The sequence below is a fragment of the Haliotis cracherodii genome, unplaced genomic scaffold, assembly GCF_022045235.1.
Source record: "Haliotis cracherodii isolate W230 unplaced genomic scaffold, xgHalCrac1.p SCAF_18, whole genome shotgun sequence".
Classification (NCBI taxonomy): Eukaryota; Metazoa; Mollusca; class Gastropoda; order Lepetellida; family Haliotidae; genus Haliotis; species Haliotis cracherodii.
In genome coordinates, this window is record NW_027266273.1 from 18,886,847 (window position 1) to 19,031,025 (window position 144,179).

At 40.7% G+C, this 144,179-nt stretch overlaps 1 protein-coding gene across 1 annotated transcript; it reads left to right on the forward strand.

The window, feature by feature from the left end:
* The first annotated feature begins 22,772 nt into the window (after nt 1-22,772).
* On the forward strand, nt 22,773-114,064 carry LOC139465849 (bone morphogenetic protein receptor type-2-like). The gene is made up of 9 exons (XM_071247802.1): nt 22,773-23,073; nt 42,624-42,848; nt 90,843-91,025; nt 93,008-93,559; nt 99,692-99,861; nt 100,591-100,738; nt 101,719-101,855; nt 102,970-103,102; nt 105,495-114,064. The coding sequence occupies exons 1-9, from the start codon at nt 23,019-23,021 to the stop codon at nt 107,039-107,041; spliced, it is 3,150 nt and encodes a 1,049-aa protein (XP_071103903.1). The 5' UTR covers nt 22,773-23,018; the 3' UTR covers nt 107,042-114,064.
* The last annotated feature ends 30,115 nt before the right edge of the window (nt 114,065-144,179 follow it).

Consider the following 144,179-nt stretch of genomic DNA (forward strand, 5'->3'; position numbering starts at 1 on the left):
AAAACCCTTTCATTATTCAATAGAAATCTCTAGAGTCAATTGTACGATTCCGACTATATCATGAGCACGTGTTTATAAATCACTATCAAATATACATGATACCAGGTGTTCGCGAAAACCTTACAAAGGTGTTGTCGTCATGGATGGAATGCATGACTGTGGCTTTAAACTCATTGAACATCCTCCGTATTCACCAGATCTGGCACCATCAAATTTCCAAGTCTTCCTAAACTGGCAGATGGTCCAGTCGTCTAAAGCGCCGCGATTCGCTGTGCAGAGTTGCGGCCCTTGGGCACGCCAGAAAACTATGATTGTGGGTTCGTATCCCGGTTCGCCCCGATTATGTTTCTAGGTTTGTCAGCACCATACCCGTGCTCGTGGGTTTCACCGAAGTGGTAAACGTCTGAGACCTGCATCACTTCGGGCTTTCCTCCCACATTAAGCTGACACGCCGCGATATAACTGGAATACTGTTCACAGCGGCGTTAAACCCAACTCATTCACTCATCACACTAAACTGGAAGAAAGAACTGTCTGGCAAGCATTGTGCAAATGATGTCATTCTTCCACACACCAAGCCCCACTACTTCTTCGTTGCACGGACTTTCGCCCGTTAATCCCATTGGCTTCCTCGTTATATTGTTATCTGTGTACATTAATCCCACATAAACATAGCAGCTGGCGCATATTTATGGACATACACACGCACGCACGCATGCACGCACGCACGCACGCACGCACGCACGCACACACACATACACACACGCTGTTAGCAATATTCCAGCAATATCACGGCTTGGAACACCAGAAAGGGGCTTCACACATTGTACCCATGTCGGGAATCGTACACGGGTCTTCGGTGTGACGAGCGAACGCTTTACCACTAGCCTACCCGATCGCCTTATAGTAATATGAAAGAATTGAGTGTTCTTTTACTTCTTGTGAGTAGTACCTGCGTGTATTTATGTATTAAGAAAACAATCTGACCTTCGTGTTAATGTTTCGAGGTGAATCCCCGTTATTTCGGACACCCCGCGTTTCTTGGGCGTCCGTATACAAAGGGACATAAAACCATTATTCTGAAACTCGTTAATCCGGATATTTACAAAGTTCTAGGAGAGCAGGAGGTCGTGTACGGATTAACGGCGGTGCACTGTAGTCACATCCAGTTCTGTTCCATCCTCTTCTAACACAACGCGGATATATACAATACTGACTGGGGATATATACAGTATTGACTGAGGATATATGCTATACTGACTGGGGATATAAACTGTATTCACGGTGGTGTGTTTAGCAGCAGCTGGAATATGTGAACAGTTTTCGTACTGTTTCTCTTTTAGGCGTGTATTTAGCCATGCATTACTAAAGGAGCTCAGCTCGGAAAGGACATCTCGATATAGTCTTATGTTGATTAAATGTTAAAAAGACGCACACACGTGGGAAGAAAACATAATCATCTTCACATCAATATATACTCTCTGAAGGACATATAGCAAAATCCGTCTGAGACAACATCTAATAATACAAAAGCGGGTCGTAAAGACGTGTACCTTTACGCCATTAATTTACTTTACGCCACATCGAACTTCTTTCCCTTGTAGCTGAACCAGTTTATTCTATCTACTCAAAATAAGTAACTACCATCTGAGTCTTTAATATTACAAAAGTTAATCTGTCATGAAAGGATCGGGTGGTCATTGACTCTTTTAGACGTATAGTTTTACAGATCTATTTGGGCAATAAGTCATCACGCACGTGGGACCTGCTTTGTCAGAGAGATAAAATATGAAACACACGTTACATCCTTATTTGGTACTGCTATCAGATACTAAGACGTGTTTATTTCAAATGAATACCAGCTTCTATTTTTCTGTTGCCATCTGGAAATTCAAGAATCGGTTCATTTGTAAAATAAGGCGACAAACATTTTTTGCGAGAGTCAGTTGGGTTTAATGCCGATTTTAACAGTATTCCAGTTATATCACGGCGTGTCTGTTTAATGTGAGAGGAGAGCCCGATGTGTTGCAGGTCTTAGACGTTTACCACTTCGGGGAAAACACGAGCAGCTGTATGGTGCTGACAAACCTAGAAACATAATCTGGGCGAACCGGGATTCAAACCCGAGATCATAAGTTTATGGTATGCCCAAGGGACGCAACTCTGCACAGCGAACTGCGGCGCCTCAGAAGACTGGGCCACCCGTGCACCTCGACAACGTTGGTGTGGTATGATATCTGATTCATTCACAGTTAGGTACAAAAATATACGTCTAACCGTTTAAAATAAAACCCCAAAACACGTTTATCTCTTTGCATTAATTCCACCTTCTTAATCATCTAACTATACGTATTTTCGCTTATCCAAGTACAAATGAGAACATTAAGCACATACCTAAAATAATGGAGTCTCGCTTCCCTGATGGGTCCAGTCTCTAGTAGTGCAGCATCGACTCTCTGGCAGCAGTAGACAACATCGAGTCTCTGGCAACAGTAGTGCAGCATCAGCTCTCTGGCAACAGTAGGACAACATCGACTCTCTGGCAACAGTAGGACAACATCGACTCTCTGGCAACAGTAGGACAACATCGACTCTCTGGCAACAGTAGACAACATCGACTCTCTGGCAACAGTAGGACAACATCGACTCTCTGGCAACAGTAGGACAACATCGACTCTCTGGCAACAGTAGGACAACATCGACTCTCTGGCAACAGTAGACAACATCGACTCTCTGGCAACAGTAGACAACATCGACTCTCTGGCAACAGTAGACAACATCGACTCTCTGGCAACAGTAGGACAACATCGACTCTCTGGCAACAGTAGACAACATCGACTCTCTGGCAAAAGTAGACAACATCGACTCTCTGACAAAAGTTGGACACAGTCGACTCTCTGGCAACAGTAGGACAACATCGACTCTCTGGCAACAGTAGACAACATCGACTCTCTGGCAACAGTAGGACAACATCGACTCTCTGGCAACAGTAAGACAACATCGACTCTCTGGCAACAGTAGACAACATCGACTCTCTGGCAACAGTAGGACAACATCGACTCTCTGGCAACAGTAGACAACATCGACTCTCTGACAAAAGTTGGACACAGTCGACTCTCTGGCAACAGTAGGACAACATCGACTCTCTGGCAACAGTAGACAACATCGACTCTCTGGCAACAGTAGGACAACATCGACTCTCTGGCAACAGTAAGACAACATCGACTCTCTGGCAACAGTAGGACAACATCGACTCTCTGGCAACAGTAGGACAACATCGACTCTCTGGCAACAGTAGGACAACATCGACTCTCTGGCAACAGTAGGACAACATCGACTCTCTGGCAACAGTAGGATAACATCGACCCTCTGGCAACAGTAGGATAACATCGACTCTCTTGCAACAGTAGGATAACACCGACTCTCTGGCAACAGTAGGACAACATCAACCCTCTTGCAACAGTAGGATAACACCGACTCTCTGGCAACAGTAGGATAACATCGACTCTCTGGCAACAGTAGGATAACACCGACTCTCTGGCAACAGTAGGATAACACCGACTCTCTGGCAACAGTAGGACAACACCGATTCTCTGGCAACATTAGACAACATCGACTTTCTGGCAACAGTAGGATAACATTGACCATCTGGCAACAGTAGGACAACATCGACTCTCTGGCAACAGTAGGATAACACCGACTCTCTGGCAACAGTAGGATAACACCGACTCTCTGGCAACAGTAGGACAACACCGATTCTCTGGCAACAGTAGGAGAACACCGACTCTCTGGCAACAGTAGGACAACACCGACTCTTTGGCAACAGTAGACACCACCGACTCTCTGGCAACAGTAGGATAACACCGATTCTCTGGCAACAGTAGGACAACACCGACTCTCTGGCAACAGTAGGATAACACCGACTCTCTGGCAACAGTATGATAACACCGACTCTCTGGCAACAGTAGGATAACACCGATTCTCTGGCAACAGTAGGACAACATCGACTCTCTGGCAACAGTAGGACAACATCGACTCTCTGGCAACAGTAGGACAACATCGACTCTCTGGCAACAGTAGGACAACATCGACTCTCTGCAAACAGTAGGACAACAACAACTCTCTGGCAACAGTAGGACAACATCGATCCTTTGGCAACATTAGACAACACCGACTCTCTGGCAACAGTAGGACAACATTGACAATCTTGCAACAGTAGGACAACAACGACCCTCTGGCAACAGCAGGATAACACAGACTCTCTGGCAACAGTAGGATAACACCGACCCTCTGGCAACAGTAGGATAACACCGACCCTCTGGCAACAGTAGGACAACACCGACCCTCTGGCAACAGTAGGATAACATCGACTTTCTGGCAACATTAGACAACATCGAATCTCCGGCAACAGTTGGACAACACCGACTCTCTGGCAACAGTAGGACAACATCGACCCTCTGGCAACAGTAGGTCGACATCGACCCATTGGCAACATTAGACAACATCGACTCTCTGGCAACAGTAGGACAACATCGACTCTTTGGCAACAGCAGGACAACATCGACTCTCTGGCAACAGTAGGACAACATCGACTCTTTGGCAACCTTAGACAACACCGACTCTAGCAACAGTAGGACAACATCGACTCTCTGGCAAAAGTAGACAACATTGACCCCCTTGCAACAGTAGGACAACATCGACTCTCTGGCAAAAGTCGGAGAACATCAACCCTTTGGCAACATTAGACAACATCGACTCCCTGGCAACAGTAGGACAACATCAACTCTGGCAACAGTCGGACAACATCGACTCTCTGGCAACAGTAGGACAACATCGACTCTTTGGCAACAGCAGGACAACATCGACTCTTTGGCAACAGTAGGACAACATCGACTCTTTGGCAACAGCAGAACAACACCGATTTTCTGGCAACAGCAGGACAACATCGGCTCTCTGGCAACAGTAGGAGAACAACAACTCTCTGGCAACAGTAGACAACACCGACCCTATGGCAACAGTAGGACAAGAACAACTCTCTGGCAACAGTAGGACAACATCGACTCTCTGGCAACAGTAGACAACACAGACCCTATGGCAACAGTAGGACAAGAACAACTCTCTGGCAACAGTAGGACAAGAACAACTCTCTGGCAACAGTAGGACAACATCGACCGATCGGGTGATAAATCTCGGTGCCTTGGTTGATGGAGTGTCATCGTACTCCAACGGCGTGGATCGTTGCTTACACTATTAATCACTGGAATTTTTTTGCTTTTCACCGTAGGCATCATTTAGAAACAATACACGACATTGAAGCATTTAAGACGAGCAACAGGCATGACTGGGTCGAAAAACTCACCCAGGAGGTCCAGAAATCAGTTGTGTGATTTTAAAGTTTTAGTATTTGGACAAACAAACCGGTGATGTGAAAGTGCGGCAGGGTCGTCATAGGATTACAACACAACAGGCCGTGGGGACCCCCAGATAAGACTCGTGGAGTTCAGGGATACATTCAGATAATCATCAAGGAAAAACGCTGGGTTCAAGTGCCATCACTCTCAGGCAATCAGTGATCGAACTGTACGCAAATAGTTGAAAGCTGCAGGATAGCAATGTCAATGTTAAGAATGTGACAGGCACATCGTCATAGCGTTAGGCAGGCAGTTCCGTTATTCACGTCACAACGTGTTCAGTGATGAATCAAGGTTCCCTCTCTGATTTACTGATGGCTAGGGTCATGCTGCTTCTAGCAGTCTACCATATCACAGTAAGACTCACATGGTTAAGACGGCTCAGTCTGTCTACCTGTCTCGTCTTGGTGGTCGACTAACAGGCGAAGTTTTTGTAATATAAGTTTGAGGTAATTTCGTGTTATTCTTTGCGATTGATTTTGGTCATATGTTTGAATTCCAAGAAGACAACACACGCCCATTGATTTCCTATTTAATTCAAGGGATATGGTTTCATCACCACAATATTCTTTTTCTTTTTCAATTTCAATTTTCCAAAGAATAATTACTCTTCATCACGATAATGCCAGACACCTCAGTTTGTGTAGATTCCATATATGTCCGACCACAGGACCTTGTAACTAATAAGAATAACAAACAAACTCGCAGACCGACAACAGTCATGTCTACGAGTTTTTTGTTTGTCTATTTTTATTATTAGTTACATGGTCCTGTGTTCCGACAGGCATCAGGCTGCTATTGGCTGACTCGTTTGCACTCTTTTTTCACAGCTAAACTCGCCAACGTTTCTAAATCCCACACATAAGGGATGTGCTATTCGATTACCCTTTAACATATCACCCCCGTCTTTTGTCACACTGTATAACTCGAGACGCCTTCTTTACACCGTCTGGTGAACTTATATTGACGTCTTGTGTTACTATTATAAATGTCATCTTTAGGAATAAAACTGATAATAAACTGACGTCCAAATGAAATTTTACCAGATTTTGAAATCACTCTTGCTCAAGACATACATGAATGAAGTAAAGTGTATTGAGAAGATCAATATATCAACATAATCAACACTGAAAATGACAATCATATCATACCGCAACCGAGAATGACTTCAGAGCCCCTCCTCCCCCCCTCCCCTCCTCCTCCCCTCCTCCTCCCCCCTCTCCCCCTCCTCCCCCATCTCTCTCTTCCCCTCCCCCCCCTCCCCCCTCCCCCAAGTTGGGTGGGGTACAAAACTCGAGCTTTCAGAATCATGGACAGTAGGGACAGTACATAAACAATCGCTCACGTTCAATGTCATTAGTAGCGTGTGTGACCACCGGAAAAAGTCAGTCGTCTGATGAGGTCACGTGGGATTTGACGCCATTCTTCTTGGAGGGCCAAGATCAGTTCTTGCCGGTTGGCTGGAGAGTGTGGTCGTTGTCGAACACGACGATCCATCAAGTCCCAGAGGTGTTCTATGGGGGACATGTCGGGTGAGCGTGCAGGCCACGGCAGGACATTGACGTTGTTGGCTGCGAAGAAGTTAGTGACAATTCTGGCTGTATGGGCTCTAGCGTTGACATGCTGATAAATGACACCACGTGACTGCTGTTTGGGAAATGGTAGGACAACTGGACGAAGAATGTTATCCATGTAACGCTGAGCTGTCAAGTTTCCGTCAACGATGACCAGCGGTGTCCTCTCCTGCCCACAGATCCCTCCCCACACCATGACACTCCCTCCTCCATATGGTACGACCTCCTGCACGCAACACTCCGCCGTTCGTTCACCCCTTCGGCGGTAAACACGTTGTCTTCCATCAGCCCTAAACATACAGAATCGACTTTCGTCAGTGAAGACAACCCTCTACCAGTCACGTCGTTGCCAACGTCGTACAGTCCGGGCCCATCTCAATCCAGACGACGATGTTGCGCTGTCAATAGCTGTCCTCTGGACTAAAAGCCCTGATTCCATGAACCCTGAGTCTCCTGGCAACTGTCTGTCGACTAACCCTGTGACCTAAGGCATTTGTCGCCACTGCCAGGAAGCGATTACGGAGGTGCAAGGTACGCAAGTATCGGTCATCATGGGACGTGGTCACCCTGGGTCTGCCTGTTCTTGGCCTGTCAGCGGTTCGCCCTGTCCGTCTGTAACGTTGCATCAAGTTGGTAACGGCAACACGGGAGCAACCGAAGGTTCGTGCAATATGGGCGTGGGTGGCTCCCATCTGTACCATACCCAAGGCTCGTTCACGTTGTTCGACTGTGAGTCGTGGCATTTCTTTTGTGTGTTTTTTATCACTGTGGATGTCTGACTTGCCGTTGCAATCGTTTTATACTCTTACCCGCACGTGCATTTGCAGTTGTCCGTGGTGCACATGTTTTTCACTTTTTCGCGTGTTATCTCGCAAACATGTAACAGACGATTAACATTTTCTACATACACTTTTGCTGTATTTAGGTTATGTGTTTTAGATAGATTTCATTGATAATAAATGTATACTTTGTCTGAAGTTTACATATTCCGTTGGTAAAGTTTCTTTTGGACGTCAGTTTATATGACACGTGTTATATTGTCTAAGGCCAATAGATTTACTACGTAATACCGAATACTTTATTTCCACATGTATATTACAATATACATATAATAACACGTGTAACATTGATAAAGGCCAATGGATTGACTTCCAATATCCCAGCAAAAGCACAGCGTGGAGGGGTGGGGACAACAGAAATAAGCTTCACTCATGTGGGGAAGCAAACCCAGGTCTTCGACGTGCCATGCATCTGAAAGCATACATCCTGATTGAAGCTAAATTATTATAAAGATATCAATCTTCAATTCATTTTCTACCTTTCTTCTGAATGTCAAACCTTGAAGTGTCACACTAACACCTGTTGTCAGAACAGAACGAGAGAGAGAGAGAGAGAGAGAGAGAGAGAGAGAGAGAGAGAGAGTGTGTGTGTGTGTTACTGATCCCGATTTATAGTGTTTAACATGAATACCCCACTCAGACACAGTATACCGACACCGAGCCGACCAGTTCTTGTTTAAATTAACCCCTTAATGTCGAGCGCCAGACAGGGTACCAACAAGTACCATCTTTTAACGACTTTTTTGTATGATGCGGCCGGGAATCGAACCCCAGACCTTCCGCTTTCCGGGCGGACGCTCTACCACTAGACCACGGAGGCGGTCCCTAGATATGTGGACAGTACCCAGTCTCTAATAGGGACAACTTGTTCTAATTATTTACATAATCTAGAAATTGTGATTTTACAACTATTGCCTTAGAAACTTGTGCAAGTCTAATTCATCCACCTCAATATTTCATTCTTCAAAACTAAGGTGTTCAAATTCTGAAGAAGGTAACCTTAACAGTTTACAATATATGTCGCATCATCTAATGTCCTCAACATATTTTTATCCATCGGTTACGCGATCTGCCATTTCTAATTACACGATTATAAAATCCCTTCATCTCGGGTCGTGTCCTGGTAACAGTTTTCATGCTGATCACAGTGTTCTACTCATCGGTCTCTCGTAATTCAACTCATCCAGTTACCCCATGCCTGCAACCACCCACCAGTTGGTCTGCTGACCCACCTCCAGCTAGCGCTGGTCAGTTCAACATATGTACTGTAGTGGTCAGTGCCGGAAGAGGCACATTGATTTAATTCGTCTGCCAGACGACTTAGTTAACCCTTTAACGACCAACAGCCTATTCCCATCCACCGTCTTTGTCCTTCCAATTTACCAGTGTCACCGTTAGGACGTATACTCGTGTGTACACTAAAATTTTCAAACCGACTGGATTCAGTGTAATTTAGGCTCACTCGTAAGAACCTGCTCAACAGGATCAAACTAGTCAGTGGTCACCCACACACTACCTCACTCACCCACTCACTCAGCCAGTCAGAGGTCACCAACCCACTCACTCACACACTCAACCAGTCAGAGGTCACCAACCCACTCACTCACTCAATCAGTCAAAGGTCACCAACCCACTCACTCACACACTCAGCCAGTCAGAGATCACTAACCCACTCACACACTCAGCCAGTCAGAGATCACCAACCCACTCACACACTCAACCAGTCAGAGGTCACCAGCCCACTCACACACTCAACCAGTCAGAGATTACCAGCCCACTCATACATTTAAACAGCCAGACGTCACCAGCCCACTCACACACCTCAAACAGTCAGAGGTCACCGACCAGAGGCAGCAGAGGCAGTAGAGGCAGGAGAGTACGGCAGTAGAGGCAGGAGAGTACGGCAGTAGAGGCAGGAGAGTACGGCAGTAGAGGCCGGAGAGTACGGCAGTAGAGGCAGGAGAGTACGACAGTAGAGGCAGGAGAGTACGGCAGTAGAGTACGGCAGTAGAGACAGGAGAGTACGGCAGTAGAGGCAGGAGAGTACGGCAGTAGAGGCAGGAGAGTACGGCAGTAGAGTACGGCAGTAGAGGCAGGAGAGTACGACAGTAGAGGCAGGAGAGTACGACAGTAGAGACAGGAGAGTACGGCAGTAGAGGCAGGAGAGTACGGCAGTAGAGGCAGGAGAGTACGGCAGTAGAGGCAGGAGAGTACGACAGTAGAGGCAGGAGAGTACGACAGTAGAGGCCGGAGAGTACGACAGTAGAGGCAGTAGAGTACGACAGTAGTGGCAGGAGAGTACGGCAGTAGAGGCCGGAGAGTACGGCAGTAGAGGCAGGAGAGTACGACAGTAGAGGCAGGAGAGTACGACAGTAGAGGCAGGAGAGTACGACAGTAGAGGCCGGAGAGTACGACAGTAGAGTCAGTAGAGTACGACAGTAGTGGCAGGAGAGTACGGCAGTAGAGGCCGGAGAGTACGGCAGTAGAAGCAGGAGAGTACGGCAGTAGAGGCAGGAGAGTACGACAGTAGAGGCAGGAGAGTACGGCAGTAGAGGCGGGAGAGTACGGCAGTAGAGGCCGGAGAGTACGGCAGTAGAGGCAGGAGAGTACGGCAGTAGAGGCAGGAGAGTACGGCAGTAGAGGCCGGAGAGTACGACAGTAGAGGCAGGAGAGTACGGCAGTAGAGACAGGAGAGTACGGCAGTAGAGGCAGGAGAGTACGGCAGTAGAGGCAGGAGAGTACGGCAGTAGAGGCCGGAGAGTACGACAGTAGAGGTAGGAGAGTACGGCAGTAGAGGCAGGAGAGTACGGCAGTAGAGGCAGGAGAGTACGACAGTAGAGGCCGGAGAGTACGACAGTAGAGGTAGGAGAGTACGGCAGTAGAGGTAGGAGAGTACGGCAGTAGAGACAGGAGAGTACGGCAGTAGAGACAGGAGAGTACGACAGTAGAGACAGGAGAGTACGGCAGTAGAGGCAGGAGAGTACGGCAGTAGAGGCAGGAGAGTACGACAGTAGAGACAGGAGAGTACGGCAGTAGAGGCAGGAGAGTACGACAGTAGAGGCAGGAGAGTACGACAGTAGAGACAGGAGAGTACGGCAGTAGAGGCAGGAGAGTACGACAGTAGAGGCAGGAGAGTACGACAGTAGAGGCAGGAGAGTACGACAGTAGAGACAGGAGAGTACGGCAGTAGAGGCAGGAGAGTACGACAGTAGAGGCAGGAGAGTACGACAGTAGAGGCAGTAGAGTACGGCAGTAGAGACAGGAGAGTACGGCAGTAGAGGCAGGAGAGTACGACAGTAGAGGTAGGAGAGTACGGCAGTAGAGACAGGAGAGTACGGCAGTAGAGACAGGAGAGTACGACAGTAGAGACAGGAGAGTACGGCAGTAGAGGCAGGAGAGTACGGCAGTAGAGGCAGGAGAGTACGACAGTAGAGACAGGAGAGTACGGCAGTAGAGGCAGGAGAGTACGACAGTAGAGGCAGGAGAGTACGACAGTAGAGGTAGGAGAGTACGGCAGTAGAGACAGGAGAGTACGGCAGTAGAGGCAGGAGAGTACGGCAGTAGAGGCAGGAGAGTACGGCAGTAGAGTACGGCAGTAGAGACAGGAGAGTACGGCAGTAGAGACAGGAAAGTACGGCAGTAGAGGCAGGAGAGTACGGCAGTAGAGTACGGCAGTAGAGACAGGAGAGTACGACAGTAGAGACAGGAGAGTACGGCAGTAGAGGCAGGAGAGTACGGCAGTAGAGACAGGAGAGTACGACAGTAGAGACAGGAGAGTACGACAGTAGAGACAGGAGAGTACGGCAGTAGAGGCAGGAGAGTACGGCAGTAGAGTACGGCAGTAGAGACAGGAGAGTACGACAGTAGAGACAGGAGAGTACGACAGTAGAGACAGGAGAGTACGGCAGTAGAGACAGGAGAGTACGACAGTAGAGACAGGAGAGTACGACAGTAGAGACAGGAGAGTACGGCAGTAGAGACAGGAGAGTACGGCAGTAGAGGCAGGAGAGTACGACAGTAGAGACAGGAGAGTACGGCAGTAGAGGCAGGAGAGTACGACAGTAGAGACAGGAGAGTACGACAGTAGAGGCAGTAGAGTACGACAGTAGAGACAGGAGAGTACGGCAGTAGAGACAGGAGAGTACGTCAGTAGAGACAGGAGAGTACGGCAGTAGAGACAGGAGAGTACGGCAGTAGAGGCAGGAGAGTACGGCAGTAGAGGCAAAGAAGTACCACTGAGGGGAGGCGGGGACTGAGAGGGTTAATACCGCCGGGCTTTAAGCGATGTCCGGCTTCATTAACACGTCGTGTGGTCGGCACATAAAACCATAATATGTCTCATGTATAATACACTCACTTGTAGTCGCCACTTGTATCTCGACTACCGCCGTTACTTATATATAGCCATCTTAGCTGGGCTAGTTAATGTTTGGAATTAATTTTATTTCTATACATCACAGTCACTCTATAATCTGCTGAATTAACTATTTAACGCGGTACGGTCTATCTTTCACGGTGACAGAAGGGGATAATGACTTTCCAGATGCCGATATGTTGTCTGCACTTTGTCTTTTAGGATATTATATATTTGCAAAGAATGTTTAACATGGCGGTTATGCATACTAATTCCGATCGCTGCTGATCGTGAGATGACTGAATATCCAAAATTCTGAAGTGACAACTGTTTCATACCGGAACTACTCTGGTCACCCATTGTCATTCATAAAGTCCAGTAGTAAAGGGAAGGTTAGGCCCAGGTCAGTTGTCAGTCACCTCGTGAAGATCCGGGTTAGAATTGGTCTTCAGCAACCCATGCTAGTCGTGAGAGGCGACTAACGGGATCGGGTGACAAGGCTTGCTGACATGTAATCGAATTTCAATTGCGTAAATCGATGCTCATGATGCCAATCACTGGATTGTCTGTTCCAGACTCGATTATTTACTGACCGCCGTCATGTAGCTGGAATGGTGCTGTGCGGCAGTTTACAACAAACAAACAAACAAACAAATAAACAAACAAACAAACAAGCAAACACACAGACATGTAAGCTCACATTTTATGATAATTATACATCAATCGCCAAGAGACAGTATTACGCTTTGTCACAAGCCACTATTAAATGCTGACTATGCTTAACCATGTTTTCTGCCTAGTTTAAAATAGTGTAATTCGTGCTCTGCCTGAAAGTGAGACATTGTTCCCACGTAGCCATGCTTATCATTATCTGAAAGATTGATATCCATCATGACATTATCTCGGAACACGAACACTCGTGTTCGGGGGATTTCAATCATGTTTGCTGGGACTGGCAGTTAGACCGAGCCAAGTGCCCCTTTAGCAGCGTCTAGATCTAATAGTGAGTGAGTGAGTATGGTTTTACGCCGCTTTTAGCAATATTCCAGCAATATCACGGCGGGGGACACCAGAAATGGGCTTCACACATTGTACCCATGTCGGGAATCGAACCCGGGTCTTCGGCGTGACGAGCGAACGCTTTAACCACTAGGCTACCCGACCGCCCCCTAGATCTAATACTAGACGGGTGGACCAAGATTATACCGTGCTGCAAGGTAACCTTGACGTTGTATTTGGTGTGAAAAGGACACAAAAAAACCGTTAAAAGATGGTACTACTTGCTACACTGCCTGGCGTCAGGATACTGTATCTGAGTGGGGGCATCCACACACGGTATGTGAGTGCAGTAATATTGAAGGCGATGTTAAACCCCACCTCACCTCACCTCACCTCACCTCACCTCACCTCTTCTGAATTGATATACAACATAGTTGTCGGAATGTAGAGAGACGAGTGAGTGAGGGAGTTGAGTTTTATTCAACTTAGCATCATTGACTTTACACATTGTATACGAGTGCACGCTACGACGTCTATAAAACCTTTAAATATTGTCTAACACCAGAGGTTTACCTGCATACTATAACAGACAGAAAAATTAGAGAGACATTTATTAGACTTAGGCTAGGGTTAAATGATTTGATGTGCAACAGGGGTCGCTTCTCCTCTATTCCTAAGGATATGCGTTTTTGTCCATTCTGCGAAAACCATATTGAAAACGAATTACACTGTTTGTTTATATGTCCAATTTACGACAACCTAAGATTGAAATATATGCCTGATATCACTAAGAACCACTATTCCATGGACAAAATATTATCTTTTAATGGTATCCCTAGTCAAAAATTAACTAAGATATTACAATACACCTATCAAAGTCTACGAGTGCGTAGTGAATTACTTAGTAAATCAGATATGTCCAGAAATCATTAGTTGTTTTGAAACTTTCGCATCTAGATCAGGAGTATCTACATTTCGTTTTGTTTGTTTGTTTCTACTAGAAATGCATATACATTTAAATTGTCAAATTGTCTTGACATGATGAGTATATTACTGATAGATCCTTTTGTATTGAACGTCGCGCTATGTCTGAAAGCCTTTGCGACGTAAAACTTCATATTTCCATTCCATTCCTTTTGTATTCCGTTTGTATTTTACACTACTACTGCTGCCACTGTGGTTATTACCACTGTTATTACAATGCCTCTATTACATGTCAAGCATCATATTAGTTATCCAATAATTATATAATGCACTGTACAGCTGTAAATGATATTGTTTATCTGTATGTGTATATGGGCCAATGACCTTTCATACAATAAAGATTGATTGATTGAGTGAGGAATCGAACCCGGACCTTCGGCTTGAAGAGCAAGCGCTTTAACCACAGGCTTACCCACCACCCCTTAGTAAGTCTTCTCCTAATACTGCGAATTCACAACCTTTACTCTTTCCCATGTAATTGTGTCTAATTGTGAAAACAATATACCACCGCCGCAAGCGTTGGAAGAAGTACTAATGCTGCAATATTAGTCGTGTGTTGACATCCAGAAATTCACATGACTGAGACAACACGTGACGTAAAAATCTACATGCAGCAGTCATATTAAGCTAATTGAAAACGCTATACATAGTAAATGTTGAAACAAAATGTCACGACAGTGTTCTGCAACCAACGATAATCACGTGTTCCGAGTTTCGTGTCACACCATCAGGTGCCGTACAGGTAGTCAGGATGTTTTGAGGTGAGGTGAAATGGGGTTTAACGTCGCGTCCAAGATTATTGCACTTATATAGCGACCTGCATGTACGTGTGTGTGTTTGTGTGGCTGCTTGTACTAGTCCGGACTGATGCCGATTTATAGTGCTAGCTCACTGAGATACCATGCCGCAGTTTAACATGAATACCCCACTCAGCCACAGTATACTGACTCCGAGCCGACCAGTCCTTGTTTTAGCCCCTTAATGCCGAGCGCCAGACAGGGTTACAACAAGTACCATCTTTTAACGTCTTTTGGTATGACGCGGACCCACATCGAACCCTGGACCTTCCGCTCTCCGGGCGGAGGCTCTACCACTAGACCACGGAGGCGGTCTCAGGATGATTGGGACTAATGGCGGCAATGTCTGGGCGTTTATGACCCTCACTTCTGCGAGGCAGCTGAGTCTCTGATATTCCACCCTACTGCCTGAGATACGGGTATCACGGTACGCATATCTGAGGCAGTGGGTATTGAGGCACAGAGCTAATGGAACGTGTATCTAGGGAATTGTGTGTCTGACACGTTCATGTTATAATGTGGCCAACAATAAGACAAGGGACCGTGTGGGTGAAACATCACATTTTGACTTTTCATTATATTTTAAAACTACAGCGTCTTCGGGATACAAAAATACATTTCACAAGCTTCAATTCATATTTATTACAGAGATACATGACATCTCACATATCAATCTTCACAGAAGTAAGTTGACGTTAAACGTCTTTATGACGTCATGGCACAATTGTATCCTAGAACCATAAGGTCCCCTTTCTCCTGGTGGGTCACAAATATTGTTTGACAAAGCGAACGCGCTGATTTTATTGCTCAGTGGTTTTATGTTTTATTTATTGCATTTCGTTTAAAAAAGAAGCCACTTTCATTTCTTCATAGCGTTTTTGTTCATTTATATTTTCATCGGGTTTCGATACGATCCCATAGAAGACTTATCTTGAGTTTGGCATTGATTTCCATTCAGCATTTATGGCTTTAGCTATATTATTGTACAACAGAAGATCATCATCCGCATCACGCTGTACCAGAAGATGAAAAACGTAACAGGTTGTACCAGTGCACAAACTCTGTACCACGCTGTAGGAGTAAAACAACCCTGTGCCCTTTCTGTACCAGAAGAAAACACTCTGTACCACTCCAGTAGACAGAATGCGCCATTCGTGATGCTTACATACCTGCTGGTGGCGTCAGATGTGCTACTTGTGTACCTGCTGGTGGCGTCAGATGTGCTACTTGTGTACCTGCTGGTGGCGTCAGATGTGCTACTTGTGTACCTGCTGGTGGCGTCAGATGTGCTACTTGTGTACCTGCTAGGGGCACAACATATGCTACTTGTGTACCTGCGAGGGGCGCCACATATGCTACTTGTGTACCTGCGAGGGGCGCAACATATGCTACTTGTGTACCTGCGAGGGGCGCCACATATGCTACTTGTGTACCTGCGAGGGGCGCAACATATTCTACTTGTGTACCTGCGAGGGGCGCCACTTATGCTACTTGTGTACCTGCGAGGGGCGCAACATATGCTACTTGTGTACCTGCGAGGGGCGCAACATATTCTACTTGTGTACCTGCGAGGGCGCCACTTATGCTACTTGTGTACCTGCAAGGGGCGCAACATATGCTACTTATGTACCTGCGAGGGGCGCAACATATGCTACTTGTGTACCTGCGAGGGGCGCAACATATGCTACTTGTGTACCTGCGTGGGGCGCAACATATGCTACTTGTGTACCTGCGAGGGGCGCAACATATGGTACTTGTGTACCTGCGTGGGGCGCAACATATGCTACTTGTGTACCTGCGAGGGGCGCAACATATGCTACTTGTGTACCTGCGAGGGGCGCAACATATGCTACTTGTGTACCTGCGAGGGGCGCCACATATTCTACGTGTGTACCTGCGTGGGGCGCAACATATGCTACTTGTGTACCTGCGAGGGGCGCCACATATTCTACGTGTGTACCTGCGAGGGACGCCACATATGCTACATGTGTACCTGCGTGGGGCGCAACATATGCTACTTGTGTACCTGCTGTGAGTGCCAGATATGCTACTTGTTTTACTTGTGTTCCTGCGAGTGGCGCCAGACATGCGACTAGAATAACACCCCAACACTTCTACCCCGCGACTAACTTAATTTCCTCAAAAACTGATCACGTTTGGAGGGTGTAACTGGAAGACGTGTCACGTAAGTTCAGAATGGGCGCATCAATATCAAATCTTGCATGAAGACAGGCAACAATTGCGGTAAACGTGTTACATGCGTCAGTTTAATCGTAATGAAAACATTACATATAAACATTCAGGGTCTAGTTTGTGTGTATGAAGATGATAGTGTTGTCTTTGTTGATATTTCAGGAAGAAAATATTCACTGCACGCATTATGGTGGGATCTGGGATAGTGGATATGGTTTTGCTGAAGAGATCCGTTTGGAGATACTCATTTCAAGCGCAACGGCTGTGGTAAGTCTATATGTTCAAGCCGGTTGTAGCACTATTAGAAGTACCTCTGAAGATTATATAATATTACTGTCTCCGTGGATAGAGCGTCCTTTAGTCCTGCACCATGACCGTGGAATATATTTATTTTATGAAAAAACATAATCTAGAAATGCATACAAAAGCAAGTCTAGCCAGCTCAAGCTAGCTCTATTCCTCTGAAATCAGCATAGGGAATTTTATTTTTATTTTTAGAGTCAAGAAGGATATTGTGTAATATAAGATTTCAGAGACTAAATGTTAGTCTAAGCGTCCTCTTGGAGAGCGCGGAAGTTGTTAGATTCCCGGCCGCATCGTAATAAAAGCCGTTAAAAGGTGGGACTTGTTGTTACCTTGCATGGCACTCGACATGAAGGGGCTAAAATAAGGACTGGGGTGGGGTGACCATGTTAAAACTGCGGGTTGGTACCTGGGTGGGCGTAACACTATAGGAAAACGTCATAAGTACGAACTAGCACGCCGACACACACGCGCGCGCACACACACACACACTCACTCTCACACACACACACTTTCTCACACACACATACTCTCTTTCTCTCTTTCTCTCTCTCTCTCTCACACACACACACACATGCACGCACGCACACACACGTGCATGTACATCGCAATATAAGTGCAATAAACTTCAACGCATTTCACCTAAAACCTCTAAAGATATGTTATGCCTGCTTTGTGGGGCTTCATGGACGGCATCGTACCTCGACCCGTCAAGATCTGGGTTGGAGTAGATCTTCAGCAACCCATGCTTGCCGTAAAGGCGACTGTGCTTGCCGTAAGAGGCGACTGTGCTTGCCGTAAGAGGCGACTGTGCTTGCCGTAAGAGGCGACTGTGCTTGTCGTAAGAGGCGACCAACAGGATCGGGTTATCAGGCTCGCTGACTTGGTTGATGCATGTCATCACATCCCAAATGCGTAGATCGATGCTCATGTTGTCAGTCACTGGAATGTCTGGTCCAGACACGATTATTTGCAGACCGCCGTCTTATAGCTGGGATATTGCTGAGTGCGGCGTTAAACAACAAACAAAAGCGTAGTACCTCTACTACGTCGACTGTACTGGGGAGTGGATAGTCACATGAAGCTCATTATACTCGAACGGCACGGATCGTTGTTCATGGTATCAACCACTAGTTTGCCTTGCCCATATTCGGTTATTTAGAGGAGGTTGTGATACAGCTAGAATATTGCTGAATGTTGCGTTAAATAACATTCACTCGTTGACTTCTCTGAAGTGAGTAAATGTTGTTTAAGGCCGTATCCCGACTAAGCCATACATCTTCTAGAACGTCACTAGCATATGAACTCAACAACAGTATGTCATCAGACAACCATTCAGTCTGTTGCAGGCAGGCAGTCTGTTTACCCAGCAACATCAAGAGTACATCTTGGCACAAGAGAGCAATCAATAACACAAAAATACGCCATGGGAAATAACGCATCATATATCCCGATTGAAGTGAAGTTGCTCAGTTATATACACTGCCTCGTGCGGGATATAACCTGTAATTCTGGATGTTGAGTAGTTGGTTGTTTACGCTGCACCAAAAACATCTCAATAATGTAAATTTGTACATAAACCCCTACTATATGGACAGATCGTGTGGCCGTTCAAATCTGCACCCTAAACCGTGCCAGGGACCGTTGGTCGTGTGTTCAGTCAGATTCGCACTGATTGTGATCCTTGGTTTGTCAGCACCATACCCATGCTCGTGGGAGTCGGTAAATTGGTAAATGTTTAGGACCTGCATCACTTTGGGTTTTCCTCCCACAATGGGCGGGGGTGGTGGGGAAGCCTAGGTGATAACGCGCTCGATCATCACACTGAATGCCCCGGGTTCGATTCCCCACATGGGTTCAATGTGTGAAGAGAGTTAGTGAGTATGGTTTTACGCCGCTTTATCAATATTTCAGCAATATCACGGCTTGGGACACCATAAAGTGGTACCAATGTGGGGAATCGAACCCAGGTCTTCGGCGTGACGAACGAACGCTTTTGACCACTAGGCTACCCCACCGCCCTATAATGTGTACAGTCTGTTTCTGGTGTCCCTCGCTGTGATATTGCTGTGCTGGAATATTGCTAAAAGCGGCGTAAAACTATACTCACTCATATCTGACTGACAAAGCGGCGCTAAGCACCGACTCACTTACTCACTCACACCCAAGGCGTGGATCAATGGTATCTCTATTAACCACGTGTTTGCCTGTACCGAACCTCAAGTGAGAAGTATTGACCACGGGTTTCTCTGTTACGACCCTCAAGTGAGAAGTATTGACCACGGGTTTGTCTGTACCGACCCTCAAGTGAGAGTGCGTAGGTGAGTGAGTATGGTTTTACGCCGCTTTTAGCAATATTCCAGCAATATCACGGCGGGGGACACCAGAAATGGGCTTCACACATTGTACCCATGTCGGGAATCGAACCCGGGTCTTCGGCGTGACGAGCGAACGCTTTAACCACCAGGCTACCCGACCGCCCCCTCAAGTGAAAAGTATTGACCACGGGTTTGTTGTACCGACCCTCAAGTGAGAAGTATTGACCACGTGTTTGTCTGTACCGACCCTCAAGTGAGAAGTATTGACCACGTGTTTGTCTCTACCGACCATCAAGTGAGAAGTATTGACCACGTGTTTGTCTGTACCGACCCTTAAGTGAGAAGTATTGACCACGTGTTTGTCTCTACCGACCCTCAAGTGAGAAGTATTGACCACGTGTTTTTCTGTACCGACTCTCAAGTGAGAAGTATTGACCACGTGTTGGTCTGTACCGACTCTCAAGTGAGAAGTATTGACGACGGGTTTGCCTGTACCGACCCTAAAGTGAGAAGTATTGACCACGTGTTTGTCTGTACCGACCCTCAAGTGAGAAGTATTAACAACGGGTTTGTCTGTACCGACCCTCAAGTGAGAAGTATTGACCACGGGTTTGTCTGTACCGACCCTCAAGTGAGAAGTATTGACCACGGGTTTGTCTGTACCGACCCTCAAGTGCGAAGTATTGGCCACGGGTTTGTCTGTACCGACCCTCAAGTGAGAAGTATTGACCACGTGTCTGTCTGTACCGACCCTCAAGTGAGAAGTATTGACCACGTATTTGTCTGTACCGACCCTCAAGTGAGAAGTATTGACCACGTGTTGGTCTGTACCGACTCTCAAGAGAGAAGTATTGACCACAGGTTTGCCTGGACCGACCCTCAAGTGAGAAGTATTGACCACGTGTTTTTCTGTACCGACTCTCAAGTGAGAAGTATTGACCACGTGTTTGTCTGTACCGACCCTCAAGTGAGAAGTATTGACCACGTGCTTGTCTGTACCGACCCTCAAGTGAGAAGTATTGACCACGTGTTTTTCTGTACCGACTCTCAAGTGAGAAGTATTGACCACGTGTTGGTCTGTACCGACCCTCAAGTGAGAAGTATTGACGACGGGTTTGCCTGTACCGACCCTAAAGTGAGAAGTATTGACCACGTGTTTGTCTGTACCGACCCTCAAGTGAGAAGTATTGACCACGGGTTTGTCTGTACCGACCCTCAAGTGAGAAGTATTGACCACGGGTTTGTCTGTACCGACCCTCAAGTGAGAAGTATTGACCACGGGTTTGTCTGTACCGACCCTCAAGTGCGAAGTATTGGCCACGGGTTTGTCTGTATCTACCCTCAAGTGAGAAGTATTGACCACGTGTCTGTCTGTACCGACCCTCAAGTGAGAAGTATTGACCACGTATTTGTCTGTACCGACCCTCAAGTGAGAAGTATTGACCACGTGTTTGCCTGTACCGACCCTCAAGTGAGAAGTATTGACCACGTGTTTGCCTGTACCGACCCTCAAGTGAGAAGTATTGACCACGTGTTTGTTTGTTCCGAGAAGTGAGAAGCATTGACCACGAGTTTGCCTGTACCGACCCTCAAGTGAGAAGTATTGACCACGTGTTTGCCTGTACAGACCCTCAAGTGAGAAGTATTGACCACGTGTTTGTCTGTTCCGAGAAGTGAGAAGTATTGACCACGGGTTTGCCTGTACCGACCCTAAAGTGAGAAGTATTGACCAAGGGTTTGCCTGTGACTATGCCAAATTGGAAATTAAGATTTGACCACGGGTTTGCCTGTACCCATGCCAAATGGGAAATTGAGATTTGACCACGGGTTTGCCTGTACCGACCTTGGGGCGGGAATTAATTATCACAATGTTGACTGCAGTCGTGTAACGTGACACATGCTACGGATACTGCTTCCTATATTTATACAGTATAATGCCCATTCAATCACGTCATTATAGACACTTATCCGGCTGCGTTGGCGTTACGAAGGTATATTTTACGACTGAAGCTGTTTTGAATGTGTAATATGACATACCTTTCCTCTAGTAAAGTAGCATTGCGCTGTAATAGTCCAGGCATTTTACGCATGCACGACGTATGATGGTATAACAGTTAACAGGTGTTCGTGACAAACTCACCAATAAGAAAATATGTGATATCACTCAGCAAGAAGTCTTGTCCCTTCACAGGTGCACCATGAGTATGTGTGCACCCGCATCGTCCCGAGGCAAGGGAGTTAACTTTTTTCTTTGGACTTTTACAGTCAGTTAGCTCCCTTGCCTCGGGAAGATGCGGGCGCACACATACTCATGTCAAATAAAGATCTTCAACATTTTATGTTTATTTAGTCAGTTGTGTCTTCTAAAATTAGGAAACTGAGAAGAAAACACTTTAATGTGAGTCGCTGTTCATGCTATCAGCCACTGGTTTGTCTGGCCTAGACTACAGGGATGTAACATGGCTGTACTGATTGCGGCGTCAATCAAAACTTATTCTGGCACTTTGTGTCGGGCTTCGTAAACAGCAAACACCTAAACGCCGATGATATTGAAAATAACAATAACATTTGAAACTAACGAAATGAACATGTATTGAAAAAAGGGGTTAATTTTAGAATAAAATGACCTTGCAGAAAACACAAGTATAACAAATATGATAAGAGAGCGCTTCCTTCTCTATACCTTTCGAAAGGCAAGTTTGCGTAATTCCGACATTAATAGTACACACAGTCTCTGATAGCGCAGAATGGTTAAGTTATGTGCCCGATGATACAGGCGGAATTTGACCAGTATAATGCCGATAGATCTCTGGTCCGTGAAACCCGGCAATAAACAAGCGTGCAGTATGCTCCCATATCGCACGAGACGAGTACTGTTATCGCTGGTGACCGTTATGTCAGATGGGTCACATAACAGCCTTCACCCCCTATGATAATGCGCTCGCCCGATTAAGTCATGCGTGGTACAGTGGCGTCACTGGTCCGCCTAGAATCGACTGGTCCGCTAGTCTAACAGAAGACTGCAATGAGCGCCGTGTCGTCTGGCGCAGTTGTAGGTGCAGACGTCTGCACGCAGAGTATCGTCTGTTGTCAAACCTGGACGAATGTTGAGATGTAAGGAACTATGGAGTCCAATTCATATCGGAGATGTTGCGTTCAGCTGTGTTAGTCCAGCCCGCCATATTGCTAACGCCTTGATACAACACAAGTCAAATCTGATGCTGTAATGCAGGAACGACCGTCGAAATGATGGCTATTGTCGGAGTTACCTGGCTGTCAGTCTGGCTGTCCGTGCTGTCGGGTAGGTGGCCCACTTTCCGTCCCTGTTCTTGTGTGTCACAGTCGACACTGAAGCCGCGGGGTCAGGGTAACCCGCCCGTATGTCTGCTCCACATACACAAGACGATCCTAACTAACTATAGCCCCCGATTTAAGCGAAGCACGTTACTTGCCGATTCACCATTATCTTGATATGATTGCATATTGTTTGTTCAGGCCATACACACGACTGGTACGTTGATTGACCCATGTAGGAATGTATAATTGTGAATTTACCCCAGGCGTATAGCCAACATAATGAGGTGCACGGCGAGACTAATTTAAAAACACTCCACATTCTGACACTGTACCTCAACTAACAGTGCTAATCGCAATAATTGATTATGTCATAATTTATACCAATGACGCTATGCGACGCTGGTGAATAATTATTTTAACCAGCCGACGTATATATATATATATATATATATCTATATGTATATGAGTCCTCAACACCTCTCTGTGTCTAGGGTCATCCTTCACTCACAAATAAACTCCGTTCCACCTCTACATGTATTGCACAACTTGCCCAGGTTATGTACCGTAAAATTGATAAAGTCAACTTCTAAATACTACCAAACACTTGGCAATTAAATTCTTGTTCATGTGTTATGCAAAGTCACCTTTGTGTAAACATGATAAACAGTGACACATATATTGGACAGGTTTACAATTGCTATGTTAAATGTCACCATAGACTATGATAATATCTACATAAAGTCATATCCAATATTTTAGCCATAACATGGTCTTATATCTTAGCTCATTTGCTTAATTCAGTTATTTTAGATAAGTATATGTTTATCCTTTACTTTATAATATGACATAGGGAAATATGTTAATTCAGACTTTATATCTGATTATTTATTGTGGAAATAAAGGAAGATAGTGATGCTATTCTATTGTGTTTGCTAAATGTGACACTTTGTATGATAAAGTTGATAATCTTTTCTACTGTGTATATCAACTAGGGCTGTTCAGGGGCAACTGTTATTTAGTGTTATAACCTGAGGTGTTATAATAGTATTGCCAATGCATATGAGTAAGAGTTTAGTTAATCCAGTGTGATACAATATTCAAAGTTTTCTTTTGTCCTTTCAAAACCTGAAGGATTGTTGCTACTTTTCACATTGTGACACAATAGTTTGTGCCCCCCAGTGTGTTAAATGTGGCTTGTTTACCAAGCCTAGCATTGTTTGATAATTGGATAACACAATTAATTGATTCTGATTGTTATAATAGGTTATTTCATGTTAGGTCACTATTTACAAAGTATTCACAACTACTAATTGAGTATATGTGATCTCCTGCTGTCATTTTGACCATTCAGTATTCAATCTTGTTTTATGACAGTACAAGGATGTACACCTGACTGTTGCTGTAATAGTATAGTAAAGAAATTGTTATCCATTAGTTGTGTCTACTTTGTCATCCGTTAACTTCAAGGGATTCAGCATGAAGTATGGAAAAATGTCTGTGTTACTTTTCTTTCAAGTTTGTTGTTAAACAAGGCAAAGAATTAACATTAAAGTTGGTAGATGAAATAAATTAGTGTCATATCTATTACGTTAGTGGACAGAGAAAGATTATAAAAAGTTTGAGATTATTAAATATTTCAGGGCCTCATTTTGCGAAGCATGAATGGAAAGGTCAATATTGAGAAATCATGTCACCACTTTATGCTTGAATTCTTGCTTATTCGGAAATAAGATTGAAGAGATATTATTTCACCGAAATTTGCTTTTTGTGTGCGTGTTCATAAATGATGTACAAAGCCTATGATCAGAGTATTTATTTAAAGTCTGTATCTGTTTAAAATGTAAAGGTCAGAAGGTTCTTATTGTTAATTCAAAAGTAATAAAAACTACACATTGGTTCCCCATTACTTTTGTGATGCAGAAATATTACAGATGTTTGTTTACCCTGTATACAAGGCTAGTGTACTTCTCTGTATAGGATATATGTTTAGTGACTACTGGTCCTTATTTTAATTTCTGTAATTTCCCTGTATATTTATGTTTTCTTTCAACATGGTTTGACATTTTTTAATTAACCTCTGAGTATGTCCTTCGGGTGTGTTGCTGATGTATTTGAATCTATCGACCCCCAATTTTAAATACTTTAAACATAGGGCTATGACAAAATGGACAAGACACTGTTGAATTTTATGCATACATTGTGAACAGTGTATATGCTCATTGCAACCAGGGTGTGTAGTAGATAGAGCTTATGTTCATTGCAACCAGGGTGTGTAGTAGATAGAGTGTATGCTCATTGGAACCAGTGTGTGTAGTAGATAGAGCGTATGCTCATTGGAACAGGGTGTGTAGTAGATAGAGTGTATGCTCATTGGAACCAGGGTTTGTAGTAGATTGAGTGTATGCTCATTGGAACCAGTGTGTGTAGTAGATAGAGCGTATGCTCATTGGAACAGGGTGTGTAGTAGATAGAGCGTATGCTCATTGGAACAGGGTGTGTAGTAGATAGAGTGTATGCTCATTGCAACCAGGGTGTGTATTAGATATAGCGTATGCTCATTGGAACCAGGGTGTGTAGTAGATAGAGCGTATGCTCATTGGAACCAGGGTGTGTAGTAGATAGAGTGTATGCTCATTGGAACAGGGTGTGTAGTAGATAGAGCGTATGCTCATTGGAACCAGGGTGTGTAGTAGATAGAGCGTATGCTCATTGGAACCAGGGTATGTAGTAGATAGAGCGTATGCTCATTGCAAACAGGGTGTGTAGTAGATAGAGCGTATGCTCATTGGAACCAGGGTATGTAGTAGATAAAGCGTATGCTCATTGGAACCAGGGTATGTAGTAGATAGAGCGTATGCTCATTGCAAACAGGGTGTGTAGTAGATAGAGCGTATGCTGATTGGAACCAGGGTGTGTAGTAGATAGAGCGTATGCTCATTGCAACCAGGGTGTGTAGTAGATAGAGCGTATGCTCATTGGAACCAGGGTATGTAGTAGATAGAGCGTATGCTCATTGCAAACAGGGTGTGTAGTAGATAGAGCGTATGCTCATTGGAACCAGGGTATGTAGTAGATAAAGCGTATGCTCATTGGAACCAGGGTATGTAGTAGATAGAGCGTATGCTCATTGCAAACAGGGTGTGTAGTAGATAGAGCGTATGCTCATTGGAACCAGGGTGTGTAGTAGATAGAGTGTATGCTCATTGCAACCAGGGTGTGTAGTAGATAGAGCGTATGCTCATTGGAACCAGGGTGTGTAGTAGATAGAGCTTATGTTCATTGCAACCAGGGTGCTGTAGTAGATAGAGCTCATTGCAGCAAAGACTCACGGTTGATTGTTCAACATAATGTTTGTGTTCCTCTCCTGATGTCAACATTACTCACACTCTAATGTAAAGATATTCAGGTGAGCTGCAGAGCCTCCTGCCTATGTTTTTAAAAGTCAGCATTTGATTTGTTTTTGTAACAGTTTGAACTTTTTAAGCATTTGTCATGTTCTTTCATCAGAAGTTGTTTATATTTCCTGCCTGTGAGTTTGTTTGCAGCTGTGTTTGTAGCCTGTCAAGCCAGCACTACCTGAGGACATTCAATCCATAATCAGATCTTGTTGTGTCTGGCTCAACCTGAGTCATGCGTCATTGCAAGAATGAACTCATGGGCTGCATACACTTGCCCAATCATTCACCTATCATGAGGGTGTTCCTGTCGTATGCCTGAGGGGGGCTTTATTAACGGACTCTTGATGGAATAATTGGAAAGCTCTGAATTGGGAATAAATGAATCAGCTAAACACCACGATGTTGGTAGTTAGACAAAAACTATTTTAGGTATTTTTAAGAATTACATTAATGTAATGGCTAACAAATTCTTTATTCTAATAATTATAAGGAATAGCATTCATGATGTTTTCATGTTTGTCAACGTCTAAATGCTCTTCAAAGACTACGGAAGTGTAGACTAAAAATAAGGTATTATGTACATTGCTGTTTGCATCTATCATTGTCTATGACTAATGTAGAAGAATAATTTATATTATATTTTGTAAATGATCCTTTATATGTACTGATTCGGATTTATAAAAGTCTTTACCTCATCTCGATATCATATAGTATATTATATTTAATATGGATGACAGTTATCAGTGGGAGGAAATTTCAAAACGCGTCTCCTCCAAACTTGATACGCTTCTTGCATGCAGATCTGTCACAGGGTTTGATAGAGATACTGGATCACTAGACTGGTGGCATTGATCCAGGACAGTAATTCAACGTTCATGCCTCACTGGCACTGGAAAGGAAGGAGGGTTGTTGTTGAACTGCAGGTCTTCACCAAGTCCATCCAAGTTTTTTAGACTGATTGAAAACAGAATGTGTTTGGAATTTTTTATTTTTTTGTTTAATGTCATCACACACAGCAATATTCCAGCTCTTTGAGGGGCGGTCGGATAGCCTAGTGGATAAAGCGTTCGCTCATCATGCCGAAGACCCGGGTTCGATTCCCGACATGGGTACAATGTGTGAAGCCCATTTCTGGTGTCCCCCGCCGTGATATTGCTGGAATATTGCTAAAAGCGGCGTAAAACCATACTCACTCACTCCAGCTCTTTGATGACGGTCTGGAAGTAATTGAGTCTTGACCAGACAATCCACTGATTGACATCTTGAGCATTGATCTATGCAGTTGGGATACAGTGACATTCATGAACCAAGTCATTTGTTTGGAAAACGTTTTGCTGGAATAGTTTCGTGATTACAAAGTAGCTCTGTAAGCATACACTTCACCATTGTTCACTGCCAGATGATATACCGTATTCGACATAATAAGCGCCGAGGGCGCTTCCAAAATTAGAAATAGGGGTCTCTTATTAGAATATAATTTTGGAGAGAGAAAAACAGAGTTGAAAGATCGTAAATTTCATGTTTTATGCTGACAGCCTGAAATGATACAAAAGAAAAGTTATATTTCCAGATATATTTTCCAGAAGTGAATTGCCCATAATTAAGGGTGCATATAACACACGAGTGCGTATTATACACAAATAAATAAGTGTACACTGATCAGTCGAAAGGCGTGCTAATTGGGATTGTTCACTAACCAATATATTAGCAAATATCGCCATGGGTGCTTATTAGAGCGGGGTGCTTATTACGTCGAATATGGTATGGAAACTTGCCCTGTTATGTTATTGAAGTGAATATCATCAAATGAAAGGAAAGGCTGCCCAACTAAAAGACATAGTGATTTGAGTCTGCTTATCATGCTTATGTGTGTGTTTGTTTGTGTGTGGTGTGTGTGTGTGTGTGTGTTTGTTTGTTTGTTTGTTTGTTTGTTTGTTTCATACTGCACTAGGCAATAGCCTGTAAATAATCAAGTCTAGACCAGACAATCTAGTGACTGATATTATGAGCAATGATCCCGGCTGTTGGGGTACAAGGACACACCATCTGCAAAGGCACCGAGCCAACCACACTATCTACGTTGTTACCTCGTACAACCAATTTAGCATTCTGGGGACCAGTTCTCTTGCAAACAGTTTACAAACTAAACATATTGGTTGTTTTTACATCCAAACATAATTGGAGATACGGTAAACATCACTTTACACAGCTTCTATCATGATTATATGTGCATTAACTCAAGACTTGTTTCATTCTGTCAGGCCCATGATATGGGCTGTACATGAGTATACATTTTATTCCGACAGAAACTAACTGTTTCACTCAACTTGTCCTTATGATGATTAAGTTTAGCGAAACCCTTACTAATGGCAAATTTATACTAATCCTTATGATACCTTAACTATTGGGCAGTTTGGCGAGGACTATAAGACTGTGCTAATTTCTAATGCTCACCAAGCCCACTCCTGTTTTTATTAGCACCAAATGCAGCCAAAAGTATTCTTCAAAATAGTTCTGCAAGGATTTATCAAGTATTCCAAACTAAGTCCCCTTGACTATTAAACTGGGACGGAATATGATTATTTTGTTCAACTTTGTGACTTTTGAAAATGTTTCTTTATTCATGAATTCAGAATGTAGCACTGCGTTCCATGCATTTATGTAAAAGTATTATCAAATCTCTTCCACTGTGGTCCTGTTTCCAGGGTAACGCAAATCATATCCATAACACCAATTACATCATGAGTAGTTGTAACTGGAACAGAATTAACTGAGAAGTTTCTAATTGCAATGTGGAACTTTATTGACATTTGTTTTTGTGTTTGAATTTCGGCTTGTGCGTAGGTGTAAATAAACCCTGGTTCCGCATTTCAGGTTCTCCATTATTCACTTAACTTTGTTCAGTATTTCACTCGGAAGAATTAGGGGACTGGTTGGATGTGTCGTCTACAGATGACTCTTGTTGGTGGTTGGATATTGTAGTGAATGTAGGCCCCAAACAACTAATGCTCTGTCATAACACATGACGAAATGGATCTGGGAGTCAGGCTGTGACTTGGTTGATTCATGTCATCAGATACCAATTCCGAGGATTGTTGCACATGATACTCAAGGTGACTTGGAAGAAAATCTAATGTGTTTATTTATTAATTTTATTGGATGATCACACTTTTGGGGGAAAATTCTTGATGAATGTTTGAGAGCAAAGGGGTACCCTGCGCTGTTTCCAAGGTAGGAGTACATAAACCCAAATGATATAACACAAATATAATGAATTATTTTTTTTCAATTTTCTGCTGAATCAAGCCATCAGGGACTGGAGAATGCATTTTATGATTCATATTTAATTGATGAGTATGTCCGGTACACTACGTGATAAACACATGTGCTCATGGCATGAATAATTTCAAGGGCCTGATACCATGTCTTTCATAATTAGAGCAGGTTGGAAGGCAAACCATGTTGTTTGCCAGGATTGTGTCAGCTGTGTCGTAACATTCTTGTGCAGATACGGGTGAAATGCTATGGTGAGGCTATGGTGAGTGTGCAATATGACATATATCACACTACAATTTGTGCTTTATGGTACATATCCCAACATGCAATATTTCATTTTTCAACAAGTTGTTCTTCAATCTGAATGTGATCCATTTCAGAGTTTTTCAGTATATATAGTGTTAACTACAGGAGACAAAATGAACACTGTTACTAGCTAAGGAAAAAATTGATTAAACTCAAGCTTTGAAGTTGTGAATAAAGGCCCAGACTATGATGATTTCATTACTTCCCGGCCATATGGTCTGGCAGTTGTCAGTGACAGATCAGCTATCATTTATCTTGCCAGCACAGAGACATTTGGGTAGCCAGGTGGTTAACAGTGTTACTCTATGCCGATGGCCATGTCCGGTTCCACATGGGTGCACTTTGGGAGACCAATTCCTGATGTTCTCTGCACGGTTATTGCTGGAATATTGATAATGCAGTGTAAACTACAGTTGTAACGTAATCAAATAGACCTCTAATTTTAGTTTGTTATAGCCATAGTATGTTATAAACATATGTACAACATCTATTCAGCAAATGTCCGGGACTAAAAATTAACTTTGCAATATCCGCCATTTCATTAAAAGCGTGTTTATTAAAAACACAATTACTGTTCTATTTTCGGACCATGAGAACAACTTATTGAATTTGTGCGATGTTCAATTAACTTTTAAGGAAGATGAGCATGCTTCAGTTCCTTGACAACATCGAGTACTATTTGTATGACAACATCTCTAGGCGATCAGTCACTTTCACTACCGACCTGGACACTCAGACATTGAGCAGTAGGTTCCTTTCCACCCTCATGCCTATATCGGCGACTTCTTTGCAAGGTCTTGTCTCAGGGCTTCAAGTAGACCAAAATCTAGTCTCTGAAATAACCATATTTTACATGAAGAAATCAGTTATTAAATTACCTCAATGATATTTATTGAAAATGAGCCAAGAGACTTTCTTCATTTTCATAGTCATCAGGCCGAAGACCTGGGTTCGGTTCCCCACAAGGGCACAATGTGTGAAGCCTATTTCTGGTGTCCCTCGCCGTGATATTGCTGGAATTTTGCGAAAAGCTGCGTAAAACCATACTCACTCACCCATTTTCAGACAACCTGAAACTGCCGTAATCTAGATTTGACAAATATAATGGACTTGAATGGTCTGTATTCGATATGTTTGTTTCAGGGTCTGTATTACCATTACACTAAGATGGCTTTGCGGAAGGGACTCTGGTCCCTCTGCTTATAAAGGTGGCTTTAGATGGCTGCCTGAAATCGGAATCGGCCAGCCCCATCTCTTGTTGTCATGCTGTTGATGTGGGCACAGGGTGGGGTCCTTATCTATAGTGGCTTTCACTGCCCACTTCACACTTGCATTGTTTTCTTAATGCAGGAAATAGCCTTTAGGTGTGGACTGAAATTCACTTATATTAATCATGGACTATATTTAGACGCCTGAGAAGTGTCTGGGCAAGCCACTTGTCATTGAAGATAAATACTATCGGTTACATGTGTCAATTTAAAAATGATTTATGTTCATTTTGTTTTAATTTGTGGGAGAGTCTATTTCTTCATTTGATTATCAGGGTTATTACTGGTTTGTTTCAGCCAATCAGTCAATTATCATGAATGGTTGGTTACCATGATTACTAGCATAGCAATATTCCTGGGGGAAAAAAGTCACAGGAACAAAACTGGTATATCCATTCCACCTGAACAAATATTTACTCACACACTTGCACTGTATACCTTAAATATGCTTGTGACTGTTTTTACCATGAACTGAAATAATAACACATTAACACAATAAAACAATGGACATTATCAAAGTTTGCTTTGTAACAGGATACCAATCAACCATCAATATAACTGATAGTCATACTTTAAATTATTAATCCACTTTTTAATTCAAACAGAATCATGTTCATATAAACAGAACTATTCTTGGAGCGCCATCACTTGATCATTTTCAATAATGACGCAGCAATTGTCACCCAGATGTGGCAGTTGGGTGTATGGTTTGATATGCGAAAGAATCTTATATATATACCTCAGTAAGCATTATGTGAAGGATAAAGCATGACTCCCATGTTATGACCAAGGAAGTAAGACCAAGGCAAGAGGGTATTGGCAATGTGAGACCAAGGAACAAAGCTCGAATGTCTTACATTGCCTATACTCGATTGCCGAGGTCTTACCTCCTCGACCATAACCAGGGAGGAGTGTTTTAACCAACTTACGAACCCTCTAGATGCAAGAAATACCAGAAAAAAATAAGAAATGATAAAGATACCTTATAGCACGGACCTATATAAGTCTGTGCTTATAGTGAAACAGTACCATGGACCAACTACAAGGTCACAGAACTCTTCTTTGTTCTGGAGGAGTCCTTCAGTGCTGTGAAATAAGATACTTGCCTGTTGATTCCGAATCACTAGAAAGCACTTTTTTTTTACCTTTGTGAAGATTAAGATAGTATCAGACTATCCCCAAAAGAAAATTCAAGGTTTACTCTAATATGTAGTTCTCAGCGTGCGACGCCTACACTGGTCCATTAGCCAGGGTATCGTGGATATTCACAAGTCCGTGACACATATGCCAGTATGCACGAGTAGTTAATAACAAGAAGGCATGTTCTGTTTTATTTTGTCAAGAGTAAGCTTGGCTATGCAAAGTCATACGATGGCATGTGGTCCTGTGTACAGTGCATAGGCCACAAATCAGGTAAGTTAAGTAACATTGATTACGGAGAGTAGTTGGATGGGTGCCTGTGTTTGGAATGGATACCCAGGTGGATAAGATGGTGCTGGAATGTTTAACCCATTAGCGCATCACAGGCAGTATGGATTGTAAACTTCCCATGGAGCCACTAGGGGCGTGGGGTAGCCTTGGGGTTGAAGGGTTAAATCGTCATGCCGAAGACGCAGGTTTGATGCCCTACATATATATATATGATGTGTGGAGCCCATTTCTTTCTAAGGGGTCTTCTGTCTTCATGGCTGAATGCCATAGTACAATGTGTACATAACTACTACAGTTTGGTTGTTTCCAAGTTGATGGAATTTACTTTCACACTTACCTTGTTGGAATTAATTGCTCACTCTTCCTTTAGCATTGTTTAGTGTCTCTGGTTGTCTTCTTTCATTCACTGTTTGAAAACAAGACCATGTACACAAAATGTGGTTAAGTTGAATGAAGAAATAAAAGCCGCGTCCCCTTGCCATTTATAAAACACTAGAATTGATGAGAAACATTTATTTTTTTGTGGTGTAATGTCCAACGTAATTTCTAATCAATACATGTAAATATATCTGCATCAGGTTCACCATCAAGATAGAATTGATATTAAATTTAATTGCAGTTAGTTTTTGTTTTGAGATAAATCATCAAACCATTTTTGGAGAAATGTATCATATAATTGTTACCTAGAAATAATACATGTGGATATCGTGCTTAACCTTGTACAGGTACGCAAAGCTGCTGTGAGTATTTGCCAAACTGCATTAGGGGCATGTGGATACAGACATAGGAGGACTTTTCCTGACTGCTGATATTAGCCACCTCTATTGTTACCAATGGCAGGTGCTTGCCGCAAAATACCCTTAGCTTTTAAAAAACTTGTGGGATCATCTTACTTGAATTACTCTATTCTATTTTCAAACAATGTCCCTAAAATTGTGGTCAGACCCACAGAATTTTAAATGTAGAATCCTATTTCATGTATGTTGTAATTATGGATGTTAAGCTCGCGTTATGAGCTGACGTAAAGGCATACATTGTGAGTTGAACAATGAATTTCAACTCAATTAGTGCAACAAGAGTTACCCAAATTTCTGTCAAAACAAAAAGTGTAATATATGGCGGCAGAGGCTAGACTGGCAGTGAAACAAGTGATTGCCAAACTCCGCTATGATTTGGTTGCCAGGGGAGATTCATATCAGGCATGTTGTTGTCGGCCATTTGTAACAGTATCTTTTTCAACCTTCATGTCATGAGAGCAACAGAGGTGTTCATTTGGAGTACTGCTGCATGGGGCTGTTATTAGGTGGTGTCTGATTCAGCTTCATCACAGATATTGCCTGAAAGCTGTACTTGTTTACTATTAACATATTGTCCTTTTGAGAGTTTTATCATATGATCAGAACTATTAATCTTTATAGAATTACTGATAGAAACGTGGACTTATTTTTTTGTGCTGGTGTGTCTGAGTGGATGGATATGATGAGAAGTAGCGTGTTTAGTTTTTGCAACTTGGGAACAACGACTTTGATGAAATGAAGGATTCGGGGATACTTATCTCTTGGACCAGAAAAGAAAGTGTCTTTTTGATGGAAGCACAATCAGTGAAATCATTCAACCTTTTTGACCTGGTTTCAGGGATGGAAATTAACCAAGAATGTCAACTAACCCCCAAAATATTTAAAATTGTACTTGCCCTTAGGATATCTTTAACATTAACAAAACTGATCCTGGCTGGCTGGATAGTGCTAATTTCCATCCCTGTGTTTCCCGGATATTGACTGATTGTCATCCACATTGTCTTCAAGATAATTTTCTGATTTGATAATGATCCTGATGATATGGAAGAATGTTCTATCAAGGTCGATAAAGTCATGAAAATGTATAATGCCATTAATCTCGAGCACCATCACTGGTGGGGGGGGGTGGGGGGGGGGGGGGGGGGGGGGGGGGCATTTGTGGTGTAAGCAGAACATGAAGAAGTCTTTGAAGTGAGCCTGTGATACGTATATGGATTAACTACACATATACATGACGCATGTGATGGATCAACTGACGCATAGCTGTGGATAAGTTAAGATACATATCTTTTATAAGTTGAGACACATAAATCAACATCATCATGTACGCATCAACTAGGCCCCTCAGATCAATAAAGTGACGTGTGTGAGGATAGCTGAGACATATGGAACCACCGAGTTGTATCGGAAAATATTAAGTTTCAAACTCTTCTCTTCAGAAAACACAAAGTACAAAGAAGTCAAATTATATCCTTATTAACATTCTGTTACATACGCAGATCTGGTAGCACCATGAATTAACTTTCAGCATTTTATCCAGATGGCAATGACTTCTGTGGCCACACTACCCCCAGGGCTTGATATTTGTAAAGGCTGCTTATTTGATTTACAACTAATTTCCTCTTGTCTCAGGCGCCACAATTTGCGCCCCCAACAGAACCTTTGATTGTGGGTTTATGTTTTTAGGTTTGTGAGCACCATACCTGTGCTCGTAGGTTTCACCTAAGTGGTAAATACAATTTTATGGATAACAACATGCTTGCTTGACAACGATATAAGGATCTATACCGAACATCACTTTTTACAGTATTAAAGAAGTTGTTATCCATAAAAGTGTGTCTACCTTGTTTATCCGTCAAATTCTACGTAATGCCTATCAAACAATTTAAGTGGTAAATGTTTGAGACCTGGATCACTTCGCGCTTTAATACCACATTATTCCACTCACTCACTCACTCACTCAAGTAAGACAGACAGCTGCAGTTTTCATACCTTAACATTCTGAGAAACACAATCATTTGTTTTCAATAATGTCCCTTTAACTACAAATAAACGTGATTGTCTGGTCCAGACTCGATTATTTCCAGACCGCCATCATAAAGCTGGAATATTGCACAGTGCGGCGTTAAAAAACAGACAATACATGTAGACATTCCTATCAGTCGTCATTCGGACATGAAATTGAAATGATTTTATACAATCCTGAACCATGTCTGGAATTGCAGATGGTTCTTATAATCCAAACTGCATGGAAAATGTACTGGTGAATTGTTTATTATTGCACGTATTCCAGCTTGGTAATATCAAATGATAGTTGTGATCTCTGGAACATGTGTGATGGTGGTTTTGTTGGCATGGCTAGGTATCCGTTTGTTTTCAAGTTTCTTCATGAAACCAGGCATCAATAGCAATTTTAATTTTTTTTCCCTTTTCAAAAGTGGTCAATATATTCAGGGACTTATCTAAGATTCAAACTAAGTGCCCTTGGCAAGCAAACTGAGACAAGATCGTTATTTTGTTCAAAATGGGATTGTTTTAATGTTCTTATTTTCGTAAGTTCTGAGAAATTGGGAATTGTTTAGTTCAATTTGGGAATTTTGACTATCATTTGCTGCATTCTTGGGGCCAATTATCGGCCTCTGAATAGGTCTAGATAAATACCTGATATTATTTATTTCTCTTCAGGTCTCTTCAAATATCTACAGTGTTTTTCTCAGATTAGATTCTAATCTTGCTAGAAAACTTTTCACATTAACATAATTAAAACTACATTCACTCTCTTGCAACTGGAGTCTTTAGTTTTAATGAGTCTTTGCTCATAGGTAGAATCCTATCCTGGAAAACTACAGAAATCTCTTTTGTAATTTTGTAATTGGTTATTTTTCGTATTGTAATGAATGGCTGGAATGACAATTACCAGTATTCTTCTGTGAAGACATGTTGTACCATTCAATTCTTGTTAAGCTTCTGGTCCATGATGTCCCATTCTGGCATTGACAATCTGGAAGATCTAAAAAAAACTTTTTTTTGTTTTGTACATGCTGGTGCCCTAAATATTCCCAGTGCCTCAATTATTAAGACATAAAACAAGCCAACACTACCATTTCTATAGTTGTGTGACTGACAACAGGACTGGCACTCACTTGCATAACAATTCAGAGATGTAACACCTGTTGGATAATATCAAAACAAACAGCATCAGCTCAGAACATTGCGGAGGGAACTAGCGTTTGTTTGTTTGTTGTTTAACGGTGCACAGAGCAATGACAGTGGTCTGTAAATAATCGAGTCTGGACCAGAAAATCCAGTGATTGACATCATGAACATGGATCCACACAATTGGGATCGATGACATGCATCAACCAAGTCAGTGAGCCTGACCATCCGATCCTGTTAGTCGCCTTTTACAACAAAATATGGTCGCCTTTTACGGGAAGACCTATTCTAACCGGGGTCTTCACTAAGACAGGGTATGACAGACTTGATTGCAACAAACAAACAAAATTCTTTTCCTTTTAAGTCTTAAACTGCAGGATAATAAGACCAAGTGAAATCGCAATTATAATCTTCAAATGGTAGAATAATTTGTGGTCATCAATGAAATGAAAACATGACGATGTTATCTCATGTATGTTTTTGCTATCTCTGAAGACCAATATTGTGTCTAGGCCATGGTCAGAGCATGATGGAATTATCAATTATATTCAAATTAAAAGTATTAAAACTAAACATGTTTAGGGAGTATTTCACATGTAGTCAGTGGATTGCTTTATTGTAACTTGGCATACATGTACTGATACAACTAGTCAGAAACACACACACTAGTGTCTTGTGTATGCAAATAAGGCATCTTGTGCTCTCCTAAATTACAAAGAATACCTCCTCTGCAACTTATTTACCTTGATGCATCACGACCATTGCATCCATGACCTTTGTCAAATAGGTCGGTAATGTTCCTGTCCAGGCTCCAAACCTTCTCAATACGCTCCTTTAAGATAATAAGCAATATGAAAGAAATGTGTAGGTTTATTGATTGTTGTTGAAGTGGTTAAGCAGTTGGTTTCGCATCCGAGGGAATCAAATACACCAAGATAAATGTACATACTGTTCATTTCTGGGATTGTTATGATTCCTGGTAGTCGTAGTGTTGTTGCGAAGTAGAAGGTGAAGTTTTATTCCCAAGCAACAAGCCACAGAACCCTGGATTTGTTTACCATAGCTGTGAAGCCAGCCAGTATAAAAAGCTGTTTGGCACAAACCTGTTTATGTTAGCAAAATGTGTTTTCTGCTGATAAGAAGCTGTATCTTGAAGGTTAGAACTCTGAAAAGAAAACATTTGCTGTTTTACGCACTTGTGGAGAAGAAAATATACACATTCATTAAGATAAATTTATGTAATTAATCCTAAACAGTCAGTGGAAACTGTGCAATTTCCCTAAGAGCTATTTCTGTGATAGTGAGAATTCACTAAATGCAGACATTTTGCTTGTATCTATCCTTGTGTCCCTTTCAGACAGTCCCACCCTGGGATTATTTTCTGGTCGGTGATGACTTGCTGGTGTTTCATTGGTTGATCTGTTGTAAACGTTGATATTGTTTCTTCATACCATTCTTGATGAAGATTAGGTGCAAGAATGGCACTGGTGGTTCTGGTAGATAATTGTGGCAGCTATTTGATGTTTTTGATGATTGCTGGGAATTAATTATGGACGTGGGGATACTTAACAGACAACTTGTGTACCTTATACATATCTGTGTGCATCTACTTGTAGAGCCCTACACCTTATCATTGTTTCATGATGCGGGACATTGTGAGGATTGACAAAACTAGCATAGGTTTTTGGATGTCATCATTTTTCAAAGAAAGGTCATCCCAGAATGCCAGCTAAGTTTTTTAACTACTTAAAAAACAAATGACCCACATTTTCTAAGGAACATGATTCCACTTGCACTCAGTTCCGTACACCTGACACTGGTCAGTCCACCCATCAGGATGTGTTGGAGAAAGCCCTCAACTTGTGATTAATTTGCTTGTGATGTTTCGTTTGTGGACGTGTCTTGTTGATGATGATGATTGATTCAAAGCATATTCTGCTAAAAATATAATTCACAAGTTACATATTGTAAAGAACGGACTTGTAGTTCATTCTCATCAGTAACACCCTCAATGAACAGACTTTTAGTTCATTCTCATCCGTAACACCCTCAATGAACGGACTTGTAGTTCATTCTCATCCGTAACACCCTCAATGAACGGACTTTTAGTTCATTCTCATCCGTAACACCCTCAATGAACAGACTTTTAGTTCATTCTCATCTGTAACACCCTCAATGAACGGACTTGTAGTTCATTCTCATCCGTAACACCCTCAATGAACGGACTTTTAGTTCATTCTCATCCGTAACACCCTCAATGAACAGACTTGTAGTTCATTCTCATCCGTAACACCCTCAATGAACAAACTTTTAGTTCATTCTCATCCGTAACACCCTCAATGAACGGACTTGTAGTTCATTCTCATCCGTAACACCCTCAATGAACAGACTTTTAGTTCATTCTCATCCGTAACAACCTCAATGAACAGACTTTTAGTTCATTCTCATCCGTAACACCCTCAATGAACGGACTTGTAGTTCATTCTCATCCGTAACACCCTCAATGAACGGACTTTTAGTTCATTCTCATCCGTAACACCCTCTTCAACGTTGTAATGGCAATGCAAGACAGTGACAGTGAAAGAGTTTTTTTATTTACAGTGTATGGGCTATATTCCTACATATATATTTTTTAAATTTATGTATGCAGTACCATCCACTCATAGTATTGAAGCCAGCATTGTCTCATATTTTATGATATTTTACAACCAATATCGCAAATGATGAAATATAAGCTCATGCTAAAGTTCAAAATGAGACCAATATTGTGATTATTATCACATCGGCAAAATATTTTTTCACAAACACTTAAAGTGATTCAAAGGGCATACGCTGATGTTAAAGAACCAATGAGATTCTAGTATTCTCCAATTTATGTAGAATGATACATCAAACGATTCACACCCTTTAGCAATATAGAATCGAATTTGTAAAGACTTCTAAATCGATTGTATTACGTTATGTAATTTTTAGATTTTTCCATCCTTCCAGATTTATTTATGTCTTCGAACAAGCAGTGCCTAATCTTGTGTTTGTGCTATGTTTGCTATTTTGTATTCAAGATTCATAGACCCCTTTGCTGAAAAAAGGGGTTGGTGAAGGTGTTGTAATCGAGATAGACTTCAAGTGCATAGCAAAACTCCTGAGTTCAAGTGGCACAAGAGCGGTTGAAGTCGGCAAGGAAACAAAGTGTTTCAGTTTACTAATAGGGTCATGGAGGTCTTGAGTCGTGTGATGTGGGTTTAGGTAATAATCATTCATCCGCTCAATTGTGCATGCAACCAGGAAAAAAAGGAGTGGTAACATTTGAGATGTCTTGACACTTGTGTTGAAATTAAAAGTGATGGATACCGGAAACTTGTGTAACCAAGCAGGAACTCACCCTTGGTGCAGCTGCCTTTGGTCGGCCACTTCGAATTACGGGTGATTTAGGAAAAAAATGATTAAAATGTTTTTTGTGAAACAGGGAAACTAGATTCAGCTGGAATGAGGTCAAACTGTGTCTTGTATGTCTGGTAAATACTCAGCGTTTTCAACAAGCAAAGAAATGTTTTCCTGGCATTTAGTTCAGGATTTGCTTTTTGCAAACCCTAGTTGAGAACTGTCAGCATCATCCATTTTAAGCAAATGGTTCATACAGATAAATGAATAGATAATAAAATAATATTGCTGGAAAAGTGTCAGGTGAACACCACATATTCAGCTTCATTGCCTGATTTGGATGATAACTTTATTTCTCGAGTCCTCAGGTCTTGTGGCAATGAGCCTTTCATAGACAGGTAATGTTGCAAAAACTGCTGCCAATTTCCTGAAGAAAAAGTCGTTTCAGGTGTTGCGATTGATGAGCACAAGCAGTGACAGGTTTGCTTCTGCCAAGTGTTTTTTTTCATCAGGAATATTTCTAGAACAGTAGAATGTTTAGGCTGTTTTTATGGTAAAACTTCCCAATTATGTAACCTTTCTGTCATTGTTTCAGAAATAATTGAAGAAAAGAAAAAAAATGTCTTTAAAAAAAAAATGAAATCATGACATGATTCAAATATTCACCCAGAAGTGTCAGTGTTTATACAATATATCCAGGTACACATGTATTTCTTTCTTAAACAACAGAAACAAAGGGGATTCTCGGTCAAAATAAGCGGGAATTTGTTCGGATTCCAAATTAAGGGCTTTTGATAGGGGAAATGGGGGAAAAGCGTCCCGTCTAAAATTGGGAATTTTCAAAGTTCTTATTTTCTTAAGTTCAATAAAGTAAAATTAAATATTTGCACCCATGTCCTCTTTATTCAGTCCGGTTATAGGTAAAGCAGAAGTAACCTTTGCACAGTGACTTTTATAACATAAGTTGTGGTTGTGATAACTGATTGTAGATTATGAATCCAAGTTTGGATTGTTTGCAAACAAGTGCTTGAAGCCTTATATATCAGCAACTGAGAATGCCTGGTAGGTTCATGTGGTGTAAGAGCCCACCAACATGTAGATTTGGGTCTTGTGTTCTGTGATTTGGTTGTGTCATTGAATCCTGATTGAGTCCTTGGTAGCATGGGAGTTGGCCTGGGATGTCAATCACAGGTTTTCCTGGCCAGAGTAGATTTTTAACAGGCATATTGTCAACCATGATCTGTTCTAAATGAAATTAGTTCCTTTCAGAACAAATGTTGCACGCCTGTTAAGATCCTGGTTAGAATTGGTCTTCAGCAACCCATGCTTGTTGTAAGAGGCAACTAAGAGGATCAAGTGGTCAGGCTCGCTGACTTGGTTGATGCATGTCATCATACCCCAGTTGCACAGACTGATGCTCATGGTGTCAATCACTGGATTGTCTTGTCTAGACTCGATTATTTTCAAACCGCAGTCATATACAGTAAAGTACGGTTATAACGAACTCAAAGGGACTACTAATTTTAGTTCGTTATAACCGTAGTTCGTTATAAGCATAAGCATAACTACAGCAAGTAGTCGGGACCAAAAAGTAAGTTCGTTATATCCGTCAGTTCGTTTTAAGCGTGTTCGTCTTCTTTATTACAATTTTTACGACGTTTCGATGTAGGTTCTAACACCATTATCAAGCAATTGTAATAAAGAAGTTGTTCGGACATAAATTCTTATCCTTACTTTGTACTCTCAACCTCTAAATGCCTATCAAAGAAGCTGAAATATTGCTGATTTGCAACTTTAAAAAGCAAACAGACGAACAAATAAATATTGCCAGTATAAATGTATCATGGAAAAAGATTTCCCAGTAAAGACTGATCCATTGGAATAACTGCCCAATGGAAATATAGTACAAAGAAACAATTTCACTTCGGGAACAGATACTCTTTGACAATATAATAGTAGTGGGATGATACACCGATCATCTGTGGATCACAATTGTTTACTTTCCGATACAAGTATCGAACGTAGTCACACACAAAAATATGGATTCTTACATGAAATATTTGCTTTAATAACTGTTAAACCAAACACTAATTAGTAGTGAAAACTAGCAGTGAAAACATCATTTTCATTCTTTGCGCCATACTTGACACTGCCAACTGTAAATCATCACTGTGCCATTTATATGGCCATCCTGTCTATGAAAAGATGGCTTATGCACCAAAGATAAGAGCACATGCAAATATTGTGATGCGTATCAGATTGTGAGCAAGGTACCATGATACAGTTGGTGTATCATTACAACAGTACACTATAACTGTAATATTGACCCAGCCTTACACTATAACTGTAATATTGACCCAGCCTTACACTATAACTGTAATATTATCCCAGCCTTACACTATAACTGTAATATTGTCCCAGCCTTACACTATAACTGTAATATTGTCCCAGCCTTACACTATAACTGTAATATTGCTGACTGTGGAGTGAAACAAGTCATTCCGAAACCAACATTATTATATTATTGATATTTGTTTTCAGGAGTTGTGATTGGGCGAAACAACTTCTGTGCCTACTATGACAATGCTCCCTCCTCAGACACTGTTAAAAGCAACGTAAAAAATGGGGAGGCATCAGACGTTGCGACCTTGGGCGGTGAGGTCATGTTGGATAACCGTACTATACACTGTTTGGATGACAACAACTTCTGCTACACACTGTGGGCTGTCAACGTCACATCAGAAAAAGAAATCATCATCAAACAAGGTAAGAATGTACAAAAACCAAAAGGTAACAATGGTTACATGTTCAATTTAATCCTCTTGTGGAAACCTCAGCATCATTACTGCAATAATAGGTAGGGCTTATATGATATACCATATTTCCTCACAGATTGACATTCTAATGACCCTTTTGTGTTTTTGGAGGCTGGTGTTTCTTGGAAATCTGGCTTCCATTAAAGTCTGGTGTATCTTTGATATCCTGTTTCAATTAGAGGCTGGTGTATCTTGGACGTCCTGCTTCCAATAGAGGCTGGTTTATTTTGAAGGTCTGGCTCCCAATAGGGGGTGGTGTATCTTGAAGGTCTGGCTTCCAATAGAGACTGGTGTTTCTTGAAGATCCGGCTTCCAGTAGAGGCTGGTGTATCTTTGACATCCTGCTTCCAATAGAGGCTGGTTTGTTTTGAAGGTCTGGCTCCCAATAGGGGGTGGTGTATCTTGAAGGTCTGGCTTCCAGTAGAGGCTGGTGTATCTTTTACATCCTGCTTCCAATAGAGGCTGGTTTATTTTGAAGGTCTGGCTCCCAATAGAGGCTGGTGTATCTTGAAGGTCCAGTGCCAAATAGAGGTTGGTTTATCTAAAAAAGTCTGGCTTCCAATAGAGGCTGGTGTATCTTGAAGGTCTGGCATCCAGTAGAGGCTGGGGTATCGTGGACGTCCTGCTTCCATTTAAGTCTGGTGTATCTTTGAGATCCTGCTTACATTAGAGGCTGGTGTATCTTGGACATCCTGCTTCCAATAGAGGCTGGTGTATCTTGGAGGTCTGGCTTTCATTTAAGGATTGTGTGTCTTGGAGGTCCTATGGGCCAGTGTCAACTGGAGGTCCTTCATCCATTACAACAGACATTTCTAACATGCTGTCAAACGTGGCTGCATATAAACCAATCAGTTATGTGTGAGGGGTGGAGAGGGGTTTTCTTCATGGTGGGCCATAGTGAATCTTGAGAGTGTCATGAAATGATGTGGGGTTCATCGGGAGGATTTGAGGGAAGGTCATAAAAAACTGGCAAGTTTGTCTGCAGTTAAATATTTATAGCATTGGTCTTATCAGCTGCTGTAGCAATTTTGCACTATTGGAGAGGGACATGAAAGAAAAGCTCAAGGACTTGGTGATGTCTGCAATATTGGATCCAAATGAAACCTGTGACGGGTTGTGGTACACATTCTGCAAGAGCGAGATGGCTTATCCATGTACATTTACAGCAAATGTGAGATGCACATTAGAGGGTTGCAAGGGTTGTATCATGTTACATTTCTTTACGACTTATAATATTCAGATATGCCATTTTTTGTCAAATTTGTGATGCCAGACAGTTATATCTACCTTGTTGCCTGGAACTGTTGTGTACCTTGAACTGTAGTGAACCTCGAACTGTTGTGAACCTTGAACTGTTGTGAACCTTGAACTGTTGTGAACCTTGAACTGATGTGAACCTTGAACTGTTGTGAACCTTGAGCTGTTGTGGACCTTGAACTGTTGTGAACCTGGAGCTGTTGTGGACCGTCACCTGTTGTGAACCTGGAACTGTTGTGAACCCGGAACTGTTGTGAACCTTGAACTGTTGTGAACCTTGAGCTGTTGTGAACCTTGAACTGTTGTGAACCTTGAGCTGTTGTGAACCTTGAACTGTTGTGAACCTTGAACTGTTGTGAACCTTGAACTGTTGTGAACCTTGAACTGTTGTGAACCTTGAGCTGTTGTGGACCTTGAACTGTTGTGAACCTGGAGCTGTTGTGAACCTTGAATTGTTGTGGATATTGAACTGTTGTGAACCTGGAACTGTTGTGAACCTTGAACTGTTGTGATCCTTGAACTGTTGTGAACCTTGAACTGTTGTGAACCTTGAACTGTTGTGATCCTTGAACTGTTGTGAACCTTGAACTGTTGTGAACCTTGAACTTTTGTGAACCTTGAACTGTTGTGAACCTTGAACTGTTGTGAACCTGGAGCTGTTGTGGACCTTGAACTTTTGTGATCCTTCAACTGTTGTGGACCTTCAACTGTTGTGAACCTTGAATTGTTGTGGATATTGAACTGTTGTGAACCTTGAACTGTTGTGGACCTTGAACTGTTGTGGACCTTCACCTGTTGTGAACCTTGAACTGTTGTGAACCTTCACCTAGTGGACTAGAGACACTGTAAAAACAATTAATTGAAAATCTTGATGTCAACTGTGTCTTTGTAGTTCATCTCCTGCCTCAAAGCAATATTTCATTGCACATTTAGTTAACATACGTAAATACATAAACCAGCCTCAGATAGGCCTGGGCTCAGTTCCACAAAGTAATTGTGGCGTGATGACTGTCATAAGTCTATGTTAAAGTATGGGAACTATGATCGTCTTGGCACTACAGTGCTTTGTTGAAGGGGGCCCTGGACTCATTTACAGACTCACATGCTATAGTTGTAACATCGGTGACGTAAAATGTCATTCACGCACGTCAAGAGTACATGCTGCTGTGAAACTGACTTACGGTTTCAATGATTGAACAGTTATTCCCATCAGATTTTGGGGCACGTCTGCCCCAAACGTCTAAGGCACTGCAATTTGCTGTGCACAGTTGCGTTCCTTGGGCACGCCGAAACCTATGATGGTGGGTTCAAATTCAGGTTCCGCCCAATAATGTTTCTAAGTTTGTCAGCACCATACCCGTGCTCGTGGGTTGCACCAAAGTGGTAAACGTCTGAGACCTGCAACACTTTGGGCTTTTCCTCTCACATCAAGCTGACGTATTGTGATATAACTAGAATACTGCTCAAAAAGGCTTCAAGCCCCACTCACTTGCTCACTCACTCACTTATCAGATTTATTAACATGTGTATGTGGATTAATAGGCTTATCATGTAACTATGTCATTGAATTCATGAGGCCGCTGGCCAGTCCTCTTGCAGAAATAGTATCAGAACGTCCTCCCTGATCAGATCATGGTGTGCGACGGGAGCTCTCCTGATGAAATGACTTTGTAGCTATGTCTTGTCTCCCCAGTCTGGTCAGTGAGTCCAGTACTGAGTGCCCAGACTGTCAAATTAGAGCTTGTCATGAAACTAGCAGCCAACATTTTGAGCAAGAATTAGTAGCAGGTGGAGAGTATATTATGGACACTACAAGTCTCTCATGCAAATACTGAAACTAAAATAGCCAAAATTCCCAAGCAAGTCTTCAATACATAGGCAGATCTAGATTTCTTCTGGTTAGTTTCTGAAAATTAAAAGACTCGATCTGGGTTCCTTTTTATTATACATTATAAAAATTCTTTAAAATCTGATAAGAATTATTTCTGACTTAATGTTAGCCTCGCATGTAAGTAGCTAGGGCCTTATCACCTGATGTAGCGCAACATTTAAATAAAACATTGCAAAATTGATTTCATTTTACCTATTTCCATGATTTCCTTGTGCATTTGGATCCAAATGAAACCTTAATTATTAATTAGAACGAGCTGTGTCATGGTGTCCTGTGAAGTTGCACCCTTCAACTGGGCCAAGAGCTAAGCAAGTCAAGGAATGGTGGCAGGATCGATCATCCATTCGTCTCAGGCTCAGATATGACTGTTGTAACAGGAATTCTGTTCAAAATGGCTTTAAACCCAGCTAATCAACTCTGATTAATGCAAAACTTAAACAGCATACCAGGGTACTAAGGTACTCAGGGTACTTAGTGTTTTTTATTTCCCCTTTTCACAGAACACTTACCCATGCATTTAACAAACACCGGGGCCTCTCATGTCAAAAGTTCATTGTTCGCATAAACAGTAAAGTTAATTTTCAAACTCTGGGATTTAGATATTGGTTTGTAATACCTCACAAAGTACTATGTCTTTGCAATATCTGGAATTGACTGTTCATATAAAATATTGAATACATTATATTTCTACTTCATTCTGCATATATATAAAATGTCAAGATTCTTTGACAAACACCTTGTATGGGTATAGAAAAGGGTGTTTAATTTTGGAATGAGGCAGTAATATGATACAGTACTGAAGTCTGAAATTTATGTTTCATTGAAACTCAAACTCACAATTGTTTATAAGGTCTAGACTGAAAACAGATCTTCTTTCTGGGCATGAAAGAAATAAAATGTAAGTGCCAATTTGTAATTAATTTAGAATTTTTTATGTGTTACGACTTAAAAAAGTGACTGGAATCTAAAGTGTCTGAACCTGAAATGTTGATATGGTTTAAAAGCTGTGGAAAAGACTGCTATCTTTTATCAGCCGTCCCAGACATCTGATCATGGCTACGCTATAAACCGAACAAGGGGGGCTTCATAAAAACTTTCCCACTACTCATGAGAAAATAACAAAAATCATGCTCTCCTAACATATGAGCCCTTGTCTTCTGTTGGATCAAGTGCTTTCTGATTTTCTCAGTTACAATTTCGGAATGAGATATATTTTTTTCCTTTCTGGAAATTTCACAGATCTTTTTCATATCTGCTGCTGTGTAAGGGGTTTAACATTTCAGAATAGCAGTCACACTATGGCCTCAGAACATTTGTTTTGCTGCCTATTATTGTCATTAGGAGCTACACATACATATTATATTTATGATTAGAAAGTTTACAAACCTTAAGTATATTTGTTAACAGCTGTTAAATGTCAAGTTGCCCCTAGTTATTTCCATAGAAATCTGTTTGTGTGCATTTTTGGTGTATCTACAGAACATTAATGATTTATAGAAAGGATCATAGGTCGTTTGTCCAGATCTGTTGTATAATAATCAAAGAGATCTTCAGTAGATATTCTGTATCGTTTTGGGATGTAGTAGACTTTGAGTAAGTTCACCAGTTTACAAGGTAAATCCATGTGATCAAAATGTTATTCTGTTGTTGGAAGAACTTTATTACCAGTCACTTGGGAAGCATTTTGAAATCGATGGTTCCAGTGTATACATACAGTATACATCACAGTAGGAAGGTGTGATACAATGCATATCACAGAGGGAAGGTGTGATACGATGCATATCATAGTAGTAAGGTCTGATACAATGCATATCACAGTAGGAAGGTGTGATATCATGATGCATATCATTGTTTGTTTGTTTGTATGTATGTATGTTTGTTTTTGGTTTTTTTTGTTTTGTTTTTTTGTTTGTTGTTTAACTCTGCACTCAGCAATATTCCAGCTATATGACGGCGGTCCGTAAATAATTGAATCTGCACCATACAATACAGTGATTGATATCATGAGCATCAATCCACACAATTGGGTTCAATGACATGCATCAAGCAAGGCATATCACAGTAGGACGGTGCAAAACAATGCAGATTATCATAGTAGCAAGGGATGATACAGTTCACATCACAATAGCATGGTGTGATACAATACAAATGATAAAACATATAAATCTATAACCTTGGAGAATTCCCTGAGAATGTGTCATTTACCCTTTATCTTCACACTGTTGAAGCATCTTCTTTTATGTGGGTGTATAATTTTGAATTGAATATGATGTGTAGCAATCCAGCATAGGGCACACAGCATGTGAGTCCTGTATGCTTAGCAGTCCGCAGTGAACCTGCCATGTCACAGTGTTCTCAAATGAAGTAAAGTCTGGACAGGGCAAACCAATGGTTGACAGGATGAACAATGATTCATGCCATATTGGTAAGAGGGTACACAATGAGCCGGGTCACACCACGAACCACCCAATCAGAACTTAACCGGACGCAAGATGTTGTGTACTTTATCCATAGCAGGGGTTAACAAATCTGTAAGCCAGAGGTCACTGACCTATGAGATCACACATTTGATTCACTTAATAATTCAGAAACAAGTCTGATGACTTGCAGGATATTTTTGCGACTTACATGCATTTGTATGTATATTTCCGCTTAGGTTACAGTCAGTATTCAATATTATGAATATCCCCTAATATTTATTCACAATTCCTTAAATCATTCACTGTCTAGTGATTACCAGTAGTGTCTCTGATACTAATTACAGAGTTGTAATCTTGCGAAATGTTCAGACTGCTTAGAAAAGTAAAATTGGTGGGGAATCAAAACAGCAACGAACCAAAAGTGAATAGACCCATAGGTTCTTGTGCATGATATGCACCTCCCAACTACTAGATAGGATTATGTACAATATTATTTCTACAAAATAAAAAGTAATATTTCGGTAACTAGGTTATATCTGTGTCACGATATTATTTCCCATTACACTAGGCAATATATACACGTATATGCAGTGCTCACTATTATTGTGTGTGATTTTCGTGTATAATAACCTTGTACATATGTTACATCCCGGGGAATCATTTCAACATTCTGTGCCCTATATATTTTAACTCGGGAGAAATTCGATCTGACATTGGTGTCTTACTTGGAATAAAATGTTTGATGTCTTGTTATTATAGTTCCTGCTGTTATGTGTATTCAAAATAAAAATGATCCTCCGTGTCGTACTTTGATACATCACCGGTTATGTTTTTTACATGTGGCACAGTTTGATGAGTCAAAATTTGAGGTCGACCAGTCAGTGATCGTCAGCATAAAAAGTCACTGACCAATGCAGGAAGAACTATTGACTAGCTGTCATCAAAGTAGCAAGAACTTTGGCTTATTTTGAATCACAGTATGGCATTTAGGCTTCATGATATACGTATCTGTTCTCTGTCCACTATGGTTCCTTTCAAGGTGTCATTTATTTAGCAGCAGTAACTTGATCACGGATAATGTTAAAAGTCAGACCTGCCTCTCATTGTATTGTGAATATATGGCTCTGTCTTCTTCTTTTTAAGAATCTCAGCTAAATGTTTTATGTTGAAATCTAGAAAAACTGTTTATGTGTATATGAGATTTTTCAAATTTTGATGCAAAATGAATAGACTAAGTTCACCTAAGTAGTTGTGAATTTAAACTCCCCTTAACTGGCAAAATCTCAGTGGGGACTCGGAGAGGGATTACCCGCGGCTCGATTATTAGTTATTTCGTTCTGTGACTCACCACAAAACTCACTTGACTTACGCACAATCCTCTGTGACTTACCAAGAAAGTCTGCAGGAAGTCCATGACTTATGGACACTGCACCATATCTTACCCCTGCATACAAATTTATAATGGAGGCAAAGAACTTATGTTGTGAGGCCTGGGGGACACAATAAAGATGGCTGTTTGAATCATTATAGCTAATCAAAATTGTAGATTGAATGTTAAATAACTGACATTTTCTATTCTATTTAGAAATACATTCATTGTTGAGAGTGTTTTCAATCTGGTGTTTTCAATCTGGGTTTAATTTCCGTCATCTCATGGCTACAATGTGTGAAGCCCATTGGAATATAGCAACATGCAGCGTAAAGTCTCACTCACTCACTCACTCACTCACTCACAATCCCACCCACCCACTCACTTACTCACTCAAACACTCACTCAACCTCCCACTCAACCACCCACTCTGAGCACTCTGCAATGTTACACCATCAGTACATCCAAGCATGCTGCAGTTCACTCGTCTTGGATTCCAATGTTAATGCCTTGGAGCCCCCAATATAATTACTGAGATCCCCCTGGACTAGTTAACAGACAGACCCAGGTAAATCCCTGACCCAGTCTCCAAAAGTCAGTACCAACAAAGAGGAAGAACTGGAGACGTATTCAGCATCCAGACCTCCAACAGGCACAGTGTGGAATGAAGGCATGTGCCTTGTTATTAATAAGTAGTGTTTGTTGGGAACTTGTTCGTAAGCTGTCACAGAAATTGATATGATGCTTCGAAAGGTTACCCAACATGACTATGAATACATTGTTTTAGATTGCCAGGGGGCCGGGTGATTGACCCCTGCAAAAATAAAATGACCGTACATATTTTAGCAAAGTGGGTCACCTGGCCCTATATTTTTTATACCTGACCCATCATTTTCACAGGTAATGGGACACTTGACCTGTAATTATTCAAATCAGTCTAAAGCTCTGTGCATATGTGACCTATTTTGTGTATTCACCACATCCAGAATGCAGTGTTTGTGTGACCTCATATTGGCGGGAGGATATGGCAACTTATACCCTGCATGAGCGTTATGATGGTTAATTGGCCTCTTAGTCCAAGGAGAGGACATACTCCTCAGTTGTGCTCTCATTCCTTCAACACCTCTTCCTGACAAAGAAATACTTGAAAGATCAAGCAGGCCAAGGCTAATGTTCGTTAGCTCACCTGACATGGAGAGCACTATTATTTTGGGTTTTAATCCAACAATCGCCCTGATTTGGTTTCTAGGTTGTTACCCTCTAACCATGCTTGTGGTCTTCACCAAAGTGGAAATTGTTTGCAGCTGCTCACTTCCCGGCCTTCCTCCCACACCACGATATAACTGAAATACTCTCCAAAGGGGCATTAAACCCAACTCACTCACTAACTCCCTGAAACATCAGCTCTCATCATGCTGTAGATGGACATTTATTCCCAGAAATAAAGTGATCTTAGTTTAAATATGTCTCTTCAAAATACAAAATAAAATACAATCCAAATGGAGCCCAGAACCATCCTTAATTTCCTAGAGCTGAGGCCTATTTATTGACTTGCCAAATCATGCTAGACTTGAGTTGGACTCCATTTTAAAATTTATTCTTATGAAGTTTATGCTCATGAACTTGTGTGTTCATTTTCGAATCCTAAAACAAAAAATTATATTGGTTACCCTAAAATGTAATATTTGCAAAATATCTATTTAATGGAACATTCACTGTGATAGAGACCCTTGGTTTGTCATCTCCAGCTGTGCTTGAATCAGTCCACAATAATTGGATTGCCATTTCGGTAACTTGGTTATATGTGTGTTACCATATCCCAAAGGCGTGGATCGTTGCTCACTAAATCAATCACTGGATTGTCTGGTCCAGACTTGACTAAATACAGGCCACTGTCATATGGCTGGAATACTGCTGAGTGCCGCATTAGACCAAAATAACAACATACCTATGCTCACAGGTTTTATTTCCCAAAGTGATCTACAACCTGAATCACTTCAGGCTGCCATGCCATGATATAAACTACAATACTGTACACTTGGACAGAGATGCCATGATATAAACTACAATACTGGTTACTTGGGCAGAGACGTCATGATATAAACTACAATACTGGTCACTTGGGCAGGGATGCCATGATATAAACTACAATACTGGTCACTTGGGCAGAGATGCAATGATATAGACTACAATACTGGACACTTGGACAGAGATGTCATGATATAAACTACAATACTGGACACTTTAGGCAGAGATGCCATGAAATAAACTACAATACTGGTCACTTTAGGCAAAGATGCCATGATATAAACTGCAATACTGGTCAATCACACATTAAAACCCATCTCACTCACTGTTCTCTATGACCTGTGTAGATCCTGGTTAGGATAGGTCTTCAGCAACCCATAGTTGCCATAAAACGCAATTATGCTTGTCATAAGAGGTGACTGACGGGATTGGGTGGTCAGGCCCGCTGACTTCGTTGATCCTGTCATCATATCCCAATTGTGTTGATCGATGCTCATGATGTCAATCACTGTATTGTATGGTCCAGACTTGACTACTAACAGACCGCCCTCATATAGCTGAAATATTGCTGAGTGCAGTCTTAAACAACAAACAAACAAATAAAACACTGTTCTCTGCATGTGGTGGTAATTACAGCTAACCATTAAGTTCGCTCAATCCAGTTCAAAGTAGCTGACAATTGTTTTCAATTATATACATTTATTTTATGAATCTCAAAAGCATATTAAGTAACATTTTCAAGACCGATTTAACTTTGATAGTGGTGTGTGAGTGATAGTGAAATGGATAACCATTCTTGTTCGGAACTGACCAGCTGTTTTACACGGGTGGCCAAGTTGTCTGAGACTTGCTGTGCCATGAACCATGAGTCACTGGTTTGAATTCCTGATTGGCACAAATTGTCCTTGGTTTGTCAGCACCCCACATCTGTCTAAGACATGTACAACTTTGAGCTTTCATCAGACCATGTCCTGAAACACTGTGATATAAATGAAACAATTTTCAAAGGCATCAAACCCGATTCACTCACTATTATGCTTATGAAAATGAAGATGACCTGAGGCATTTATGCATCATTCATGTTTTCCCATCAAGGTAAGAATGAGTATCAGCTGCAAGTACAAGATTGGCTAATTAGTGTTGAAGGGAAACAGTTGAAGTCTGCGTCGGACCAGCATGCATCAGGTGCAGCAGCTCAGCTGGTGATTAGTGAAGGAATCCCATGTCATTCAAGTTTAAATTTCTAGAAACGATGACATTTATTTTTCTTTGATTCTGATTATGGAGTGAGTTTAAAGTGTTTGAACTCGTTTTGCAATTTTAGGTATCCCGAAATAACTTGCTCAATTCTCTTCAACGTTACTACAGTGTTGAGCCACAGTTTTCAGCTACTTTGTTCATTCACTGCGATGGTTCGACACAGGCACTTGTTCCTTTTGCAAGCAAGTGATCAACTATATGATGGGCATGATTGTATAGCTAAGATTACATATGCACCGAGATTATCAGGGTGGTGGGGTAGCCTAATGGTTACAGTGTTCGCTCATCACACTGAGGCCTGGGTTTGATTCCCTTCATGGCTATAATGTGTGAAACCCATTTCTGGTGTCCCTGTCATGATATTGCTAAAAGTAATGTAAAATCATTCTCACTAACTCTGTGATTAACAAAAAGGGTTGGCGTATTGGCACAACGGAGAGCTGTATTGCGATACATATTGCAATATGTTTCAGGGCCCAAATTATACATTTTTTCTGATCAAATGATACCTCTTCACTCTATAATTCAGACATCTGATTTGCAAGATGGATTTTGACAGTATGGATAAATGAGACAACCTATTACCAAATGTTAATGGATACAAACCGTAGTGTGCACTGTTTAGATAGGAACTCAGTCTATCCAACTGTCTCCAGACAGTAGACTTCTATGATTATATGTCTCAAGACAGTAAACTTCTATGATTATATAGTAACTTTTCTGTGACTGTATTGGAGAATATTGATACACAAGGGTTGTAATTTTACAGTATTGCTGATGGCCGTATTGCAATGACAACATATATGTTTTTAAATACAAGATTAGTATTGTGAATTTCACTGTAAGACGACAAAGATAATCAGTTTGTCATGTTTTATGAACTGTCTACCCCACCCCCCGTTTCGAATAATGAAACATGATGACATCACATGGAGATTAAAAAAGTTAACATTGAGCCATCCCCGTTTCTGATAATGACACATAATGACATCACATGGAGATTAAAAAAGTTCACATTGTGCCATCTCGTCCTCCTTATTAACCACAGCTATGGTAAACACATGGCGACTTACAAATGGCAGTGTGGATGGTTTCATGGTCCGAGGTGCTTCGCCCAAATGTTACTAAGCCTTGGTCTGTCAGTACCATGCCAATGAGGCTGGTTCTCCCCAATGGTGAGGTCTGGGACGTGCATCACTTCAGAATTGACTCCAACATTAAGTGGGCCTGCTACAATGTAGCTGAAATACTGCAACAAGCATTATTAAGTCTGATTCCGTTTCTCAGTGTTTGGCTTTGAATGCAAGTGACGAATTAACTTGAGGCTTTTTTGTGTTTTCTTCTTTGTTTCCACCTTTATTGGCAGTAGAATAACTACGTTTTGCCATACATGCCCATGTGGTTAGCGTTACTGGTATGTGCCACATGTAAGCATGTATTTTCAATAATGTGATTAAGACGGTGGGTAGGATGGGGTTTGTGCACTAGAACAGAAGAAGAGTGAGGAGAAGTGTTGGAAATTATTTCAAAACCCAACAAGACAGTCGCGCAGGTGACCCATAAGCGTTGCCTGCCCATCTTCAAAGTTACCTGCCTGCACTCAGGCATGACAAATTTGGAAAAAATCACAAAAAATAAGAGACATATTTTGTCTCGAGGAAAATGGAGGAAAATTTCATGCAGCCTGACAGAAAAGGTGTACAGGCAGTTATTTCAGACACTGGTGCGGAGGGAGGCAGATATGATCGTAGTATCTGATCGAAGTCGAGAATTGACCCTTTCTTTTAGCTTAACACTGTCTGAGGTATTCAGATATTTTTTTATGTTGTAATAATGTCATATCAGATATAATACTTGGGTAAAGTCAGGAATATTATTCCATAAAGGCAAGTGTTTATATGTTTTTAAAATAATACGACATCAGTTTCAGTATGAAGGTTTCATGGTCTTCGCCCAAGTAATAATCCTTAATCTGTAGGCTTTGGTATGTCTATTTGTTGTTTAACACAGCACTCAGCAATAGTCCTGCTATTAAAATGGCCTGAAAATAATTAAGTCTGCAGCACACAATCAAGTGGTTGATATCATGAACGCCATCGGGGTATGATGACAGGCTATGAATGAAGTAACCCCACTACCCGATATGTTAACTTGCCTCAGTATGGATGGCTGGGGGCCTATTCTAACCCAGCACTCAGCAGCCACTGTGGTCACCACCACACCAATAATGTAGTTTGGGCAGCAGTAAACAGTGAGGACAGTCATCAAATCACTCAGGTTGTATCTGAATACATGCTATACACTCATGCAATAGGGACGATGTGCTGGCCCCCTTGATTCCGTTTTGTATCATGTTACTCAGCCAGCAGAGTTACCATTAGATCATTCAGGCAAACTTTCATCTCCCCCGCCCCCCCCACCAGCAACATTTTTGTTTCCTTGGAGTTGGATTGTGCATGTAACATAATCTTATGTCATAGTGACCGTTCCTTCTATTGACTTCATTCAGTAAGCCTCCCTGTGTGGGGATGCCAGGTTTGATTTGGGGGGGTCAGGGTGACTTGGTGGTAACGTCTCCATGTTTTTTCCTTTGACCAAGCCCAAGAAAATTACATTAATTATGATTTTTATTTTGTAATTAATGGAAAAAGGTAAATTTCATTTACCTTCAAATTCTTGAATTATCTCAGAAAATGTCTCATCGTCCCATTCACTCAATATTTCATCGAAATCTCCGATGTGGAAGTCAGGGTAAATTTCCCTTTGTTCCTCCATGTTGATGATTAAAAAAATAGTTCCATTAATTAATGTATACATACACGGTGATGAGAACCCAAAAATTCAGCGATGTTATGCTCATTCGACAACACTTTTTAACCAATCAGATCAGGGAACATACCTACTTTTATGTTAAAAAACACAGACATACCTATTTTAGAAACGATATATAGACTCAACCACAAACTAATATGGAGAGGCATGTCTTTGCAATGGATTGTTTCCCTGCTAAGTCACATCTGGCCAACGTGGCAACTGAAGTCAATAAGTGACAGATCGAGTTAAGGATTATGTAACCTTGCTATGATTTCTGTTCATTGTAGGAACTGGAGACAGTTTTCTCCCTGAGTGCAGTAGTAAGTCCCCTCCTCTAACGATCGTCCGTGACTCTGGCCAATACTACCCTTTTGGTAAATGATTTGTCCATAACACTAAATTGATCAGTTTCATTCAGATGGATCTCCTGACTGGTGTTTGAATCCCACATTAGCCCCAATAACACTTCGTCTGGCACCACTTGACCCATGGGCTTTAGAAGGAGGTAAATGTCTATGACTTGCGTCTCTGTGGCCTTCCTTCCACTTTTAGCTGGCATGCTTTGATATGGCTCAGGGATTTTGCTGGAGACAAATGGCATTAGGACATTTCCATGATTTTTTCAACTTGGGATAGGACATTCTTCGATATCTCTACCAAAGTTGAATTATTTTTTTATGACAATGAGTCAATGTCCAAGAAAATGAACTTATCAGAAACTCTATATGGCTGAAATACTATTCAAATACCATTTACTTATTCTAGCCCAAACATCCTTTTCAATAGATGATTTGTCCAAAAATACCAAACTGCGACTCTCAAAGGTTCAGTGTGGTTAAATGATCAATGTGCCATAAAATATTAATTTCAAGGTAGGGATGATTTATGGCCTCAAAGCAATAACTGTTGTTGCATGGAGTTCTTCATGAGGACACCGATATAAGGTGCTTTTTCAGAGATCACTGCTTTAGTCCACTGTCTTATCCAATCAGCTACCAGCTTGTACAAGACTATCTGAATAAATTGTTAATGGACATAATCTTTGAGTATCTTTTCAGATACCTCACAAGGGACACAATATCCAATTTTCTGTTGATCACTGTGTGACCTATACATGTTTACTCAGTTCATGATAATTATGGAACTTAGGACAGAAGATCAATGGTTAATTCCCCTTTGACAGAAGTCTTTACTTTTTTCACTGGCTTCTTCAGATAACATTCACACCATAACAAAAAATACACCTAGTTATTGTCCACGATGTTACATCAATAATATTCTGTGGACACAACTTACAGGAAAACTAATTACATTTTCTCAGAAAATTTATGGAGGGGTTTGATGAACAAATTTGCTGCAAATGTATTATTTGGGTGTTCGAATTCCTCCAGAAATGTTTCACAGTGTTTAAAGCTTTCTCTAGATAGCGTGCAGTGGAACCCATGGATGCAGAATGTATTTAATGGGGGACGATGCTCCATGTTCTGGTGCCAATTTTGTATGAAGGTCTTGATGCTGTACTTAGTGACTTGTCGTTGTCTTTGATGGATTAGGGTGGACTAGTCTAGACATCATCTGCTAGATATAATTCATCATGAAATTTCAGTTTACAAGAAAAGAAAAGTTTTGGAATAACGTATGTAAAATTTGCTTTAGGACTGCCATTAAACCTGAAACAAGTTTCCCTTTAACAGAGCACTGTTTCTGACTAGACATTAGTAATTTACATGTTTTACCATATCGTGTTTGTGCACGTGGGGCTTCATTTTGCCAAGTAACGGTATGTAATTTTGAAGTCATGTACACTAACCCTTTAATTTATTATTAAAAAAACTGCCTTTGGTGTGATTGAATAATCAATTTGTTTGCCTCAGGTGGTGAACACAAATTGTCTCTACATACCATTTTTCAACACAGGTCAGGCTTCGTTACGAAGACCAATATTTAATATTAAAGGTGGCCTGACTGTCTGGTTGAAAATATGTTATGTACCCTCAACAGAGTGAAAGAACAGAAATTGAGATATTTGAGATAGGAAGGTGTGAAAATTTACTCTGATGGTTTGAATTCTTTTTAGCCAATTTCTGTCCGACCAGTGACTTTTCTGTATGGCTGACTACCTGATACAATTATTATTGTCAGACCCTGCAGGTGTAGTTGTATGTATACTCAAGTATTATACAAGGTTAGAAGCCAGACTGATTCTAATCTGGCTTAGTTCTCAGTAGCTGTAATTCAGTCTACGAGATCTTACAATGCGATATGCTAGTGCATATCGTGTTTACACAGAACATGAAATAAATCGCTTTTTTTGTCAGTCTGAAATTTGTTTGATTTTATCACGTTGTTATATCATGTAACAGAAGGTAGATATTCTAGAAGCTAAGCTGCATATTTGAAGACTTTTTCTTGGATACTTGTCTGAAGATTGTCTGCTGTGTGACATGACCAGTGATAAGGTGAAGGTCACTGTGAGGAATTAACATTTCTTTGGCATACAATAATACCCACTAAATTCAGTACTTGAATTATGGAAATTTGATATATGCAAAAATAGGAATATGGTAAGATGTAATAGTGCGTGGGTATGCTCGTACGCAGTCCCACCTTAACAAATGTCTGTAGGTAGAATTGCAGCTCAATTCACACAAGGATCTGGAGTAAATACTTAATAGGCTGATGGCAGATGCTGTATTTGTACATGAGATTAGAAGTGACATTTCTTGACATATTGATCTCGCCTCATGTTTATCCTATTGACAGTTCAGCCACAACCAGAGTTGGTAATTTACTCCATCTACTGGTTATGAGGCCATCTATGGCGGCCAAATAAATAGCTGCTCCGACCTAGCCAGATGAAGTTGGAGATCAAGATATTCTCCAAGGAATCATTATGCTATGATTGAAACTTTGATGTAGTTGTATGACTTGTATCAGATATTATGGAGACTTAAGAAACACATTTTGACGTTTGGAGAATGTTCCCGCTGTTTCTTCCATGGAACATCACTCAATAAATATCTTATCTCAACATATATGACTATATGATTTGATTTTCATACCAGATCACTATTTCAGTCTATTAAATTGATGTTTCGAGTCGTCTTGCTGCTGAATAATTCCAGTCCAGACAGGAGGCATTTAATTATTCATTTTTCTGTAAGACATGCAAAATATGCTGTAAGTATTGAAAACATGAATTATCTACAAGACATAAGGGCTGCAATGAATACACTATGAGGCGAATGTGATTCGTATAACGAATATAGGGTAACGAATACGAATATTTATTCACGAATACAATAAGAAGTCAGCAGTTGATGTATTATTTATTATATTCAGTGAAAAATAACAACAAATTATTTGACATGTTTGGTTTATTATCAATATATTATACATTCATATACTGCACAATTCCAGGTATCAGTATCTGCTCAAATACGACAATGACCCGTGTCCACAATACTGTCAAATTATATATATATATGCGTGTTGTCTTAAAGAAATCTCTGCATATAATATGTTCTTATGGATGTTTTTAGGTACAGGGTATGTAGATGCACATGACTGCATATTCGTAAATATTCGATTCTAGTGACCAAAAATAACAAATTCAATTCATGAATGGATATGGTTAGATTCCGAATCATATCAGCCCTATCAACAATAAGTTTTGTAAGCCTGACAATGAACGACTAACGGGATCAGGGGGTCATGCTTGCTGACTTTGTTGATGCATGTCATCGTATCCCAATTGTGTGGATAAATGCTCATGATGTCAATCACTAGATTGTCTGGTCCAGACTCAAATATTTACATATAAACACTGTCATATAGCTGGAATATTGCTGAGAGCAGCGTTAAACAACAAACACACAAATCAGTGTTCGCAGGTCTCACCCTTGGTACAGACAAGTAAGTGAGAAGGCTTCAGAGTGTGACCATTTGATACGTATTTTCGTATTGCAATTTATTGTAAGAATGATTTGTGTATTGGGATACGTTCCATAATTAATTGAATGCATTCTTCCACCTGAAATCGGTTATGAACCTGAATAGAAAGTGACCCAAAAGTCTTGCCCCACACCTGTTTTTGACACACTTTGTAGTTGTCCACCATTTTGTTGGATGTTGCCATGGTCACAATGCATGTGTCTCAGACGCATCATATACAGGAAGTTGGTTGAGAATAGTTTCTCTGTTTCTATCACATGAATCAGTTAGTCTTTCCTAGTTTTTGTATAATTCCAATTGGACTTGTCACTAGTGTAAAAATTCGCCAACAAGATGAAATTAGGCATCATTTTCAAAAACACACTGTACTAGTATTTTCCAAACATGTTGTGATACATGTATACTGTTATACCGACTCACCTCTCTATATGGTGGAGGTGGGGGATTTTACGTAAACTAGTTATTCTTTTTGTCACGGTCACAACTGGCGTACAGTCGTTTTCTCTGAAATGAGGACAGAAGGAGACAAACAAGTTTTGTCGTGAGGCATTTGTCAGGGTAGCACCATGATCAGTGAACAATTACAACAAGATACAACCTGAGGCAAAATGATTATTTTCCAGTATTATACGGATCAAAATGTTTTTAAGAAAAAATCCAAGGCCTCCACAAGATTATCAAATTGTTGGGCCTTAGGCCCATGTTAGCAATGTTCCAGCCTTATCATGGCAGGGGGCACTAGCAGTCTACACTTTGTAGCTCTATAGGGAATCCAAATCAATTTTGGACATGAAAAGTTAATGCTTAACCACAAGACTTGCCCAACAGCCCTAAGTGGGAATACTTCAAAACAATCAGCTGTGTAACAAATTGTAAATATTGCATTGTGAGACAAGGGTATTTACTGAGAATTGTTGTGACACAGTGCATGTCTCCATGCTGTGATGGACCACCTCCCTGGTCTAGGCTTAGAGTGTCTGCCTGGAAAGCAAAATGTCCAGGGTTCAATCCTAGGCCACGTCATACCAAAAGACTTTAAAAGATGGTGCTTGTTGTAACCCTGCCTGGCACTCAGCATTAGGGGGCTAAAACAAAGACTGGTCGTCTTGGAGTCATTACTGTGTCTGAGTGGGGTATTCATGTTAAACTGCGACATGGTATCTCAGTGGGCTAGCACTGTAAAATCGACATTAGTCCTGTACAAGCAGCCACACACGTGAATGCACTTTGCTATATAAGTGCAATAATCTTGGACATGACGTTAAACCCCATTTCTTCTCACCTCGTGCTGTGATACAATGTTACGTAAAATGAGTGAGTGAGTATAGTTCTTCGCTACTTTTAGCAATATTCCAGCAATATCATGGCAGGGACACCAGACATGTGGGAATTGAACCTGACTCTTTGGTGTGATGAGAGAATGCTTAACTACTTGGCTACCTCAATGCCCATCAAATTAAATGAAGTACATGGCATATGTTATATAATTTGTTTTGGATGTCAGTACAGTTTGTCAGACGTCAGCAGACATAGAAACACTGACAGTGTCATAAATTACATGCAATCATTATGATTGTGTTTGTGATGGCGTCAGTGACAGCAGTTGCTTCATCGCCAACAGGATGTGTGTGGGAGATGAAAAAGGCAATTCTGTCTTTTGAAAATGCCACAAGGTGACAATGTATTTCATTATTCATAATGACAAATGTGAAGATTGGCTGTTTTTGATGAAATACATTAATATTTTGTGCTATATATGTTTTTGGAATATTCTACTTTGTAATTTAGTCACCGTGTGCATTGAATATTGATATAGGTTGTCTTTAAATGTTCCAGTCCTAATCTTACCTGATTGTGTGAACTGCAAGAAGGCCAATATCAAACGATTAAGTGTCATCGATTATTGGAATACTGTTCCATCTATGATTTAGGATTTCCGTGAGCACTGAACACACATTTCTCCCATCGAATACCCTTGGGGGCAGCAGAGTAGGTCAGCAGTAGCAGAGGCCCCTCATATAGGCAAGCTGAGGATAATGACAGGACTAAGACTATTGTGACTTTATGCATATGTAGCGGCCATAAAATTTCCGAGTCCCGTGATGGGATTCGAACCACGGACCTTCTGATCAGAGGTTGGACGCCTTGTCCACATGACCAAAGAGGTTAACCCCGTCAGCAAGCTGACAAGGTAAGGATGTCATCTGTGGGATGACTCCACGCCCTGCTACATACTCCCCCGTCAACAGAAGGCACGTCCCGGGCCGCATAGTAGGGTACTGAGGCTTATTTTGCTCAAATCTAATATGAACGTGCTCAGCCCCATGTTGGGCGCCAATGTAGCGGCCATAAAATTTCCGAGTCCCGTGATGGGATTCGAACCACGGACCTTCTGATCAGAGGTCGGACGCCTTGTCCACATGACCAAAGAGGTTAACCCCGTCAGCAAGCTGACAAGGTAAGGATGTCATCTGTGGGATGACTCCACGCCCTGCTACACATACTTGGCAAATGCTTTCAGCAGTGCTGAGAGTAGTGAGATTGTGTTGGAGTAGTGGGATTGTGTTGGAGTAGTCGGATTGTGTTGGAGTAGTGAGATTGTGTTTGAAAAGTGGGATTGTGTTTGAGTAGTGAGATTGTGTTGGAGTAGTGAGATTGTGTTGGAGTAGTGAGATTGTGTTGGAGTAGTGTGATTGTGTTAGAGTAGTGAGATTGTGTTGGAGTTGTAAGATTGTGTTGGAGAAGTGAGATTGTGTTGGAGTAGTGAGATTGTGTTGGAGTAGTAAGATTGTGTTAGAGTAGTGAGATTGTGTTGGAGTAGTGAGATTGTGTTGGAGTAGTAAGATTGTGTTGGAGTAGTGAGATTGTGTTGGCTATTGTTAGAGTAGTAAGTGAGTGAGTGAGTGAGTATGGTTTTATGCCGCTTTTAGCAATATTCCAGCAATATCATAGTGGGGGATACCAGAAATGGGTTTCACACATTGTACCCATGTCGGGAATCGAACCCGGGTCTTCGGTGTGACGAGCGAACGCTTCAACCATTAGGTTACCTGACCGCCCCTAGAGTAGTAAGATTGTGTTGAGGTAGTGTTAGAGACTACTGGCTTGAAAAGTGATAAGATATAGTAACACACTCAAAGTGTTTATTTAGATGCTTGTCGTAAGAGGCGGCTAACGGGATCGGGAGGTCAGGCTCGCAGACTTGATTGATGCATGTCATCGCATCCCAATTGCATAGATTGATGCTCATGATGTCAATCACTGGATTGTCTGGTCCAGACTCGATTATTTACAGACCGCCGTCATATAGCTGGAATATTGCTGAGTACAGCGTTAAACAACAAAAAGACAAAGATAAAGATTCTACCAGCCGTAAGGATACCTTTACCATTAATAAAACTGGCTTATCCTTTGGTAATGGCTGTAGATGTTATTTGTTACTGTGGACATTTATTCACAGTGATGAGTGAGTGAGTGAGTATGGTTTTACGCCGCTTTTAGCAATATTCCAGCAATATCACGGCGGGGGACACCGGAAATGGGTTTCACACATTGTACCCATTTCGGGAATCGAACCCGGGTCGTCGGCGTGACGAGCGAACGCTTTAACCACCAAGCTACCCGACCGCCCCTGACAGTGATGGGAACTATGAGAACTATGAGATGTGAAACCACAAGCTGGTGTATTTCTATATTATTGGAGGTACTGACAGAACATTCTAGAATAGTATTCATCAAGCCAGTCAGCCAGTCATCACCTTGCCATTCAAAAGATATTTATCAATCTATTAAAACAATAATCATTACTTAACACATTATGATTGAGTATCAAAGAAACAGCTGTTTCCTCTAACTGATCTAAGGGGCAGTGGGGTGAAACCTAGTGGTTTAAGCATTTGCTTGTCATGCTGAAGACCCGGATTTGATTCCCCACATGGGTACAATGTGTGAAGCCCATTTTCTGGTTCCCCTGTTGTGATATTGCTGGAATATTGCTAAAAGCGGCATAAAACCCAACGCACTCACTTTAACAGATTTGATGTGGTGGTTGTCTGCATCTTGATGGTTGTGGGATGTATGTCTCCATGGTGGGAAGCAGGTGGGCCGTACTGTGACCAGCTGTCCTATCTTACAACACCGATAGGCCCAGTGGGGATTCCAGGGCAGACTGGTCTCCAGACCCACATACTTGTCTCCCTTTAAGGATTCCAGGGCAGACTGGTCTCCAGACTCACATACTTGTCCCTTTAAGGATTCCAGGGCAGACTGGTCTCCAGACCCACATAGTTGTCCCTTTAAGGATTCCAGGGCAGACTGGTCTCCAGACCCACATAGTTGTCTCCCTTAAAGGATTCTGGGGCAGACTGGTCTCCAGACCCACATAGTTGTCTCCCTTTAAGGATTCCAGGCCAACATACTTGTCTCCCTTTAAGGATTTCAGGGGAGACTGGTCTCCAGACCTGCATACCTGTCTCCCTTTAAGGATTCCAGGACAGACTGGTCTCCAGACCCACATACTTGTCTCCCTTTAAGGATTCTGGGGCAGACTGGTCTCCAGACCCACATAGTTGTCTCCCTTTATGGATTTCAGGGCAGACTGGTCTCCAGGCCAACATACTTGTCTCCCTTTAAGGATTCCAGGGGAGACTGGTCTCCAGACCCGCATACCTGTCTCCCTTTAAGGATTCCAGGGCAGACTGGTCTCCAGACCCACATACTTGTCTCCCTTTAAGGATTCCAGGGGAGACTGGTCTTCAGACCCACATACTTGTCTCCCTTTAAGGATTCCAGGGCAGACTGGTCTCCAGGCCAACATACTTGTCTCCCTTTAAGGATTCCAGGGCAGACTGGTCTCCAGGCCAACATAGTTTTCTCTCTTTAAGGATTCCGGGGCAGACTGGTCTCCAGACCCACATACTTGTCTCCCTTTAAGGATTCCAGGGCAGACTGGTCTCCAGGCCAACATAGTTTTCTCTCTTTAAGGATTCCGGGGCAGACTGGTCTCCAGACCCACATACTTGTCTCCCTTTAAGGATTCCAGGGGAGACTGGTCTCCAGACCCACATAGTTGTCTCCCTTTAAGGATTCCAGGGGAGACTGGTCTCCAGACCCACATACTTGTCCCTTTAAGGATTCCAGGGGAGACTGGTCTTCAGACCCACATACTTGTCTCCCTTTAAGGATTCCAGGGCAGACTGGTCTCCAGGCCAACATACTTGTCTCCCTTTAAGGATTCCAGGGCAGACTGGTCTCCAGGCCAACATAGTTTTCTCTCTTTAAGGATTCCGGGGCAGACTGGTCTCCAGACCCACATACTTGTCTCCCTTTAAGGATTCCAGGGCAGACTGGTCTCCAGGCCAACATAGTTTTCTCTCTTTAAGGATTCCAGGGCAGACTGGTCTCCAGGCCAACATAGTTTTCTCTCTTTAAGGATTCCGGGGCAGACTGGTCTCCAGACCCACATACTTGTCTCCCTTTAAGGATTCCAGGGGAGACTGGTCTCCAGACCCACATAGTTGTCTCCCTTTAAGGATTCCAGGGGAAACTGGTCTCCAGACCCACATACTTGTCTCCCTTTAAGGATTCCAGGGGAGACTGGTCTTCAGACCCACATACTTGTCTCCCTTTAAGGATTCCAGGGCAGACTGGTCTCCAGGCCAACATACTTGTCTCCCTTTAAGGATTCCAGGGCAGACTGGTCTCCAGGCCAACATAGTTTTCTCTCTTTAAGGATTCCGGGGCAGACTGGTCTCCAGACCCACATACTTGTCTCCCTTTAAGGATTCCAGGGCAGACTGGTCTCCAGGCCAACATAGTTGTCTCTCTTTAAGGATTCCAGGGCAGACTGGTCTCCAGACCCACATACTTGTCTCCCTTTAAGGATTCCAGGGCAGACTGGTCTCCAGACCCACATAGTTGTCTCCCTTTAAGGATTCCAGGGGAGACTGGTCTCCAGGCCAACCTACTTGTCTCCCTTTAAGGATTCCAGGGCAGACTGGTCTCCAGGCCAACATAGTTTTCTCTCTTTAAGGATTCCGGGGCAGACTGGTCTCCAGACCCACATACTTGTCTCCCTTTAAGGATTCTTGGTCAGACAAGATCCCCAGTGCCCCATGACTGTCTGCTTGTTCTTGTAGTAGTGTTAGTGAGCTGTGTTTAACGCTTTCAACAGTACTTCAGTTATATCACAGTATGTCAACTTGATGTTGGCAGAAAGCCTGCTGTGATGCAGGTCTTTCATGTTGACCACAAGCATGGGTATGGTACCAAGAAATAAAATCAGGGTGAATCCACTGGTTTGCCGGGTCTAAACCTTATTATTTGTGGGCCATACTGATATAGTCAAAATATTGCTGACTGCAGCATAAAAGGATGTTCACTCACAACGTAACAAGATGTATCTTCTGTTCGTCTTTCTCCAGACCTCCAGTTTAGATCCCCAAGATCTCATGTTTGTTGTAGCACCTGGCTGAAATGGGGATCCGATGGTTGGTGCAGTATATCTGTTGTAGCACCTGGCTGAAATGGGGATCCGATGGTTGGTGCAGTATATCTGTTGTAGCACCTGGCTGAAATGGGGATCTGAGGGTTGGTGCAATAAATCTGTTATAGCACCTGGCTGAAATGGGGATCCGATGGTTGGTGCAGTATATCTGTTGTAGCACCTGGCTGAAATGGGGATCTGAGGGTTGGTGCAGTAAATCTGTTGTAGCACTTGGCTGAAATGGGGATCTGATGGTTGGTGTAGTATATCTGTTGTAGCACCTGGCTGAAATGGGGATCTGATGGTTGGTGTAGTATATCTGTTATAGCACCTGGCTGAAATGGGGATCTGATGGTTGGTGTAGTATATCTGTTGTAGCACCTGGCTGAAATGGGGATCTGATGGTTGGTGTAGTATATCTGTTGTAGCACTTGGCTGAAATGGGGATCTGATGGTTGGTGCCATACGTCTGTTGTAGAACCTGGCTGAAACATTTTGAACCTGGGATTCTGGTAGTTGGTGCCGATCAAGGCAAACAGGCAGACAGGCAGACAGGGCTGATCATTTAAATTGCACTGTGCGACAAGCACAGGGAACCTGTTTTAACCCTAGTGGCAGATTTTTGGTTTGAGTGACGATTTTGCCTATCATTATTTAAAGCATGCCCTTAAGCGTAAAAATCTGCAAATTTGTTATGTACCTTGTACAGTTCTTGCACACAGATTTAAGCCATAAACTGTAATAGAGTCACGCATATTGAGCCATGTCAGATTTAACATGGAAGGGTTAGTTGTGAATGTGGCATGGTGTTTGAGTGGTGTGACATATGAACGATTCCAGTATGCATGAAACTTTGCTTTGTTCCTTGTCTTGAATCAACTGAATGATGAAAACAGATGTTCACTTCGATGTTTATCATGAATATATGGATCGGATATTTTGAGAGGCAGAAGCAAGCTGCCTTCATGAGGATAATGTGCCCACATATCTGATCTGCCTGTGTTGATTTCCTCAGTCATGTACATGGTAAAATTAAAAATGGCAAAAGGATTTTTACAAGATTCTTGTAAATATCAATGACAGAAAGAAAGTATCATTTGAATAAGTACAGGGTGTGTCAGTAAAAACTATTCATTATTGATTATATTTTTAAAAATGTAGCTGCAGTATGTATGGCCTGTGCATTTCCCTGTCTGGCCCTGGAGGTAGAGTGGTTGACAGGTCTGCAAGTGAGGGCACGGTGCAGTGCTGTTAACATTGATCAAGTGGCAAATCAATAAATGAGGGTGACGAAGGGGAACCTAACCTTACATTATGCCATATTTTAGCACTCATTACTCTCCAAATACTTGTGAAAAATTTCTGAAGAAAAATATGTTTATAGGATTGAAGATGATGATTTCAGGTTTTTAAATGGGGGTATTTTATGAGCTTGATATGATTTGGGTAAACAGTGGTTTCCTTTCTGCATGGGCCTCCTTCCCCAACCTCACCGCCTGGTGACCAATATGCAGATCTGAATCACAGCATGTGTAAGCATGTTGAGTTCACCAAGCAGATGATGGGGCTTGAGCTGCTCACGGTTATTGCATCATGGCTGCTGCTAACCTATTACTGCACCATCTTAGCTGGTCACACAGCTTCTTGTGTCATAAATCTGTTTTGATATGTATCCCCAGTCTGCAGTTCCATTGGCTAGAATTCTAGCTTCATTTGGCTTGTGCCATTTTATTCTGTGGGATAAACCTACTCACAGTTACAAGATGATATTCATTATACAGAATATATAATGGCATCTAATGATGATGATGAACCTCCTAACCAAATTAATATTTGTATCTTTACTTTTATGTTTGTATTTCATTTATATGTTTTGAATTTCAATGATGATTTTCAAAATTTACAGAAAATATGACATTTTGTTGTATATTATGAGAAAAAAAAGTCTCAGAAAGGTTTGTAAAAGCACAGATTTCTAGAAGTTATGCCATCATTTTTTGTGCGTGATTATTATTTTGATAATATACACTGGGAATATATTGTTTTGTTATCCAATACTTGGTGATAATATGCACATGGGAGATACTGTTAATATGCACATGGGAGATAATGTTAGTTATTTAACTGGGCTGCATTATGATTTGTACATGGGAGATACAATTAGTTATGCAATACTTTGTTTTAGTATAGTCAACACTGCTACAGATTATATCCTGCCTTTATGAGGTTGTTTTTATAGAGTTTAATACTTCCCGAAAAAACACTAAGTGTTTTAATTAGAAACCTTAGCAACAAAAGAAGCAGTATCTGATAACATTAACATGGGTTTGTTTATACCCGCCACTCCCCAAAGGTGATGAATGTCGTGGTAGCGCTTGGTGCCAACCCAGGGTCAGGCTTATCTTTGATATGCAGTCTCCATATTTAATCTGACTGGGAAGCGATTTGTTATAGATGTAAACATTATGCCAGCTGCTAATACTAACTCATTTCAATGGAGACAGCCTGTTTGCCCTCCATGGATCCTCGATAGCTATCTAAGCTGCCATGATGTTTTGTATTTGGGATTTTGTAATTACTTGTAGCCTGCTTGTTGTCAACATTTTCTTGTGATGCAGTTTTTATTTAGAGGTAAAGTGAAGACCACACTGCATAATCTTTTCAAAACAATTTAGTCAGATATTTGGCAGGTGTATTGGAAATGATTTATTTCATCTGAAGTAACTGCTAAGTTATCTGTGCATTATAGTTCTTCTTAGTCAACAAAAGTGAGAAATGTCACTTCTCATTTTAGTTCTATAAAACCAGTGTTGGTTTCTATCCCCCCCCCCCCCCCCACCACGAAGTGGGGCGGGGTATATAGGAAAGGAGTTTGTCCATTCTTCCTTCCATCCATCCACTTCTCAAAGGGGACAAATTTTCTCAAAACCATTTAAGTCAGACACTATTTAATTTTATACACTCATGTTACTCATGATCTCAAATGAGTTAAAAAAGTCGTGAATTCATATTTTGCAGAGTTATGGCCCTTGCTCTGTGCTTTTCAACTTTGTGCATACTGCGTGAAATGGGGACAAGATTTCTCAGAAACTACAAGAATGAAAGTTTGCATGCTTATCTGAGAGATACTTGTCAAGATTGAGTTATTTTTTCCATAGAAGGGGCCTTTTGGATGTATTAATTTTACATTTAGTAATATTTTTCTGATGACATAAATTTTTAATGTGCCCCATGGCGGGGGATAGTGATGACGCTGCTTTCTTATTTCAAATCTTTTTCTGCAAGGCCTATGAAGCCTGTCATCCTGCTTAGTTTTGATGCGTATAAATACTACTTAAAAGAATTTAAAAAACACCCCAAATTGTCATATGACTATAGTTAATCCGTTGTGGCCATGATAGATTAACTAGTCACATGAAAAAAATGGTGTTCTCCAACTTCTTATACAGAAGTACACAATGAGGGAGAAGACAACCAAGAACCAGTTACCACTCCGTTGTGTTTCTCAGGTTTCTGTATGTTAGCACTCAGTGTCGAGTATTTGGTATCTGGTCCGTGGTTTGTCAGTGTTACTTTACCATTCCATGGAGACTAGCACTTCCACCCTAGTGGTCAGTGGGGTATTATTTGATACTCCTGTCTACAGACATGTGAATAAAGGTTTATCCCATAGGGGGGATGTATCCAGTTATAGCCTGTTTCTTACTTCCTAATTCAAGATTTCAGTTAGCAATGTGATAAGACGTAGAAGTAGAAGTGGTGTGTTATAATGAAGTTATACCATGTTCATACTATGGCAGACAGATTATGGTAACACAGCTGACATGTTTTAGAATAACTGAATAACATGTTTTCTCGAATTTGATTCTTGGGAAGGACTGGACATTATTTAATTATTTTTTTCTTCATTTCCTCATGTTTTACATAATTTGGAAACAAACCTGACCATAAGGTTGAAACTCAATCTGATTGCCATAATTATCCACATTCATATCAGATTTAAAATCATGCGGTAAAATTAGCTGAGAAATATCCCATCAAATAAGGCAATTTCTAAACAAGCTATGCTTTTATTCAAATTATGTCTATCGTGCGTTTTCTAGAAACTCTGTAGTCTTTGCATGTTATAAAAGAGACTGACCTAAATCTCAAATTTACGCTTCAACATTTTGGAAACAAGACATAATAATTTTCTTTACTCAGATCAATAAGTCTGGCTCCAAACGGCTGTAGGTTTGTCGCCATCAGTTTGCTGATTGCTGCCTGAAGATGAAAAAAAATCCATGACTTTTTGTTGTGTGTGGTGTGAAGGCAGACCATCCCCAAAGCTTGATGGTACTGAGCCATTTGAAATATACATCTCGCCTCACTCAGGCTTTTTAACAAGATGTCAGCCTCACGATACCCTGTGCCATTGTAACATTAAAGGCGCAGCCTTGGGTGTCATGGGAGTCTGTAACTGGCATTTTTATTCATTCAAAATAAGACGAAAGATTAGTTGTGGATCAATACAAATATGTGGCTGAAATTGGCCAGTTTTTACATGTAGAAAGTATAGTATGTGTTACAGTTTCAGAACATCTTGATAGATGGCCGACAGAGCCAATAAAATAAGGTTGAATTTTATATTTTCCCTAGTGATGATGCCAAGGAGGAATTACATATGTTGGTTAGGTTGTTGGGATGACATTTATTTTCCTGAACCACTAACTAGATGTTGCATTCACTGAAGGGATAGATACTTGGAAAGGTTATTTCTCCTCGAGTCATTAGTCAAAAGGCTTATTGTAAAGTTGATGATTATTGTAGATTAAACTTTTGCTACTGTTTATTACATGAACTTTCTGAAACGACATCTTTCATTTTTAGGTCCATGTTCAGTTGAGTGTGTAGGGCAAGGCAAGATGATATTGTTTGGTATTTGGGAACACAGTTAGGTCCCCCGCACCTTTGCTAGTTTTAGTTCCGATAGTGTCAGATGGTTTCTTGCTGCTTGTGCTGTCTGCCACTGGTTAGGTGGCCCAGGCTTACTGTTGCCTGCCTTTTTAAACTCATGTTCTATTCTCAAACAAACTTTTGTGAATATGACAATGTTGATGGATGAATATTACATGCATGGAAATTAGCATCAGCCAGCTTGCCCAGACCAGTTTTATTGACGATAAAAGTATCCTGAGGGCTAGTAGAATTACAGACATTTTTGGGAGTATTGCTAAATGCTATCACTAATATGGCTAGTAGACGATCATGGTTAATTTACATCCGTGTTATTACACTCCCGCAAAACTCCTCCACCCTCCGCCTCCCCGCCTTGGCCCGGCCTCCGACAAGCGTATTATTCAAAGCCACTCTACGCTTGGGAGGCATGGTAGTCGTGCGCATGAAGAGCGAGAGTTTAAGAAAAGAATTTAAAACGGTTATAGATTAGAAAGTTAAACAGGTTAATAAACAATGCCACAAGTGATAGAAATTTCAGCGATAAAAAAGAGAATGCCAAAACTGATGGTAACCATGGCACAACGCTTTGGTGGAAGGAAGTGACATAGGGCAGAGAACGTGACGTAGGGCAGAGAACGTAACGTAGGGCAGAGAACGTGACGTAGGGCAGAGAACGTGACGTAGGGCACGTGAATGTAAGGAAGTGACATAATTGCTGATTGCTGATAAACACAGAAGTAAATGGGGTGTGAGGTTAATTTTGTCTGTTAAAGGTAGGCTTACTTATAGGGGGAATAAATGGTGGAATGTAAGATAAATAATAGGTTATGCAGCATAAATACGATACTATATCTATCATGGTACAATAAATATCATGTGTTGTTTGTGTTGTTTCAGGTTAACTTACTTGCTTTAGATAACTGTACCAATGCCTCTTTAGTTTTCATTCCAAAGTCATTCTTTGATGTCAATTGTTCTGATCTTATAAGTTGGTTGGTTTGTTGTTTAATGCTGCACTCGGCAATATTCCAGCTATATGACAGTGGTCTGTAAATAATCAAATCTGGACCAGACAATCCAGTGATTGATATCATGAGCATCAATCCACGCAATTGGGATCGATGACATGCATCAACCAAGTCAGCGAACCAGACCACCTGATCCCGTTAGTCGCCTTTTACGACAAGCATAGTCACCTTTTACGGGAAGCATGGGTTGCTGAAGAACTATTCTACCCAGTTACCTTCACGGAGCTGATCTTATAAGACCAACAGTAGTAATAACTGGCCAGATTGTAAAATGGAAGATTGTAAACAAATGGTGATTCTGTTGGCTGCCATGATTCACAAACCGTTACAACACATTGGGCCCACGTTACTGGTGACAATTGGCGAAAACAATACAGGGTGGACATGGCGAATGGTGAAGCAACATGTGTTTGATTTAATTTGTACACAAAGCTTTGACTCCTTGAAACCAAACACTGTCCTGTCAACTCTGTATATACGCATAAAAGTTGGTAACATTTGACAGTTTGTTTGGTGTTGGCAAAAGAACAGATTAATTAGATCATCCTCTTACGTTGACATAAACGTTCACGATGCAACATATACACACAGTGCAAATTTACATTTACGTTTGCACCTGCTCCAGACATAATACAAATTTGCTCCTGGTGTAAATATACCCGTATGCACATATACAAACATATGTATAGAGGCGCATGTGAATGGGGTAATAGTTTCAACCATAGGACTTTCGACTAAATTGTTTTTGGCCCAAACCACCCTTTGACCTCAACATACAATATGAATATGCATGAATTTTGCCAAAAAGTACTGTGGCCTCAACCGTTTGTGTTTCAATATTTCGGATCACAAGTGCCATGGAACTCAAGTGCCATATTTCAAATATACATGTACACACGAAAAGAAAGCTTTCTCAGGTTGGCATGTTGATTTGAGGATGATATTTCATGTAGATGATAACTCAACACTTCCTTTCCATGTACATGAATTATTCAAAGTCTGAAAAGATTAATGGAAACAACATGTGTCTCACAAAAATGATCATGTCTTGCTACTGGGGTTATGAAAGAGTGGCATTTCGATGGCAACTGTGTGTGCATGCGAGCTTGCCAAAATAAACTTTTGTAAGCTTGAACTTTTGAGGCTTAAAAATATATCCACTAGTTACAGAGAATATCTTATGTGTTTTGGCTGGGTGTGTTATTGTGCATAGAGCTAGGCCTGAGCCTTGTAAGCTGAGAATGCCTTCCTCCAGGACCATGCAAGACTGATGCAAGACTGGTAGCTGATGACAAGTCCACTTCCTGGACACCCCATAGTCATGATTATATAACAAACAGAATACATTACCACAGTTACAATAATAGCAGCCTTGTCTGACTGCTCAGTGGGAAACAACAGACGACAAAGCCGTACCATATTTCTTGTGTATAATGCGCAACATACATTCTTGAGTACAACTTTTGAAGAAAATTACCCTTTCGTATATGGTGCGCGGTCAAAAGCTACAATTGTAAATGAACAGGAAATAACAAACTTGGTTAATGAAAATATGAATTGTGTGATAAAACATCTCCAGATTTACAATGTCAGTTGTATTTTCTGTTACGCTTGGCATTTTTTGATATGCAGAAATAAAGATAATTGTATGTAATTTTCTTGTAAATTGAGCTGAAAATTGCAATCAGCTGTACACATTTTCTCGCTTGATCTGCTGGTTAAAAAATACCCATTATAATAACTCGAAAGAATTTTGATGCAGTGATTGGAAGAAATTATATCTATATATAAACTATTGTTGTACCAGGAATAGTCTCATCTTCCCGAGGCAAGCGAGTTATCTGACTATAAAAGTCCAGTTTCCACCCTTGCTGAACTAGGCTGGTATTATGGAGTTCCTTTTTGGCTGGACTAACGAGTCCATGCATTGCCCAATCAAAATCTCGCAATGAAATCAAAATCCGGTTCGTAAACTGTCGTGCAGATTACAGTGGATTGCAGGATTTGTAAAGCATGTGCACCGCCAACTCATGTTTTTAATCAAGGTGCTTGAGTGATTTGATGCACTTCGCATTGTAAGACCTGTTTTATCACAATATAGATCTTGATTAACGATCAGATCATCGTGACTGGCCGCCACCATTTTGTTTGAAACAAGTGCAAGTGATGGAATCTGATTGGTGCATAGGAGAGGCTCAGAAGGGACATAACTCATAATAACCACTGGTGGCGCTACGATCGGGCCCAGGAATTCCAGTCTAGTTCGGCAAGGGTGGAAACTAGACTTTTAAAGTCAGTTAACTCTCTTGCCTGGGGAAGATGGCCTAGTTCGGCAAGGGTGGAAACAGGACTTTTAAAGTCCGTTAACTCTCTTGCCTCTGGAAGATGGAATAGTCTATGTTAATATCTTGTTTTTGCTTTTACTGTTTTTGTTTAAGATGCAAATAATCTAAGGGTTACGCACATATTACTAGTTATTTTGGAACAGTTTGACGAGGAACTGTAAGATCAACCAATTAGCAATTATGACATGAACGCTTCCTGTGGTCTTGTTGTGTAGATTGCAGCAATAAGATATTGACATACAATAGTCTAATAACAACAAACATGACCTTTACGAGTCAAGTATGCTGCTTGTGGTATATGTCTTCATTCCCTGACAACTCTGGTTCTTTTCAAGGACTCAGTAGTGCTAATCAGATCATGATTGCTGTGAGTTTGGCATGGCATGGCCATCAGCAAGCATGCAATTTCACAGAAATGGTTGTCAACAAAGTTTGAAGGAAAATTTAAATAAAATTGATACGATGGATTCTCTTGCTATTTCATAGTTGTCTTCTTCAAATCTAACCTGCTGCAAACTAGTAAGAATAAGAATGTTAAAATATTCCTGTTCCTAACCAATTAAGAAGAAAAACAAGTAAGCACCAGTATATTCAGAGATAACCATTAGAGATGCCGTCAAGAACCAAATTAGCCCAAACATGTCAGAATTTTTATATTAGATCTTAATCTGAACATTTTGGTTTTTATTAATGAATTAATAACAGATGCAAATAAATATGACAGAACCCAGGCTGCGGACTTTGGGTTTGAAGTCACAGACAGGACCCGTATTGCTCACAAGGGGAGGTCAATTTTTGCTATGAGGCACTACTCCATTAGTTGATCTGTTTGTGCTATAAATGGGGTTTTAGCTGATAAGAATAACAACTGTGTGTAGACTATGTTGACTAATTGTCAACCTAGTCTATCTGGAGAGAAAACAATGTTAATGACATGTTTTGAATGACCTGGTTTAAATGTGGTAGGAAGACTTGTTTGAGTATTGTCGATATAGTTTTTGTCTGTCTCACTCACTCACTCACTCACTCACTCACTCACTCACTCACTCACTCATATTGCAAATGAACCTCATTGAGATAAACACAAGATTTGGCCTCACTAAATAAACACAAAGTATCATGTATATCAAAGTATAGTCATTTAAAGGGGCCAAGATGAGTCTGATTATCAGTCTACAAAATGACACCATGCCGATGGAAATGTCTGATGCCATGACAACAGAGCCGTCTGACGCCATGACAACACAGCAGCCAGTGTTCCATACTTATCAGTGAGCAGACTCTCACTCTATCAGTGACAGTGTTGATCCATCAGAGGTTCGGTTGCCTCTGCACAAACTGTGTGACATTTAAATATTACACTGCCCATATTATTTATGTTTTCATGCCGAAGTGCAAGATTTTATCTGAATGTCAGTTAAACAAACTTGATCAGTTAGAATTAGTGTTTAGATAACAGTGGTTCACAGCATATGTTTCGTTTTCTAACCACTGGGATTTGCTGTGCAACCACTGGTTAATGGCGTGAGCACCAGTCCATCCCATTAGGTAACAAGATTAAAAACAAACTGTTGTGACAAGGTCATGTCGTCTGAGGCATGTCACAATTCACTGTGCAAAGTTGTGTCTCTTAGGAACACCAAAAACACATGATCATAGGTTCATATTGCCCTGCACAGCCTTAGAAATAACACTCGTCCTGTAGTCCTTGCCTATCTGCCCAATAGTTAAGGCATCATAATGACAAGTAGAAAATTGATATTTTTAAGAGTTTTGCTATATATTATCATTTTAAGGACAAGTGGACTAAAAATGTCAGTTTCTACTGCTGCTGCATCACCTCTGGTTTTCCACCCACGTTAAACTGACAGGCTGTTGTATAACTGAAGTATTGCCCAAAGTGGCATTATGCAAAACTCCTTCATCACTGGTAAGTCCCATATTCCAACAACACTGCACAAGCTGAGATAGTTGTGAGACGATTATCTCTTGGGTTAAGTCAGCACACATTTGTCTTAGGTTAAGATTTGTTATGAATAGGAAGAAGTAAACAAATACAAGATGTCTCTGGACACGTACAAACTGTAAAATATGTTCAGTTTTTTTTCTGTAGACTTGTTGAACATAAAGAAGCCATTGAGACTCTCTGCTCAGCCCTAACACTCTGTCCAATAGGGTACCACAAGGATGTGTGAATTTGCTGTGCACTGCCTCCAAGCTAAAATATGATCAGCATTTTTTCAATCTTATGCATCTGACACATTTGGTGAGTTAAATGACTTGTCTATGGAAGAACAGGTCATTCATGCCCAATAGTGTAAATAAGTGGTTTTGCAAAACATGCTCGTAAAAGTTTATGTGTTGGACTGATTACAGTGTTTGTGTAAGGCTTCGTACTTATACATCAGCGTTTATTTAAGCATGGATAGCCTCATGGTGGCACATATGGTCCTGTGCACAGGTCACAAATCAGGTGAAGTTAAGCAAGCTGGTGGCAGAGAGTAGTTGCATGGGTGACCTGTCTGTCCTGCCCTTCACTGAAGCACATGAAACACATGTAGGTGTCTACAGTTAGGCAAGAGACTTTGTTTGAAATTGTGCCTTTGTCAACCCAGTGTTGGATGGGTACCCGGTAGAATAATATGGTAATGTGACTGTTAACCGTCTAGTGCATCACAGGCAGCTTTTGTTGTATGATCCCCAGGGAGCTGAGAATTAAAATCGAGTTAACAATAATGACCAGGTTAATAATAATGCAGCGCCATGAGTCTTCACATGAGTGGAGACCGCCTCCATGGTCTCGTGGTAGAGCGTCTGCCTGGAGGTGAAATGGGGTTTAACGTCGCATCCAAGATTATTGAACTTATATAGCGACGTGCATGTACGTGTGTGTGTTTGTGTGGCTGCTTGTACTAGTCTGGACTGATGCCGATTTATAGTGCTCGCTCAGTGAGATATGAGGGCCATTCAATATATAACCAGCCTAAGCTATTTATCAGATCTTAACGGTTGCTTGCATGTATGTCACGTGCATAGACAAAGTTTCACTGAGGAAATTGTATTTGAAGTCACACACATGATCTATAAAGATGGCAAGGGTAGATTCTTCCAAATTTCCGTCAAAGGTTGAATACACGGCTGTTATTAGGTACCTCTACTTAAAAGGGAAACCGAGAAAGGGGATACATGATGAATTGTCAGATGTTTATTGTGACAGTGCACCTTCGTATGCACAGGTCAAATTCTGGGTTGCAGAATTTAAGAGGGGTCGGGTGAACCTGGAAGATGAGCCACGCCCTGGCAGGCCTGTAGAGATGGCCAATGACCAATCCAGTGAAGCTGTGAGACAACTGGTTGTCAAAGACAGGCAAATGAAGGTGTCAGAAATGGCCAAGGCCTTGGACATTTCAGAGGGAAGTGTCCATACCATTTTTCCATGATCGTCTGGGTATGAGGAAGGTGTCTGTCTGATGGGTCCCGAAATGTCTGAGTGATGATCAGAAGGCTGTACGTGCGTCAATGTGTCAAGCACTTTTGACGCAATGCAGTTGGGATGCAGACAACTTTATGGAGAGAATTGTTACTGGTGATGAAACCTGGGTACACCACTATGACCCAGAAACCAAAGAACAGAGTAAGCAGTGGACTGGCTTTGCTTCACCCCGTCCCAAAAAGTTAAAGACTCAACCATCGGCTGGCAAATTCATGGCAACCATCTTTTGGGATACCAAAGGGGTCTTGCTCATTGAGTACTTGCCACTTGGCCAGACTATTACTGGAGAGTACTACTCCGATCTCCTGGACTATTTGCGGACTGCTATTCTTGCCAAACAAAAGGTGTGCTGCTCCAACATGATAATGCCAGAGTGCACACCTGTCGACTTGCGGTTGCCGCAGTGAAGTGGAACGGGTTGAAAGTATTGCCTCATCCATCCACCTTACTCACCAGACCTTGCACCAAGCGACTACTTTCTCTTCCAAAACTTGAAGAGAGAACTGCGTGGACGTCATTTCCAGTCCGATGATGAACTCACGACAGCAGTGGAGGGGTGGTTACACGAACAACCCCATGGTTTCTATCACAACGGGCTTTTGCCTCGTACCATGCCACAGTTTAACATGAATACCCCACTCAGACACAGTATACTGACTCCAAGCCGACCAGTGCTTGTTTTAGCCCCTTGATACCGAGCGCCAGACAGGATAACAACAATAACCATCTTTTAACGTCTTTTGGTATGACGCGGTTGGGGATTGAACCCAGGACCTTCCGCTCTCCGGGCGGACGCTCTACCACTAGACCACGGAGGCGGTTGCGTCTGCCTGGAGACAAATCAGATAGTAATATTTGATAAGGAGTTAAAATGATATTATATTTTTTAATGTACATACATGCATTTCTGTGTATAGCTTCTGTGATATGGTTAATGGACATTCATTAATTAGTAGGAAGCTGTGATTCATTAGCTTCAGATCAGCATACAGATATGACATATCAATTGCATGTTTGTTATTGGATAACTGTGTCTGCCCTCAAACAAGATAAATCTACATTTGAAACATTTTGAATTATAGATAACACTGTCAACAGTTATGGGTAATGCTCCTGTTTTTACGATGAATTACGACTCCATTACAGATGTCACGCAGCTTTGAGAACTCCATTTCTGAACAACGTACACAATAAAACCAACATTTGTTTTCATTTCAAATATGCATGTTTGAAAATGTCTCATGGTTTATGGAACTTTTAGTTCAAAAGTATTTTTTTACTGGCAGGTGAAAAAATTGTTTAATATTTTCCCTCAAATTGATGTAATAAAAATGCGAGATAGTTTACTGTTTGTATGCTACTGACAGAGAGCAACAGCATGGCATGCTGGGCGATAAAGTTTACATCCAGATAAGAAATATTTTCTACATCGCAAAAAAATATTTTATCAAGGGTTGGCATTGTGTTCTAACGATAGACCTGCTTTATGCCTTACTGGCTTATCGCTTCATTCAAACAGCAGAAAAATAATATTTAATTGATTTTTCGTACAAACTTGAAGTTTTTCAGATGCTGCGTTGACAGGCTGACGGTCTCGCCTGACAGAGGGCGCTGACATGGCGTTTAAAATTGCGGCTTATCATGCAAACTCTCTGTGATTCCCGAATCTGTACAAAGACTCCTCAGTTCCTGCCATCTAAAAAGTTAGAGGCTTCAGTGACTTGGTCCACAGTGTGTTTGGGCTTGTAGAGTCTTGATTGTAAACACATCACTGCTTTATGGGAGAGACCTAGTGAAATGGCTAGATAGGCCTAGAATGGCTGATTGAAACGGTGATAACTCAAAACAGAATATTAACTCTTTGCAGACCATTTCAGTCCATTACATGAAATACCAGACGCCAGGTTTCATTGGATCCTTTTAGGATTGGACAACATTTTCTGACACATTTTGTAGAAGTGGTATTGCATTGCTTCCTAGGCATTATGGATTCTATAAAGTGCTCTGGTGGTAAATGGTCATGATGAACTATCTCAGGAAAAATTGGATTTATATCATGTTGCTACTAATGTATACTTTTGTTTTTATCTTTTCATATACCGTATTTTCTTGAGTATAGTGCACACTTTTTTTCCAAAAAACACAGCTGTGTAGAAGGGGGTGCGCATTATACACGAATTATGAGTTTGGATGTTTTTTTCCCCCATGGAAAGACATTACCGTGAGCACGAAACACCGGAAATACCATGTCAACAAATCCATACTGAAGTACGCCAAATAATTATGTAATTACACTGTCTGGCTATAAAAAGTGTTCTTTGTAGATGTGGACTTATGTTTGTAACTTATTTCATTAGTTTATTCAAAATTCCTTTTAATATTGTTTTTATTAATTTCGGCGAAATCGTGCGTGAAGCGATCAGAAGATCGCAAATATATACTGGGTAATAAACCGGGTAATTCATATTCCCAGGCTGGAAAAAGTATCAATTAGTCCAAATGTTTCTTCAGAAAATTTCAGCTAAATATTCATTCAAATAGTTACAAATAAAATACCTGTGAGAAATATCAGTTGGACAATTGAAAGTGGGTGTGAACGTATTTACAATTTAACTTGAGATGGATCTGATCATGTAGTCCTGTGTTCAAGATCACTGTGCATGATGCATTGAAATTAGGAATTGTCCAACATCTATGTATGCAATTATTCTCATAATGTTCATAATATGTGGGTGAAAAAGCGATATGCTATTGAAAAATATGACATTTAAGCTCAAAATATATGTTTCAAGTTAAGATAAGATGAGATGTTTATTGCATAACATTCCGTGAAGAAAATAGTGGCAATATTCTACAAACATAGGCACGGTAAGTATAATACACAGGTTATATTCCCCATACAAATAAGTTACGTTCTTACAATTTCTTTCAAAAACAAATGTATTAAAATGATATGGAAATTGAGCAAAATTGTAGTAATGTACATACAAGAAATTTAGTTAAAATTTAGATATGATAAATCATATTCATTATTTGTGGGTGAAAAAGTGATATGGATGGGAATATGGCATCTAAGCTCAAATTGCTACAGCCTTATAAGGCACTAGCTATGGTAAAACCATGTATCATCTTGGACAGATGTCAAGGTTTCTTGGCCTGGGAATTGTGTGTCAGTTCATTTGATGTTATGGAGTATTTCCCCTGTGGCAAAAATGTAATAAGAAATAGAGCTCTTCATACTGCTCAGAAATCAAGGATCATTAGTTAACCACATAAATGTGTATGCCTACTACGCAGACATTTTCTTACGAATGTCTTAAAACTTGTTACATGTGTGATCTGTCGTGAGCCTCAACATGTACATGTGTCTGTTTTAGTGCTAATTTTATGCAGCAGCATATTGAACAAGCTTTTATTGCCATTAAGCAGCCATTTATTTACAAACTATGAAATTTGGTTGTTGGTTGGTTTGTTGTTTAACGCCGCACTCAGCAATATTCCAGCTATACGACGGCGGTCTGTAAATAATCGAGTCTGGACCAGACAATCCAGTGATTAATATCATGAGCATCAATCCTCGCAATTGGGATTGATGACATGCATCAACCAAGCCAGCGAGCCTGACCACCCGATCCCATTAGTCGCCTCTTACGACAAGCATAGTCACCTTTTGCGGCAAGCATGGGATGCTGAAGATCTATTCTACCCCGGAATCTTCACGGGTCTGAAATTTGGTATGTGTATTGTTAGTAGTGGTGCTGAACATATATGTTCTGTGTTTTACGATATTTAGAATTCTAACCTTCTTTGACCATGAACTTAAAGTCTCTGAAAATATAAATTTTCATCTGTATACTTCTCCTCTGAAATTTCCAGATTGTGGGAGCTGAACTTTGTCATTTAGATTTTAGTGTTCATGCAGAAAATGTTATATATCGATGCTGACAGTAACATTTGTTCAGTGTCTTTGCTTTATAAACTGATGACTGCATACTCAGGTGAGCTACAGTGCTGTGGCACTGTTTCTCTCCAAGTACTATATCGTAAGCAGTAAGTAAACTATCTCAGGGTGGAGGGAGGGGCAGAATTGTTGGTGGTCGATTATGGACTGACTGTTTGACTGCTTGGTCGTTTGGACCTTCCGATCAATCTTTGATTAAATCAGTTAATCGGAATATCTGTTCTTAGCCCACAGTTGTGGAGTAGTGCGTTAGTCATAGTGACAACTCAGAGAGTGAATGACTGTCACACTCTTCTATAGTACTACCCATCATCAAAGGCTAGATGGCTGGTCAATGTTGTCAGGCTCTATTTCAATGCTTGTATACAAGGGTAGACACCATGGCCTGATTTGAACAAGTCCACAGAGTTTTACAAAATGCAAATTACTATATCCTGTTCCCATAACATTAACCTAGAATGGATGCAAATGATATGACTGGGAGAGGCCACTGGTGGCAAAACAGTATGGCTGTTGGAATCATGAAGCTAATTAATTGAAATGTTAAGTTTTGATGACGTGTCTTTTTTTGTGATAAGACCTAATTGGTAGCAAAAAGGTATGTCTGTTTGAATCATTATACTAAGTTAATTAAAGCATCTATTTCTTTTTTTGGATAAGACATATTGGTAGCAAAAAATGTAAGGCTGTTTGAATCATTAACCTAAGTTAATTGATTCAATTAATTTAAAATATGTTAGATTTTAGTGACATTTATATTCTGCTAAGAACCATTGGAAGCAAAAAAAGCATATATCTTTTTGATTCGTTAAACTATGATAATTGAAGCATTTATGTTAAGTTTTGATGACATTTCATTTTTGATAAAACCTTTTGGTAGCAAAAAGGTATGGCTGTTTGAATCATTAAGCTAAGTTCATTGAAGCATGCGTGTTAATTTTAGTGACATTTGTATTCTGCTATGAATTCAGATAGCCTATTTTCGATACTCTTCTCAAATACTAAATTTCATTTGAAACAAGAAAATCAGTAGTATATTATCAGCACAGGGCTTCAGAACATGAACAATATCATGACGTCATTAGACATTCTAAAGTCCTTGGAAGTTAAGTGTGCCCCCCAATTATTCCTGAGAGACCTCAGCACAAACAAATTGATAGACTCAGGTGCATCCATGAGTGCACAATTCACTTCAGACGATGTTCAAATAGTGGTTAATGTAACCATGGTAACATTACTACATTTTGTCCAAAAACTATGAGTCTGTCTTTATCTTGGTCACCATGATACGTGACTGCTCGAATATATACCACCACGTGTCTGCCATGTCTGTGATGGTAAGTCCGGGTATACAACTCGGAGTGGATTACCAGACGGACTAAGGATAGATTAAGAGCACAGACAGAATATTGATAGTCAATCTGGCAGACGTGATATAACAAAGTCATTATACTATTTGTGTCTTTGATCTTGACTGAATATATATCACAATTTAATGCTGTATATTGGAAATTTACGTGTCACCAAATTAATGCATATGTTGACTCGATCCTGACCTAAAATGTGTCATAAAACTGTAGCAAGTAGCCCTGCCTTTGAACTATGAAAATTAATCAGCAAATTTTAACACAAAGATTGTAGACTTAGAATGCCATCATATTGTAGGGTTTGATAGTAGTTTCATTGAACAATTTCAGTGAACTTTGATGAAATATACTCCCAACATGTCCAGATAAGCATGCATCAATTTATTAATGCAGTCATGCATATTTGTGCAATTTACCTTTGATGTACCTCAATAATATCAAGTTTATGCTACTGTATAAAACATATACTACTGCTGCTTCTTTGAACTTTGATGGGGAGAGATATTTATATAGGCTTTGCTTGTTTATAAATCCTCTTTCACTGTACCAAATGGACATAAAAGTTGTTTAAAAAATATATATGATATATGTTTGTGTTTTATTTCATGCTCTCAATATTTTTATGATTTACAATAGGGTATTTCAATGGAATTGTTTATGGATGTATTTTATTTTTTTGTGTAATAAAGAAAAAATCAGATATTATTTTTTTCTTAATGTATATTTTATGTTGTTATGTATATACCATGTACACACTATTTTGAGACAATATTTACCATTATCTGAATGATTAACAATTACGTATGACAAAGCAATGTTTAGTTGGAGGTTCTGGATTGAGGTTTGTTTCGCCTTAAAGGGCAAGTAAAGTCAACACAGCAACTTTGCAGATTCAATACTTTAAGGCATACTTAATCACAAATCTTGACCAAAATGAAAATTATAAAATGGAAAGAGAGGAAACACAATAAAAAAAGACACGCAAAATCGTTCCCCCCAAATGAAAAATTCCTCCAGTAAGGGGATTCTACCTAGTGGATGTTGAACTGGCTTCTCGGTGTTTGACTTGCTCGGGCAGACACCCAGTCTACCTGCTTCTGCCCTAGAGATTCTGTAATAAGTTGTCTTTTTTCTGTCTGATCATCCATTTGATTACCGTGTCCACAGCTTAGGTCACCTTAGTGACAACACTGAAGATGCCTTCAGTTGTTTCCTCAGGGGACTAATCCCTGACAGGCTTTTATTGTGTGGAAAAGGGCCGAGGGCAGCTGGTGTTTCATTACCTAAACAGGATTGTAGTAATATAACACTAGTTACCGATTGTTAATTCATTTTTTTTAATTATTCACAATGTCAAGCTTGGTCATTTCACACATTCAACAATGTATGCGATGTTGTTATTTTGGTAGGATTAACATAAATAGCAGAAACAGTATATGTGTAACAGCTGAGAATCACAAGATAGATCAGCTATGGGACACATGAAGGTACGGTGTGAAATTAATTGTTAAATATTTTCAAATATTTGCACAATTCTTAAAAGCTAAAAAAATAGTATGTATATGTTTACAGCAGTTGTGTTTACAGCAGGTTATCTATGACAATGTTCATATTTAAAGCAATTAGATAAACATTTGACAAGAAAACAAATCAGGTCAACATATATATCCTTGCTCAGGGCTCAATATTTCCCATAATTCCCTTCAGCATGTATTTACAATGTGCAAGCGATTGGTAAAATACTAGATCAGGACCCCACAAAACAATGAAGAGCTGTGTACCATGCATTGTAAATATCAGCTTGCGACGGAGCTTGATGCACATGCAGCAGTGGCAGAGAACATATTCCTCATGCATCATGCAAGGGCAACTGACAGCACATATACAGTCTACAGAGAGTTCTGGTTTATTTTTCAGATATTATCCACAAGAGAATGTTTTATCGAAGTGTAAAAGTTAAAGATGTGTTTTAAGTAGGGGAACATCCTTGTAATACTGGCAGCTATTGCAAAAACTGTGGCTATTATGTGTATCGTGGACATGCCAGCAGTTACTGCATGTGACCAGGAGTACATGCCTTATCAGTCCTGACATGTAATTACTCTCTCACCATGCCACAGAACAAGGTAACAATGTATCTAGCATGTAAAAGTGCAACAACTGTGATGCACTTTAGAGGTAATTATGAGCAATAGCCAAAGGTGCTGATACGGTCCGTATGCACCGGTATCAACAGGTTATGGCACACATCCTGGCTATATGTGTCAGAGGCTAGGAATTAGTGTGATACAAAGGTTGGTTGGTTTGTTGTTTTACGCCGCTCTCAGCAATATTCCAGCTATATGACGGCGGTCTGTAAATAATCGAGTGTGGAGCAGACAATCCAGTGATTGATATCATGAACATCGATCCATGCACTTGGGATCGATGACAAGCATCAACCATGTCAGCTAGCCTGACCACCCGATCCCATTAGTCGCCTTTACGACAAGCATAGTCGCCTTTTGCGGCGATCATGGGTTGCTGAAGACCTATTCTACCCCGGATCTTCACATGATACAAAGGATTTGAACCTGCTGTTATTGCTGTTTACTGTCCATTTTATGAGCTTGATAAAAAGGATTTGAACCTGCTTCTATTGTTTACTGTCTATTTTATTAGTGTAAAATGAAGGATTTGAATCCGCTGTTATTCTTGTTTACTGTCCACTTTATTTGTGTGATACAAAGGATAATCACCTACTTTTGTTATCGTTTGCTGTCTGATTTATTTGTGTGACACACAGCATTTCACTTTGTATTTTTACCTAAAGATCCCCTTTATAGTTCTTTTAACATTCAGATTATGCCAAGGAGCCATAGTCTTCTGAAGTGTGAACACTATTAAAGATGCAAGAATGAAGTTATGAAAAATATGAAATCCTCCAGAACAGATGTTATATTTCATACTATTAAGTGCATTTTATGAAAAGAATCAGTTAGCAAAAGGTGTTATTGTTTTTTCGCCTTTTTGCAACGCTGTATCATGAAGAATAAGTGCAATAGTTCTTGTAGAAGCTGAGAAAAGGTGTTTTGCTTTCTGGTGTCATTATTTGAGTAATGCAGATTTAAGGAAACAAAAAAAGCTCTATTATCCCAGTCTAGTGTAGTTTTTGACTTTTATTTAAATGTTAGTGATGTAAAGCCTCGTTGGTCTATTTTTTCATTGTTAAGATGGAGAGCCTCACTCTTGATTTCCACTTGACATAACAGTGATGAGTCTCGTTAATGTATCAGCTGTATTTGTTTCTAGTGATAGTAGTGGTGGGGAGCCTCAGATATCTTGACTATTTCTGGTTGTGATAGTGGTGGAGAGCCTCATTATTCTTGACTTTTTCTTTTGCTAAAAGTGGTGGAGAGCTTCAATGGTCTTGATTTTTTTTCTTGTGGTAAGGTCATGACAATTTCTGGCCTTGTTAGTGGTGGAGAGCCTCACTGCTCTTGATTTTCTGTACATAACTGGTAATAAAATCTTTCGGTTATTTACTTCACAGTCCTGATCTGTTGATACATCTTAAAAAAACCAAGGACACTTTGCAGTGTGTGCAAGAGAGCATCATGGTTTATATTGGTCAATATAGTGTAAGAACAGTTGCACCGTAGAATGGTTCCATGAATATTAACTGTCATAATGATTTTTATGATAGTATTATACATTCTATCCGTCACAGACAATGTTGTACAATATGCTAGTGTAGTACTAGACAGTTTATGTGTTATATATTGTAGTGGCAATGCATACTGTTTTATGTTATCCCCCGGTGTGAAAAATGTGAGGATATAGCGATCACCATGTGTGTCCTCTGTCTGTTTTGTTTCTGGAGCAAAACTCCTAAACTGTAGAATATTTCTTGTTGGAACTTGGCTGTACAGATCAGCCAAGTGGTGAACTGGAGCCTTTTGATGATTTGGGATTTTTATAAAAAATTTTTTTACATTTTTATGTTTTTATGACAGCAAGTTGGACTAATGATATACTGAAAATGAGGGTAGTGCTCGTTTGTGGAGCAGAACTCCTAAACCGTTGAACATTACTGCCTAAAACTTGATGTACAGACCAGCCTTTTGATGAACTGGTGCCTTTGGATGATTGGGGATAGTGTTTATTTGTTGTTAAATGCCACACTCGGCAATATTCAAGCTAATATGACGACGGTCTGTAAATAAACAAGTTTGGACCAGACAATCCAGTGATTGATATCATGAGTATCTATAGGTGTATGGTAGTTGTGATCTGAGATCAAAGGTGGTACATGGTCCTGTGTCACAAATCAGACGAAGTTTAGCAACATTGGTCGCAGAGGGTCCTCAGATAGGTGACCCTGTTCGTTAGCTTGACTCCTGAGAGTTTCTTGGGCATCTGTTCTGCCCCAAACCAAAGCATATGTTGTGTCTCCTGGAGCAAATGACTTTGTTTTAAATATGCCTCTGTTCTCCCTGCATTGAATGGGTACCCAGTAGGATGAGATGGTAATGTGCCTGGGTTGTATACTCCCCAGGGAGCTGAAAATGAAAAATCAAATGCAAGTTGATCCAAGCAGTGAATGGGTACCCAGTAGGATGAGATGGTAATGTGCCTCTCAAACAGCTTGGGTTGTATACTCCCCAGGGAGCTGAGAATGAAAAATCAAATGCACGTTGATCCATTGACCGGGGAACTTATAACCCAGAGCTTTGGGCAAACATTGCAGATGGAGTTATGTGCGTTACAAGTGGACTATTAAATAGCTGCAACCATCAGACAGTGACACTGAATATGCTATACATTGTAGCAAATGTTATCACTGTATGATGTCAGTGCTTATTATGGGCATTCATGAAGAGCCTCAGTGCAAAGCAGATTGTATTTGAGGATATTATTGAGCTTATTGGTGGTATAATTTGATCAAGCGCAGACAGTTGTTAGAAGGCAGCCCTTTGGTCTGATCATCTCATATTGATTATTGCTAGGGAGGAAGGGCCGACTTCTGTATTTGTGTCTTGGAGCTGTCCAGTTGCATTTGCCATATTTGAATAATTTACACAATATCATTGGTGTCCGAGTACAGTCCAAACTCAGCCTAATTTACACATTGCGAAAGGTACCACAATCCAGAATCAAAGGGAATATGTGTATAACGGTTAAATTATTGAGGACCAGATATTGCCCTGATTCTTGGAACAGGAAACTGTTGATATGACCAGCTAAATTACCTGACACTTGTTCATGGTTGCGTGACGTTATCCGGAAAGGTTAATAATATTACGATCTGGGCCGAAGTGCAACAAAGCGATCTTAGCGCTGCAACTATCATAAGTCTGTGTTAGATTATTGTCATTACTACTTTCAGAGCACTAAGATTACATTATGGAACAAGGCCCCATTGATGGAGTTTTGTCAGTAATAAATATTCAAGCATGAAAATTTCAGTCATGTTGCAGGTTATCGATCTTCATCCATCTGCCAGTGAGTTGTAATCTTTCAACATCTCTCTCTGAAACCACAAGGTCGTTGAATTTTCAGTATGGCTGCCATGACAACCATATTCAAAATATTATTTTGAATTATGAAATTTCAGATTACGTATGAAGGGTGTATGAGGACCAAATTTGTTGAAGGTGGTTAGTTTCCGAGGCATTCTACTGGCATGGAACTTCATATCTACATCTTCCTCAACAAATCCCACCACATCGTATGTCAGTAATTGCATTTATGTCTGGGGCCAAGGTCACATCTGAGGTATTGGTTCAATGTATTTGTATCGTAATATCTTCTTGAATATGATTATCTTGAAGATTATTGGCATCTGAGTATATCCCTTGTAACAATTGACTTATTTCACATGGAACTCTTTTTCTCACATGCTGTGAGGTCAAAGGTCAAGGTCATGGGTAGTGCTTTTTGGGCAGAAGGACATGGCAGTCTGTGCCAAGAACATTTGTGTGTACTAGCCTGAACTTGTATTTTGGCTTTATCTTCAGTAGATGTTAGTTAGTTTTTGTATATGGACTAGTACAAGTTGATCTTACTGTATCTTTAGAAATTTTACAGGTGCTTCGAACGAGTGGATAACGATGCAAATTGCAGTGTATAAGTTACATTGTTTGGAGATTTGGTTATGGAGGGGCTTCTCCTGTTTGTGCAAGTTGTAGCCAACTCTGGTTGGTCAAGGATGGGCAGTTTGTGATTTGGCAATTCTTCTCCAGTAATTGTGATAATATAAGACCAAATTAGTTATAGTGTTGTAATCTGTTTACTGTTAGTCTACCCAATTGCCTATATATAACTACCAAATGTATGAACATTTAGTGTTTCAAAATGAGGTCCATGTATGTACCTGTTCTCGTTCCCTCCCACCTCTGGAGCTGCTGAATTCTGATCTGACTTTAAACATGTCTGCCATTATTTCTTCCTAATTTGACCACCTCCGTGGTCTAGTGGTAGAGCATCTGCTCGGAGAGTGGAAGGGCCGGGATTCGATCCCCGGACACTCCATAACAAAAGACCTTAAAAGATGGTACTTGTTGTTAACCTGTCTGGCACTCGATATTAAGGGGCTGAAACAACGACTGGTCAGCTCGGAGTCAGTATACTGTGTCTGAGTGGGATATTCATGTTATCTCAGTGGGCTGGCACTATAAATCGGTATCACTCCGGACTAGTACAAGCAGCCACGCACACACACATGTGCTTGCACATCGCTATTTATCATCCAAAACTGGCCCCCACAGGAGATATCGCTTGGGTGAGATCAAGCGATATCTACACTGTAGATATCGCTGCAATGAAATTACATCACAATGCTTTGGAGACCATTGTGACATCACTGGTTACCATGACGTCACAATCAAATGACATCACTAATGGCTCTGCTACTGAAGCTGTTAGCAGTACTTTTTACACTGAAGACACTGCTAATTACTATTTACAAATTGAAAAAGCTGGAAGAATGATGTTGGATGATAAATAAAATCTCACCCTTGTGTCTTTTGATATCAAATATATCAACACGAGTTGATAAAAGTGGAAAAAGTCTGAGGCTTGCCGAGGATTTTTGCCACTTTTATCAACGACACTCGGGTGAGATTCTCTATATAAATGCATTAAACTTGGACACGACGTCCATTTCACCTCACCTCACCTTCTTCATAATTCAGGTGAGCTACAGAGCCTCGTGGCTCTCTATTTTACAACAGGGCATCTGTCACAAGATGAATCCAGTCCTATCTATATTTTTAGTAGAGTGTCTGAGCCACTCCATGCACGAAGGGGAGGAAGCAGCTGTACAGTGTTATAAGTGTAATTGTTTGTTTCCAGGATGTTGGATTGGAGAACAAAACCAATGCTTTGACAAGTCTTGCCGGTCCAACACCCCTCCCAAGCGAGTGTCTGAGGCGTACTCCAAGTTCTGCTGCTGCTCAGGCGGGGAGAGATGTAATGAGAACGTCACCGATGTTTACAAGCCTGATATGCACACCTCAGAAGCGCCCCATATACAACGTAAGAGTCTTTACGTAACAGTTTACTTGTGGTTGAAACATATGTTATTTAATTCTGAAATGAATTTGGTATAAGATGTAGCAACTTAATAAGACTATGGTAAAAGTAGCAAAATATACACGTTTTTAGCTCACCTGACGGAAAGTCAAATGAGCTCATATCATGGCCCGTTTGTCTGCTGTCGTGCGTTGTCAACATCTTCGCAGGATTCCCTGGACCAATGACGCTGAAACTTCACACACTTGTTCCCACCAATGACAGAAAGTCAAGTGAGTTATGTCATGACCTGTTTGTCTGCTGTCGTGCGTTGTGAACATCTTCTCAGGAAACAGTAGACCAATGACTCTGAAACTTCACACACGTTCCCACCAATGGTGACACCTAATTTTTTTGTTCAAGAGATCTGAATTTGATTTTCAATTAGGTTGCTCAGGCAGTCATATTGAAAACCTGACTTGGTTGATGCATGTCATCGATCCCAATTGTGTGGATCGATGCTCATGATATCAGTCATTGGATTGTCTGGTCCAGACTTGATTATTTACAGACCACCGTCATAAAGCTAGAATATTGCTGAGTGCAGCGTTAAACAACAACACAACCAACCAACCTATATATGCCCATTACTCAGACCTTGTTTTTCATGATGTCATGAAATTTGTAGCGTGTAATACAGACCCTGATATATTCAATACAGCCCATGCAAGTCTAGATTACAGCAATATCTGAAAATGAAGAGAGTCTCAGGGTTCCTTTTTGTTATATTTTTATTAAGATAATTTAAACAACTGTTTTTTCTGTAAGATATGTTCATTTCAGAGACTAGATCTCAGTCTATGAAATTTGATGAGTGTGTACCATGCATTTATCACATCAACATGATAAACATGTGCTCATATATACTATTGTCTGGATGATTTATTTCATGTATTGACATTACTTAAACATCGAGTCATTTTAAATGATGTTTCTTCTTCTAACAGCTGTACACCAAAGTGTATCAGCCACTAGCAGCCTCAGCTCACAGGGCTGTGTACACATGGTCATGTGACCAGAGAGTAAGCTGATCACGGTGTCGGATTAACGACACTGATACATGAGTGATTTCAGCAGTCCGTTGGAAATTAGGCGTGTCAAAGACGGAGTGTGGTACTGTCTGATTTATGGGTATTGGTTCCCTTCATTAGTGTTGGATAAAGCCGATTGTCGGATTACCGAGTGTCGGAGTAACGGGACTTGACTTTATGTGTCCCATATTGTGAGGTATTTTTAGTATTTGACCGTGCTCGTAATTCTCTCCAAATACATTTCCCCTCACAGTAAAGATCATATGAGAAACCACTGAGCCAGTGAATCTCACATCTCACACCTGAATTTGTTGAAGAGGTTTGAATCCAATTTTCCATAAAGCTCCCTTGACGGCCATGTTTTCCTATAATTTTGTCAAAATGCATATTTGCCATTAAACTTCGCCTCTGTAATTGCCAGCCTGAGCGAGCTGTGCTTTAGCATGTATGGTCCTCCTAATGATGACATCACATTTTGTTCATTAGATTTTAGCATTAGTTATAATTATCCATGCAGAAAATATTTGAATATCAGTGATGACAGAATCTTTTGCTCAGTGGATGGATGTCTTTATTTAAAATATGTTATATGTTATATGTTATATGTTTGACTACATATCTAGGTGAGCTACAGTGCTGTGGCACTATACAGAAAATACAGCTGTATGTGTGATAGAGCTGGAACATGGTCAAGTGCAGTATTAAGCAATACACATACATTTGTACACATGCTTAGTGCCATGACCCTATATTTGGGGCACAGGGCCCCGTTCCACAAAGCGCTAGCGCTACGACTGTCGTAAGCCTATTCTAAAGAATGGGAGTTACGATCATCTTAGTGCTACGATCACTTTTTGGAACGGGGCCCATTAACACTAATTTGTATGTCGTTATGAATGACTCTTTTTCTTTCAGTTCGCCCTACACCCGACCCAACTTATCGTGAGAAAACGATTATCATCTCCCTCGTCTCCGTCTGCTCCGTGGCACTTGTTATCTTAATAGTTTATTTAATTTATCGAATGTTCGTCACCAACAAACGTGTCATCCATGACCCTCTTCAACACATTGAAGCCCAGCCTCCCCCTGGGTTTGAAATTGACGACTTGAAGATGTGCAGCATCATAAGCAAAGGGCGATACAGTGAAGTATGGAAGGGCCTGCTCAATGACTTGGAGGTTGCTGTCAAAATATACACTCCACATTATAGACAGTATTATCAAAACGAGGGGAATATTTACAGGTTGCCATTTATGGAACACGATAATCTCTTGAAGTTTTTTGGAGCAGACGAGCGCCTGTCCCAAGATGGACTCATGCAGTATTTATTGGTACTGGAATATGTTCCTGTTGGTTCGCTCACGAATTACTTAAAAAATAACACCTTGGACTGGCCGACGCTGTGTAAAATGGCCTACTCCGTGTGCAGGGGCTTGGCTCACATGCACACAGATATTACAAAAGGAGGTGAGTCAGCACTGGAAGTTGTATCGACATTTATTAGCTGAATGTGTTTCTGTATTGTAAATGTCACATTTTTGGAATATAAATTGTTTATTCAACCGTTTGGCGAGATTATGACATATATTTTATTCCTAATATATGACATTTGTGATGCGGACACACACAAGGGACATAATCTCTTCATCCTATAATTTTGTTCTTAAAATAATGGAATATTTATGTTTTAATTTCACTTTGTGAGGAGTTTTCAGATGACAATATATAAATACAAATGCCTAGCCTTGCTCCAAGGCTGTACAGAAAGGAAAGTCCATGGACTTGTAGTAATTCTATCCTCTTTCCTTCTATTCTATAGGCAAGTCTAGATATGTAGACAGTACACTTCTTGTTTAAACTTTATCAATTAATCCCTATTGATGCTACATTTATTTGGATATCAACGATGACAGTAACCTCAAGATTCCCAGATATGTTCCTATTAAGACCTTTACTCTGGCAGAATCTTACCCATCCTCCTGAAGTTTGCCAAAGTGATAAACGTTCATTCTCTTTCCTTCAACATTAAGCTGACAGGCAGTGATACAACTTAAATATTGTTGCAAGAAACAATATTTGATTGATGGATTTATTCATAACAGAGAGATCATAGCTAATCCTTAAACACTTTTACATAAACCCCAACACGTACAGAATGAATGTCTTTTATAACAGTTCAAAATTAGGTATATTGAGAAAACTGAAGTTTATTTAATAATCGTATCTACATTTTAATCATGCTGAAGAGTTATCCATTGATAGATGTTACCTGTGTATATATTCCCTGTAAGCCATGTTGACACCCAGATGAACCATTGTATATTTTTTATACTTCTATGCTGTCCCGTGAAGATTCCAGGAAAGAACCCATGCTTGTCGTAAGAGGCGACTAACGGGATTGGGTGGTCAGGCTCACTGACTTGGTTGATGCATGTCATTGTATCCAAATTGCGTAGATTGATGCTCATGATGTCAATCACTGGATTGTCTGGTCCAGATTTGATTATTTACAGACCGTCGTCATATAGCTGTAATATTGCTGTGTGTGGCGTTTCACAACAAACAAACAAACAAATATTGTGGCCTGAGTGAATACAGTTGAGCTTATAGCTTTGATATTAAACCAAATAAGTGCTTAGGGATTAGATTTGCCTGTTGCATAAACAGATGGATAAAAACTAATGTTTTATTCTGGACATGATTTGTTTGTCTTATCTCTTTTTTAAAAGGTCAATAGATTGATTTGCAATGAGCCTTATAGTTTTCTGTCTAGAACTTTACATTTAGATGAACGAACAATAGATGCATAGCTTGTTGTTGAAGTCTCAAATGGCAATTGCCTACATAGTCAGCACACAAAGAAGATACAAAGCAATTATTGCTTAGATATATTTTCCTTTCTATTTGATCTTCTTCCTACGTTCAAAAATTCAATGACACTGGCCAACTGAGAAACAATTTATCTTGAGAGGACATTTGGTCCTATGGAAACATTTGAATTGCAGTTATAAATACTTGGTGCAATATATCTTCAACCTTTTGTGTATTCATAAAATAACCAATAAATATCAAAATAATAGATCTTCCTTCAGGAAATGAATTGAAATAAGTGATGATTTTTATAAAAATTACTGGCGATAAGCCAAAAAACATTCGAAACATAGCAATAGCACCAGGCCTCCTTGAAGGTTGTCTTTTAGGCCAAAATACATAATTAATTACATGTCAGCCCTGTCTGCCTTTCTACCAAGCACTGCTTGTTACATCATTGTAGTGTGGCCTCTTTCTTTCCTCTGTGAATACACCCTATAAATAGTCCAACCGCATACTCATGCGTGTTGGAAACCACTAGGCTTGCTTCACGGCTGTACTGAAGGATAAGTCGATGGATGTGTCGGAATTCTATCCTCCTAATGGGCAAGTCCAGATATGTGGACAGTACATCTAAGACTCCAGTCTATTATAAGGACAACTTGTTCTTATTATTTACATGATCTAGAGATTATGATTTAATACTTATTACGTTAGAGACTTGTGCAAGTCTAGTGAACCACCTCCTTCAGTTGATTTCTGATGAATAGTTTTTTTTATGAAGAAAAAACAGATACCTCCCACCTTGCGTTTCTTACACGTTTGGCTGAAAATCTAATAAATAATTAATTGTGGCCTAATGAGACCGCTCTTTAGGTGTTGGGCTCGGCTTCATTGTAACCCAATAAATTCACTGCAGTGTAATTGGAAATATTTTTGGTCGCAGAATCTGTGACAGATTTCGAGGTTTGAAACTGAAGCCAAACAATCACTGTTGAAGCAGAATTAGAATCAGCTTTGTCCCTCAAACACATGCTGTGTACTTCCTGCAAAATATGTTTTGTCTTGGAATAAGTTTTCTCAGAAACTCTGACGTTACATGAATAAATAGAGGATATTTCACTCGACACATGAAATATCCTATTTATTATATACTTTTGGTGTAGTTGTCTGCAGGAAGATTAAATTATTTCATTACAAATGTAAAACCTTCAAGCGTAAATTCTCCCTACATAGCACACATGGACGGTTTTCCACCCCCTGTAAGTACGACTAAAAATGTAGTTCCGTCTTAAAAAATATAAACAAAAGTAACCAAAAATATTTGATGTCACTAAAATTCTTTAGTATATATTTGGATATGATTATATACAAAATCAACTTCATCAAAAAATAAATTTCAAATCAATGAGATGGTTGTTCGAAGCGAAAGAATACTCGCAATTCAAGTAACAAAATGGCGCTTTGCCAAACGTAAAGTATCAACTGACAAATCAGAAGAGAAATTCACAGTTTAATACAAATCATTTTCAACAAAATAACAAACGGTAAGAATCGGTATTAACTACATAAATGACCATCTGTCATTATATGACTTGTCAACATTGAACTGACGTAAATCAACAGTTTGTGTGCGAGCTGTCTCGTGTAGGCCAACATAGTTCTGTCAACGTGTTATGTTCACTGCAGTGAAATATCAGGTGTTATGTTCACTGCAATGAAAATATCACTTTTCTCAACTTCAGAAAACTCAGTCTTTCACACTGAAGTATATAATAAAGCTTTGCATGCTTATCTAAGACATACTTGTCAAGGCTGAGATAAAAAATTGATGCCGTAATTATTATTGTTTCAGGAGTCACTCTCCCTTTCTCCATGCTGTAGATTTTGTGCATTCTGTTTGAAGTGCATGCTTTTTGAAAATCAGCACTGACGTTAACAACTCAAATTCTAAAGATGTTTTCTTGTTTCTATTACAAACTGGAGATAAGCAAATGTTATGAGTTGAAAGTGGAGAGTTAATGTATAATGTAGCAAGCCCACTTCAAACTGTAATCAGGCATGCCATCAAAGTCTTCACTAGTGTTTCTCAGAGAAACAAGAATAGATGTCATGACTTATGACGACAATTATTGCTAGACAGGGTGAAACTATTGGAGCTGAGAGTATTGCAGAACAGAGTTAACAAGAACTAAATATAAATACATCATTTTTTTTATAGATAGCAACTTCTTTTACTCTTTGTCATGACATTTCAGAGCTGCTTCTTACGCCTACATCAGGTGAATGCTTAGTAAGTGCATAAAGTTAATATATTTATATATTGATCATGATATATACCGGTATATACAACACAAGTTTGGATGAATGTACAAAGATAACAATATGATGACAAAGCCAATGACTGGACTTACGAAGATAACAATATGATGACAAAGCCAATGACTGGACTTATGAAGATAACAATATGATGACAAAGCCAATGACTGGACTTACAAAGATAACAATATAATGACAAAGCCAATGACAGGACTTACGAAGATAACAATATAATGACAAAGCCAATGACAGGACTTATGAAGATAACAATATAATGACAAAGCCAATGACAGGACTTACGAAGATAACAATATGATGACAAAGCCAATGACTGGACTTACAAAGATAACAATATAATGACAAAGCCAATGACAGGACTTACGAAGATAACAATATGATGACAAAGCCAATGACAGGACTTACGAAGATAACAATATAATGACAAAGCCAATGACAGGACTTACGAAGATAACAATATAATGACAAAGCCAATGACAGGACTTGTGAAGATAACAATATGATGACAAAGCCAATGACAGGACTTATGAAGATAACAATATAATGAAAAAAGCCAATGAGGTTAATAGGAGAGGATTAATTAAGTACACTGAAGGTGCACTGATGACAGGGCTGGCTATTGTGACACAAGCAACGAGGCAATCAAGATGTCCATTGTGGTTGATGATGTGATTATGGCACAGTGGAGTACACAGTGGGAAGGCAGATACCTTAGTCTCTTTTCATGGCTGGCTTCTTTTGTGGATTCTTTTTTTAAGTTTCCTCGTTTTCCTAAGACGGATGTCTTGGTGTGTGGCCAGGAAATATGGTGGTCAGGATTTTAACTAAATAAAACTTTTCAAATGAGAAATGGTTGTTCATTTTCCAATGTCTAACTGATAAATTTCATATCCTATTAGCATAACAGAACTGTTAAATCGAGAGAGATATGCTGAGGTGAGGTGACATGGGCTTAAAACATCACATTCAATATTATCTTGCTTAAATACCTTTTTTTTAAAATTTATTTCTGATAATAAGAATGCATAATACACAGAATAACATTAAGTGCAATCTCATTAAAATCAGATCTTAGTTCTCGCTACCACGAAACAAAGATCTGAGGACATCCCATTACGGATCACGTCAGAACGACCTTTTGCGAATTTTGACCGACCAATGAAATGACTGACAAGAAATCGACATTAGCCAATCAGAAGGCAGCTTTCTCGAGCTTTACGACACTAGCTTCAAACTGACGACTACGCTATGAAACATATTTTGATGTATTCTCGATTAAAAAGATTAAAACTGATAAGAAGAAAATTCTGGAATGGCTTATAGATGGCCTAGATTGTATGGATATAATCATAAAACCCGTAACTGTCGTTCGGAATACCCCATGTTAAATATTTCGTGGTTGCATCATAAGAAAACACATTCCAACTGTCACTTTCATGACCTGGTAAGCGACGCCCTGATTGGTTGGATGAAAGGTCGTTCTGACATGACCCGTAATGAGATGTCCTGAGATCTTTGTTTAACAATAACGAGAACTAAGATCTGATTTTAATGAGGTTGAGATTAAGTGTCCCTTGTGAATTAATCGTGTAGCTTGTTGGTTAGTCCCTTATTCTGATTGCTTGATCGATCTTATATTATGCTCTGTAGAGTTGCATCCCTTGGGTATGCCAGAAACCTATGATCATGGGTTCAAATCCTGGTTCCCCTCGATTATGTTTCTAGGTTTGTCAGCACCATACCTGTGCTCGTGGGTTTCACCAAGGTGGTAAACGTATGAGACCTGCATCAACTCGGGTTTTCCTCCCACTTAAAGCTGACACGCCAAAATGTAACTGAAATACTGTTTACAGCAGTTTGAAAGTAAATTTACTTTAATGAGGCTGTCTCTGACCATAGCAATTGTGTTGATGATCTGCTTTGAAGTCAGGCCAGAGTAAGAGTATTCAAGAATCAGAAGCTAAAACAAATACAATGGTCAGAATAGATTATATGTACTGAAACAAAAAAAGTATTAAAACAAATAGTACTAAGAAAAAGAGGTTTTGATGTTGTTTTGAATGCTTCATAATATGGACTTCTGTATTATTTGCCTTTAAAATCTCTCATTACAAAAACTGGCAATTTCATCATACCATCAACATTGAGAACAACTTCACAAATCTTGAACATATAGAAATGATTTTAATAAACTAAGCATTTATGAGTAATTCGACAAAAAGACAATCTCTTCTGCTAGAGATTCAGGAATTTTCATTGAAGACACATTTTGTTTTTGACAAATAATCAATGACAGCATTTATGCAGAATCCGAGCTTTTGCCTGATTTGTTATTTTATATCCAAATGTTCTATGGAACTAGTTTTCATAGCCAAAGTATTTTTATCCAAGCATGTTTGCTATTTGATGATGTTTCTATTACAACTTACACAAGTGTTTATTCCATTGCAGACAAGTTCAAGCCTGCAGTAGCTCACCGCGACATCAACACAAGGAACATCCTGGTGAAGGGAGATCTGACTTGTGTCATCGCAGATCTGGGATTTTGCATGCCTATCATGGGCTCCAAACTCATTAAAAATGGCCATGCAGAAAATGCTGAACAGTCAACACTAACAGATGTAAGTAATACCTGTTGAAATTTGGCATGAAACGCGGGGGGTTCATGTCATAACACTCATGACAAATGTTGAAGAATATTACTCTTGGTTTAATAACTCCTGGTTTGTCCCGATTATGCTTTTAGGCTTGTCGTCATCATACCTGTGCTTGGGAGTTTCACCAAAGTGGTAAACGTCTGAGACCTTTCTCCCACATTAAGCAGTCTTATCTGAATATGATGAATTATGTATACTACTGAACTTTTGATAGGGATAATCAGTTGTGTATTTCTGTCTACACTAGACATATTATGAGAATCAGTGTTTCATGTGGAAAGATAAAAATATCCAGTCGAAAGTGGAGTGGTATAGATTTTGGTTATGTCTAGTGATGGTTTTCCATGTTTCAGTGTTCATTCCATTAGTGGGGCGGTCGGGTAGCCTAGTGGTGAAAGCGTTCGCTCGTCACGCCGAAGACCCGGGTTCGATTCCCGACATGGGTACAATGTGTGAAGCCCATTTCTGGTGTCCCCCGCTGTGATATTGCTGGAATATTGCTAAAAGCGGCGTAAAACCATACTCACTCACTCACTCATTCCATTAGTGACCAATGTGCTATGTTGTTGATGTTATGTCCTTCAGGTTGGGACAATACGCTATGTATGTTATGTCCTTCAGGTTGGGACAATACGCTATGTATGTTATGTCCTTCAGGTTGGGACAATACGCTATGTATGTTATGTCCTTCAGGTTGGGACAATACGCTATATGGCACCTGAGCTGCTTGACGGTGCTGTCAACCTTCGTGACTGTGAAGCTTCATTAAAACAGATAGATATTTATTCTATTGGCCTGGTTTTGTGGGAAATATCCATGAGATGTACAGATTTATACCAGGGTAAGTATTATTTTTTGACGAAGTCTCAATTTTGTCAAGGGTTGGATAAATGTAAGTAGGCTTCAGCTTGTGTTTAGGTGCAGCTTGTTCCAGAATACATATATCCATGTCACAGTCTGCAACCTTTCCCACTTGTTTGAAGCCTGGGTCTAGTCAAATTTCTTTCAGTCTAATAAGATTGGTTTATGACAGCCCAAACATGTGTCTTGTCACATGGAAAAAATAAAGTAACATCTACTGATAAATTGATGCTGACACCAGGGTCTTAAGTAGTGGTGTTTTGTTTTGTTGAAGGGGTACCTGTTCTAGAAATACATTTCTGTATCAGGATTGCAGGAGTCTCTGACATATTTCGTCAAAAGGGCAGCTGTACGAGAATATGTGTGTGTTTCCAGATTGTCCCTTATGCAATAACATTATTTGCTTAAGGTGCACCTGTTCCAGAATAAGTTGTATATGTCGCCATATCTGCCTGAGATCAGTCTCCTGAGCCATGATGGATTTTGTTACAGGGGTGCCTGTTCCACGATATTTGTTTCCATATATGGCTCATATCAGTTTCTTGAGCATTGATATTTTTTGTTGAGAGGACACCTGTTCCAGAATATATGTGTTTGCATATCAGCATGCTCAGGCTGAGGTCAGCCTCCTAAGCAATGTTATTATGTTTTGTTAAAGGGGCACCTGTTCTAAATTATATGTTGCCATATTAGGCTGAGGTCAGTCTCCTGAGCAATGTTATTATGTTTTGTTAAAGGGGCACCTGTTCCAGAATTTATGTTGCCATATTAGGCTAAGCAATGTTGTTATCTTTTGTTAAAGGGGCACCTATTCCAGAATATATGTTGCCATATAAGGCTGAGGCAGTCTCATTAGCAATGTTATTATGTTTTGTTAAAGGGGCACCTGTTCCAGAATATATATGTTGCCATATCAGGCTGAGGCAGTCTACTGAGCAATGTTATTATGCTTTGTTAAAGGGGCACCTGTTCCAGAATATATGTTGCCATATCAGGCTGAGGCTGGTCCTCATCCCTCATTTGAAGACATGCAGCTCCTTGTTACCCGCAGAAAAAGAAGGCCTCGTTTCCCTGATGTGTGGAAAGACACAAACCAGGTGCGTGACAGAGTCACTTCAGTTTCTCTAGTCATGTTTACATTTGTATGATGAACAAGCTATTGACTAGTAGAGCTCAAATGACACTTGTTGTCCATTGACTGTCTGTAGCCTCTGATGGTAAATTACTAAACCATCTAGTATTTATTGAAATGTGTGTGTTTGTGTGCATCTCAGTTCAACTACGACTGTAACTTATTTCGGATTAATTTGGGTCACCTAAGAATTGGTAAGGCTGCACATTTATCTTAAAAGGGAAGACTTTATATTATTTTTATTGAACACAAAAGAGATGAGGGATGAACACATTTTTCTTTACTTACCAACAAGGATTCCAACAAACACAACTTCCAGCAACATTGATAAAAGTTCTGGTCAACATCATACGCTTTTCATGTAATTGTGAGAATGATCTACATGCAATAAAAATGTAAAGGAAAGCAACACAAAAACAAACACAATAGACACCGAATGAATGGAAAGCGTTTGTGTTGATTATATGGATAACAGAGTCAGCTTCATGTGACTCGGGGAATGTGAGGTCACACGCTGGTCTGGGATACATGTCCTGTTCTTCCTCTACTCAAGTTTGAGTCTTAATGGTACAAGAACTACACTGGTCAATGTGCAAAGTGAGACTTAAAGAATACTCTTCTCCCCTTTGAAACAGAGGCCCTACAGAAGCTATGAATATTGTATATGCTTACAGTAATAATGCTCATCAATCGAGCAGTCTCACATTCCCCCATGGAGATTCCTGTTTTCTATAGGCCCTACTAACATGTCCTTGTACGAGACAATACATGGTCAGGCTCCATGACTTGGTTGATTGTGTGTCCTCATACACTGACATGGTTGGGCGTTGCTCATGATATCACTCACTGGTTTGTCTGTCTCTGAAAAGTTGGGTTACTGCAAACACTCAATGAAGTGAATCTGGTGTTTAAAGCGTTCAGGCGTCATGTTGAAGACACAAGGTTGATGGTACAATGAGAAATATATATTTGGTGTCTCAAATACACTGTCTCATTCATACACTTAACAAGGAAAAGTTTTTGGAATTAAAGACGAACCTAGAGTGTTTACTTTATCATGTGAAATAATACTGTTGCAGGCTGTTCGATGCCTGAAAGAGACAATAGAAGATTGCTGGGACCCTGATGCTGAGGCACGACTGACTGCCCTCTGTGTGGAGGAAAGAATCTCAGACCTGATGACCACATGGGCACAGGACACAAAACACAGAGGTATGTCTACATGGGCACAGGGTACAGAGGTATGTCTACATGGGCCCAGGACACAGGGGTATGTCTACATGGGCACAGGGCACAGAGGTATGTCTACATGGGCACAGGACACAGGGGTATGTCTACATGGGCACAGGGTACAGAGGTATGTCTACATGGGCACAGGACACGGGGGTATGTCTACATGGACACAAAACACAGAGGTATGTCTACATGGGCACAGGACACAGAGGTATGTCTACATGGGCACAGGACACAGAGGTATGTCTACATGGGCACAGGACACAGAGGTATGTCTACATGGGCCCAGGACACAGAGGTATGTCTACATGGGCACAGGACACAGAGGAATGTCTACATGGGCACAAGACACAGAGGTATGTCTACACGGGCACAGGACACAGAGGTGTGTCTACATGGGCACAGGACACAGAGGTATGTCTACATGGGCACAGGACACAGAGGTATGTCTACATGGGCACAGGACACAGAGGTATGTCTACATGGGCACAGGGCACAGAGGTATGTCTACACAGGCACAGGACACAGGTACGATATCTGGGCACAGGACACAGAGGTATGTCTACATGGGCACAGGACACAGGTATGTCTACATGGGCACAGGGCACAGAGGTATGTCTACACAGGCACAGGACACAGAGGTATGTCTACACAGGCACAGGACACAGGTACGATATCTGGGCACAGGACACAGAGGTATGTCTACATGGGGACAGAGGTATGTCTACATGGGCACAGGACACAGGTATGTCTACATGGGCACAGGACACAGAGGTATGTCTATCTGGGCACAGGACACAGGGGTATGTCTACATGGGCACAGGACACAGAGGTATGTCTACATGGGCACAGGACACAGAGGTATGTCTACATGGGCACAGGACACAGAGGTATGTCTACACAGGCACAGGACACAGGGGTATGTCTACACGGGCACAGGACACAGAGGTATGTCTACATGGGCACAGGACACAGGGGTATGTCTACACGGGCACAGGACACAGAGGTATGTCTACACAGGCACAGGACACAGGTACGATATCTGGGCACAGGACACAGAGGTATGTCTACATGGGGACAGAGGTATGTCTACATGGGCACAGGACACAGGTATGTCTACATGGGCACAGGGCACAGAGGTATGTCTACACAGGCACAGGACACAGAGGTATGTCTACACAGGCACAGGACACAGGTATGTATATCTGGGCACAGGACACAGATGTATGTTTACACAGGCACAGGGGCCAGAGGTATGTCTACACAGGCACAGGACACAGAGGTATGTCTACATGGGCACAGGACACAGGGGTATGTCTACATGGGCACAGGACACAGAGGTATGTCTACATGGGCACAGGACACAGGGGTATGTCTACACGGGCACAGGACACAGAGGTATGTCTACACAGGCACAGGACACAGGTACGATATCTGGGCACAGGACACAGAGGTATGTCTACATGGGGACAGAGGTATGTCTACATGGGCACAGGACACAGGTATGTCTACATGGGCACAGGGCACAGAGGTATGTCTACACAGGCACAGGACACAGAGGTATGTCTACACAGGCACAGGACACAGGTATGTATATCTGGGCACAGGACACAGATGTATGTTTACACAGGCACAGGGGCCAGAGGTATGTCTACACAGGCACAGGACACAGGTATGTATATCTGGGCACAGGACACAGAGGTATGTCTACACCGGCACAGGGGCCAGAGGTATGTCTACACAGGCACAGGACACAGGTATGTATATCTGGGCACAGGACTTGGAGGTATGTTTACACAGGCACAGGGGCCAGAGGTATGTCTACACAGGCACAGGGCACAGGTATGTATATCTGGGCACAGGACTTGGAGGTATGTCTACACAGGCACAGGGGCCAGAGGTATGTCTACACAGGCACAGGACACAGGTATGTATATCTGGGCACAGGACACAGAGGTATGTCTACACAGGCACAGGGGCCAGAGGTATGTCTACACAGGCACAGGACACAGGTATGTATATCTGGGCACAGGACTTGGAGGTATGTCTACACAGGCACAGGGGCCAGAGGTATGTCTACACAGGCACAGGACACAGGTATGTATATCTGGGCACAGGACTTGGAGGTATGTCTACACAGGCACAGGGGCCAGAGGTATGTCTACACAGGCACAGGACACAGGTATGTATATCTGGGCACAGGACATAGAGGTATGTGTGCATGGACCAAGAAGCTGATTTAGTGTGACATTGTAACACATCATCAGCCGTTGGTTTGTCTGTTACAGGCCAGATTTTGTATTTGAGACTGTGGTGATACAAACTACATCATAAAAAGCTCTCACTCACTCACTGTTATTTCTTCCGCCAGGTGTTACACCAACTATCAACCCCACAGTGAACATCACCTCGCAGGACTACTTGGGGAAATCCTCACAGGGACTGAATCATGATCAAAGTCACAACGTAGATCTGTATGCCGCCAACATGGTCGACTATCGATCCTCTGTAAGCTCTCCCACAGAGAACAGCAGTGCACCTCTCTTGGGAAATGGTGTTGTCAGAAATGGAGAAATTCCAAACTATAGTCAAAACCACAGAAGCTGGTACCAGGATCGGAGTGTATCCGCATCCACCACGGAGACTGTTGTTCCAATCACACCAAGTGAATCAGATCCTCCACCAAAATCAAACAACATCACAATGGCCAGAAACAATATAATCCTGCAGCCCCACCAGGGTCGGAACCCGACTGTGGCCAGGAACACCCATAAGCGAAGTGATGAGGAGCTGGCCGTCTCCGGCAACACACTGCTCGGGCCGGGGATGGAGGTGGCCAGTGTGAATCAGTTGAGTGAGAACACATATGACTCTGTCGGTGACAACCTAGAGACATCTTTGGTTCAGAATGATGCCCTGAACCAGCATAGAAATCCGCCAATTCCCTACTTGCAGAATCAGGTTCAAGTCCCTGCAGTTCGACCCAAAGTTGCCAATGTGCCCGGGAACGGAGTTCCATATAGACATCTTAATGAGGGAAAATCTCTTCGTGAAAAAATTGGTAAATTTATCAAACCGAAAGAACTTGGCTTAAAACTAAGTTCCTGGAATTTCTTCGGACTTAAGAGTAATTCACGTAATCAAAGTTCCATGAATCTGGAACAGGATCACAGCCAATCAAATCACAGTGTCAACGAGGACAGCTCTGGTCTCTTGAATCAGGCCAATACGCTGCCCAAGACAGTGGTGCAACCAGTGCAGACAGAAATATGCTTACAAAATGGTCATGCGTTTGTCCGCCCCAGTAATCTGGCCCTGCAGGAGATGCCCATGGCTCACAGGCAGAGTGAGGCCGCAGGGTCCTCATCTGAGGGGAGGTACCCTGAAAACAGACTGGGATTTGCAGAAGTAGGGGTGGCAAAACTCAAAAACTCCAGTGTTGGACAGCAGTCTGTTGTCCGACTGAAAGGCACCGGGCAGTCAAAGAGCACATCAGACCTGAGCCCTGCACATAATGGCAAGTCAAGGTGGCAGGAGACTAAATTATATGACATTGCTGATGGACAGAAGAGACGTCCAACTTCTCTGTCGTTGCGTGGACATAACTATGCTTCACAACCAAATCCTTATGTCGTAGTTGGACCTACTAGCATGGGCAGTTCAGCACCAAATGTTGCCCTGAAACCGCCTGATGAAAACTCAGATCCCAGTGAAAAAATCAAGAAGCGTATCAAAACGCCAGTGAATATGAAGAAGGGGCGATTCTCTCTGTATGATGATAGGCTGATGTGTCAAGGGATAGATGAATGTGTACAAAACAATACAGGCAATGGTTTAAAGAAGACCAGTCTCAGTCTTCATCAGTTGAAGCAGTCAGATATCATAGAAGTCACGGGATCCCAACCACAGCTTGTCTGATTGGATTACCTCCCATTAATGTGGATTATCTCCCTTGAATACATGTAATTCTGAATTCAGACTGAAGAGAACTTAAGTGTCAGTCATTTATGACTCATTTGGCCTATTATGAATTGCTATAACTTTTCTTAGATGCATTTTGAACTAATTTTTCTTGTTCAAGTATAACATTTAGGTGGTTAAGACAGTTACATGACTATTTATCTGTTGAATTACTGATTGTATTATTCTGCTTGCATGTTAGATTTTCTAAAGTTTTATCATATTTTTGAACAAACAATTAACCACGGTATTATTCAAAAGATTTAAGTTTCATAAATACTATTCTTAATTGTAAATTATCAATATTTGCTGAGGTATGTGTTTATTTTTTCAGTGTGTTTGACATAAGTGGAGTGATTAAAAATATAAGTCACACCTACCACTAGTTTGACAGTGTAGCAAATAATGATTGTCTCAGCAAAGGAAGCAACTGCAATCTTTTTCTCAAATTGTTTAATGTTTTTCAACGCACATATTAACTGCTGAATAGGAAATATGTATGATGTAAACTTAATTTTATAGGATGATATCATGTCTCTCATGGCTTCGATGTTTTAGGGGAGGCCATCATTGTTCAATGCAATTCTGCATGTTTGAGACTAGTTTAGATCTGTATGGACCATACACTGTCAATGTTCCTAATTAAGCGAAGCCTGGGGAACTAGAAGTTTGTTCCAATAGTGATCTGTTATATTTAAAATAGGATTACAACAGTTAAGGACCCTGTGACTTTCATTCTTAGTTTCGAGCACTGACTGTGAACTACCACGCAAATGGAATGTAAGTTTTATATCATTAGTCTTACCAGTGTATACCCTGATTCAATTTGAAATATATAGTTCAATGTTGCGTTCATTTTTGTCTTGACAACTACTGTCTTGTTTGTGTGTGGAATAAGGTCTTATTTATTTTCGATCCCTCTGTAATAGACAATGTCTGTAACACAGCATACCTTTTGAGACACCATACCATGATGAGGATGTGGGATGACCCAACTTCATTTTGAAAACATCCACCATTTGTATTATATTTGTATCACATTCATAAACTTATTATGATTTGTTGCAAGGAATCTGAAAATAACTAATACTTGTCACAATTATATACTCTTAAAATGATAATGGTATATAAATGTCTTTCAAGCATGGCATTAGATGTTAGATGTGTTTCAAGTTGAAAGTACGTACAGTAAGTCACCTACCCATGATTATCTTGTGCTTATTATGGCATTGTCTGCTGTGATTTCATCTATTTTATTCCTTTGTACACAATTTCAAACCACAAAAATACAACTTCCAAATTTCACCCTTATTTTGCGTTTAGTTTACATTTTACACGTTTCTGTCCGTTCACCATATACCTTTAAAACCACTTGGATGTCTATTGCATATAATCAAATCATGTGGATTTACATGCACCCTTCTACAGGAGAGACAAATACAAGCAAATCTTTATACATATCTTAATCTGATAATCACTGTCTTGTTCCTTGTCCTGTTTGGAAAGAATGTAAGTTTATGTAGCAAGTAGGGCGAAGTACCAGTCCAAGAGCCAGATGAAGGGTGTTCTTCCATGTTATAAACCAGTATGATGATGCCACGCGATTGTTCTTGCCGTTCACTCTGAGCCGGGGCTTTACTGGCCAAACTGAATGTGCATGTTACATAATTAACCCTGATGCAACCACACGTCATTATGCAAAATTATAGAGAAATTATGTGTCAACCAAAGCATGGTTGAAGACTCAGAAATCACTTGAATCTGTAGATTCCAGGAGTACAATCAGCTTCCGGAATCAAGGTTCTCATGATTTCGCACGAGTACTGGGTAAATGTGGAATGCTGACACAGTAATAGGTAATCTTAAGCAGTTACTTTGTGTTTCTAAAGCCAGACCAATATATTTTTCGTGGTCAATCGTTTTATTTGTTAATAATGTAATTACGATTCATTTGAGGTTAAAAGCTAAGTTTCTATAAGCAAAAACGATGTGAAAGAAGTATGTCAATCAAGGATATTTAATTTTCTTACTTTCAAAATATGTTTTGAGGCTCTTTTTGAGAATATATATGTCTGGCATGATTACATTATGTAACCTCAGAAAGGAGGAAATCATGACATGACTTCAGTATGAAAGAGTATTATTTTCCGTTAATCATAGGGACAAGGGCTAGCTAGTTTCAGTTTCTAAACAAATCAAAAGGCTGGGAATGTGTAATATGCGTAAGCGATTCTGTGCTATTGCTGACCCTGCAAATAAATGTCGACCATATTGGATACCTTTAGAAGATAAAAGGCACACTGTTAGTGATACTGTCATTGTGGTATACCTGGAAGCTGGACATGGCAGCTGTATAACAATTATAGCAAAAGACAATATCTCAAACCCATTGGGTCTCTTAAAAATACCAAATGAAGGGGACAATTGGAAAATCTCTTTTGTTGCTGACGGCATAACATATCTGCCCTCTTTAGCTCATTCTGTTTGGAATCATGACTCTATGGCTATCATGCCCGACCACATACAAAGCTGAGAAATTGAAAAAATGCATTTAGTCTTTTTCTTGCCGACCCTCCCGACTACCATATTTGCCGTAGGAAGCGCCCTGCTCCAATAAGCACCCCATGACCAAATTCCAGACCAATCTGTCAGTAATCTTGTAAACCTTCCCTTCCAAGGCAGAAAATGTACATGATGGTCCATATTTTCTTGTTTGCATTATAGATTTTTTATAATTTGAATAATAGATTTGTTTACTGCATCTCGATCTCTAAAAACAAATTGAAGTTATATATGTTATTTATAAGTGCCCCGGTCAATATCTAGGCACCCAAGATGCTTATTACAGCAAGTACGGTAATTCTTTCAAAATAAGTGACTTTATAAAAAAATGTTTTTTAGCCATTTTGCATGCAAAACAAATGAATTTTAGCAGGGTGTATGCAGGAGTTTAGCCATAAAGATATGTTAGGTCATAGACAAGGACAACGGTAAACATTGATTTGTGTAGTCCTCTATGTGTCCACTTTGTCTTATTGTGTGTCCTACTAAGGGGACTTTGTTCGCGGAGTGTTCATGCTTCAGTGCTATATTTATCATTCCTCTCTCATTTCGTGACCAATCACAGGTGAAATGTTAAGTCATTGGAGGACATATTACTATTGGCACGAAAGTCATATCCACTTGGTGTTAGAGATTATTTTAAGGGAACAATACGAGATATATTGGCCACAAGTACCAGTCTCAATCTGTCCCATGTTGTTTTGTTTATTTTGCAATGTCCTCTGTTTAACAGCATCATATGAGGCATCTTGTTATGGTTTAATTGCTTGTTATAATGTGGCTGTAAGTCATTGTATGTGATTGACTGACTTGATTGTCTTTTTTAAACAGTTAAAGCCTAGCTTTGTTAGTTGTTTATCAAAGAAGACGACACTTAGGATAAGTGTGTATACTACTGTTGGGAGATATGCATCTTCAAAGATAAGCATGACCAATATGGTTTATAAATTTGACACATAGATCTGCCTACTCTAATGTTAATTGAGTGGGAAAAAAATGTTTATTTTTGGTGAGATCTCATTTTGACTTAATACACAGTTTTTTCAACTTTATTACCTAACAAGCAGACCACACAACATGCATTATTGCTCTCTAAAATAGATTTTTATTTTTCTTAACGCATATTTCAGGTTTGCCCAAAGTACTGAAAGTTAAAAAGTCTTCATTTTGGAATTCTCAGAGAACGCTGTCTCGTCTCGTCAGTTGTTTGCTCCTGCTTGTTAGAGAATACTATAACAAGGATCAACCTCTCATTGGCTGGATTTAAGTGTATTTGAGCTGTACTTCAATTATGGAAACATTGCTTTCCCATTATTTGCATTCAAACTATTCTGGACTATGATGAGACATTATGGTGAATAATGGAGTAGGTGCATGTGGCTGTATTAGGGACCAGTTCAAAAGTTCCATGTCGGATAAAAGTCTTAATTCCTTAAGTTTATTTTTGGGGTGGTTGGGGGTAGGGTTGGGGGTGGTTGATGGCCCTGCAATTATTTATATCCGACAAAATCACCTTACCTGATTTCTCAGTGTTTTATATAGTAACTAAACTTAACCGATCCTATTTTCGCTCATATGCTGTTCACAAACACAACCAGTCTTCCACAAGGTAGGGTTTTGTCATGGCTGGCAATAGTGGTAAGTCCATCTAGTACAGTAAATAAACTTAAGTTGATAAACATTCTGAAAAAAAACAGGGGAAAACACAAGAATGCATGACAAAAGTGGCCATGAAACTCTGGACAATATTTTCTGAGTTTTTTGGGGGGTAAGGGGAGGTCTGCTTCATAACCTGAGGAATTAATTTTTTATCCAACATCAAACTTTTGAACTGATCCCTTATTTTGGCTTCGTCAAGATCTTATTATTAACGAAATTAATAACGAGTAATCTGGAATATCCTTTAAGTTAATTGCAAGCAAAAGCAAATATATTTTCTCAAAATTAATTAAACTGAGTAATTTTCGTTACGTAGATGCGTTTGGTAGTATATGATGAATATTTTGGTGTGCACTAATACCATGGATGCCTACTTCCCATTTTCTGCGTTGGTCCTGTGTTTAGAGGGTTCATTGCTGGAAGTATTGGCAACATGAAACTGATTTACCCCCTGCTATTGGAGGGGGGACATGCTGGCTATATATTTGATGCATGTATGTGTAGTCTAGTCACATAGTGTCGATCATTGTTTTTGTGTAACTGACAGCCACTGCTAAGCGGTTATTAACATTGTTGTGTAATATTATTTATGTATAATGCCTATAGCTTTCAATGGCGTGTGTTACAATTCGTATCACACGTTTGTCTATGCATTATAATGTATATGTTGATAAGCATATTTCTTATTTCCATATGCATTTTAATAGTTTGCTATGTGTATTCCATTGTGCATTATACATACCTTATCCACTGACAGGAAACTACATCAGTGAGATTCTTCACAATAACCATGTCCTTTGTAAATCTTGTACACATTAACAACCATGTTGATTCATAACATTTCATTATTACCTGATGCACTTGAGGTATATCAATGATGTTGTATAATAATAATTATCATGAAGTACTTGTCACTGATCTTATTCTATGTATTTGAAGGAAATATATCCACTCTGAGAACATTTTCAACCCAAGCATGTGGATAATTCATAGTGCCATGATTTACAATATAGTGAAAAGTAATTGTTTGTGCTGTTTAATCAAAGTGTTGATATGATGGTGTGGCATTGGTAAGTTCCAATTGTTTTGTGTTCTTTCCAAATTACAGTGCTTTATACTGAAAGGGAAATATGATTTTATTATGCTTTCATTATTTGTTTAGTTTTGTCCTTCATTGTGATAAATGTTGATGAAGGCAGACTGTAAGAAGGTAAAATTGATTAAGCACTGTTAAACAATAGATAGGTATATGATACAAGATTATGTAAAGAGTTGCATTTGTATGAGTGTTGATTAAGCACTGTTTACCATATAGATAGGTATATGATACAGAGGTGATTGTAAAGAGATACTTTGTATAAGCTCGTTGTAAGGTGTTTTGTGTTTCTGATGTTTGAGGATAATGTCATTTGTCAGACTAGAACAAACTGCTTAATGGAAGCACTCCTCTCAATGTCTGGGAGTGATTAAAAACATGTTTAATCTTTTAGGAGATTTTTTATTTATTTTTTAGACCAAAGTTCAAATTGTCATGCCCAAGAATTGCCTGCTGTATTTCAGTTACACACTAAACAAGTTCATATGCAGTACTGGTACTCCTATCTTTGAAAAGGGATGAAGTATTTCACATCTGGATTAAACCTATCATAGTTATGCATCTAAACCTTTCAGACATTGCTCCTTGTATTCCAAAGTAAGATATTGTTGAAATTAGTGTTCCAATCAAATTTGTTCTCTTTCGTGTTCCTTAAGCCATAATCATGTGATGTTATTGTTTACTTCCAAGTCGTGAAAGTCAATACAGTCAGTTTGAGTTGTTGAATCATGTAGCTGCGTTGAATGTAGTAGGTTGACTGTATGTAGATAATGTTTTGGATGTGACCCAGTTACAGTTAGTCATCAATTGAAAGAACCATGAAAACGACACTAATATTTCTGAAAAGATCTTTTTAGGGACTCGCAAATAAATATCAGTGGAGGATGGAGAGAATTGGAACAGTATCTCCAAAGGGTTGGTAAGGGTTGGGATAGAAAAAAAGGGATAGTCTCTTTATCTTAACATATTGGTAACATTTGTTAGATTGAGGTCCCAGGGAGAGAAACAATGAACAAGAATTCCTTTGTATCTCACCCTGTATCAAGAATGACCAGTCCCTGACCTGCTCAACAGAATGCTTTAGACCTACAGTATTTCCTATAAAAATATATGAATGGGAAGGGATCTACGACCATGTCTGGATTTAGAGGTATGGTTGAGGCGATATGTATACATATATAAGAAGTGACATGGCAGTAGTTATGATATTGGTAGAAGTTCAAAATGCGCCATTGAAATATGGATTTTGTACAGATTTGAGAGCTGGGATGTGATATTTTCCTGTCAACTGTGTTTAGCTGGAACACAGAATAGTATTTATATGTCTGATTACCTAAATTCATTCTTCACAATGGGGGTTGTCTCAAAATTTGCCATGCTATTTAGGAACTGTAATTTTCAGTTACAGAAAAGAACTCGTTTGTATAACATATGTAGAGATTATAATACCAGGTATCATGATTAGACCACACCTGTATTCATTTCTTACATCCACATTAAATGCCATGGTAATGTTTGAGATGACCCGTGGGTGCTGTGACCTGATGGCTGACATGTTGACCATCACCTAAGCTGTCAACATTTGCATCTATGCTATGTACCTTACCGTGCTTCTTATGCTTCTCTTTGTCACAAGTGGAGCATTTTGGCAATAAAATTGCATCTTCCTGAAAACTGTTTGTGTTTTTTGTCATTACTTGTCTGTTCATTGATTAATGGAACACTCAGAAATATTCCATGTACATCATATTGGCCTGTTGATATTTAAGTCTGGACCAGACAAACCATTGGTTGATATTATGAACAACATCCCAGATCAGTGCATTCATCATCCACTATCTACCAAGTCATTTAGCCTGACCAACCAATCAAATTTGGTAACCAATTAAGAAAAGCAATAGACTATTAAGGATCTGTTCTACTGGAGAATACACCAAGAACCATCAACTTTACAAATAATATTCTCTGAAAAGCTCTGAGACTTGTGACCAGTTATTCAAGATTATCAATGGGTTTTTTTGCCCATTTACGTCTCAATTCATTATATACTGGGATTAACAGTGTATATTGTAGCTGTCTTCATGTCATTGGAGAGGAATACAACCATTGTCTATCTTCTATTCAGAATTGGAAATTGTGTGTGTGAAAAGTTGCAAGAAAATCTAATCAGTAGGTACTGTGTTTGATGCTTGTGACAGGTCAAAGTCACCAGAGTTACAAGGATGTTTTTTTTGTTTAAATGGGCACCCAGTCATATACCACCTATGTTGTTGAAGTCTTGCCACACCTGAGTTAATCTTAATTAATGCATCCAAACACTTTACATGTCATGATAGTGAAATCTAAAAACATCTTCATCTTTTCCAAACATGTTTATCATTTGTTTTGGAACATTTATTACTTCCCTCCAAATGTAATAAGATTCTGCCATTCAACCTTAATGTCCCCACCAGCTGCTCAGACACTGTCACCATATATAAGGTATATGTGAATTCTGTCAGGGACCGTATACCAGTATATGGTCTCAGAGTCTGTATATTGACAAAATATATGTAACTGGGTGGTATTCGGGATTTCAAAGCTTAATTCTGTAAATTGAAAAAGAAATAGATCTTTTCTGTTAATATACTGGAACTGGATGGTATAAAAAATTCAGGATTTCAAAGTATTTTCTAAATTGAATAGAAACGTGACCAACCAACATTTTTTGTTCGTAAAATATACTGAACCACAAGAGAAACGTCACCCCAAGTAACATTGCATGAAATGTTGTCATTTAAATATCTGTGTAATTTTTGTCAAAGTTTCTAAAATTTAACATTATCTTGTCCGGGAAAATGAAATTTGATGATAAAAAAATCCCAAAGCAGATGACAATAAAACCGATCGCCCAAAAGCATCACAGTAACGGCCATTGTAACCCGATGTACGTGAGAAAATTGAATGCACATGCGTTCCCCCATTTCTTGCCCTATAAATATCCACCCAGATCGGATAACATTCATTCCTTATTGAATTGCTACCACATGCCAAGATTGACAAGAAATCAGCGACACCAAGCCCTTGGACGATTGCAAGCTGGACAAACCGCCCGGCAAGTAGCCAATGCATTTCAAGTCCACGTAAGGACCATATACAGGATCCAGCAACGGTACCAGACCACCAACACTACAGATGACCGACCACGTAGTGGAAGACCAAGGGTCACCATCCGACGTCAGGATCGTCAGATTGTGCGACAGCATCTTGAACATCGCTTAGTTACTGCTGCGGAAACTACTCGACAGACCATGGGGACACACCAGCGACACATTAGTGCGGACACCGTGCGTCGACGATTGACTAGCAGGCACCTCCACTGTCACAGGCCACACCGAACACCCATTCTGACACCACGTCATCGCTGGGACCGGTCAGCGAGCAACACAGCACCAGCAGTGGAGAAGAGTCCTCAGACGAGAGCCGTTACTGTACCTCAACAGCAGATGGCAGAGAGCTCGGTACATTGATCAAGTCTTGAGACCACACGCCATACCTCATTTGGCACGTTGGCGCAACGACGAGTTTCAGCATAACGCCCGTGCCCACACTGCGAGAGCAACAGGAGACTTCCTCCAGCAGAATGGCATCAAAACAATGCAGTGGCCTGCCCTCAGTCTCAGGCGTTCCTCAGAGTGTGGGCTCAAGTGCCTATGGCCTTCATCAACCGCCTCATCCATTCCATGTATCGACCTTGCACGGCAGTCATCAATGCACATGACGGACACACGAGATACTGACTTTTGATGCCCTTTTCTCAGAGACTGGTGTTGTGTTTCACTTTAAGAACATTTTGCACTTTAATTTCAACCTTGATGATCAGTTTTGCCAAGTTTCATCTTTTTAATGTCTCAAAGTATGTTTACATTGTTTGGACAAATAAGGTTTCTCATATATCTATCCATGGTGACGTTTCTTTTGCGGTTCAGTATGGAACAGGACCAATAACAAGGAAGATACTTGTATTGTCAAAAGACAGTTACTTAAAAACAACATTACAAGTTATGTCCTGACTTGGTTCACGCATGTCACCGTATCCCGATTGCGGTGATCGAGGGCGCGGCAAGGGAGTTAACTGACTATAAATGTCCAGGACGTTTAATAGTCAGTTAATTCCCTTGCCTCGGGAAGATGGTGAAGATTCGGGTTAGAATTGGTCTCCAGCAACACATGCTTGCCGTAAGAGGCCAGCTGCTTGACATCTTGACATCTTTATCTCAAGTTTGCCTCCCGAAGCCTATTCCTAATAGTCTAGTTACTATCGCAGGTGTTAGTAGCGTTCCTAAGCAGTATTCTTAGTGCATTTGCAGTAATGGTGCGTTGGCGTAGTGCCGTCAGGACGATAAGTCGATCCTGTGTTATTGTTGTGTTTTGTGAACGACCAGAGCGACGTGGTTTCTGCACTTGTCCTGTTTTTTGGAAGCGTTACCACAGTCTGTGAATGACAGATGGCGACACATTAAGACGCTGTGCCACATCATGCAAACTGATGCCTTCCTGAACCTACGCCACAGGCCTCCATCTGTCAACATTACTCAAACGTCGTGTCTAAGGCATGGTTTTCAGAATGTGATAACCTCAGTGCGCATATTCAATTTTGTAGGGAATGAGTGAATGAATTTCATAAGGACTTCGTCCAGCACAAGCAACATGCTTCTGTGACCCTATTGGCCATCTATGCCCTTCGGGAGGCATTTCAGACTATCGGGTTTTTTTCAGACAGAAATGTCATTTTGGGGTTCAAAGCACCTGGCAATGAACAGTAAAATATGATTAAACGCCTGTCGAGTACAAACGTGACAACGTTATAACTCGATATGAGCCAATTTGGACATCGACACATTCAAATGCTGGTGTACATGGTACAACGAAAATACAAGTAATATGTTTTGGTGTCCCTTGATTCTTTTGAGTAATATATTTCATTTACTGCAGTATGAATAACTCCTTAGACCTACAAGATTGACTTGATGGAAATAACACTTAGCTTGAAACCGGATGGCAAATTATCACTTCAGTGCAAGACTAAGTCATCAACAGAACGTAACCTCGATTTCTATATTGTTAATTTAAATTCTCCACAATTCTGTGTCTAGCTGCATGCATTGACTTGACACTTCTTCAGAGTTATGTTAACCTAGATCAAATCACAAATCAAGGGCAAATAGAAGAGTATGAGGATACTTTCACAGGGCTAGGACGTTTTGAAGGAAAACACAACATCGACTTAGACACAAAAGTAAGACTTGTCATTCAGCCTCCAAGGTACCATACAGCATGCATCAGAAACTGAGGGAAACTTTAGGCGGACTTGAAGATCCAACGTGGTTGCAAAGGTTGAAAAGCGACTGACTGGGTAAACAACCTTGTCATTGTAGGGAAGCCTGACTCATCCCTCTGAATGTGCCTCGGCACGAAAGACCTAAACCTGGCCATAAAACGAGAGCATTTCAAGATACCTACTCCTCAGGATATTGCCCAAACTCCTGGCGACGTGGTCATGCGTTGCTCCTTGACGGCATCATACCAACGGCTTCTTCTGTCGATTGTAGCATGATCTTGACATGCTATTTGTCACTGTCCAACGGTTTGGGTGTGAATCAACAGTACCGGTAAATTGTTCCTTTTATATCTGTATCTCTGGTGCTTAGTATACTGCACGTGCAGTATTTCAGTTAACGTTTCTTTTGCTCGTCAGTTTATATTCACTATTGCAAGCTGATCATGCAATATTTCAGGTAACGTTTCTTTTGCTCGTCAGTTCATATTCACTATTGCAAGCTGCTCATGCAATATTTCAGGTAACGTTTCTTTTGCTCGTCAGTTTAAATTCACTATTGCAAGCTGATCATGCAATATTTCAGGTAACGTTTCTGTTTTTCGCGTCAGTTTATATTCACTATTGCAAGCTGATCATGCAATATTTCAGGTGGATTGACCTTTTTACTTTTGAATGAGTCTGATTTAGGAAATGACATGATCTCATGAAATACAATATGTAAATTTTGGCTACGTGTTTGGTATGTTAGGAATTAAAAACAAAACAAATTTGTCTGTTTGTCAGCAGTTTTGAGTCTTGTGTTGAGGGTGTATTGTCACCCCTAAGCTGGTCAACTGTTGAGCTTCAGAACTTCGTTACAATAGTTTGAAGCACATTTAGCTCTTATACAAAACACCCTCTTTATAAATAGATCCTGAAAATGACAAGCATTTGTGATATTGCTACACATGTCCTCGCTAACAAATGTAGGGGATAATCAGATATAAATATTAAGATCGGTCGTCAGATCAGCTTTGAAAAACGGCTGTCAGAGAAAACCTAATGCCCGAACTCAACCAAAACATTGCACCATGCAATTATTCCGTGCACGAGGGTTGGGTCATTCTTCATTTTGAGTCTTCAGTGAAATGTCGTCAAATCGCTCTGAGACATTAGCTAGTATTGCTAATTATCATTATCCACAGTGACATGTTTACAAGCTATCTACTCTTGATTTAATGAAGTATTTATGATCAGATTGGGAATGCGTTGTCTGAAACGTGTTGAACGCAAAAGGGATATGGCATGCGTCAAACTGATAGAACTCAGTGTGTCTCAGATTGTGATTTGCTGACTTTAGAGCGGGTTTCTGCAGACACAAATTACTAATGATAGGCCCTGCACAGGGCCCCCTAGGTCTAGGATGGATTAATTAGAAACCATGCTTTAGGAAATCGAGCCCAAACAGCCAATCAAATCGCTGTTCACTTGCGACAGACCACCGGAGTTCAAGTTCCTGACCAGATGAGTAAAAAACGTCTGCATGCTCGGCTAATGCGTGTTGTACCACCGTTAATAAATCGACACATTTTGGCCAGACGCCAATTATGTTTAATGCGTAGAAACTGGGGAGATGCTCTCATTCACTTTGAACTCTCTGTATAGGCGTGGGCGCGTCTCACGAACGTCAAGGCAAGACAACATGACTTATTTCGGGGTGGGTCTGTAATGATATGTTACGTGGTCACTTAGACTCCCCAACCGCCACTGCATATGTCTGTGGAAGGGTCACTTGACATTACCACCAAGACATACCGGCGCCATAAGTTTGCCAACTGCGCGCCATGCTGATCCACGTATTGTTTTTTCAAAACGATAACGCTCGTCATCTCAAACGTATTTTTTACTACTCAGCCCTGTCGTCTTTCTTAGTTGTTGCACCCTTGCAATGCACCTCCAGCATGTTCTGGTGATTGTCGTGTGACACTTACATTAAGTCTTTTTTAATTACCAAGTACCTCTTTGCATTTCTGTAATGATGTGCTATTTTCGAATACCCCCTACTCTTTGGCGAGAGCATATATGAAACACATCAGCGGGTCGGTAGGATAGCCTTGTGGTTAAAGCATTCGCTCTTCACACCGAAAACCACGGTGTCCCCTATCGTGATATTGCTAGAATATTTCTAAATGCGGCGTAAAACAATACTCTAAAAAGCGGTATGTGAAGTATGAATAGCATGTCCTGTGACATAAAGCAATGTCATTGTCATAATCGGCAGAACCCAGCGCAACCAAATGCTGTACCCAAACGTAGCAATGCAGAAACGGAACGCCACACGGTCGATGCACGTCATGGGTAGGCATGTGAAGGTGGTGGTGTTCTCGGTTGCCATAAACATTTGTTAGTAGCTGTAAAACTGCGATGAGCAAAACGGATCAACGTCGTCGTCGTCGCAGTCGCCTGTTGTCATGTTTGTTGTTTAACGCCGCACTCAGCAATATTCCAGCCATATGACGGCGGTCTGTAAAAATTCGAGTCTGGACCAGACAATCCAGTGATTAATATCATGAGCATCGATCCGGCAAATTGGGATACGATGACATGCATCAACCAAGTCTGCTAGCCTGACCACCCGATCCCGTTAGTCGCCTCTTACGACAAGCATAGTTGCATGGGTTGCTGAAGACCTATTTTCCTCCGAATCTTCACGGGTCTGTATTCAATGTGTCCCAGAACACCAACTATGGGCTATGGTACCAACAGCATTGTAAGTCACATAAACGGCCCAGGCCATGTGGATTCAAATAATATGTGACGACTTTCCTTCGGTTATACATTTACTTTCAATTAAAAAGATGATATATATATTTGCTATAAGGAATATTTCACGATTCTCCAAAGGAAATATGTATATGATGTAGTGATCGAGTTACATTCTACTTATCATTTTTTAGGAAGAAGATGCGTCACGTGACACGATGAATGCGAATTTCTATGGCCATCTACAGTGCAGATTATCAAAAGCTTCATAAATATTACCTTTATGGCATTTTAAATATAAAACAGTAAGAGATACATATACTTATATTGTATTATTGAAATTTATTGGGTTAAAAGATATGTAAGAGATTATAGATCAAGATTGAAAGTGTAAAATAATTGTTGTGTAGATCCCGCACCTCAAAGGAGATACCAATATGTACAACCATGTTGACGCACGACGCAACCGGTTACCTATTTTCACAATATAGCATGTTCACTGATTGCAGTGTGTAGGATGTTTCATTTTGTGCCCAAAAGAACTCCCATTTTGTTCGACTTATGTTGGCATTTGGAGCCCTTATTATTATTTTTAATATTATTTTCTGCATTTACATTATTATAACCAAATGCCTCATTTTGCCAAGTGCAAAAACAATGTGATTATATACTCAACAACAAAAGTTCCGGTGACACCAATATTTTAGTATATTTTTCAAACAAGTAAAGTTTGGTTTTCAATATTGCAGTACATGTATGGAATCAAGTCACAAAAACGAACCTGCTACAGAAAAGCATGCATTCCGTGCAAAAGTTGACTTTTATGCAATCCCCATGCATTTCACTACCCAAGAAAAGGTATAGAAACATGTGCGTTAACGGGATCTCATATGCATTGTCGTGCTGACAACAACCATTCTGAAAAACAACAAAATTACGCAATTATTCAACATTACGAAATACCACGCCTGTCCGAAAATGAGCGTCTGCGAGCCATTGGTATGCTTGAAGCAGAATCGAGTCAACGTGATGTTTGTTGCAAGACAATTTAACGTCCAACGAAACACCACGTACGAAATCGATTCCAGCCAGCAACAGTGACTGCAAGAAGCATCCCTGACCTTCGACGAATATCTTCACAAACCGTACGTCGTCGGCTCAGATGTGCAGGTATTGTCGCCAGAAGACCCGCCAGACGTACCATTTCGACAGGAAACCACCGTCAAGCACGTCTACACGTTTCGTTTTCACCTCAACCACAGCGATGGACGGATTCGAGTGTACCGACGTCGAGGTGAACGTTACGTCAATCATTGTGTCGGTTCGGGGGCGGCAGCGTTATGGTATGGGGTGGGATTACAGCAACACAGAGGACCCGTTTGATAGTGGTAGAGGGAAATCTCAATTGACAGCGCTACCGCGACGAGATCATCGGCCCTGTTGTTCTACCGTTTTTGCGTCGTCATGCCCCAGGCATTACCTTTCAACATGACAATGCCCAGCCTATTATTGCTCGACTTGGATTCTCTTCAACAAAACAACGTGAATGTCATCGCCTAGCCGGCTCGCTCCTCTGATCTCTTAACAATCGAGCACATGTTGGATGAGATGGATCTGCACCTTCGACGTCAACCACGTGTTCCACTGACACTCTAGGAACTTCGAAACATGCTCCAGCAGATATGGACAGATATCCCACAGGACTTTTTGCGACGCCTGGTCCATTCCATGAGACGAAGATGTGTTGCTTGCATCGCAACCAGAGGTGGACACACACGCTATTGACTTGGAAATTGACATTTTGGCATGTTCATGGTGTTTTTTGTTTTTTTATGAAATCACGCATTTTCTGAAGTCAGTATGGCAAATTAAACCATTTGAATACTTACATGAGTCTTTTATCTGTTGCAAACCGAAATTGTTACAGATTTGGTAAAAAACATAACTTTGCATTAAATCTTATTCAATGTCACAGGAACTTTTGTTGTTCGGTATATATCAGCAGTAGAAACTAACGTACAGGTTTAAACCACTGTTCCTTGTAATGATAACATATAGCAAAACCCTTTAAAAGGGCAAATTTCTACTAGTCCTTATGATGCCTTAACTCTTGGGCAGTTTGGCAAGGACTACAGGACTAGTGCCAATTTCTAATGCTGTATATTATTTGAGTATGTGCATCTGCCATTATTACTGGCAGTGTTGAAGCTTTTTCTACATAATTATTTTTGTGCAAGAAAATGTTTCAAGGTCATACGATTTACTTCTTCTTCTTTTTTAAATACAGATACCCTATGCAAATAGAGCAACTGCATTAGGAAAGATTCGTGATATCATATTTGTTTTTTGCATTCCGGCCTTGTTTCATTTGATGTAAATATAATTAGACCCAATGGAGCTTCGTGCCCTTCGCTTCTGCGATGCAGAGGCTCCGGGGGGTAGCCTATATTAAAGCTATATTTTCTCCCGTATAATTTGCCTTGCATTAATTTTAATTACTTACATCAGTAGCATCAAAATTATGCATTTCTTAGGCATCACATGTGGCGGAGAACTTTGATGCTCTGCATTAACGTTTTGTTGTCTTATCTTACCCTTTTTCATTAACGAAGCCTTGGAACTGCAGGACTACCAGCGTTGTCTCCCTTGGTGTCCTTTTGGCAAACTCCACACAGCGATAGCTCATTAAACGGAAGGTAACGAAGACGTCTCGCGCTGAAATGGAGTTTGTCTTTCTCTACAGATGGCGCTTCTAAACATGTCTGCCAATATGTATTTTTTAACCTTAAAGAATTTCTTGTTTTAGACTACAACTTTTGGGAATGTTCTTGTGGCCTTTCTCCAGCCACGTTTGTAAGTTCTGATAAATGGAGATTTGCTTATTTAAACTGGAAAATATATTACGGCAGATTAATTCGTAGCTGTGCGCTCATAACCTGTGCAGAGCTATCCTCTGATTCTAGGCTAATGTGTCTCCTATTGTGACCTTCTGTCTAAATATAACTACTTTTACAAGTTGCATAATGTTGCGACACGTTACATGAATCATAATATCAACTATATCGTTGTATATTACTATATTCTAAGTCACTATTCTAAACACAAATGTCCAGTAGTTGGGCCTATCGAATACAACCCTTCAGCAGGTCTGGATGCTAGCGCAAAGGTGTCTGTTATTTATCGGCGATATTGCTACACTAGAGGTGTACACTTTATACCCAACTAATTACTTTGAACAGTATACAGTCATTAACTCATTGTTATTGCAGATGGAGGCGTCGTATGGGTGTTAGTTTTGCTGTCATATGGCCCATGTCAGGTTGGTGACAGTATACATTAAACAGGATTTCAATGGTTGGCTCTCAAGAAAAACTGTGTTGTCTGTTTCCCTATTTACATAATGACTTTGTTTATATGTATTAACGTAGTAACAAGGCGTCGTAGATATCATCAAATGCATTCGAAACTTGATCGGAAGTGAGAACAGGTAGCTTTCATATATACACATGAAGGTAGATATGTTCAAGAAGAATATGCATGTTTACTAATACAGTTGTAGTTGTGGCACCCTGGAGCTTCAAACCTAAACAAATATAGATCAAGTGTAAGGGTGGGAATCTGACATGGATCAGTTAAGTCATAAATATAAGCTATAGTAATATAACACAGAATGACAAAGCTAGACAGCTGGTGAAAGATGTGTGGCAGCAAATGTACAGATACACAATAGGGATGAGTATTATCACCAAGGATTAGCATCAAACAGTGAATGGAAAATAAGGATTTATGCAGGGTTTATGTGGGCGTTTATTGGAGTGATGGTGTCAAAAGATCCATGAAACTGAAAATAAATGACTGTGTGAAAATAATGTATGTGTGGTTGTATGTTCTCACTTCACTGAGATAGTTATACATTGATCTCAGAATTCTTGTGTAAACAGATTAATGACGTTTCAAGTAGTGCCCACTTCGAAAAGTTGTTGCCCTAAGAATTTCGTATGAAATGTATGTGCTTCCCTATCAATTTGTTTCTTCCTGTTTTCCGTATGTAACATTGGTAGTATGTATTGCTATATTTGGGGGATTGAGATGTGGATAACGATAATATGCTGATTCTGTGTTGTTTAGGACATCAAATATATGTATGATGAAGATAAGGAACCAGTTGCGGCAGGTAGGTGGAGTTTTTAACACAAGTGATGAACTCATTTTGCATTTAGCATGATTTGGCATTTAGATATACATGTAGGTCTACATAAAAAAAAGCAGATAATACTTGTGAATTTCATCTATTACATCATTGCTACAATCCTGTATTTTGGCAGTTCTCATCCTTACTAAATCTTTAGAGCTTGAACAGAACTCCTCTTCAGTGTCAACTATACATTGGTAGTTGTACCCATATTAGCACACAGCTGCCTACAGCTCTCAGTGCTTGTACAAAACAACCATAGCATTAGGACTGTGGTAAGTCTATGTGAAGGTATGGGAGTTACAATAACCTTTCGCTTTTTACAATTGCACCATGGCATGTGCAAGGCTGAAAAAAACTCACTGCTTTCCCAAACATGCTAACCAGATGCCAATGCCAATGTTAAAGAGGTAGTATTCTCAGAATTATTTACAATGAGACTATTGTTTTGATACTGTCACAGCATAGCATAATAATTTTAGCACTGTAGACACAGTAACTAGCTAAACCAAGGATGCTATGAATTCCATATATACTTTCCTGATGGAACTGTGAGAATAAATACTTCTTTTAAAAATATGTAACACCATGAACTTAGCATCTCTCTCTCTATCTATCTATCTATCTGTCTGTCTGTCTGTATGTATGTATGTATCTGTTTGTATGTATCTGTCTGTATGTATGTATTTATCTGTTTTTATCTTAGAATCTATCTATCTATCTATCTATCTATCTATCTATCTATCTATCTATCTATCTATCTATATGTCTGTATGTACCGATCTATTTATATGTCTGTATGTACCGATCTATCTGTCTGTATGTATGTATCTGTCTGTCTGTCTGTCTGTGTCTGTATGTATGTATCTGTCTGTCTGAGTCAGAATTATCATCAATGAAACTATTGTTTTGATACTGTCACAGCATAGCATAAGAATTTTAGCATTGTAGACACAGTAACTGGCTAAACTAAGGATGTTATGCGTACCATATAAACTTTCCTGATGTAAGTATAATAATAAATACTTCTTTTAAAAATGTTTCACACCCTGAACTTAGCATCTATCTATTGAAAAGAAAGGCCTAGGCCCTCTTCAATAAATCGATTCGGGCCCAATGTGTCTCTGCTTTGATTTTTTTGGAATATTGATAAAAGCGGTGTAAAACCATACTCACTCACTATAACTGTTCTTTTCGAAAATATTGCTAACAGATGAGAAACCTATCCAGCCAAAGAATTCCATGGAAGAAAAGGAACCAGTGACAAACAGTGAGAGTCAAATATCCCCGACGGATGAAAAACAAAATGGAATTTATAATGGTAACACTGACATTCTGACCTATACGTGTATATATGTTTGTTAGTATCCTTTAGGGACCGACTATTTCATATTTGGGGATCAGGGGTGGGGTGGAGAGGAGATGGGAACCTTTTGGCAAACAGATACCTGGTTTTGCCGCCGTGCATGTAGCATGATTTCGCATTTAGAGATACATGTAGGTCCACATTAAAACCAGACAATTCCTGCGAATTACATCATTGACACAATCCTGTATTTTGGCTGTTATCGAGCTATAACTAAATCTTCAGAGTTTCAACAAAAGTCCTCTTCGCTGTCAACTATACATTGCTAGTTGTATCCCAATTAGCACACAGCTGCATACAGCTCTCACTTCTTTCCAAAACCTGCAAACTATATGCCAATGATAGGGGGTTGGAAAGGACTGCTTATGATGTAAAAGATGTAGAATTCTCAGTATTAGTAACAAAGATAACTATTGTTTGAGAGCCTGAGAACTTTACTTTGTAGACACAGTATCCAGCTAAGGCAAAGATATAAACCAATACATTGAAAAGAGTGGCCCGAGCCCTCTTCTATAATTCATTGGGGTGGTGGGGTAGTCTAGTGGTTAAGGAGCTCGTAGGTCACGTCGTACATGTGGGTTCGATTCGACAGGTGGGTACAATGTGGGAAGACCATTGTGTAATAGTTTGATTTTGTTGGAATATTGATAAAAGCGGTGTAAAACCATACTCACTATAACTGTTCTATTCGAAAATATTGCTAACAGAAGAGAAACCTATCAAGCCAAAGAATTCCATGGAAGAAAAGGAACCAGTGACAAACAGTGAGAGTCAAATATCCCCGACGGATGAAAAACAAAATGGAATTCATCATGGTAATACTGACATTCTGACCTATACGTGTATATATGTTTGTTAGTATCCTTTAAGGACCTACTATTTCATATTTGGGGATCAGGGGTGGGGTGGAGAGGAGATGGGAACCTTTTGGCAAACAGATACCTGGTTTTGCCGCCGTGCATGTAGCATGATATCGCATTTAGAGATACATGTAGGTCCACATTAAAACCAGACAATTCCTGCGAATTACATCATTGACACAATCCTGTATTTTGGCTGTTATCGAGCTATAACTAAATCTTCAGAGTTTCAACAAAAGTCCTCTTCGCTGTCAACTATACATTGCTAGTTGTATCCCAATTAGCACACAGCTGCATACAGCTCTCACTTCTTTCCAAAACCTGCAAACTATATGCCAATGATAGGGGGTTGGAAAGGACTGCTTATGATGTAAAAGATGTAGAATTCTCAGTATTAGTAACAAAGATAACTATTGTTTGAGAGCCTGAGAACTTTACTTTGTAGACACAGTATCCAGCTAAGGCAAAGATATAAACCAATACATTGAAATGAGTGGCCCGAGCCCTCTTCTATAATTCATTGGGGTGGTGGGGTAGTCTAGTGGTTAAGGAGCTCGTAGGTCACGCCGTACATGTGGGTTCGATTCGACAGGTGGGTACAATGTGGGAAGACCATTGTGTAATGCTTTGATTTTTGTTGGAATATTGATAAAAGCGGTGTAAAACGATACTCACTCACTATAACTGTTCTATTCGAAAATATTGCTAACAGAAGAGAAACCTATCAAGCCAAAGAATTCCATGGAAGAAAAGGAACCGGTGACGAACAATGGGAGTCAAACACCCCTAGGGCATGAAAACCACGCCGGAATTCTTCATGGTAATACTGACATATACGTGCATATCTCTTTGTTAGTATCCCTTAGGGACCGACCATTTCATATTCGGAGATGGGAGGGTGGGGGTGGGGGAGAGAAGATGGGATTTATTGGGAAAAAGATACCTGGTTTTGCAGCTGCAGCTGAACCATGTCTTGTCTCCATACAAAATCCAACCTTCCCAGCCACCTCCGGCTGGGTTTTATGGTGGTAATCAGTAAAAGTGAACGGAATTGGTTATTTTTCATTCATATGCTTATAAATAATGTTACATAAATGGTTATTCGGTATATTATATCAGCAATGAATTTCAATGTCTAAACAAAAACGTACACAGTGACAAACCGATTGCCATCAACCTTCATAACAGCGTAAGTTCTTTAAGTCATTACCATCTGTTTACAGACCTGGACACATTTGTGAAACACCACGTGGCACTGGTCCTATTGGTTGGCGGTGTTGCTTTGGTCGTCCTCTTTCTGATGCTTCATCTCACCCTAATATATATGTAAGTAGCTGTTGCGGGGGAAATGGAACAGTTGGTGAAGCACACATAAAATATGTATTACGGCAGTGAAGACCATGGTCACATTTTTATCAACGTCGGCTGAAAAAGATTAAGGGAGCAGCAATTTGATTCTCTCGGAGGGTTGAGGTTGAGGCTAACATGTTACAAATGCCTTGCAGTGTAGGAAAATATGAATGTGCCTGCCCTATTCTTGCAGACTCTATCAAAGTGTCAAAAGAATACATTTCGCTATTTACATTTATTTTAAAACGGTATTAACTGAGCACCTTTCTGTTGGAAAAAACATTGAGTTCCTGAACGTTAAAATAATGTTGATTATAAACCAAAATAACTTGTTTACGCCTTTTAAATTCACACCAACAACTTGACCAAGCTATGCGCAATTATATGTTCAGCTGGATCATGTCAATGAGATTATTCTGAGAGACCATCATCATACAAGGTTGATAAACTTAAATATAAGTGTATTTTTCTTACCAAGTGAAAGCAGAAATATGGCTCTTTGGTGCCTGCACTCTGTTGGGGCTCTGAGTACTGCAGGCAAACAATCACCTTCAATCTAAAAAATTTTATTTTGGCAATGAATATGTCTATATTCAGTTGCGATAAATAATATACTAGAACCCTAAAGTACACTGAATACACCAGGAAATTACCTTTCATTGCAACAAGACTGATTGGCAAGTAGTAAAGGCGATCACAATTAAAAAAGTTTTTCATATGTTGTGTTACTATTTTACAATGGATTTCACTTGCGTTACTATATTTGCAATATATGTTTTTCCCTTTTAGCAAAAAAACAGCATCAAATCGTACTCTGTGGTCACTGTTTACTTTACTCATAAACTAGTTCAATCTGACCATTAGCAAAGTAATTTTCAACCAATATGTAAAGCGACTGACACAAGTTAGTCACTTTACCAAATTACTGAATTTTGACATTGATCGTTGCCTATGAACCAACTTCATTATATTTTTACAAGTCGTTTGTGTTACAGTTCTTTTTTATGTCTGTTGATTTAAGTTCAGTGCCTTTTCTTTCAGCCATTGCAAAACCAGAGGCAATGACAGGCGCAAGCCAGCGAAACGCAAACGGAAGAAGGCGAGTACCTTTCTAGACTTGTAACATTGTTGGTGTTGTAGTTGTCCCAAGATGTCCGCTTGTTTGTTGCAAATGCCGCTGAAATCCTTACCCAATATCTTCTTGTCCGCCTCATGAATGATTGGTGGTTGGAGAACATTCAGTAATTTCTAAGAATACCCTACCTCTGTTGCGCCATTGCAAATTGGCTATCATCACACTAAAAAATCTTCAGATTTTCAACAGACGTCCTCTTCACTGTCAGCCACCCTAATCAGTTGTTAGGAAAATCGCATTACGCGCATGCGCGGGCGGGGGGCGCCACTTCTTTCCATAACATTTATGTTCATTTATCTATTTTTTGGTGTCTGCTGGAACAAATCATGTGTTTTTAGATAAATTCACCACTAGTATTCCTAGGTTTACAACACAGACAACGTTTACTCGTAGTACCTGTCTAGTTAATTAATGACGTAGGTATTAAGTGAGCGTATTGTGGAACGGAAGAAGATGGCTATGGACACACCTCACCACATACCGTCGCCTGACTGGGGTGGGGTTCAACATGACCGCTCTCACGGAGTCGTCATACCACATACTTGAACGACCGAGTTTGCCGACACTCAGTCTACAGCACCTTCGTGGCACACTCCGCCTTACCCATCCTGCATAAAAAAGACTACTCATGGAAGATCCACTCCAGCCTCAACTACGTCACGATCTACAACGTCTACCAAGAACGGACCTTCTTCATCTTCACATACACGCCTGGAAACAATCAACCCGAAGAAGCAGACTTCCGGCTTCTCCAAGTCTGCCTCCGATACTGTGGCAAAGTCTGGGAGGCCTTCCTCCGCCATCTACGATATCAGATGGAACAAGTTCGGCGAGAGGAAGAGGATTGGGACGCATGGATGTCACCATCTTCCCGAAACAAGAGAGTTAACTGACTATCCGGAAATCCGGTCGATGAACTGTCGTGCCAATTTCGGTTGACTCGTTGTCAACAGATATTTTCCAAACCTTTTCATGATTTTACTCAATGTGCTCGCGTGATTTGATGCTCTTCGTGATGTAAGACCCGTTTTATGACAATATAGTTCTTGATTAGCGATCAGATCGTCTTGACTGGGCGCCGCCATTTTGTTTGAAACAAATGCAAGTGATGGAATCGGATTGGTCCATAGGAGAGGCTTCGAAGGGACATAATCCGTAATTACAACTAGTGGCGCTACGATCGAGCCCAGGAGTTCCAGCCTAGTTCGGCAAGGGTGGAAACTGGACTTTTAAAATCAGTTAACTCTCTTAACTCTGGAAGATGGGATGTAACTATCCACATGGTGGAGGATTTCTTACTACATCTACAACAGGAGAAGGAATTCCAACATGGAAACATAGAAGAATACAAGTGAGCTCTGGCATCTGTACTCCAACATGATGGGCTGAACGGCGACTTTCATCCCGTACTCAGCCGGCTCATGAAGTCTTTTCAACTGGAGGATATCAAAACACCACACACATTCCCGCGAGATTCGAGCATTTTCAACATTCATTTTTTACCTGATTGAGATATATCTTATTCAGAGCGGGTAAATTCCTTCGGGCCATTAGTGGCCTCACAGGCTATAGTGTCTCAGTTGCCGGTCACCATTTTCTAGGTAAGTTGACTATTTGATCATATGTTGGCCTTGGTTGGACAGATCATACCAGTTTACATCTGGTTTCGCACTAGAATATCTGGAACGGGTCTGGCGAGACATTAAGATGTGAGGTGAGGTGAAATTGGGTTTAACGTCGCGTCCAAGATTATTGCACTTATATAGCGACGTGCATGCACGTGTGAGTGTTTGTGCGGTTGCTTGTACTAGTCCAGACTGATGCCGATTTATAGTGCTAGCTCACTGAGATACCATGCCGCAGTTTAACATGAATACCCATCTCAGACACAGTATACTGACTCCGAGCCGACCAGTCCTTGTTTTAGCCCCTTAATGCCGAGCGCCAGACAGGGTAACAACAAGTACCATCTTTTAACGTCTTTTGGTATGACGGGGTCGGGGATCGAACCCCCGACCTTCCGCTCTCCGGGCGGTCGCTCTACCACTAGACCACGGAGGCGGTCCGAGACATTAAGAAGTCGCCAGAACCAGAAGAGATCATGGATGGTAAAGGATGTGACGTTAATCACACCCTAAAGTAACGACATTGACGTGCGAATATAACGTTATTTCAGTGGGAGTATCAAGGCATTATGCTTTTGCCTTACGTTACTCTGTTTTCATATCAGCTATCCTGGATAACTCTCTGCTAGACCCCACCTACCGTCAAGCAATGAGGTATCAGAGGAAGGGTTTTCACAATATTCAAACAATAGTTATCGTGTATTGTTCCAAGAACACTAGGGGCGGTTGGGTAGTCTAGTGGTTTAAGCGTTCGCTCGTCATGTGGAAGCCCGGGTTGGATTCCCGACATGGATACAATGTGTGAAGCCCATTTTCTGGTGTCCCCGCGCCGTGATATTGCTGGAATATTGCTAAAAGGGGCATAAAACCACCCACTCACTCACGCCAAGAACACTTTTTCATTTACATCAGAAATAGTCCCTCCCACATCCCAAATATATCTGCATCTAGTGGATGTAATTTTTGTAAAGAAGTGACGTTTGTCCCTGATTGAGATGGCTAAGGTGAAGAGGAAGTCAAATTGAGTGATGATAGCCAAATTGCAAGATTATTGGCAAAGGTGTAATTGAGGAAGTATTCTTAAAATGATACACAGTGAAATTATTGTTCGATTTTTCAATAGTTTTTTTGCATTGAACAATCACGGCCTATTACCAATACCGAAAGAATTGTTTGTTTGTTTGTTTGTTTGTGGTGTCTATTTGTGTAGCTGAAATCTCATTCACATTTCAGAAGAGTCGACATTCCGATGAAGATGAAGACCTGGAGATGTCATCCCTCAATCTACTACTTTCTGCCGCCAGTCGCTCCTCTGTAGACAGACAAAAGAGAAAGAAACACAGGGAGATAATAAGGAGACGGGACAGCATAAGTGAGTCATCATCTGATGATTCTTCATACAAAGACCATGGAAGGAGAAGGAAGGAAAATAGACCTGATAAAGACAGGGGTCGTTCTAAATCAAGGCACAAAAGCCCGAAGAAAAGCTCCAAACCTGTTGCAAAAGTACAGCCGTCATCCAGAACACGACTATTGTCATCTTCTGTTCATTCTGCCACTAATACATCATCAGAACAGGTGCCACGATCTGCCCCTGAGAAACCTCCCTTGGGCCCACCCCCAACTATATCGGCACCAACACCACCAGCAGTTGCAACCTCAACCCCGCCATCTGCAGACATAGCCCCACCCCCACCCCCACCCGCACCCCCTCCCGCAACAGCAGCCATGGCTCCACCTCCTCCCCCACCAGCAGCCATGAATCCACCCCCTCCCCCACCTGCGGCCACGGCCCCACCCCCACCAGCAGCCATGATTCCACCCCCTCCCCCACCTGCGGCCATGGCCCCACCCCCACCAGCGGCCATGACTCCTACCCCTCCCCCATCTGCGGCCGTTACTCCACCTCCGCCATCATTTGGTGTGCCTCCTCCACGGCTAGCAGCCCTGTCCCCACCAAAGCCACGCCGACCTGCACCTGTTTCACACGGAGATGCACTGGCAGCTGCATTGAGTGCAAGACGACTGAAGATAAGTTCTTCCACCACGGTGAATAATAATGCTCTTGTCTTAAACAGATCAAATGTGTTTTCAGCGCAAACACTCACACAAGCATTCCCAGGAATATTCTCGCCACAAAAGTAAACTTTAGTAAAGGTCAGTTGAATTGAGGATACATGTATCCCAAATATAGAATTGATCAGCAACACGATCATGACACTTGTATGCGTACTGTATGCAATATTTAATTCCTCGTTTGGTCAGTCTTAAAACAAATGCCAGTTCTTCACATGGATATTCGAAATAAATGTCAAATTTCAATTTGTAATAAAGCCATCGATTGTAAGACCTAGTTCATACATTAGTCAATGGATACCAACTAGGAAAGTGTTTAATGACATTATTTTGGTTCCAATCTGTCCGATTCGGTACAACTTTTGAACAAAAGGTCATGCCTCGGACTACCGTAATACTAAGTAATAAGCTTCAAGATAAACAACATCACTTCCAGTTTGGGAGAACATACGCTCAATTAATGGATTAGAAAAATTTGAAACAGAAACTCCTGTGCTACCTTAAACCACTGTTATAAGCACTTCCGACCATTTTCTGTTTGCGAAAACATGTTTAATGCAGTAAATTAGTAAAACAGAAAATACCATGCCCTTAACATCAATAAGGAAATGCTATTCACGTTTTACATGCCATATGCCGTGGAACCTAAAAACAAAACGTTCCATGTCTTTAGTTAACCTTTAATAATAAGATAGTGATACCCACTTCCGGTTTAATTACCTTGACACTCAATTTAAGCCTACTAAATGCATATTTTCGTTGTAAGACCGAGAGTCAATTTGACCTTCAATATATGTGATACATGATATGATATCCCAGAGATATCCAATCACCATAGGTTTTTAAAAAATATTTTTACATCAAAATTGTGTCATCAGTATTCGTATTCAAAATGTATAAGCATTAAAAAACACGTCTGCACAAAAAGGCATATGAGTGAAAACCATTTCAGATCGGATCCCGTACCAAGTACCAAGTTTTATTCACATACAGGAAATGCTGTTAACGGACATTTCTCCAGGCAATCACCTTGACCGTTGACATGGCTGGTAAATGTGTCAAAAGAAATTCCCAGGGCTGTAAAAGAGATATACATAACATGATGGTTGGTTGGTTGTTTAACGCCGCACTTAGCAATATTCCAGCTATATGACGGCGGTCTGTAAATAATCGAGTCTAGACCAGACAATCCAGTGATTAATATCATGGGCATCGATCCACGTAATTGGGATCGATGACATGCATCAACCAAGTCAGTAAGCCTGACCATCCGATCCGGTAGTCGCCTCCTACGACAAGCATAGTCGCTTTTTACGGCAAGCATGGGTTGCTTAAGATCTACTCTACCCAGAATCTTCACGGTTCACATAACATGATAATATCCCTTGGATGTCCAAGCATCACGGTGGTCAAATTCCATTGAAACCATAAAGTAGGGTTGGCGTATTGGCACATAAATCGTTTTGCAATATATGGCAATACGGACAGCTGAATTCCGATACATTTTGCCATACGTTTTGGGGTCCTAATGATATATATGTGTTCTATTCAAATGATACTTCTTCATTCAGTAATCCCAACTTCAGTTTGCGAGATGGGTAGTATGGATAAACGAGACTTCCTATTTCGTCATCAATGCGGAATGTTAATGCAAACAGCGTGAAGTGTGTGGTGTTTACAGGGTTTAGATAGGAATATCATTATGCAAGGGTTGCATTGCGTTATGTGTATTGATGACGGCCGTATTGCAATATACCGGTATACCAGTTACGTTGCACACCCCTACCTTAAAGCATCCTCACATGCAGGCTGATGAAGAATCGGTTATAGAAACATAACCTCGTACCTGTTTGTCCGCTAATACATGGTATTTTTATGGGTCCACTGCCGGAGCAGTTTCGCTTGCTTTACTGCTTCCATTCATTGTACCAATGAGTTTGAATCGAACCCGGGTCTTCGGCGTGGCGTGCGAACGCTTTAACTATTAGGCTACCCCACCACCCCTTTTGGGGTAGAGTGAGTATGGTTTTACGCCGCCTTTTGCAATATTCCTGTAACATCGCATCAGAAATGACTTCACACATTGTATCCTATTAGGGAATCGAAACCAGGGCCTTCGGCGTGATGAACGGACGCTTTAACCACTTACTACCCCAGCTGCTTCCCCGCAGACCATTTGACACTATTGATCTACGAATCGCTTGTACGGAACGAAGTATATACGTATGCCTGACAGTTATCGCTCTGAAAGCGGTATATATGATTGTAATATTCCTATTGACAATCTGAAGGTTGAATTAATCCATATATTAATGCATATAACTTCACGATGAGGTTGTATGATGCATATTGTTAGCTTGACGGTTTGAAACGTGCACGACCTTTGTGAACCCAGGGCGATCGTTACGCTACGACTGTCCTTAAAGTAGTTGAAGTATGATAGTCTTGTGGAACATGGCCCTGGTCTTAAGCGTTTAACCGTCCAGCTAACAATATGCATTATACAACGTCCCCTTGATGTATCGTGATGTTGTTTATTAAATGAGCATATAGCCGGTCCCAATTCCACCACGGATAACTTGTACACAGTGATGCCATCTTCTTTTGGCGAAGACTTCGTGGCCTTGTTTCGCTTGCTTATAGTGACTGATCAAAATGGTGAGGGTTTCATCCTTCATTATTGAAGATTGTCGACCAGTGCACCGGGCACATTCTTCAGAGGTTGTTGTGGCACGTGGCCCTGTGCACAGCGCACAGATCACAAATCAGGCGAAACTACGCATCCGAGGTCGCGGAGGGTAGTTGGATGGGTGATCTCGTTCGGCAGCTTGACTCCTGTGAGTTTCTAGGGCTTCGTACTGCCCAATACTATAGTAGATGTGCCACATGTGGTGTCTCCTTCGGCAAGTGACTGTTCGAATTATGCCTATGTTCACCCAGCAGTGAATGGGTACCCGGCAGTATGAGATGGAAATGTGTCTGTTTACCTTATATTGCCTCACAGGTAGCTTGGATTGTATACGCCATTAGGAGCTGAGAAAGAACAAGATCGAAAGAACAGCCCATTACTAATGTCCTATTAAAATTTTCTCGTGTTTGCGTAACAGGCCCCTGAGCGTGCAAATGATATTGTCTTCCTTGTTGGTTCAATATTTTTTAAACCTGCAACAAAAAGATTCCAGTGTTGGATACCATTATAACCATTAGCAATATAGGTCTCTATCTCCTTGATCAATGTTTATGCCAACGAGTATATGTTTGTTAATGGTTTTCTCCATATGTGAACAGCTGTTTATGGGTCTCTGCGGTAGTTCACTCCATCAATACAAGCCTTGCCTATTAATGAAACACATGCACTTAGATGTTTGATGGTTCCGTTCAATAAATCCTGACATATATCATGTGTTGAGTGTGTGATTGGGTTTCAAGATCTGGAAGGACGAGTTCACCACCGTATTGTGTGCAACAGGTGTTTCTGAGAGATTGGTTGTTTCACATATGAATGTGTAATGATGGATGATAGTGTTCTGAATGTGTTTTCGTGTTGTGTTCCTGTTACATTTGACATATCAAGAGATGCTGTCTTGTCGTTAATCCACGAGCAACGAGGCACATTGTTATACAAAATAGCATCCCGTCCATGTGGAGGGTGCCGAACCAAAGCAGTAAAATCGCCCGGATTACCAAATTTCCAGATAAACGAAACATAATGATTATGAATGCGCAGAGCAAAATGTCCTGTACGCTTTGCCAACAGCAAGGAATTGGCGGTGTTTCCTTTAAAACGGGATTCATTTCATGTAGAAACGCCCACGTGCACTTGTTTAATAAACATCGTTTTAAGCCTGTTCCAAAATGAATATAAAAGTCCTTTAACAAAAATCTAAAACAGAAAAGAGCTTTTGAGGAATATGTTACAAAACGTTCTCTATTCCAGATAACTGAACGGAAAAAAGTGGATACTACGGAGAAAAAAAATTAAAGAATACCCACAATTGGAAGGTTTGGTTTTTGCTTTGTTGTTTAACGCCGTACTCAGCAATATTCCAGCTATATGACGGCGGTCTGTAAATAATCGAGTCTGGACCAGACAATCCAGTGATTGATATCATGAGCATCGATCCACGCAATTGGAATCGATGACAGGCATCAACCAAGTCAGCGAGCCTGACCACCCGATATCGTTAGTCGCCTTTTACGACAAGCATAGTCACCTTTTACGGCAAGCACGGGTTGCTGAAGACCTATTCTACCCCGGAATCTTCACGGGTTCACAATTGGAAGGCTGTGTTGCAATGGCCACCATACATGACAGATCACAGATATGAAAAACATAACTTTTTTATATAAACTGAGGGGCAAAAGAAAGTATACCGAGTTTGTTGCTTACGTAATTGAAAATTGAACTAAATTTTGTTTCATTACTTTTGTTTGACCATCACTCACTACTGTAACTGTTTGAAATGTAAAATTGTCCAGATAAGAAACTATATTGATTTTCAAAGATCAGTAAATTGTGTATTATGCGACATTATTTTTTTTAATTTCTAAAAGTTGGAAATCTAATAGGAACACAATGCCATTTAGAAAGTGGTCATACGTAACAAATGTTATATTTGGGAAAACACTTCCTCAGTAAAGTACAGATTCTCGTACTTTTGGGGGGTTGAGTCCTGTCCGCGATTAGAACCCACATTGCCAGAGAGAGGCACCTAATCGCCAACACACAAAGTCGGCGAGCTAACCCACTCAGCCACCTCGATGCCTCACTCTGGTAATCTGGGTTCGAATCCCGGACGGGACAAAACTCCCCAAAAGTATCTGTACTTTACTGAGAAAGTGTTATCCCGAATATAACATTTCTTAGAAATTCAAATATGTCTAGTGCATCTTGACACGCCTCGTATCTAGTGCATCGTGACACGCCTCCTATCTAGTGTTTCGTGACACGCCTACTATCTAGTGTTTCTTGACATGCCTACTATCTAGTACTTCGTGACACGCCTACTATCTAGTGTTTCGTGACACGCCTCCTATCTAGTGTTTCGTGACACGCCTACTATCTAGTGTATCATAACACGCCTACTATCTAGTGTTTCGTGACACGCCTCCTATCTAGTGTTTCGTGACACGCCTACTATCTAGTGTTTCTTGACATGCCTACTATCTAGTACTTCGTGACACGCCTACTATCTAGTGTTTCGTGACACGCCTCCTATCTAGTGTTTCGTGACACGCCTCCTATCTAGTGTTTCTTGACATGCCTACTATCTAGTACTTCGTGACACGCCTACTATCTAGTGTTTCGTGACACGCCTACTATCTAGTGTTTCGTGACACGCCTACTATCTAGTGTATCATAACACGCCTCCTATCTAGTGCATCGTGACATGCCTACTATCTAGTGTACACTGACCCGCCTACTATCTTGTGTATCGTGACACGCCTACTATCTAGTGTATCCTGACCCGCCTACTATCTCGTGTATCGTGACAGGCCTACTGTCTCGGGTATCGTGACACGTCTACTATCTACTGTATCATGACACACCTACTATCTAGTGTGTCGTAAGACGCCTACTATCTTGTGTGTCGTGACACGCCTACTATCTAGTGTAACATTACACACATTCTATCTCGTGTATCCTGACACACCTACTATCTAGTGTGTCGTGACAAGCCTACTATCTAGTGTAACATTACACACCTTCTATCTCGTGTACCCTGACATACCTACTATCTAGTGTGTCGTGACACGCCTACTATCTAGTGTAACATTACACACCTTCTATCTCGTGTACCCTGACATACCTACTATCTAGTGTGTCGTGACAAGCCTACTATCTAGTGTAACATTACACACCTTCTATCTCGTGTATCCTGACACACCTACTATCTAGTGTGTCGTGACACGCCTACTATCTAGTGTAACATTACACACCTTCTATCTCGTGTACCCTGACATACCTACTAGCCAGTGCATCGCGACACGCCTACTATCTACTGTATCATGACACGCCTACTATCTAGTGTATCATGACAGTCCTCCTATCTATTGCATCGTGACACGCCAACTACCTTAGTGTGCCGTGACACCCCTACTTTAGCTAGGGATGCCATGTCACAAACAGTCATGATAGAAAACTTAATGCTTGCACCTGATAGTGAAACATGATCAACAATGTGTTCAAGATATATATAGATATATAGATATATAGATATATATATAACATATGTGGCTATAAATGTGGCTAACAATGTCATCGAGCCGTCGTCACGTATAGTAATTAACTTCTTTTTGTGGTCTAGGGTTCACCTCCAAAAATCGAACTTCCTTAGACTTAAGAAAATAGTTGCCAGAGAAATACGCACACCAGCCGTGAGTTCCTTGCAGGAATACTTTAAAAAATCTTCTTCTGAAAGTACTATCATATGTAAATATGTGTAATAACACTTCATATGACCCATCGTTTCATATTACACACTGACAATGCAAACCCATACGGTGATTGTTTCCACCAGACCCATCCTATTGATTGGAGGAACACCTGTGAACGAATTGCCGCTGTTTGTAAAGAGTAGATTACACACCTGGACACGGGGACGCTGTCAAAGCGGTTTGGTCCGGTGTGTCGGACACAGCACCATGTTCAGCTGAAGCGTCTCGACACTCGGTCACAGCACTGAAACTACCCTTGTTCGCTTGCAGAATGACTTACTGGGTGCTATTGACACGGATGGAGCGTCTCGACACCCGGTCACAGCACTGAAACTACCCTTGTTCGCTTGCAGAATGACTTACTGGGTGCTATTGACACGGATGGAGCGTCTCGACACTCGGTCACAGCACTGAAACTACCCTTGTTCGCTTGCAGAATGACTTACTGGGTGCTATTGACACGGATGGAGCGTCTCGACACTCGGTCACAGCACTGAAACTACCCTTGTTCGCTTGCAGAATGACTTACTGGGTGCTATTGACACGGATGGAGCGTCTGTTTTAGTTTTGATTCACCTATCCGCCGCGTTTGACACTGTAGATCACAAAAAGTCTATACTTAATACCCTAGAGGAGAGGAATGGTGTTGTTGATATTGTACTACAGTGGATCAAATATAATATATCAGACCGACGCCAGTCCGTGTATATGTTACAGTTAAAACGTATAATCAGTTATTATGTATAATACCTGAAATTGTCAGGTACTATGTGTAATAACTCAGCGAATCAGGGTTTACACCTGATGCCTGAAAATTTCATAATAATTTGACATAATAACTGATAGTTTGAACTGTAACATATATTTATGGAACAATTTCAGACAACTTCAATACGGTGTTCCTCAAGGATCGGTCTTAGGTCCCATTCTATTTATGAAATAGACGTCACGACTTGGCGCTATTGCCAGATCATAACGGCCTATGACACCAGATCTACTTGGATTTTCATTAATTCTTAACCTTCATCTCCCATATCTGCCAACGAAGCAATCTCAAACTTAACGAGTGAAATGTAAACAAGGATGCCTGCTCATGTCCCCGAGTCAAAACAATAAGGCGGAATTTCTATTATTTTTGTTCACACACGACAAGGCACAAAGTTCCATCCTTACAACTGGCTATAGATGGCTGTATTATCTGCCCAAGAGACGATGCTCACAATATGGTTGGCATATGTGTCTCTACAATGAGCCTGGAGGAACACATCAACAACATCTGTGAAACTGCTAATTATCAGTTACGAAACATCAGCCTCATCACGACGTATAACAAACAAATCAACTGCAGCATCTGTAACCCAAGCATGTGTGACCCCTAGAGTAGATTATTGCAATGCTTTGCTCTACAGACTTCCAGAATATCTAAGCAAGCACACGAAGGTCCAGAATTCGTCAGCAAGAGTAGTGAGTGAGTGTGGTTTTACGCCGCCTTTAGCAATATTTCCAGCAATACCACGGCGGGGGGGGGGGGGGGGGGGGGGGGGGCACCAGAAATAGGCTTCACACATTGTACCCATGTCGGGAATCGAACCCGGGTCTTCGGCGTGACGAGCGAACGCTTTAACCACTAGGCTACTCGACCGCCCGGCAGCAAGAGTAATCACACGAACTATAAAGTAGAAACACATAACCCCGGTTCTGAAGGAAACGCCAGCAAATCCGTGACAACAGTGACAACATCAACGCCGCTTTGGGCAGTGTTTCACTTATATAGCGGCGTGTCAGCTTAAAATAGAAGGAAGGTGACACAGGTGTTGTATGAGGTTTATGTGTCACTTCGGTGAAATGCGTTGGTGTTGTGAGGAGACATTAAGGGTCATAATTGGAGAGAAGCAGGAATTATAACACGCGATAGCGGATCCTGACACGGCAAAGGGCGCAACTCTGAATGTGGTTTTACAGTTGGGTTAAAGGCAGTGGTTTAAGCCCCCTCGTTAAATAGCGCATGTGCTTGAAAACGGGAAAGTAAAACGCTTTTAAGCCCATGGGCTTAAATTAGAATGAAAAAAATGGTTCGCTTAAATATGGCTAATCTGCAGCAATGTTGCACCTTGGGATTGGTTGGTTGTTTAACCCCGCATTTAGCAATATTCCAGCTATATGACGGCGGTCTGTAAATAATCGAGTCTGGACCAGACAATCCAGTGATTAATATCATGAGCATCGATCCACGCAATTGGGATCAATGACATGCATCAACCAAGCCAGCGAGCCTGACCACCCGATCCCATCTGTCGCCTTTTACGACAAGCATAGTCGCCTTTTACGGCAGGCATGGGTTGCTGAAGACCTATTCTACCCCGGAATCTTCACGGGTCTGCACCTTAGGAACTGGTGGGGGTTTCCACAGTTACAAGACACATTGGACCCCCAACGTTGGTGAAAGTCTGGATACTCAGTGTGACATTTTAAACGCACGTGACAGACACTCATCAATCAATTTTTATTTCAAGTACTGAAAAGGCCATAAGCCTATAGTGCATATACACATACAGTAGCAATGGGTGCAATAGGAATTACATATATCGTAACTAAATATCACATCTATAATGCAGAGGGTCTGGTGTTCGTTGCATGGTATAAATGCATTGGAAGATATTTTGTGACTGTTTCATTTTGAGATGACATGAGGATATAAACTTTGTCTATTCTGGGATTCAGATAAAAATATTTATGCATGTATTCTTTTCTGATATTTGCATACAATGGACAGACTAGCAAAAAATGGTATTCGTCTTCTATCTCTTGGCAAGTACAATATTTACACAATCTGTTTTCCATTGATAATGCTAAATGTCTACCTTTTTTATCAGAAGGTCATGAGAACTACATCTGAAACAGGATAGTGCTGTTCGGAATTTCTTAACATTCATATCCAAAAGATGTTTTTTCAGAAGGAAGGAATGATTTAAAACAGGTGTAATGATTAATTTCTTTGAGCCTTAAATTATATACGAAACAATCTGGTACTGTTACATGTTGCTCTCTCCAAATGTAATCACTACCGCAAGATTGCAGTTTCTTTTTGACACCCGAGGCCCAGTTATTTTTACCTATGCTATCGTAAAGAATCATCATGTTATAGCATTTCTTTGGCAATCTGGTACTTGGCATTTTAAGCAGTTTTATCCAGTATTTTATTATTTTTATGTAACTAAATGCATGCATAGGGTATATGATACAGACACTCGTCACAGCGATATTGGTTGGAGTTACATTTTGTCATTGCAGCTTTGAACGTGTTTTTGACGCATAATGTTCAAGATGAATAAGAAAATCACGTCTTATGTTAAAGTATTTCTCTCTCATTCCACTTGTGAGTATTGTGTCAATAAACTTGGAATGTTCTTTCTTCCTATCATGTTATAGTCCTTTTTCGTTTTTTAGCCCGGGGCTTAGCTTTGGATAAAATCAGTGTTAGTCATTTGAAATAGGCAAAATCCGTAAATAAGCCCTGGGCTTAAAAACGTGCAATTTCAAGCGGGAAATTACAGGCTTCACTGCAAACAGCAGCCATGTGGCAAACTGTACCCATGTGGGGAATAAAACGTAGCTCTCGGTGAGTGTCGAACACTTCAGCATCAAAGCTACCAGTCCAGTTCTTCCAGTAACAATTGTATCAGGCATGAATATATTTTTGATTGACAAAATAGAACATTTCTGTAAATTTCTATGCCATAAATAGACAATTGTAGTAACAATTATCAGCCATCATGAAATTCGGCAGCCATATTTTTTCCACAAATACACATCAATAGTTTCATGCGTGTATCACCAATTTCTGACCGCCTCCGTGGTGTAGTGGATAGAGCGTCTGGCAGGAGAGCATCAGTCTAATGCAAGCTCACATACACGAACGCACGCGTGCACACACACACGCCGCCGTATAGAGGTGCAATAATCTTTAACTTCACCTCATGAACCTTAAGCAATGCCCGACACTTTGGCACTCCATTACCATCAGTTCGTCCAATGCATGTGGTGTTGAGTGCGGAGGCGCAGGTACTTCTCCACAGGCCGTGCCATCTATAACTGGAGGGTCGTCCATCTACCTGTCAGGTTGTCAGAACAGTACAGAATAGTACTTTATTTCGTTCAGACCTCGGATCTCGGCATATGAAGAACAAACAGAGAGAACATAGGCGGACACAGGGAGAGCCGGAAGGTTAAACAGTTTCATGATGATAACGGCAAATGTACAAAGCTTCTTTTAGACAGATATTTTTAAACACTTGAAAAATTCTTTGCCCTTCAACACATTTACATGTATATACAATGACGAACATTGTTTAAAAAATTACTTACAAAATACAATGGCATTCATCACCAACATCTACATATGCTTATTGACCAATAATCACTTATTGGCGTGTTATTTCAGCTTCCTGTTTCAACTGGCACGTGGTGACGGGATGTTCGAAAAAAGGTAGTTGGAGGGCTTGCGGGAAGGGGATAATTAAATATCTAAATATGTCTCAAGCTTATTGTCACTTTTAAAGATACCCCCTCGCCACTCCCCCTCCTCCGCTCGGCGCAGTTAAAGAAGGGGCGGTGTGGTAGTCTACTGGTGAAAGCGTTCGCTCGTCACAACGAAGACCTGGGTTCGATTCCCAAC

Excerpts from the sequence above, each read along its gene's own strand:
- LOC139465849 (XM_071247802.1), top strand. The coding sequence starts at position 23,019 with ATGATGGCTATTGTCGGAGTTACCTGGCTGTCAGTCTGGCTGTCCGTG. Across the intron at positions 42,849-90,842 it reads AGAAATCATCATCAAACAAG|GATGTTGGATTGGAGAACAA; the intron begins GTAAGAATGTAC and ends GTTTGTTTCCAG. Across the intron at positions 93,560-99,691 it reads CACAGATATTACAAAAGGAG|ACAAGTTCAAGCCTGCAGTA; the intron begins GTGAGTCAGCAC and ends ATTCCATTGCAG.